This window comes from Rhinopithecus roxellana, chromosome 4 (assembly GCF_007565055.1).
Source record: "Rhinopithecus roxellana isolate Shanxi Qingling chromosome 4, ASM756505v1, whole genome shotgun sequence".
Taxonomy (NCBI): domain Eukaryota; kingdom Metazoa; phylum Chordata; class Mammalia; order Primates; family Cercopithecidae; genus Rhinopithecus; species Rhinopithecus roxellana.
The window spans coordinates 21,225,720-21,369,898 of NC_044552.1; the positions used below are offsets into that span (position 1 = coordinate 21,225,720).

General features: G+C 40.2%; 5 protein-coding genes across 24 annotated transcripts; 4 read left to right on the top strand and 1 right to left on the bottom strand.

Moving 5' to 3' along the window:
- The first annotated feature begins 3,039 nt into the window (after positions 1–3,039).
- Positions 3,040–12,200, top strand: ZNF165 (zinc finger protein 165). 2 transcript variants are annotated; one of them, XM_010374169.2, is made up of 4 exons: positions 3,040–4,005; positions 8,074–8,484; positions 8,761–8,899; positions 11,200–12,200. In XM_010374169.2, exons 2-4 carry the CDS (start codon positions 8,074–8,076, stop codon positions 12,105–12,107), a joined length of 1,458 nt encoding a protein of 485 aa, XP_010372471.1. In that variant the 5' UTR covers positions 3,040–4,005; the 3' UTR covers positions 12,108–12,200. The 2 variants fall into 2 exon arrangements, with proteins under 2 accessions (XP_010372471.1, XP_030784934.1); XM_030929074.1 differs by having other exon boundaries at positions 3,078–3,442.
- A 1,073-nt stretch (positions 12,201–13,273) lies between these two features.
- Positions 13,274–71,319, bottom strand: LOC104670800. Of its 10 annotated transcripts, none has more exons than XM_030928411.1 (4): positions 70,025–71,319; positions 65,303–65,355; positions 58,038–58,097; positions 55,290–56,223 (listed from the first exon to the last, which is right to left on the bottom strand). In XM_030928411.1, exons 1-4 carry the CDS (start codon positions 70,366–70,368, stop codon positions 56,135–56,137), a joined length of 546 nt encoding a protein of 181 aa, XP_030784271.1. In that variant the 5' UTR covers positions 70,369–71,319; the 3' UTR covers positions 55,290–56,134. The 10 variants fall into 10 exon arrangements, 6 of the variants coding, with proteins under 6 accessions (XP_030784272.1, XP_030784276.1, XP_030784271.1 ...); XR_004056742.1 differs by lacking the exon at positions 55,290–56,223 and adding an exon at positions 68,070–68,285 and having other exon boundaries at positions 57,086–58,097; positions 70,025–70,091; XR_004056741.1 differs by lacking the exons at positions 55,290–56,223; positions 58,038–58,097 and adding exons at positions 58,677–58,804; positions 68,070–68,285 and having other exon boundaries at positions 70,025–70,091.
- Positions 57,553–63,317, top strand: ZSCAN16 (zinc finger and SCAN domain containing 16). 4 transcript variants are annotated; one of them, XM_010374159.2, is made up of 4 exons: positions 57,553–57,674; positions 58,398–58,815; positions 59,682–59,820; positions 62,660–63,313. In XM_010374159.2, exons 2-4 carry the CDS (start codon positions 58,429–58,431, stop codon positions 63,178–63,180), a joined length of 1,047 nt encoding a protein of 348 aa, XP_010372461.1. In that variant the 5' UTR covers positions 57,553–57,674; positions 58,398–58,428; the 3' UTR covers positions 63,181–63,313. The 4 variants fall into 4 exon arrangements, with proteins under 4 accessions (XP_010372461.1, XP_030784264.1, XP_030784262.1 ...); XM_030928404.1 differs by having other exon boundaries at positions 62,602–63,303; XM_030928402.1 differs by having other exon boundaries at positions 57,606–57,674; positions 58,348–58,815; positions 62,660–63,317.
- A 3,767-nt stretch (positions 71,320–75,086) lies between the features above and the next one.
- LOC104671077 (zinc finger protein with KRAB and SCAN domains 8) lies at positions 75,087–93,106 on the top strand. The gene is given in 7 exon segments (XM_010374488.2): positions 75,087–75,273; positions 81,679–82,034; positions 82,036–82,188; positions 82,868–83,009; positions 85,461–85,552; positions 85,875–85,998; positions 86,677–93,106. Coding segments are annotated over 6 exon segments (1,737 nt in total). The 5' UTR covers positions 75,087–75,273; positions 81,679–81,770; the 3' UTR covers positions 87,639–93,106.
- Positions 93,107–94,450: 1,344 nt separating this feature from the next.
- On the top strand, positions 94,451–103,265 carry LOC104671068 (zinc finger protein with KRAB and SCAN domains 8-like). Of its 7 annotated transcripts, none has more exons than XM_030928407.1 (6): positions 94,451–95,451; positions 96,261–96,449; positions 98,270–98,564; positions 99,810–99,943; positions 100,163–102,203; positions 103,078–103,265. In XM_030928407.1, the coding sequence occupies exon 5, from the start codon at positions 100,229–100,231 to the stop codon at positions 101,036–101,038; it is 810 nt and encodes a 269-aa protein (XP_030784267.1). In that variant the 5' UTR covers positions 94,451–95,451; positions 96,261–96,449; positions 98,270–98,564; positions 99,810–99,943; positions 100,163–100,228; the 3' UTR covers positions 101,039–102,203; positions 103,078–103,265. The 7 variants fall into 7 exon arrangements, with proteins under 7 accessions (XP_030784267.1, XP_030784268.1, XP_030784266.1 ...); XM_030928408.1 differs by having other exon boundaries at positions 99,830–99,943; XM_030928406.1 differs by having other exon boundaries at positions 99,830–102,203.
- The last annotated feature ends 40,914 nt before the right edge of the window (positions 103,266–144,179 follow it).

Here is a 144,179-nt window from a genome sequence, read left to right on the forward strand (position 1 = left end):
ATATCATGTAGAAGCTGGAAGCCCTTCAGAGATTCCTCTCCACAGCTTTGAATGACACCAAACATGGTATGGAGGCCTTGAACATTGAAAAAGCAGCAATGAAAAAAGTGGTCTACAAAACCAAATGGCCCTAAAGATGCTGACATCTGTGCAAGGGGGAACCTGCGCCCTTTTCAAAAGTCAACATTGTGTGTATATTCCAGACAAAGAAGCTGAAGTTAATCAATCCATCCTTCACTTATAAAAGCAATTACAGCTTACTGACCACATAGGGTATGCCTAGTGGTCTACACAAAGTCATGTTTTCCAGGATGGGGTCCTTGGTGGAAAGCTCTGCTAGCAAGCATTTTAGAAAATGTGATTTTAGATCTTGTCATGTGCACTTGTATTTACTGTTAGCATAGATTTTGTTTGCTGTGTTTCATAAAGCCAGGGGAAAGAAATTGCCGATGATCCCACCCTTTCTGACCAGCTCAGGGAACATATAGGAAGAGATGGGCATGTGAAATTGTAAGAGCCAATCAGGAAAATGGATTGCAGGATCTCTGACTGGAAATCACAGAGCCTTGACTATTCTGTGACTGAAAATCAGAGTGCCTTGACCTCTCTTTGACCTAGCCAGCTGCAGATTTTTCCCAGCATGCTTGAACCCAAACTTGGGTCTTGAACACTCTCAGGCACTGATAAAGGTATCTAAGTTGTCGCCAAAAACACTGGAAGAAACTAGCTCTGGCCCTGAGCCAAATTCTTTAAACCCTCATATAAACTCCATACCCTGACCCCCTCACTGCAGACATATCTAGGTAGAACACCCCTTTTCTCTTCTATCCATGGGGAGGATTTCTGCAACATGATGTAAGTTCCCTCAATAAATACTTTAGACTGATCACCTTGGCACATAGTGCTTCTTTCTTTGGAATTCCAGCCAGCCCAACTAGGACAGTTTTGGGCACTCCCTTGTGTGAACTCCCCTGCCACCACTTTTGAGGGACAAAACAGTACATATCTAATAGAATCATCTTGTTAAAAAGCAAGGGAACAACAAATACGAAATTTGTGATAGTATTTTCTCAGATGAGAGGTAGTACAGAGAGGGACTAGAAAAAGAGTAGTACTAAATCTAAGTTGTTGTCAATCTATAGTTCTTATAGATCAGGTAATGGATTAAAAAATGTTCATACTTTAAGGCCACGCACGGACCAATGACAGCCAGTGGTTATAATTAATACCATTTTGAATATCTGAGTTCCACTGCAGTAAGGGGATGAATCAAACAAGGCCTTAGAAGAAAAGTTGCATGGGAATGCAGGAAGGTTTTGCAGAGGAGGTGAAGTTTCAGTTGCATCCCTGCTGCGTGGGCTTCAATTTCACCGTCTGAGATTTAAATAGAGGCAGGAGTCACTCAGGCTAGAGTGCAGTGGTGCAATCACAGCTCACTATTGCAGCCACCACTTCCTGGACTCAGGCGATCCTCCTGCCTCAGCTTCGTGAGTAGCTGGGAGTACAGGTGCACTCCACAACCCTCAACTATTTTTTTTTTTTTAATTTTTGTAGAGACGAGGTCCCAGCTATGTTGCCCAGGCTGGTCTCGAACTCCTGCATTCAATTAATCCTCCCACGTTTGCCTCACAAAGTGGGGACTTAGAAAAGTGAGCCAACACACTAGTGTTAAAAAATAAAAACAAAAGCAAGAATCTGACAGACAGAGCCAGGTCTCTTCAAGGGTCTCTTCATAGCCCTTCTCAGGCTTGTACGCCTCATAAGAAAACTATCACATATGACTGCAAAACCCACCTTACACCAAAAATACTTCTGCAAGGACATCTGCCCAGCAACTGTTTGTCTAACCTCAGACTGGTGTCATCCTTGTTACCAATCTTTGTAGTCAACGATAATAATTTCAAAACAATCACATAAACCTCCTCATTCTTCCTTTAAAAACCTTTGTCTTCCCTTATCTCCCTGAATAGAAACATAGTTTACTCTGGCAAGTCTATTCTTTAATGCAATTTTCTATTCCCGAATAAATTTTTATTTTTATTTTTTATTTTTTTAGATGGAGTCTTGCTCTGACGCCTAGGCTGGAGTGCAGTGGCATGATCTTGGCTCACTGCAACCTTCACTTCCTGGGTTCAAGCGATACTCCTGTCTCAGCCTCCCAAGTAGCTGGGACTACAGGCGCTCGCCACCACACCCAGCAAATTTTTATATTTTTAGTAGAGACGGGGTTTCACCATGTTGGCCAGGCTGGCCTTGAATTCCTTGTTAAATACAGTGAGTTCTAAATTTCTCTTCAAAGAACCAGTATGTCAGTACTTCAGTTCTTTGTTCTCCATTTTAAAGTTTAACTTCCTCGTTTTCCTCATCTCCTTGCCTCTAGTTTCAGTAAACGACCTTTTCCGCCAGTTCTAATCAGTAGTAGTTCACAACTGTTTCCCTGGTGACCTGCTCCGTCCTGAGTCACCCCTGGTCACCTGCTCTGTCGTGAGTCACCCCTGGTGACCTGCTCTGACCTGAGTCACCTTTAGTCACCTGTTCCGTAACCGTCCTTCGCGCCGAAACTACTCACCTCACCACCCCGGCTCATACCCCTGCTCTCTTTAAAATAGCCAATCGGAATTAACTTAGACTGTGCGGTCCAACCCTAGCCAGCACGGGAACGACACAGCACTAGGGACTACCTGCGCCAGGGATAAGAACTCCTTCCCCTCCTTTGATCAGGTGTGCTCTAGCCATTGCTCTATCCGTGAGACGCACCCTTCTATAGAAGTAAATTGCTTTGCTGAGAAAATTTGTGCTCGAGTGTATATGTTTTTTTTGTTTTTTTTTTTCCCCCTTCTTCTTCTTTTCTGAGACCCAGTCTCACTCTGTCACCCAAGCTGGAGTGCAGTGGCGTGGTCTCGGCTCACTGCAAGCCCCGCCTCCCGGGTTCAAGCGAGTCTCCTGCCTCAGCCTCCCAAGCAGCTGGGACTACAGGGGCGTGCCACCACGCCCGGCAATTTTTTTTTTTTTTTTTTTTTTTTTTTTTTTTTTTTTTTGTATTTTCAGTAGATACAGGGTGTCACCCTGCAAGCCAAGATAGTCTCGATCTTCTGACCTCGTGATACGCCCGCCTCGGCCTCCCAAAGTGCTGGGATTACAGGCGTGAGCCACCGCGCCCGGCCAACGTCATTTTCTTTTCGGGAGTCCCCTCTGTTATTTAGCGAGACACACTGCTACAATGGAGAAAAAAGACGCCTCCTCCTTCAAGCCCTGAGAGCTTCAGGACTTTGGCGAAAAGTCTGCGCCTGAAGCGACCCAGGAAGGATTCTTGGAATCGTAGTCCAAAGGCATCCCGTCTTCTGCGCAGACTCACAAGTCCCTGTGGACGGAATCCTTGAAGTGTAGTGCCGCTCAGTCCTTCCACCGGAAGTGTCCGATCGGAATCAGCCCCGTCCGAGAGGTGAGTCCGGGTTTGGGGACCCAGACGTCCAGCCCCGTTTCCCCCTCCAAACATCCAGTCCCTCTCATATTGCCTTTGAAATTAGCAGCCTCTGGGTGACTAGACCTTGGACCTCAGAGGAATCCCGGAGAAAGGTGGAACCAGCTTCGGCGTTGGGAGGGCAGGCGCGCTTACGTATTTAGTAAGGGTTTGGCGGTCTCCATAGTGACCTCCGCCGCGCGTGACGTCATAGTGGAGCGCTGAGAGGGCGTGGTGGCGTGGGGTGGGGGCTGTCCTGCTGATCCTGAATTTGGGGTCACTGGTAAGAGGAGTCGCCCATTCCAGCCAGGTGGAACGGGGAGGGGTGTCAAATGTCTCGGATCTGTCATTGTCTGCCAAAAGAAACTGCTGTGACGACCATCCCCAGTCCCCTGCTTCCCTTGGGAAGAGTAACTGCCCTTTTGTACGACACTTGGGGACAACCCTGGCTTGTCCTGAAATTTATCGACACGGTAAATAGTATTTCCTGTGTACCGAGGATGCAGTGAAACCAACACTGACCTCCTACCCTTGAGAAACACAAGGTACTATGGGAGCCTTTACCAGCATGCCCCTTGAAGCCTCTGTTCTGCTTTGTGGTCTCTACCGGATTTCCCCTGACTCTCTCCTCCTCCACCAACAAAACTCTCACCCGTCTTCCCCTCCTCCATATACCCACCAAGGCATGTTCATCCATCAGAAGCCCTCCTCTTTAACCTCCACCTTTCTTATAATTAATTACTCGTTCCTCTCTGTTCTCCTAGCGTTTGTTTACACTTCTGCTTACCCGTTTTTGTAAGTCTTCCTAACACAGTATTATAAGGCACTAGATGCTCAATAAATATTTATTAAAGCTACTAACTTTAGGGGGACTAGGTTTTAAATGGATGAGAAATGATAAAACACCTGGAGACAGGACTATCAGCTGAGATAACATGTCGTAGAACCAGCTGCTTAGCATAATTGAAGTTTCATTCGGATTATATGGGCCTACTTTATACCCATCTTACTATGGTAAATGAGATCATGCTCAATAAGCATTAGGACACTACTTGGTTAGGGCATCTAGGAAACATAACAAGAAACATCAAAGGAATGGCCCAGTAAAATATAAGGGATTGAGACTCTGGTTAATATACCATGGAACTGACCCCCCCCCCCCCCACTTTTTTTTTATCATTGATAAATTTTGTTCTTATACTCACTCAAACTGTTTGTTTTCCAAGGTTCAGTCTGAACCTGTGATATTTATTTCATACTCTTGGAGAATTAATACTGATAGATATCTTCAACTACCCTTTTCATGAATCTTGTCTGCGGAGACCAACTCGGTCGTAGAGACCCTAACCCAGGCGCTAGAGAAATTAAAGACACACACACAGAAATATAGAATGTGAAGTGGGAAATCAGGGGTCTTACAGCCTTCAGAGCTGAGAGCCTTGAACAGAGATTTACCCACATGTTTATTGACAGCAAGCCAGTCATAAGATTTACTGAAAGTATGTTAATGAATATATATCAAATATTCATATAAAGTTAATTTCTTGCAAATGTTAAGTAAATGCACATTGAATTTAATCTCTATATGTTTAAAAATGTATAGATATATGCATAAAAGAAATAAATTCATCTAAATATTAGTAGCATTTAAAAAAAAGTATTCCTTATGGGAAATAAAGGATGGGCCGAAATAAAGGGATGGGCTCTGGCTAGTTATCTGCAGCATGAACATGTCCTTAAGGCACAGATCGCTCATGCTATTGTTTTTGCACAGTTTAAGAACTCCTTAAGCCATTTACCACCCTGGGTGGGCCACGTGTTCCTTGCCCTTATTCCGGTAAACCGATCACCTTCCAGCGAGGGCATCAAGGCCATCACAAGCATGTCACAGTGCTGCAGAGATTTTGTTTATGGCCAGATTTGGGGGCCTGTTCCCAACACTTGTCAAAATCTGTCTTCCCATTCCAAGTTCTTTTCCATTATTGAAATATCATTGTTTCTGTTGGAAATATTTTTCCAAGTAGATGTCTTATTATCATCTTAAATACAGATCATCCAAAAACAGAAGTCATCTGAAACTTTCCAAATTTTTCCTTTCATTCAATCAACAAATATGAAGCCTTAAGAACACTTAAGAATTCATGGTCCTTAACCTCATGGAACAGCAATCAGTTGATGAAAAAAACAGCCAAACAACTAAAAATAATACAAGGACTTATATATTCATATATGTATGTGTTAGGAATTGTAAGAACTCAGACTAGAGTTGAGCAATTTCTTAACAGAGGCAGTAGAATTCTTAGTCACTCCAGCCACCACACCCTGTAAGCTGATCTCACCATCAACCTGCTGCTTATTCCCACTTCCTCAACTCTGTTCCTGTCCTTTCCTTTCTGAATCTTTCTCATCCTTTATTGTCCAATTTAAGCCCTATGTTAAATACAGTGAGTTCTAAATTTCTCTTCAAAGAATTATTATGTCAGTATGTTCAGTTCTTTGCTCTCCATTTTAAAGTTTAACCTCGTCTCCTTGCCCCTAGTTTCAGTAAACAACCTTTTCCACCAGTTCCAATCAGTAGTTCACATCTATTCCCCTGGTCACCTGCTCTGACCTGAGTCACCCCTGGTCACCTGCTCTGACCTGCATCACCTTAGTTACCCGTTCCATAACTGTCCTTCCTGCTGAAACTGCTCACCCCACCACTCTGGTTCATACCCCTGCTCTCTTTAACATAGCCAATTGGAATTAGCTTAGACTGTGCAGTCTAACCCTAGCCAATAGGGGAACGACACAGCAGTAAGGGCTACCTGCGTCAGTGATAAGAACCCCTTCCTCTCCCTTGTTCAGGTGTGCTCTTGCCATTGCTCCATCTGTGAGACACACCTTTCTATAGAAGCAAAATTGCCTTGATGAGAAAATTCATGTTCGAGTGCTGTTTCTTTTGCCGCACCAAAAATTTGTTTCTAACACCCACCACCTCTGGGAAATACCTTCTACCATTCACAGTCTCTTCCCACCGCAGGACAGTTAGAACATTCAGCATCTCCACCATAAATTCATTTTATACTTCGATATTCAACATTTAACAAACATGTGCAATGTATATGACATGTTAAATGTTTTCTCATTTAAATCTTTTATTTCCATGTTTTATCATTTCTTCCCAACTAGTTCACAAACTCAAACACTTCTTGTTTAATCCATTAAGCTGTATATTAGAATACAGATTTTCCAGGCATATGCCATACTGACCAAGTTACCATCTCTAGGAGCAGGGCCCAAGTCAGCATCTCCAGAGGTAGGGTCTAAGAACCTGTTTCTACCAAAGATCCCATATGATTAGGCAGCAAGCCCAGTGTCATATTCAGACTTTCTTGTAAACCATTGCTATACAACTTATAGCCCAACACTTTGCTTGTGATAAGATTCTTAATAAAATGTATGTGATTGCATCAGTCAGTAGTCAACTTAGTGAAATGCTCAGTAAAAGAACCTCAGGCCTGGCACGGTGGCTCACACCTGTAATCCCAGCACTTTGGGAGGCCGAGGTGGGCAGTGGGCAGGTCACAAGGTCAGGAGTTTGAGACCAGCTTGGCCAACATGGTGAAACCCCATATCTACCAAAAATACAAAAACATTAGCCAGGTGTGGTGATATGTATCTGAAATCCTAGCTACTCAGGAGGCTAAAGCAGGAGAATCACTGGAACCTGGGAAGCGGAGGTTGCAGTGAGCCGAGATTGTGCCATTGCACTCCAGCCTGGGTGACAGAGTGAGACTCCCTCTCAAAAAACAAACAAACAAAAAAAGAACCTCATACTTTCATGAATACAGTGACTTCTGTCTTTTCCTATTACTACCCACCCTAGAAATGAAGAACATATTCATCTCTACAGTGTTCAGCAGGTCACTCTGCTCAGAAGAATTGACTCCTCTTCAATGACTCCTTAGTGCCTAAAAGATAAACTCCAAATTCATGAACTTGACATTTGATGTTTTCTACAGTGACATCTCCAAGCTTTGCCTCGATAATTTTCTTATACAAACCTACTAAACATTTTGCTTTCCCACTTCTGTATTCCTGCTCTTACCCAATTGTTCAGACTGTTTCTCTGTTTGTAATTTCCTATTTCTTTCTCTCCCACATCCCAGTCAAATCTTTTCTATTCTTCAGAATTTCATTTTTTCATTAAGCTTCCCTTGACAACTGCAACCATCTGTATTTTTCCCATCTCCTATTTTATGAAGCACATCATTTTTCTTTTTCATCCTTATTTTCTCTGTGACTTTTAAAATTTAATAACATGTACTTTGTTAATATTTAGTATTACATTTAAGTTTATTGTTTCAAATTTAAATTCTTATTTTTAAATTTAAAAGTTAAGCTATCTTGAAGCAGAAATCATAACAGTTGTATTCTACAAACCAAGTATGTCAGTGCTTTTGCATATAATAAATGCCCAGTAAATTTTTGTGTAATGGAGAATGATGATTTTTATTACGTGGTCTTTCATCTTCTTAGACAGTAATAGTAATTTTTGATCCCTCAGGAGGACTCTTGAAACTAAAGAAGACCCTTTCCAAAGCAGTTCTGATAATATATTCTTTCCACAGATGGCTACGGAATCAAAGAAAGCTGCAGCCCAGAACTCTCCAGAGGATGAAGGACTTTTGATAGTGAAGATAGAAGAGGAAGAATTTATCCACAGGCAGGACGCTTGCTTACAGAGAAGTGAACTTCTTAAGCAGGAGCTCTGCAGGCAGCTTTTTAGGCAGTTCTGCTACCAGGATTCTCCTGGACCTCGTGAGGCACTGAGCCAGCTCCGGGAGCTCTGTTGTCAGTGGTTGAAGCCGGAGATCCATACCAAGGAACATATTCTGGAACTGCTGGTGCTGGAGCAGTTCTTGACCATCCTGCCAGGAGATTTGCAGGCCTGGGTGCATGAACATTACCCAGAGAGTGGAGAGGAGGCAGTGACCATAGTGGAAGATTTGGAAAGAGGCACTGATAAAGCAGTACTCCAGGTACATATGGGATGGGAGATCTAACACCTCCATAATGGATAAAGTCCCACAATGGGAGGAGAGGCCTGAGATTGCGTATCTAGCTTGCAGGAGCTATTGGTTGAATGTGCATTTATGTCTCCTTTCCTGTCTGATTCCACGTGACATTTTACAAATGACTCAGACTCGATTCTTCCTTCCCCAGTTTTGTATTCCTGTGGGAGTTTCTCTTCGTTGTTAGAAGATGTTTAACACAGGGATTCTTTTATAAGTCCTAATGTACTTTATTTTTCTCAGGTTCAAGCCCATGAACATGGAAAAGAAATATTCAGGAAAAAAGTGTCACCACCTGGACCAGCACTTAGTGTCCAGTTACAGCCAGTGGAAACCAAGGCCCATTTTGATTCATCAGAACCCCAGCTCCTATGGGACTGTGGTAAGGGGCAGAATGCCATACAGTGCACATCACTAAAGAAACAAGAGAGTGAATCTCCCTTCACAAACTAGTCTTGGTAACTGTAGGTGGTCCTTTCCTTTATTACCCAATGAAAAGAGAGAACTTGTGGCCAGGTGCGGTGACTCATGCCTATAATCCTAGCACTTTGGGAGGCTGAGGCAGGCAGATCATGAAGTCAGGAGATTGAGACCATCCTGGCTAACAGGGTGAAACCCCGTCTGTACTAAAAAATTAGCTGGGCATGGTGGCAGGCACCTGTAGTCCCAGCTACTCGGGAGGCTGAGGCAGGAGAATGGTGTGAACCCAGGAGGCGGAGCTTGCAGTGAGCCAAGATCGCGCCACCGCACTCCAGCCTCGGTGACAGAGCGAGACTCCATCTCAAAAAGAAAAAAAAAATGAAAAGAGAGAACTTGTTTTCCTGTGAGTCTTTGGCCAATTGTGGGGGAAAAGATAATTTTGTTCCTTATCCAGAATATTTCCAAAACACAGAACATTTTTATGATATGACCAAATTAAAAGAAATAAAAGTGAATGAGTGAGAAAATATCATAAAAAGAGAAAAGAAGCAAAAGAAAAAGAAATACATGGGCAGAAGCAAAACGTTCATAAAGAAGTACATATAATGATCAAGAGAAACAGATACACGATGATATACTGAGAAATAGTATATAATTCACAAGTAACATAGACCGTGGTCCATATTTTTCCTCTTATGCTCTTGGTCTTATAAAGCTCTTTCACACTTTTATAGAAAGTTAGCTATACTTCTAGAGACTACTTCCATTGACTACGCATCTCTGTTCTAAAACTCATCTATTTAAAAGATTCATAGATACAGTAGCACTTAAGGTGTGAATGGTCCCTATAGTAAACCCAAGAATAACTTACTGTTTGTTTGTTCGTTTGTTTTGTTTTGTTTTGTTTTCTCCTGAGACGGAGTCTTGCTCTGTCACCCAGGCTGGAGTGCAGTGGTCACCCAGGCTGGAGTGCAGTGGCGTGATCTCGGCTTACTGCAACCTCTGTTTCCTGGGTTCAAGCAATTCTCCTGCCTCAGCCTCCCGAGTAGCTGGGATTACATGTGCCTGCCACCAAGCCTGGCTAATTTTGGTATTTTAGTAGAGACGGGGTTTCACCATGTTGACCAGGCTGGTCTCAAACTCCTGACCTCATGATCCACCTGCCTCAGCCTTACAGAGTACTGGGATTACAGACATGAGCCACCGCGCCCAGCCACCATTAATTTTTAATAAATTTCTACATATTCTGCCTTCAGGTTTGTTCTGGAAACATCTCCATCTATCCTATATAAAATTGTAAATTTCCTTCACCCCACGAACAGCACTCCCTAACCCTCTTTCCTGCCCTAGCATATTGTAGACAAAGGATACCTTATAACAAAGAAGGGCATTTCAACTCCAGCATGGTATAGAGTTGTGAGCTACAAGGTGGGATTTGTGAAGACTAGATCATAAATGGATCTTGGAAACCAGGCTGGGGAGTTTAGTCTTGTAACAAAAAAGAGAGAGAGAGAGAGAGAGATTCAAGGTTTTTGAGTAGAGTATGTAAGGATGACAGTGTTTAATGACCATTAGTCTAGTAAGGATCTTTAGGATAACTAGCAAGAAGAAAAGTGCAGTCAAAACAGCAAGGAGGCAGTTAAAGTCTAGATAGGAAATGGTGAGGTTGAAGGCTATAGCAATGGTAGCAGAAATGTAAAGGAAGGGATTTATACGAGGGACACTTAGCGGACAGAGATGACAGGATTTAGAAGACTGATTAACCATGGAATATGAGGAAGAAATAGACGATAGTTGGATGGAAGTTTTCTCACACATACTTCAGAGTAACTTATAGCTTTACTTTTCCTGTGTTCTCATCTGCTTTCTTTGAGGTAGTGCCTCCATTTTCCCTCTAGAAATGTATCATAGATCCAAGGTTCCGAAGATCCCCTTCAGTCAACATTGTAGAGTTCCTTCTCCTTACTCTGTCTCCCCCTATCTCTTGAGTTCTTGCTGATGGCAATCCTCCTCCCAATCTTTTCTAATATATATGCTTCACATGTCTGATTCCTCTCTCTGCCAACCACTGCAGGCATTACTTGTTCTTACCAATGTTTCTTTCATTCCTGTCATCCTCTTTCCTTCTATCATTCCTCTTATATGAAAGGTCATATATTAAAGTGGGCATATCAATATGTAACTATCTTGAGCATGCTGCAAAATTTTCTTTCTTCTAGTGCAGCAAACAGGTGATATTTACCTCTTTCTTTTTTATTTTAGATAATGAGAGTGAAAACAGTAGATCCATGCCAAAGCTGGAAATTTTTGAAAAAATTGAATCACAGAGAATTACATCTGGAAGAATCTCAGGATACGTATCAGAAGCATCTGGTGAATCTCAAGACATCTGTAAGTCTGCAGGCAGGGTAAAGAGGCAATGGGAAAAAGAATCAGGGGAGTCTCAGAGACTGTCATCTGCCCAGGATGAAGGTTTTGGTAAAATCCTCGCCCACAAAAATACAGTCAGAGGTGAAACAATAAGCCATGATGGATGTGAGAGGAGATTAAATCTGAACTCAAATGAATTCACACATCAGAAATCTTGTAAACATGATACCTGTGACCAGAGCTTCAAATGGAACTCAGATTTTATTAACCCTCAAAGAATTTATGCTGGAGAAAAAATTCACCAATATGGAAAATCTTTCAAGAGTCCAAAACTTGCTAAACATGCAGCAGTTTTCAGTGCAGATAAAACTCATCAGTGTAATGAATGTGGGAAAGCTTTCAGGCACAGCTCAAAACTTGCTAGGCATCAGAGAATCCACACTGGAGAGAGACACTATGAATGTAATGAATGTGGGAAGAGCTTTGCAGAGAGCTCAGATCTTACTAGACATCGGCGAATTCACACTGGGGAAAGACCCTTTGGGTGCAAAGAATGTGGGAGAGCATTCAACCTGAACTCACATCTTATCCGGCATCAGAGAATTCACACCAGAGAGAAACCCTATGAGTGTAGTGAATGTGGGAAAACCTTCCGAGTGAGCTCACATCTTATTCGACACTTTAGAATTCACACTGGAGAAAAACCCTATGAATGCAGTGAGTGTGGAAGAGCCTTCAGTCGGAGCTCAAACCTTAGCCAACACCAGAGAATTCACATGAGGGAAAACCTATTAATGTAAGGGACTTAAATTTGTATGTAAATGCTGAGGAAATGACACAATATGAAAAATATTAAATAAAAAATAAATATTGGGCAAGATGAAAGACTGAAAGACCAGTGTCTGGTCTTCATCTGTGTGTGTGTGCTTTCTGTGAGACTGATGATGTACCCCTTCTTTCATTGACTACTAAAGTCAAACCAAAAGAGCTACATTTAGGGGGCCTAATAAATAGGGTAGTCTATGGCAGTGCAATATAAAGAAATAGAGACTGGGGAAACAAGCATGATTACAGTGTGGGAAGAAAATAAAGATTTAGGTAAAGAAACTGATAATCAGTCCTAGTTTATTTTCCTAGTTAGTTTTGCAGAAAAAGAGGTCAGCTAAACCCAGGAGTGAAATAGCTTGCACAGTGCACTGCAGAACAGTGTTTTCAGAGCATCCCTTTAAAAACTGAAGACCACAAAACTAAGTTAGATGCTCATGTTAAGTTAGAGAGTCATGTCAAATAAGGACATATGTAATGGTGGCATTCCTATATGAGGCCAAAATCTGTGTCCAGAGGTCATACCAGGAAGTAAAAAAGCAGAAGAGCACCCCAGGGAAGAGGCCAGAATCCAGATATTTAAGTAAGATAGGAAGAGAATAGAATTGGGTTAGGAGTGAGAAAATGTGTTCAAATTGAACTAAACCTCAGAAGTTGGAGGATAGACACAGGATAACCGGGCTTTTACTGGTTTTTGGCACCTTTCTGGGGTAGGTTGATAGGGACTATAGGGAGCTCTCCTGGCAGAAAGTGATAGGATTCTCTGGCTACTGGCAATTGTGGTAGATTACTGAGGAAGTTAGTACTGGAAATAATGGTCCTGAAATGTTATTTCATTGCTGCTGGCTGCTGTCTACAGAAAAGACTGAGAAGAGAGTGTAGAGCGATAGTATATGAAAGAGGGTAGGGAGGAATGATTTAAGTCTGAAACATTCCATAGTATGTAAGGTTTTTACATTATAAAATGTAAACAGGAGCTTGATGTTAGATGTATGATCATGTGAAATGTACAAAATCTCCCACTAAGAGGCTTTGTAAGAGATAGCATTTACTTTCAATGACGTTAAAAATGTCCTGACGGGATCTAAGTAACACAATATTTGGTTTGTTTTTTAAGGTAATGTTGAGCCCACAGTTTTTTACAGGTACTGTGCTAGTATGTCCTACCTCATTCTGTAACGGTTATTATTTTTCACATTTTATAGATGAGAAAACTCAGCAGTAATGAAGTTAACTATCTTGCTAAAGATCACATAGTAAGTGGTAGAACCAAGATTTTCACGCACATTTTATTCCAGGGCCCTAGTTCTTAACGCTTAAACTTGATTATGTCACTGAAAATATTCCTATGGAATATAACATCAGAAAATATAGCGCTTGTACACCACAACTCTAAAGTTGGTGGCAGGAGAAAGAGGGAGACCTAGCACCCTTCTAGAAGGTTAATCCATCAACATTTCAAAATCATGGAGGGAGCTGCCATCCGCTAGGCTAGGAGCCGACTGCACCCTTAAACCCCGCGGCGGCTCCCTCCCGGTACGGGGCGCGCGAGACCACCACGGAGAGCCTCTTCCTAGAGGGGCAGAAGCAGCAGGAGCCCCGGTACCCGCCCATCTTCCGGCCAGGATGTGTGTCCCGGGTGAGTGAGTGTCCTGTGGCGTCCGGGACCAAGTTTGTGGCCCAGGGTTATGTGCGGACTTCACACCTCTAACTTTTCTCAGGGTTCCTGTTGATTGTTACGAACAGGATTTCGGGGATGAAAGTGGCAGCTGCAAGAGGAGGCTGCGACTGAGACCCCAGATTCGTCCCCCCTCCACCACACACAACACCAAGATGGGCCCCAGGAGGGCATGGAGAGAAGACTTCCTTTCTTCTCCTCTCCCCTCCTGGCGCTGGCAGTATGAAGCTCCCAGAGGCATTAGTAGAGGAGCCCTGTGGGAGAAATGAGGTGTATAATCACACTTAAATCTGTTTATGCTGTCATTGAACCTCTAAACACAATTGGATCATTTTCTAATGATCAGAAGTGTTATATGTAGATGTATTTGTAGTGAGACACACGAGTATGCTTGCTTTGGTGTCTTAATTTTATAATATTTGTAGTCAAGCTTCACATTGTTTCCATTGTTAAACTTAAAAAAAGTTGACTCGCAAATGAGAAATGAAGATTATAACCTAGAATGCACAGAATGGCAAGCCACTAATGCATTCAGTGAGGGAAGGGTAAAGGCAAGTTTTTATTAGCAAAAAGAGGTTCATATAAGCTGCTTAGAGGTCGTGTTCACTGGTTTCAGAGGCTCAAAGCTGGAGTTGTCAATTCATGGTGGAGATCCCATAATTGGGCAAGTGTTCTTTCCAGAACATCGTATCTGAATTACAGCAGTGGTAAGAAATGTCTACTGATAAACCTTGTCAAAGCAGGAGATGCATGGAGGAAATGAAAGGGTTTCTTGTGCGGTGTTTAGAAAGTCCTTGGAAACAGTTCTTATCTCAAACATGTAAGCATGAGCCTCCTCTCCTTCATGCCTTCCCAGCCGTATTTTACCTGGGTCTGACAAAAGTGATTTCATCCTCGTATCTGCAATTTTCAAATCATATTATTAATTGTATGTCTGTCTTACCTAGTTTGTGCTTTCTGTCGCACATGATAAAATTCACCCGAATTGTCCATTTTCCTTTTGAATTAGTGATTCAATCAATGAGCTTCAAGATGACTACATGTCTTTAATCTTAAAAAAATAAATAAATGTTCTTAGCAACCTTTTCATTTCTGCAAGTTAGTAATGATTTATTTTGCCTTGGGAGTGACCCAAAAGAAACTTGCCCAAGGACAGCCTCCTTAAAGCAGACTTCCATATACCCCAACCTGCAAAATAAGACTTTACGTGAACTGTTACAGCCCATAACAGTTGCAGCCTTGACTATTAAATCGCAAAGGGAATAGAAAAGTCGCCTGACAGTTAAAGCATAGGACTACACTTGGGGCCAAGATATGGGCTACTTCATATGGAAGAACTCCAGCAACCAGGAGGTAGCTCATCAGAACGTTAGGCATTTCTGCTACCAGGAGACACCTGGACCCTGTGAGGCTTTGAGCTGATTCTGGGAACTTTGCCATCAGTGGCTGAGGCCAGAGACCCGCACCCAAGAACAGATCCTGGAATTGCTGGTGCTGGAGCAGTTCTTGACTATCCTGCCAGAGGAGCTCCAAGCCCAGATGTTAGAGCATCAGCCGGAGAACAAAGAGGACTGTGGTGATCATGGCGGAGGATTTGGAAAGAGAGCTTGATGAAACAGAATGTCAGGTGTGATTAAAAGGCACATGAACACCCTAGCCAGAGAAAGAAGCAGCCACATACCCAGGGAAGCAAGGTTGCAGAGCTCAATCTCCACTCCCTTCTCTGTGTTTCTCACTCTCATCCTTTCTGGTTGCTCCTTACTTCTTAAGGGTGGAAGAAGACTGTGTCAGCATTCTTTCTCTATTCTATGCCCTGAGATGTGTTCTCTAAGATGTCTTTTAAATATATTAACTGTGGTTCCCTCATTGAGTCTTTCACAAGCCCAGCCATATCTAATTGTTTCCAAGTTGCAGCCAGTGCATGTGGAATGGGACTGCACTCAGAATATCGTCATCAAGCAGCACAGGAGCCACCAACTATTCCTTTCCAGCCAATGAAAAGACAGTTTAAATGGGAATATCCAGAATTCCAGGCCATTCATGAGCAAGGTGAGCATTGCAATCCATCTCAAGAGAAAGGGAGTAGTTGAAAGCTCTGCCAGTTACCCAGGCTGAACAGCATCAGGAGCATCTCAGACATAACACTATGCTGAATCAGACTGAAGGTCCATCCCCTGAAGTACTACATTCCAGCTTATGTGGCACTAACAAAGGACCTGATGCAGAATGGCATAATGCTGTCCTCCCTCATATCAGCCTCAGCAGGAAGTTGTACACTAGCTTCCCTAATTTCTTTTAAAAAGCTATTCTGGGCCATTCTCGTAAAACAAAAGTACCTTTACTTTTTTGTAATATTTTCATAATATATAACTTCATATACCAATCTCTACTACACACTTAGTGCTTTCTCTGTAAAGTAGACTTTACTCTTTTGTCTTAAAATTACCTTTTCTGAATCCCCTGGATCACCTAAAGCCATTTTGTACCCTCTTTTCTGTTCCCTTGTAATAGAAGCTACATCATTGACCTGATCTTTTAGACTCATCTAAACATTTTTATTCTTTAGTCCCTGTTGTCTTTAATTCAAACATTACAAATAATTCTAAAATATCCCTTAGGTCAGTCGTCTTCAGTATTACTTCCTCATTGGACCCATTACTTCTAACTTTGGTATGTTGGAATTTGTCCTGACTCTCAATAGAAACAAATTATTTTTCTCTTACCTGTCACTTTCCACATGCCATCTTCAGACCTTCCACTCACTTTCATCCTCCTCTACTTTTGACACTCATTTTTACTCCCATTGCTCAACACAGCTCTCCTCTTGGTTGTTCCTTTATTCTTTCTCTTCCTTTGCTCAGTGGTTTGGACTGAATGTTTGTGGTCCCACCAACAACCCCCAAACAATTTATACATTGAGGCCCTAACCTCCAATGAGTTGGTGTTATAGATGCAGCCTTTGAGAGGTAATTAGTTCTTGAGGGCAGGGCCCTAGTATAATAGAATTAATGCCCTTTTAAAAGCAGACACCAGAGAGCTTGATATCTCTTCCATGCACACGTGAAGGTAAGGTCTTGTGAGCACAAGAGCAAAAAAGTGATCATCTGAAAGCCAGAAGGAGAGCCCTCACTAGAAACCAACCATATTAGTACCCTGATCTCAACCTCCAGAACTGTGAGAAAATAAATTTCTCTTATTTAAAACCACCAGTATAGTATTTTGTTATGGCAGCCCAACTTAACGCCACTTCATGTCCCAATTCTGTGGCAATAATGTGCATGAGAGGTCTCCTTCCATTTACCAGCTAGCTATCTTATTCTTCACTTACAAGGAATATATTCTTAGAGATATCACAAGCAGGGAAGATAGTTATCTGCATGCGGCATAGCTTGCTTGCTTAAAGAAAAGAACAAAAGTATTAATAGTAGATTTTGACTGAAGAACCATTTACATTTTCTAAGGGCCATTTTTTCACAGAAAACCAGTGTGTGCTCCCAAAAGTATAAGTAACCCAATTTAGTATTTTATTCAAAGTGAAACATATACTTAGGAATAGAATTCATGAAAAATTTTAAAAATGTAGGATGCATACTCCATTCACAGTGACTATATCCTAGAAAATCCCTAAGTATTACTCTGTACTATATTTCTTTCCCTTAATTTGGGGAAACTTTAGTTACTGAGATTATACCCTTGAGATACGGAGATCTTTACAATTCAAGACTCAGACTTAACTAGCCTAGTTTTCCTTTTCTTTATTCTGGTTCCCCATCTTCCAAATGAGTCTGTAGTTGGAAACTCTCACCCCTTAGGTTCCTCCCAATCAGCACCAGTTTGGGGGAGTTAAGGGATTATTTTCCATTTCCAGCTCTGGCTCTAAATAATGTGTCTCCAGCAGTGAAATGTAGGCCAAGATAGCTCTCTAATATGTAGCTCCTACAAAGGAACCCACTTCTCAGAAGCACTGAAAAAGGCAAATTATGAAGGTTCATAATACAATATAATAAAAATTCTTTAGTCATCCACTATTACAGATAATAAGCCAAATTTTAAATTCATACTGTGTAACAAATTTGAATTTAGAAATAATTCCTCTTTATTCTTTTCATTTCAACCCAAAGTTACTTACTGATATAGTTCAGATATGTGTCTCCACCCAAATCTCATGTTGAATTGTAATCCCCAATATTGGAGATAGGGCCTGGTGGGAGGTGATTGGATCATGGAGTTGGATCCTTCTGAATGGTTTAGTGCCATCAGTTCTCCTGATAGTGAATTCTTGTGTGATCTCGTTGTTTACAAGTGTGTGGCACTTCTCCCTTCTCTGTCTCTCTTGCTCCTGCTCCTGCCATGTAAGAATCCTGCTCTCCCTTTGCCTTCTGCCATAATTGTAAGTTTTCTGAGGCCTCCTCAGAAGCCAAGCAGATACCAGCGTCATGCTTCCTGTACAACCTACAGAACCATGAGCCAATTAAACCTCTTTTCTTTATAAATTACCCAGTCTCAGGTATTTCGTTGTAGCAATGTGAGAATGAACTAATACACTAACTCTCAAACATAACTTTTTATGTATCCACATCATTTCCTAAAATTTTGTAGAAGTCTTAAAATATTATATTTTAATCCCATCTTTCTCATCTGAAAGCACTGACATTCCATGTTTTTTCAAGAAAAAATATTTGGTTAGAAACACAGCAAAGTTTGTCTTCTGAGTATGTACATTTTATAAAGACAAAATAAAAACCCTTTATAACATAAACCCTGGGAAAAGATTTTGGTCCATAGCCTAGAAACACATTTGTAATATGTTGCTTAAATGAGATTAATGACATTTTAACATGTATTTTATTATTGTTTATTTCTTTACTTATATGTCATATAATCCTTTTGTTCTTCTGTTTTGATTTGGCAGAGCCAATACTCACCATACCACAGCTTTCTTATGCCAGCACAAGAACGCTGTATTCAAAATGCTTTCCATGTATTACCTTCTTTTATCCTCAGATATCCTTGGCAGATAGTAGGGCAGATATTACCCTCATCTTATTGAAGAAAATTCTGAGTATAAGGAAGTCAAATAACTTGTCAACAGTTACACGGTTATGAGGCAAAGCAGCAAAAATCTCCAAAGCTACAGCTATTTATACAAAGACAATACATAAACCCTTACATTATAAGTGTCTAGTGCATTGCAAAGAAGACTTATGAGTGTTTAGCTAGAAGACTGAAGAAATTCAGGAAATGCCACTCCAAAATATGCCCATTTGGTATATGGGTTAATTCTAGCCAAAGCCACTTGAAAAACAACAAACGTAAGGAGAAGCTTTCTCTGAACTCCCCCTATCTGCCTAAAGACAGATCCTCCAAAAGGAGCTCAGTTGTCATCAGTCCCCTCCCTGAGAGTTTCATCAACCAGGGAAGATTAACTCTTATCACAAGAGAAGAGGCTAGAAGTTGACACAACACCTAGACAAACTTCTTCAAAAACTATCATCTCTTCTTCTGAGGACCCATTCATCTTTCCCAAAAATTATTTCTCCCCTAAATTGCCTACATCTCACCTCCCCTCCCCTGTAGATAGAGATATAAACTCCTGAATCTCACTGGTTGTTTAGGTGTATGCTTTTTTTCTGTACTGCCTCCATGCACATAATAAAATTGTACATCTTCTCATGTTAACCTGCCTGTTACCAGTTTCTGTCATAGACTCAGTTATCAAATCCTCAGAGGGTAGAGGGAAAGTCTTTTCACCTTGCAAGACATTTTGAAGAATCATCTCTATATGAGGGCCATCAAGTCAGGAAAAAATGTGCCATGTGAGAAGGAAATGACCTTGGAGCTTTCTTTGTGCTCCTTCTCATAGCATCCTTTTCCAAAATGCATTATCCATTGGGAAAGGCCTGAATTCTTAGCAAAATTTGCCCCCATGTTTATTCCATTATTAGGGTCTCTTATCTACATGGAAGTTTGGTGCCTTATCAGAGCTGAGCTCACTCGAAAACATCTCTTACATTCATTGCATTCATAGAGTTTCTCTACTGTGTGAAGTCTCTTGTACTGAATAAGGCTGGCACTTTAATTTAAAGCTTTCCCACATTCTTTACATTTATAAAACCTCACTTTGACATAGATTTTCAGGATAAGAGTGTTGACCAATTACACTTATTACAATGATACAGTTTCTCCCAAGAGTGACTTCTCAGATACCCAGTTAAGTTGGAAACACTAAATAAAGATTTTCCCACCCAGTATAATTATAAGGTTTTTCTCCAGTCTGGTTTCTCCTGTGTCTAATGAGATTTGAGTTCCAGGCAAAATTATCCTCACAATTACAACCTGTATGTTTAAAGACTTCTCTGTAATTGTCTTCCTTGTCAGTTTCCCCATTGAGTCTACTAGATCTTCATGCCTGGCCTCAAAGATGTGTGACCTATGCAGTCACACAGGCCACAGGGCCCAGTATTCACGAGGGTACTGTGTTTAGAGAGCCCTGAGGACAGTTTAGTGCTCTGTTGTCACAGGCTTGAAACTGTTAATTTTACCTTTGAACTTGTGTTTTGTAAGTGAGGAAAGTAGAACAATAGAGCATACACATGAGCAGAAGCTCTCCATGCTATATGTGTTATCTGTGGTTTCTTGCTGCACCATTCACGTATGGCACTTGTGATCCTCCATGAGCATGGAATTCTGGTGGGTCAACAATGCATCACAGTTCATTCAGCAAGATTCAAAGTGAGTACAAGGAAAGTATTTGAGTAAGCTGGGGCACTCACAGCCTGGAGAGATCATGCTTTCTGCAGGAACTAGAACTTGCTTTTAAGTCAGAAATCTGTCAATGGCAGGGTCTAAGAAACTGGAGTAGCCAAGGAACTGTCAGGGCTCAAAGCATGGTGTGCCAAAGTATGGCACCTTGGCATGTGCTGAAGGAGATAGGAGGACTTCAGAAGCAAGAAAGTCTCTCTGACCTTCTCTTGCCTCCTGTCTCTTGCCCATCTTTCTCTTTTTATAGTTTGCTTTCTCAAAGCAAACTATAACACCTACTAAGGTCACTCTCTCTGACCTACCTCCCTTGAAAGTAGGTCACAAGATCCTCATGGGTCAGATGTCCTGCCTTATACTTAAAGGAAAGGAATTCATGCAGAGAGACCAAGAAGAATCTGAACAAAGAGACCTTGCTCAGTTTATTACCGTAAAATCATACCCTTTTTGTTCAATCAGGTTTCTCCACAACCATCTGCTTTTTCATCATACTTAGGCTAAAAATATAGTTTTCCCTGATTCAGTCTTCATTTCTGAAGGTTCCTGTGGCATGTAAAACTTTAATTAGATAAATTTGTAATGCTTTCCTCTTGTTAATATGTCTTTTGTTATAGGTGTGTCAGCCATGACTCCTGTGTTTCATAAGGAAAAAGTATTTCTTTTTTAATCATGTTAATTTCTATATTAGGCAAACACTTCCTGAACATGACACAGAAGGAAAGGGAAAGATCAAGTAACTCATAGTTCTTTTTTCTTTCAATCCTTCCTAACTCATCAGTAAGCTAAAGATAGAGAGTTTTGGTAGACTGTGTGCCTTTCAAGTGATGAGTTCGTTTTATACAGTGTTTTCACTAATGTGGTAAGAACAAAATACATATGCATGTAGAAGCTACAAAATATGAATTTTGTGTAATCTTGGTAATTCTACATGAGATAAATGCTTGTATGTTTGCATTTAAAACTGGCATTGCATAATATAAAGATGAACAATAAAATTAATGCTAATAATTTAAAATCCACCCCTAGCTATTATGTTTCCCTGACTGGTCTATAAAAGAGGGAAAAATAATTTTCCCTTTACCCTTCTAAGTTTTTGTTGGGGCCCCTGTAATAAAAGACAAATTAATAAGAAAAAAATAAATAAGATGGTTAACATGTAGTATTATATCTCATGTATGCATGGGGAAAAGCTCAAAGAAAGAGTAACTCTCGAAGAGATGGCTTAGAATTCAGGCTTAAACACCATCTTTAGCTAAAAACAAAGAGGTGTGAGAGAGACCAGTTATGGGAATGACCAGGAAAAGTAAACAAGAATAAGGTTTGTTGTACAAATTAAAGTTTGTGCCTTCTCCATTGATATGACTATCTTGTAATTCAGAGTCTTCCTTCTCTTCCTGGTATAGAGAGGGAGACACCCTTACAAATAGAGATGTCCTGTTTTATAAATACAAGTTTCACTTTCATTAGGGTAACTTCTACCTTGTTTTCAGATCTTCTCCTGTGTTTGCTGTTTCTCAGAATAACTCTTATGTCAAAAAAGTGTATTTGGGGTTGTGGGGGGAAAAAAAGAAAGTAAACCTTTTATCTAAGAAATGTGAGCCCCTTTAAATTATCAGGCCCAGAGAGACATTAGAATGAAACAGCAGTCATATCACTCTACCTCAAGTTAAATAATTATCTTTTGAAGCCACCTGCTGTGTGGACTCTCAAATAACTGATGCCAAGAAGCGATAAAGTACAATATGCTGGACACCATAACTCATACCCCATAGTTCATATAGCCAATGCTAACATATAGCAAATCATTAATCAATGTTATCTCTGTAAACCAATGAGAATTACTGTCAAACAATGTTGCATCAGTTCACTCCTTGTTCCCTTTGACTTTAAAAGCCTGCTTGTAACCAAGGCTGGCACAGCACTCCCCAGGCAACTTGGAAGTGTGTCCTGGACAGCTGTCCTCACTTTGGCTCAAGTAAACTCCTTAAATTATATTTTGTGCCTCAATCTCTTCCTTTTAGGTTGACATTTTTGCCACTGTGAGCAGGATTCAGAACAACCCATCCCCTACCATCCAACATTCCTCCTGGACTCAAGAGGTTGGCCACATCCAACCCCTTATGTTCATTCTTTTTTTTTTTTTTTTTAATTATACTTTAAGTTCTAGGGTACATGTGCATAACGTGCAGGTTTGTTACATATGTATACTTGTGTCATGTTGGTGTGCTGCACCCATCAACTCGTCAGCACCCATCAACTCATCATTTACATCAGGTATAACTCCCAGTGCAATCCCTCCCCCCTCCCCCCTCCCCGTGATAGGCCCCGGTGTGTGATGTTCCCCTTCCCGAGTCCAAGTGATGTCATTGTTCAGTTCCCACCTATGAGTGAGAACATGCGGTGTTTGGTTTTCTGTTCTTGTGATAGTTTGCTAAGAATGATGGTTTCCAGCTGCATCCATGTCCCTACAAAGGACACAAACTCATCCTTTTTTATGGCTGCATAGTATTCCATGGTGTATATGTGCCACATTCTTCTGACTCCGAGAGAAATTGTTGAAGATAAAGGGGTAAGTTCTACTGAAAATCTGTACCTTTTCACTTTTTGGTTTAAAGTCTATACTTTGTTTGAGCTATTCTTTCCAATCCTCCCTTTCAAGAATGAAGGTTTTCTGTTGTTACCCTGCAGATAGAAGATTTGGGTTACAGGAAAAACTGCCTTTTCTGCCTCTGCCTGAGGACAGAAGGTTCAGATCACAGTCAGGCAAAGAGCTTTGCAGAGAATTCCTGCCTCTTCCACCTCTGTCCCACAGAGGGTTCGGTTCAAAGTACTGGCAATTAGGCACTGGTGGTTTCATTTTACATGGCATGCTTTTAAGACTACAGGTGTTTTCTATTGCTGGAAATCCAGATGTAGATTTTCATTTGTTACCAATTCCTGTTAGTTATAACTGAAAAATATATGAGGGTGAGTTCTCTTGCCCTGAAGAAAAGAAGCAATTGCGCCTTCTGACCCATTCAGGTGTTCCAGATGACTGAAGACTTTGCAGAGGTGTCAGGTATGTGGCCTAGGATGTGAAGTGGCCTCGTAGGGCATTCCTCACCAAAATAACATTTTAGGGATCCCTTTTTGCTCTTCAGGTATAATATGAGGGTATGGTCCCCTATACCTTGAGCACTCTAATGTCACCTGGTAGTTAGAGATAGCCCAAGATATATAAGAGAGCAATTCACAACTCTTGGGTGACACCTAGAGCAGTGACACTTACAAGCAGCACACTTGGACTCTAAACACATTCCTAGCCTTAGTCACTTTTGAAAAGTTCCTAAAATATGAGAAATCAAGCCTAAAAATCTGAGCACTCTTTTAAGGGACAGCCACCTTTAGAAATACCAACTGAATTTATAATGTTTACGGAGTGTCCTCTTATAAACACCTAGGAACGTGGACCCACCTAAACCAGGATGGTCATAGCAGCAATGGCCAAAATAGGCATCTTTAGAAATGGCTAAAATCATTTATTGGCGCACACAGTTGGAAGAAGCTGGTTTAGAACCAGACAAATTGAATGGGGAGACTTACTTCCAACAGCAACTAGAAACTTCTAAAGAAATTCTGAGAAAATTTTCTCTATTCAAGAATGTGACAGGAAAATACCTTGGGCCCCCAAAATCACTAAGCTGAAAGGAAAACTCAAGCTGGGAGCTACTTAGGGCAAACCTGTCTCTCATTCTATTCAAAGTTTTCTCTCTGCTCACTGAGATAAATGCATATCTGATTGCCTCCTTTGGAAAGGCCAATCAGAAACTCAAAAGAATACAACCTTTTGTCTCTCATCTATCTGTGACCTGGAAGCCCCCTTCCCATTTCCAGTCTTCCTGCCTTTGCTTCAAGTTGTCCGGCCTTTCTGAACCGAAGCTATGTACTTCTTATATGTATTGATAGATGTCTCATGTCTCCCTAAAATGTATAAAACCAAGCTGTGCCCTGACCACCTTGGGTACATGTCGTCAGGAATTCCTGAGGCTGTGTCACGGGTGTGTGTCCTCACCTTGGCAAAATAAACTTTCTAAATTAACTGAGACCTGTCTCAAGTTTTCGGGGTTCACAAGAGGTAAACAAAAGAATATCTGAAACTATTTCTGGATTTTAAAAGACTTCAGAGACTTGCTTTCTTTCACCTCCAGCTCTTCCTCCTTCTACTCCTAAAATAGCCTCTGCAAAAATTATAACTCAGGAAATTATGACAATGAAAGAGATCAAACTAACCAACTCCATCTTGTTTGTAACCTCTAAGCTGTCCTTGTTCATCCCTGGGCATAGGCCGAACTAACCTTGGGAAGGAATTTATCATTTAACTTTGAAACAAAAATTATAATAGCCCTTTCCCAGAAAAACAAAACAAAACAAAAAACACACAAACCCTTCTTGCCTGGGGACCAGTCTACTTTAGTAGTACTAACAAATTAGCTGTAAGATTACTGTTTGAGGCCATGCAGCCTCCAGCTGCAAGAGTCTGAACCTCTTCAAGGGGCTCCTGGGAATAACATCACTGTTGTAAACCCCAAGATCAGTGCTTGAGATATTTTGCAGATCCTACATTCCAGTGCATCAGCTGTCACCACCAGATGGGTAATCTGGATCAACCAGTTCTGCAGTCTCACCCAGGAACAGAAGACAGCAAGAAAAACTCACTTGGACCCCCTGTGATTCCATCTCCAACCTGACCAATCAGCACTCCCCACTTCCCAAGCCCCTACCTGCTAAATTATAGTTTAAAACTCTGATCCCTGAGTTTTCAGAGATGAATTTGAGTAATAATAAAACTCCAGTCTCCCACACCATAGGCTCTGCATGAATAACTCTTTCTCTATTGCAGTTCCCCTGTCTTGATATATCAACTTTGTCTAGGCAGTGGGCAAGGTAAATCTGTTGAGTGGTTACATCCCTATGCCTTCATATTCTTTCTTATCTGAACTCCCCTGTCCTAACTTGCCTTTCCTTCCATTATCACTGCCTGAGGAAGTCTCCTAGGTCTTTTCTAAACACGTAGATTAGAGTAGAATTCCACAAGGTACTCAAACATCAGTTGATTCTGTACTTGATTATTTTGAACGATTTGAAGACAACTTTTAAACAAAATTCTGAATGGCTGATTCTAATCTCCAAGATCACCAGAATGATTATCTTATAAATTCTACTTTCCTCAACGACTTAAATGAGGACTTGGTTATCTTAGTTAAAAGACACCAGCTTAATTGGGTGAATATATAAATTCATGAATTAGCAAGCTTAGCAGATCAACTTTCTAAAGCTACTAAGAAAAAAGAAAATAACTAAGGCCTCAAAGAGGCCTTAGTTTGTAACTACGACAATTGACGATTCAAACTAGGCCTTTTGAGAAAAGATGAATGATCCTCTTTCTAATGACAAAAGAGGCATTTGCTTCTATTGCAAAAAGCCTGGCCATTTTATTTATTTATTTATTTGAGATGGAGTTTCGCTCTTGTTGCCCAGGCTAGAGTGCGATCTCAGCTCATCGCAACCTCCACTTCCTGGATTCAAGCGATTCTCCTGCCTCAGCCTCCCAAGTAGCTGGGATTACAGGCATGTGCCACAACGCCCGATTAATTTTGTATTTTGAGTAGAGACAGGGTTTCTCCATGTTGGTCAGGCTGATATCGAACTCCTGACCTCAGGTGATCCGCCCACCTCGGCCTTCCAGAGTGTTGGGATTACAGGCGTGAGCCACCGGGCCCGGCCATTTTTAAAAGGATTGTGGAAAACTTAAATGACAGCAGGAACAACAAGAGGACAGGGCCTGACAAGATAAGTAGGGTTGCTTCAAGGACCAAAAGGGGGCTTTCCCATTTCTCCAAATGTATCTTAAATCTTCATGAATGGAGAACAGACACATACCCTCAAAACACCAGAGCTACTTTTTCTGTCCTCTACCCTACTACCTTAAACTGTCTGCTCCCTCAGAGTAATGAAACTAAATGGTAGGGGTATCTAATCAACCTATTACTGTATGTAAGTCCAAAACCTTAGAATTCCAGGTAGGCTTACTCAGTGTTGTTCCTTTCTGCTTGTTCCCTCAGCTCCCATATATCTCCTAGGCAAATATTTTTTGGAATTTCAAAATGCGCACATTTTCTTCTCGAAAGGGAGAAATGTATTTAAATTTGTAACAGAAGGAGCAAATGAACAACTACAGAATAAGAATGAAACTCCTAAGATTATAAAATATATATATCCAATAATATTTTTCTACACTGGGACTAATAAATGCCACGGATAATTTATTGCAAACTTTGCCAGACCATGGTCCCGATCCTCCACTGACATTGTTAAAATGTATTCAGCTGCCACCATTAAAGTGGAAGTAAACCCGATTAAATCCTTACCCAATATCAGCCAATACCCTTTGAATGTCTTGCTGGATTTTGCAGTCTCTTGAAGATATAAATCTTATTATTTATTTGAAATGTTAACATCCAAGGAATTAGCTAAGCAGCATTCTAGCTGAGATCAGATTTGAAAGAGTTAAAATTCTTTAGGCCATCACAAAATTCCTTTCCTCAGTGGATATGTTACCAGAACGGGGTTCTGATCCAGACCCCAAGAGAGGGTTCTTGGATCTCGTGCAAGAATTCAAGGCAAATCCATGGAGTAAAGTGAAAGCAAGTTTATTAGCAAAGTAAAGGAATAAAAAATGGCTACTCCATAGGCAGAGCAGCAGCTTGGGCTGCTTGACTGATAATACTTGAGTATGTGCTAAACAAGGGGTAGATTATTCACGAGTTTTCTGGGAAAGGGATAGGTAATTCCCCAGAACAGAGGGTTTCTCCCCATTTTCTATCATATAGGGTAACTTCCTGATGTTGCAATGGCATTTGTAAACTGTCATGGTGCTGGTGGAAGTGTCTTTTAGCATACTAATGCATTATAATTAACATATAATGAGGAGCCAGGACAATCAGAGATCCCTTTCTTAGCCATCTTGGTTTTGGTAGGTTTTGGCTAGCTTCTTTACTGCATCCTGTTTTATCAGCAAAGTCTTTGTGACCTGTATCTTGTGCTGACCTCCTATCTCATCCTGTGACTTAGAATGCCTTACCCCCTAGAATGTAGCCCAATAGGTCTCAGCCTGTATTTTGCCCAGCCCCTTTTCAGGATGGGGTTGCTCTGGTTCAAACACCTCTAGCAGACACCATTAGCTCAGGGGAAAAAAAACAAACAAACATATATTAGAATAAATTTGAGTTATTTGTTTCAAATTATTTGTATGACTGTTTACATTTTGGGGTACTCATTTGTGATTTTTTTTTTTTTTTTTTTTTTTTTTTTTTGAGACGGAGTCTCGCTCTGTCCCCCAGGCTAGAGTTCAGTGGCCAGATCTCAGCTCACTGCAAGCTCCGCCTCCCGGATTTACGCCATTCTCCTGCCTCAGCCTCCCGAGTAGCTGGGACTACATTAGCTGGGACTACATTAGCTGGGACTACAGGCGCCCGCCACCTCGCCCGGCTAGATTTTTGTATTTTTTTAGTAGAGACGGGGTTTCACCGTGTTAGCCAGGATGGTCTCGATCTCCTGACCTCGTGATCCGCCCGTCTCGGCCTCCCAAAGTGCTGGGATTACAGGCTTGAGCCACCGCGCACGGCCAGTCATTTGTAATTTTTTCTACTATAGGAAACTAAAATACTCCTCTCTAAAATACTGAGCTAGAAAAGGTAAAAATGCATGAGGACATTCTGCCTCCTTCCTTGCTTGCCTGATGGCAGGAAAGCAATTTTCAAAGACAAAGTTTTTCCTGCCTTTTCCCACCTGAAGACTAGTCCTTTTACAAAGCTTACATATCAGCTCAGAGACAGCCCCAGAGAATCTAGAAGCAGACTTTACTCTTCCCATAAATTTACTTTTCCATATTTTCCCACCTTTGGCACTACCCCTATAGGCACCTTTGGTTTTCCTGTTTTACCAGCTGTCTCTTTCAATCTTCCATTTGGCCTTTATGTGTAGGACATCAGCTGAGAAGCAGAGACCCTAGAGAATATGGCCTGACTGAAACATGGGTTATATACCATTTGTGGCTTGCAAGAATTTCTTTCTTTGACATTTGAGGTGGTTCTGGGTCTTGTGAGGACTGCTTTGCACCTCTTTGGAGATTTCCTTGTGCATCTTTGGTCAAGATGCACAAGGCCTTAGGTAAGTCTTGTTGGTTCAGGTGAGTCACTTGAAAAGGTATCTTTGGTTTAAAAGAAAGAAAAAAAAAAGCTTAAAAGCTAGGAATATTGGCTGTTTGTCCCAGATGAAATCTGATAAAAGATGTGAAAAGAATTTTATTAAGAGCTCTATGGTCAGAAGTCAGCTTAATTAAAAGCTGATAATCAGGCCTGTGTGTGTGTGTGTGAGTGTGTGTGTAAGTCTGTGTGTGTGTGCATGAGATGTATGTATATATGGCCTTTCTGCTTTTTCTCTTTTGGATTCTATTTCCAGGAATTTTTGTTTGTTTGTTTCTTCCGTCAACATAAACCACCTTTTAATTACATGCTTGGTCCCTCGCTTTGCTTGCATGACTTTCTTTTTCTTTTTTTTTTTTTTTAATTATTATTATACTTTAAGTTCTGGGATACATGTGCAGAATGTGCAGGTTTGTTACATAGGTGCACATATGTCATGGTGATTTGCTGTACCCATCAACCCATCATCTAGGTTTTAAGCCCCGCATGCATTAGGCATTTGTCCTAATGCTCTCCCTCCCCTTGCCCCCAACACTGCAACAGGCCCCAGTGTGTGATGTTCCCCTCACTGTGTCGATGTGTTCTCATTGTTCAACTCCCAATTATAAGTGAGAACATGTGGTGTTTGGTTTTCTATTCTTGTGTTAGTTTGCTGAGAATGATGGTTTCCAGCTTCATCCATGTCCCTGAAAAGGACATGAACTCATTCTTTCTTACAGTTGCATAGTATTCCATGGTGTATATGTGCCATATTTTCTTTATCCAGTCTATCATTGGTGAGCATTGGGGTTGGTTCCAAGTCTTTGCTATTGTAAACAGTGCTGCAATAAATATACATGTGCATGTGTCTTTATAGTAGCATGATTTATATTTCTTTGGGTATATACCCAGTAATGGTATTGCTGAGTCAAATGGTATTTCTGATTCGAGATCCTTGAGGAATCACCACACTGTCTTCCACAATGGTTACACTAATTTATACTCCCACCAACAGTGTAAAAGTGTTCCTATTTCTCCACATCCTCTCCAGCATCTTTCGTTTCCTGACTTTTTAATGATCGCCATTCTAGCTGGCATGAGATGGTATCTCATGGTGGTTTTGATTTGCATTTCTCTAATGATTAGTGATGTTGAACTTTTTTTCTTATGTTTGTTGGCCATATAAATGTCTTCTTTTGAGGAGTGTCTGTTCACATCCTTCACCCACTTTTTGATGGGGTTGTTTTTTCCTTGTATATTTGTTTAAGTTCCCGTAGATGCTGAATATTAGACCTTTGTTAGATGGATACATTGCAAACATTTCCTCCCGTTCTGTACGTTGCCAGTTCACACTGATGATAGTTTCTTTTGCTATGCAGAAGCTCTTTAATTAGATCCCATTTGTCAATTTTGGCTTTCGTTGCAATTGCTTTTGGAGTTTTCGTCATGAAGTCTTTGAAGTCTTTGCCTATGTCCTGAATGGTATTGCCTAGGTTTTCTTCTAGGGTTTTTATGGTTTTGGGTTTTACACTTAAGTCTTTAATCCATCTTGAGTTAATTTTTGTATAAGGTGTAAGGAAGGGGTCCAGTTCAGTTTTCTGCATATGGCTAGCCAGTTTTCCCAGCACCATTTATGGAATAGGGAATCATTTCCCCATTGCTTGTTTTTGTCAGGTTTGTCAAAGATCAGATGGTTGTAGATGTGTGGTGTTATTCCTGAGGTCTCTGTTCTGTTCCATTGGTCTATATGTCTGTTTTACTACAAGTACCATGTTGTTTTCGTTACTGTAGCCTCGTAGTATATAGTTTGAAGTTAGGTAGGCATGATGCCTCCAGCTTTGTTCTTTTTGTTTAGGATTGTCTTGACTATATGGGCTCTTTCTTGGCTCCATATGAAAGTTAAGGTAGTTTTTTTCCAATTCTGTGATGAAAGTCAATGCTACCTTGATGGGAATAGCATTTAATCTATAAATTACTTTAGGCAGTATGGCCATTTTCATGATATTGATTCTTCCTATCCATGAACATGGAATTTTTTTCCATTTCCATTTCTAGTTTCTTTGTCCTCTCTTATTTCCTTGAGCAGTGGTTTGTAGTTCTCCTTGAAGACATCCTTCACATCCCTTGTCACCTGTATTCCTAGGTATTTTACTCTGTTTTTAGCAATTGTGAATGGAAGTTCATTCATGATTTTGCTCTCTGTCTGTTATTGGTGTATAGAAATGCTTGTGATTTTTGCACAATGATTTTGTATCCTGAGACTTTGCTGAAGTTGCTTATCTGCTTAAGGAGTTTTGGGACTGAGATGATGGGGTTTTCTAAATATACAATCATGTCATCTGCAAACAGAGACAATTTGACGTCCTCTCTTCCTATTTGAATACCCTTTATTTCTTTCTCTTCCCTGATTGCCCTGACCAGAACTTCCGATACTATGTTGAATAGGAGTGGTGAGAGAGGACATCCTTGCCTTGTGCCAGTTTTCAAAGTGAATGCTTCCAGCTTTTGCCTATTCAGTATGATACTAGCTATGGGTCTGACATAAATAGCTCTTATTATTTTGAGATATGTTCCATCAATACCTAGCTTATTGAATGTGTTTGTTTGTTTGTTTGTTTTGAGATGAAGTCTTGCTCTGTCACCCAGGCTGGCGTGCAGTGGCACAATCTCAGCTCACTGTAACCTCCACCTCCCAGGTTCAAGCAATTCTTCTGCCTCAGCCTCCTGAGTACCTGGAACTACTGGTATCAGTTCGGTGCCCCTTGAGGTCAGAGATCCTAGAGGAAGGAGCAGGCACCCACTTTGTGCTCTCCAGCCTCCTCGAGTGACATCTCACCCTCTGTGTGCTGCACCCACTGTCTAACCAGTCCCAATGAGATGAACCAGTTACCTCCGGTGGAAAGGCAGAAATCACTCACCTTCTGCATTGGTCTCACTGTAAGCTGCAGTGAACCAGGTGAATAGGGCCTAAAGTGAACCCCCAGCAAACTGCAGCAGCCCTGCAGAACAAGGACCTGACCATTGCAAGAAAAACAAGTAGAAAGCAACAACAACAGCATCAACAACAAAAAGAAAACTCCCCACAAAAACCCCATCCAAGGGTCAGCAGCCTCAAAGATCGATACTAGACAAATTCATGAAGATGAGAAAGAATCAATGAAAAAATGCTGAAAACCAAAAAGGCCAGAGTGGTTCTTCTCTTCCAGATGATTGCAATGCCTCTCCAGTAAGGGCACAGAACTGGACAGAGGATGAGATGGACAAATTGACAGAAGTAGGCTTCAGAAGGTGGCTAATAAACTCTGCTGAGCTAAAAGAGCATGTTCTAACCCAATGCAAAGAAGGTAAAAACATGACAAAAAAAATACAGGAGCTGGTAACTAGAATAACCAGTTCAGACAGAAACATAAATGACCTGATGGAGCTCACAGCACAAGAAGTACGTGAAGCATACGCAAGTATCAACAGCCAAATCAACCTAGCAGAAGAAAGGATATCAAAGTTTGAAGACCCTCTTGCTGAAATAAGGCATGCACACAAGATTAGAGAAAAAGAATGAAAAGGAATGAACAAAACCTCCGAGACATATGGGACTATGTAAAAAGATCAAACCTACGATTGATTGAAGTTTCTGAAAAAGATAGGGAGAATGGAACCAAGCTGGAAAACACACTTCAGGATATCATCCAGGAGAACTTCCCCAACCTAGCAAGACAGGCCAACATCCAAATTCAGGAAATACAGAGAACACCACTAAGATACCCGACGAGAAGATCAACCCCAAGACACAAAATCATCAGATTCTCCAAGGTAGAAATGAAGGAAAAAATGTTAAAGGCAGTCAGAGAGAAAGGCAAGGTTATCTACAAAGAGAAGCCCATCACACTAACATCAGACCTCATTCAGGAGGAAGTTGTTCAATTTCCATGTAGTTGTGTGGTTTTGAGTGAGTTTGTTAATCTTGAATTCTAATTTGATTGCAATGTGGTCTGAGAAACTATGATTATTTCAGTTATTTTGCATTTGCTAAAGAGTGTTTTACTTCCAATTATGTGGTTAACTTTAGAATAAGTGCCCTGTGGCACTAAGAAGAATGTATATTCTGTTGATTTTGGGTAGAGAGTTCTGTAGATGTCTCGCAGGCCCACTTGATCCAGAGCTGAGTTCAAGTCCCGAACATCCCTGATTAACATCGATGTGAAAGTGCTCAATAAAATATTGGCAAGCCAGATCCACCAGCACATCAAAAAGGTTATCCACCATGATCAAGTTGGCTTCATCTCTGGGATGCAAGGCTGGTTCAACATACGTAAATCAATAAACATAATCCATCACATAAACAGAACCAATGACAAAAAGCACATGATCATCTCAACAGATGCAGAAAAGGCCTTGGATAAAATTTATCTTTTTCATGTTAAAAACTCTCAATAAACTAGGTATTGATGGAACATATCTCAAAATAACAAGAGCTATTTATGACAAACTCACAGCCAATAGCATACTAAATGGTCAAAACGTGGAAGCATTCACTTTGAAAACTGGCACAAAAAAGGATGCCCTCTCTCACCACTCCTATTCAACATAGTATTGAAAGTTCTGGCCAGAGCAATCAGGCAAGAGAAAGAAATAAATGGCATTCAAATAAAAAGAGAGGACGTCAAATTGTCTCTGTTTGCAGATGACATGATTGTATATTTAGAAAACCCCATCATCTCAGTCCCAAAACTCCTTAAGCAGATAAGCAACTTCAGCAAAGTCTCAGGATACAAAATCATTGTGCAAAAATCACAAGCATTCCTATACACCAGTAATAAACAGAGAGCAAAATCATGAATGAACTTCCATTCACAATTGCTAAAAACAGAGTAAAATACCTAGGAATACATCTGACAAGGGATGTGAAGGATGTCTTCAAAGAGAACTATAAACCACTGCTCAAGGAAATAAGAGAGGACACAAAGAAATGAAAAAATTCCATCTTCATAGAAAAAAAGAATCAACATTGTGAAAATGGCCATACTGCCTAAAGTAATTTATAGATTCAATGCTATTCCCATCAAACTACCACTAACATTCTTCACATAATTAGAAAAAAACTACTTTAAATTTAATATAGAACCACAAAAGAGCCCATATAACCAAGACAATCCTAAGCAAAAAGAACAAAGCTGCAGGTATCATGCCTGCCTGACTTCAAACTATACACTACAAGGCTACAGTAACCAAAACAATATGGTACTGGTAGTAAAACAGACATATAGACCAATGGAACAGAACAGAGACCTCAGAAATAACACCACACATCTGCAACCATCTGATGTTTGACAAACCTGACAAAAACAAGCAATGGGGGAAATGATTCCCTATTCCATAAATGGTGCTGGGAAAACTGGCTAGCCATATGCAGAAAACTGAACTGGACCCCTTCCTTACACCTTATACAAAAATTAACTCAAGATGAATTAAAGACTTAAGTGTAAAACCTAAAACCATAAAAACCCTAGAAGAAAACAGGCAATACCATTCAGGACATAGGCATGAGTAAAGACTTCATTACGAAACTCCAAAAGCAATTGCGACAAAAGCCAAAATTGACAAATGGGATCTAATTAAACTAAAGAGCTTCTGCACAGCAAAAGAAACTATCATCAGTGTGAACAGGCAACGTACAGAATGGGAGAAAATGTTTGCAATCTACCCATCTGACAAAGGTCTAATATCCAGAATCTACAAGGAACTTAAACAAATTTACAAGGAAACAACAACCCCATCAAAAAGTGGGTGAAGGATATGAACAGACACTTCTCAAAAGAAGATATTTATATGGCCAACAAACATAAGAAAAAAAGTTCAACATCACTAATCATTAGAGAAATGCAAATCAAAACTACAATGAAATAGCATTTCATGCCAGTCAAAATGGCGATTATTAAAAAGTCAAGAAACAACAGGCCGGGCGCGGTGGCTCAAGCCTGTAATTCCAGCACTTTGGGAGGCCGAGACGGGCGGATCATGAGGTCAGGAGATCGAGACCATCCTGGCTAACACGGTGAAACCCTGTCTCTACTAAAAAAAATACAAAAAAACTAGCTGGGCGAGGTGGCGGGCGCCTGTAGTCCCAGCTACTCAGGAGGCTGAGGCAGGAGAATGGCGTGAACCCAGGAGGCGGAGCTTGCAGTGAGCTGAGATCCGGCCACTGCACTCCAGCCTGGGCGACCGAGCAAGACTTCATCTCAAAAAAAAAAAAAAAAAAAAAAAAAAAAAAAAAAAAAAAAACAACAGAAGCAGGTGAGGCTGTGGAGAAATAGGAACGCTTTTACACTGTTGGTGGGAATGTAAATTAGTTCAACCACTGTGGAAGACAGTGTGGTGATTCTTCAAATATCTAGAACCAGAAATACTTATTGACTCAGCAATCCCATTACTGGGTATATACCCAAAGGAATATAAATCATTCTACTATAAAGACACATGCACATGTCTGTTTATTGCAACACTATTCACAATAGCAAAGACATGGAACCAACCCAAATGTCCATCAATGATAGACTGGATAAGAAAATGTGGCACATATACACCATGGAGTACTATGCAGCCATGAAAAGAAATGAGATCGTGTCCTTTATGCAGGGACATGGATGAAACTGGAAGCCATCATCCTCAGCAAACTAACACAGGAACAGAAAAACAAATACTGCGTGTTCTCACTCATAAGTGGGAGTTGAACAATGAGAACACATGGACACAGGGAGGCGAGCATTACACATGGGGGCTTGTCAGGGGGTGGAGACAAGGGGAGGGATAGCATCTGGACAAATAGCTAATGCATGCAGGCCTAAAACCTAAATGACGAGTTGACAGGTGCCGCAAACCGCCATGACACACATATATCTATGTAACAAACCTACATGTTCTGCACTTGTATCCCGGAATTTAAAGTAAAAATTTTTAAAAAATGGTTGCTTTAAAGTGAAAGGCTTAAAAAGAATAATAAACTGAATGGATACAGAAATTTGGGAATAGAGAATAGGAAAAATTGTAAAAGGTTATAAAAAGTTTGTGGAAAAGGTTATACAAAGTTCATGGTCAAAGCTAATGAGAATAGATGGATCTGTTTATAAGGTATTATTAAAATTAGGTTTAATATTAACAATACACGATACAAAGTAGAATTTCATTTTCTTGCTTGAACAAGATAGCATTAATAAGAGATATAAGACTGGTGTTCATCTTTTGAATAAACTGTTAAAAATTTAAAAAGGAGAGAGAGACAGATTCTTGTTTTGAATCTCCTCTCTTTCAAAGAGTAAAGGTTTATGCTTTTTGAAATATTTCAATTATCACTTTGGCTAAATAAATGATTATTATGACTTGTGATCTTATTTTTGATATCAAAGGTTTTAAGACTTTGATATTTGGCATACTTCCCAAAATCAAATTTCAAATTCTAAAATTAAGTATTTTCTATAAGGAATGCCTGATAGTCCAAGAGAGACATATTAGGCTTATTTGGCATGTTAAAATCACACAGGAAGCATTGTCAAATAAGAAATGGCATTTAACTTTCATTGACTAGAAGATGTGAGAAAAGGCAAAAACAAAAAAAAACCCCAAAACGTTCAGTCACATCTGTATAAATGTATTATTAACACGTGTTCCAAAATCGTATATTCTTAAATTCTGACGTGTCTTTGTTTATCAGTCATAATTATGATTATGGCAAATTTTGTAGGCCACAGAAGTAACCAAATTTTCTTGTTAACTGTGTGTTTAACCATGGCTACTCTAAGCCTTTTGTCATCCCCAGACAATTACTGTCTTTCTTTACTTCTCAAAAAGTGATTGACAATTCGCTACAGTCTAAAATTTTATTTTTCTTCAAGGAAATTCATGGAAAGGACACTGCCAAGTACTCTTGAATGCAGGTCTCCGATAACTTTGGAAATCACACCACTGGACTAACTAAAAACTTTCAGAACTCTTAAAAAAACAAAACAAAACAAAACAAAAACTGATGGATTCATGAAGATTACAAACCCAACATCAAGCAGAACAAGAATAAATAACATGGGTCTAATCTGATAGAGGACTGCAGTGATCTTTTATGACTTTTTGTTTGAAACAATTCTGATTCTTTTTTGTTTTGTTTTCCAGAGTCAAGAAAACCTTCATTTTTATTTTGAGCCATTTATGGTTACAGTGACTGGGAAAAGTGTACTTTTGTGAGAAAACTGAAATTCCAGGTATGTGGACAGGGATGAAGTGGGGGAGGTTCCCGCCTGCCGACCCGAGCGGGGAGGACTGACGGACTCATCGCTGCGGAACTGGCACTCAAATCCTTTGTTTGGGATGAGACAAGTTGTGAAACAAAACCCCATGCCTAAGTGACCCCATTTACAGACTCCGCGGCGCGCACTGGGGACCTCACACGGTGCGCACCTCTTTGAAGCCTCTGGAAGCTGGGGCGCAAGGCCGGAAGGGGTTCGCAGACGCACTTCCGCCGGCGGCCAGGCAGGGCGCAGAGGAGCTAGTTAGAGCTGGGCTGCAGCGGCCAATCGGTCCAGGTAGTAGGACTGGCGGGAAGAGAGCAGGACGCCGCCGCCCGAGTCTCCCAGCTCAGCCAGGTGCAGGCGGGAGGAGCCCCGTGTTTGCTCATCCCCGCGCTGGAAGCGCCGTCCGGAGACACTGCACGGGGCGGACTGGTGGGCGTCCCGGCCCTGGCACCGCCGGGTTGCCCTAGCCAACCGGAGCCCAGCTCCCCACGCGGCCCAGAGGTTTCCCCAGACGTTGCGAAGTCCGACTCTGGTTCACAGATGCCGACCTGGTCGGTCTATGAGGACCACCCTTTTCTCCAACGTGACCGCCGACTACTGGAATTTTTTTGGGATCTGTCAGGCCCTGATGGCTTAAGGAACATAGCCAGATCTTGTCGAGTCCGAGGCTCGTTATGGTTGTCCACTGATGATCTGCCATTTCGTTTATGTTACAGAGTAAACAGGGAAGGTGTTTGCGGTCTGGTTGGTTAACACTGTATTTTGCCTTATTCTTTCAAAGATCTAAACTAGTGGAAGGCAACCTGTAGAACCCGCTTCCATGTCCTTTATCTTGAATGATTCCTGAAATAGCCTTTCTCCAAACCTGCTCCAGAAGCCCCTGAATTAATCATTAGAGCTCAGGAAGTGAAGATATCTTTCAGAGATGCCGATTGCGTAACAGAAGTTAAGCACAGAGAAGGCAGTAGAGGGCGTTATTGCGTGGTCCTAAGTTGTGTGCCAAAAAACAGAGGCGTGTCCCTGAGCACCAGGTGTGGACTCCCCTGCCAGCCCCTGGATGACCAGGTCATAGCAATAACGGCAGTCCTTTACTGAGGTCTTACTAAGTGCTAGGCACCGAGTCTAACGCTTTCCCGGCACTGCATCTAATGCTTTTTGTAATTTTTCTAAAAGACAACCCTATATTATCAGGTCTGTGGTTTAACCAATACTATTTTTTGGCCTTGCAATTGTGCTATCGTTATGTAAGATGTTAATATAATAGGAAGCTGGGTGAAGGATAGGGACTATTCTATACCTTTTTGGAAATTTTCTGTAAGTTTAAAATTAGTTCAAAATAAAAAGTTACAAACAAAATTAGAAGTTTGTTTTTAACAGCAGAAGGGGAATAGAAATTTAGAGAGATTAGGCCACTACACATAAGAGAATGTGACAAGATTCGAGCCCAGGACTTTTGGAATCCTCAGCCCATGCCCTTAACCACTGCCCACCATGTTAATCCTGGGTAACAGACAGGCCCTGCCTAAATCAGTTATTACTTGGAAAATTGGAAAGGCCTATACCCACACAGCCTCTTACCTACATTGGCATAATTTTACTATTCAACTGTCTTTACTAATGTGATACTACTATTGCACTGTCTTTATCAACATGACTTTAGTATTCCAGGACATTATTGCTGTAGGAGATAAAAATTGCAAATATTTTTGTTTCAAGAACTTCTCCCTCAAAAAATCTATTTAAATGAACATCACATTCTTCAACTTTAAATAATTAGACTTTTTGAAACCCTCACCTCAAAACCTTCATCTTAATGAATGTGTCCATCAATCTTAAATTATTGTATCACCATCCTTGCCCAGTCCTAATTCTGCTTTGAAAGATCATTAAACCTTTCAAATCTTGTAAATATCCTGACTTTGCCTTCCTCCCTCAGAGATGCTACTAAGACTCTGTCAAGGTAGTGCTTTTTATCACCCACAAGAATAAACTTCATTTTGCCTTACCAACATTGTTTCGTTGTTACTTTTGGGAAACAAGCATCCAAAAATTTTCTCAGGACTGTGAAAACTGCTGTTTCTTGATGAACATTCCTTCTATTTGAGAAAAGGTTTGAACTGCTTTACACTTTTATTTTTTCAACTATAGTTTCTGTTACCTTAGGAGTGTGCCTTAACATAACACTTACAGCAGCAATCCTCTTAGCCCACTGGAGCTAGAATGCCCACTGTGTCCCTTTCATGGGTTCCTGAAGAGACAAAGCAGCTCTTTGAAGTAAACAACAAAGAAAGCCTTGCTATGGAGCAGGGATCCAGCCCCAAAAGGAGTAGCCCAAACAAACAGGAGTTATTCTGCCAGCACTCTGACAGTTCTGATACAAGGAGACTCCTGGACCCTGTGAGGCCTTGAGCCAGCTCTGGATGCTCTGCTGTGAGTGGTTAAGGCCTGAGATGCACACTAAAGAGCAGATGTTAGACTTGGTGCTTGAGCAGTTCCTGGCCATTCTGCCCAAGGAGCTCCTGCCCTGGATGCATGAGCATCATCCAAAGAATGGAGAGGAGGCAGTGGCTTTGCTGGAGGTAAGAAAGGGTCCTATACACTTAGGTAGAACAGCCTGGAGAGGGTATCCAAGCTAGTCCTTTGTGGGATCTCTGGGGATCATGTACACTGTCGCCCCTTCAGATGCCCAAGTGAGCCTGCTAGTCCTCAGGTTTCAGCCCAGGTCCATGTGCAGGAAGTGCTTTCTTTTTTTTCTTCTTCTTTTCTTTTTTTTTTTGAGACAGAGTCTCACTTTGTCGCCCAGACTGGAATGCGGTGGCACGATCTTGGCTCACTGCAACCTCCACCTCTCAGATTCAAGCAATTCTCCTGCCTCAGCCTCCTGAGTAGCTGGGACTACAGGCGCATGCCACCATGCCCAGCTAATTTTTTTGTACTTTCAGTAGAGACGGGGTTTCGCCATGTTGGTCGGTCTGGTCTTGAACCCCTGACCTCAAATGATCCACCTGCCTTGGCCTCCCAAAGTGCTGGGATTACAGGCGTGAGCCACTGCACCCGGTCAGGAAGTGCTTTCTGAGACTTCAGTGCCTCTCAATCCTTCCTTGGAGACTCAGCTTAAAAGTGACTCTCAGGACTCTCAATAGCAAAAGGATTGTGGTTAGTGTTGACACTTGGGTCATATGGCTCCCCTGGAGACCTTAGAATCATCCATCATTTGGCAAATATATATTTACTTTTTATGTGCTAGGCACTGTGCAAGGCTCTAGGAATAGTGAACAAAGCAGACATGATCTTTGCTTTCATGGAGACAGTCTTGTGACAGAGGTACTAAACACACAAATAAATACACTGTGACAGATTGTATATGGGGAGAGAGGGTAGTCAGGGAACGCCTCTTTGAGGAAGTAATATGGGAGCTGAATCTTAAAGGTGGTGTAGAAATTAGCTAAGTGAATAATAGAAAGGAAAGCATTCCAGACCAAAAGAGCATGTGCAAAAACTGGAGTGGGAAAGAAATTGGTGGGTTTGAGGAATTGAAAGAAAACCAGTGTGACTGGAGCATGGAGGCAGAGCCCCAGAGAAGAGGTGGTCAGGGACCAGGACATGAGAGCTTCGTGGCTCCTGTTAAGAAGAAAGAAAATGTCAGCTACTCAGGAGGCTGAGGAAGGAAGATCGCTTGAGTCCAAGTGTCTGAGACCAACCTGGGCAACACAGCGAGACTCCAGTCCCCCCACCAAAACTTCACTAAATATGTAGCTTTCACAGTGTGTAAAACCTAGCTCTGGTTTCTATGAGGGTCCCTGCCCTAAAGGAGTTGGTTACCAATAAAAAGATTGCCTCATTTGAGGCAATGAATGATTGCCAAATAAGAGATAACAGTTCTGAGAAGGGAGAAATCTGTCTTTTCAGGCCCTGGTGGTAATGTTAGTGGAATTATTGGAATTTGAACTGGATCATAAAGAACTGGTAACATTTCACTGGGCAGACAGTATCAGGAACGATGTTCCTCATACTTACCCCTCTTCTAGCTCTCTGTCCCTCTATTATCTTCTTCTGTCACATTAAGACTTATAGTCATTCATCCCTTTTTTCTTCTCAATGTTTCTTTCCTTCCCTGTCCCATCAGACCCATGGTACATTTCAGATTTTTGCATCAGACCCATGGTACATTTTAGTTTTTTGCAAATATGGCCAACATTTTTCTACCCCACTGCCACATACTCACATGTACACACACACTTCCACCTTGTTGAGCTAGTCTTGTAAAATACCACCTCTGACCAAACCTTCTCCATTGTTCTGCCAACCCAATTCATAGCTATTCTTTAAGATTCAACTCGGCTGTCACCTTCTTTAGGAAGCCTTTCTTGATACCCGCCCACATGTTTGAGTTATATGATGCATCTTGTGCATACTTCTGTCATAGTATTAGCATACTGTATTACTGCTTCACTTGTCTGAAGTTCCTGTATATCCCCTGCAACTGATATGTAGAAAATGCTCAGTAAAGGTGAATGATGAAATCTAAGCAGAGGAATACTGTGGAAAAGTATAAACAATGATAAAAGGATATGAGTGTATCAGTTTGGCTGAGACGGAGTAGCCAATAGAGGAATAATGCTAACAAGGTAGTCTGGAACAAAATTGTAGACAGCCTATTTTTCTTTTCTTCTTGAGATGGGGGTTGATTTGAGCAGTTGGTTTGGCTCTGTGTCCGCACCCAAATCTCATCTCAAATTGTAATCCCATGTGTCCAGGGAGAAACCTGGTGGTAGATGACTGGATCACGGGGGCAGTTTCCCCCATGCTGTTCTTGTGATAGTGAGGGAGTTCTCATGAGATCTGATGGTTTTAAAAGTGGCAGTTTTCCCTGTGCACTTTCTCTCTCCTGCCACCTTGTGAAGAAGGTACTTGCTTCTCCTGAACTTTCCGCCATGATTGTAAGTTTCCTGAGGCCTTCCCAGGCAGGCAGAACTGAGTCAATTAAGCCTCTTTTGTTTATAAATTACCCAGTCTCAATCTTTATAGCAGTGTGAAAACTGACTATACAAGCAGGAACTAACATGTGCCCTATAAACTAGAGATGGGGAGGAGAAAAAGGACCACTTTGAAGACTGTTGCTATAGTTCCAACTCAACATTATGAGGGCCAACAGTAGCACAGTTTCAGGTGGTGGATGGAGAGGGAGCAAGAGATGTAGCTAGATCACTTGTCCTAAAGCTCCTGAGGGTACTGGAAAGAGGACAGAATGGCTCTTTCTGACACCTCTCCTGGCTTCAGTAAGGATCCAGGTATCAGGGTTGGAATCTTCCTGTGTCTGATGGGTGGAAATGATGCTCACTTTCCCAATGGAAATGAAGAACATAATTTTTGGAAATAGTGTCATCTAAAAAATATGAGCTATGCTTTCTTCATTATGGTCCTCCTCATTATACCTAAGGAGGACTTTTAATGACTGTAGAATACATCTTACCTATAGGGGTATGTTTGTTCATTCTGGTATATTGTGAAATGCATGTTTTCCAAATTTTCTAGTAAGAGCATTATTAGAAAATAAGGTGTTCTACATGCTAGGGTTTCCCTAAATAACTGAAGCTTGCCATTTGTTGGTCAAACTTTATTATTTAATGGTCATCTTACTGAGATGTATAACATATTCTTGGAGTAGGGTGAACACAAATGATCCTTTTCATGAAGATTTAAATTAATTATAATTAATTAATAATAAAACTATTGTTCATAATTTAGAAATTTTTATAAATTATGGACATGAGTGCTCACTCTGGCCTGCAAAACACTGCTGCCCTTAGAGGCTGTAAGTAGGTAGGTCTATCAGATTTATCCTAAAATGGTATTAGACTGCCATATTAATAGATAGCAGATGTAGAATTTAAATAGCCTGTCTCCAGAGCCCATGTTCTTAACTCTATAGTAGAGATGGAATGTAAAAATGTGAGAGAGGTGAAGAGTTAGGAAAATGAAATTGGAAAGGTAGGCAGGGCAGTCTCACATCAGAGTGATGTGATTGTGCATCTGGATGACTTTAAAAATTTATCAGTGGCTGGGCCTCACCCTCAGAAACTGGATTTTCTTTGGACTACAGTGGGGCCCAGGCATGGGCTTACTTTTTCTTCTTAACTCTCCAGGTGTAGCTAGGGTCGAGAATCCCAGTTCTAGGATCATGAAGGGCTTGTATGCTCAACAGATGAGTTCTTTAATAGTAAATTAAATTTTTTGATAATTTTTATCAAATTCTGAGGTCACCATTCTTGTATACTAACACCTTTCCTCTGGGTTCACTCTTGTTGAAGTCTATCCTTTAAAAATTATTTTAGTGAGGTTCTTTGGGTGGTAGACTGAGCTTTTGCATGTCTGAAAGTTCTCTTATTTTGCCTTTCCTTTGAAATCATGTAGCTGGGATAAAATTCTAAACTGACATTTTTTTTCCCTTAGCATTTTGAAGATACTATTAATACTTTACTCTCTTCTAGCTTCTATTGTTTGCTAGCAAAAAGCTACTAGTAGTCTGCCTTTTTAAAAAACAAAAAAGATTCCATTTTTTCTCTTTAGTAGCTTTTTAAATTTACTCTTAACTTTTATGCTCTGAGTTTCACTAAGTATGTCCAATACAGTTTTATCTTTGTTCAGCTTGCTTGGCCTATAAATGCACTTTTGCTCTAATACCCATGTTTTTCTTCAATCTGGGGAATTCTCAGCTATGAGTTCCTTAAATAAGCATCTTTTTTATTCCTTATATTATCGTCTGCTGGAGCTTCCAACATGTACTCATTAAAACCACTTACCAATCATCGATTCCACTTAACTGCTTTTTCATGTTTTATGTCTTTGTCTCTCTGTGGTACATCCTAGTGGATTCCTCTTCTACTATCTTCCAGTTTATTCTCCCTTTGACTGTCTTCGGCTTATCCATTCCACTGAAGATTTTATTTCAAAAACTATTACTTCTAAAATTTCTATTCAGTTTTCATAGCAATTATCCTTGTTCTGCTTATTTCATTTCATAAATTTATGTTTATTTGCCATGGATGGTATGTTATTTATCTTTTTTCCCCATATCTTTAATCTATTAATTTCATCAGGCTGTTTGATGAAAGCAATTTCATCTGGATTGAATTCATCTTCCAGTTGGTGATTTTGTCACCATCTTTCTTAGCATTCAATTCATTCGTTTTGAAATTTCTATTTCTAGGCTCATTTGGAGTTCTGGTCATACTTTCTCTTCTTCTTTGTTTACCAATTCTGTTGTACCTTTACCTGCACCTCCTCCCCCAGAACGAGGTTTTATACAGTGATATTTTAGGACTCCTGTTCCATGTGATATCACAAATATCATCAATGTAGTCACAGGCTTCCAGATGGCTTCACATGGTTCTTGGTCACAGGGTACTGTCTTGCTCTGTGCATGTTAAGGTACTTGTGTATGTGGGTGCCTATCTGTTCCACCTAGCCTTTGGCACCATGCAGTGTGATGGTGCCAGTCCTTCCTCTCATGGAGCACTTGTAGTTCTCCAGGTTCCCCTGGTGACAAGACTTCAGTCATTTTGTAAGACCAGGAGCCCAGCAGGCCCAGAGCTTCAGCTATAGCCACCATTCTGTGTTTTTGCTTCCTTTCTGGTACACAGAAATGTTTATCTTGTTGGGTTTTTTCCTTTTCCTTTTTTTTTTTTTTTTTTTTAGCACAGATGTGTTTACAGATTTTTAATTTTTATCTATTACTTTTTGTATTTGGAGGTGAAGTATGAACTCTGTGGGGAAAAGAGAGATCAGCCTGTTACTGTGTCTATATAGAAAGAAGTAGACATGAGACTCCATTTTGTTCTGTATTTGAGATGCTGTTAATCTGTGACCCTACCCCCAACCTTGTCCTTGCAAGAGACACGTGCTGTGGTGACTCAAGGTTTAAAGGATTTTGGCCTGTGCAGGGTGTGCTTTGTTAAACAAGTACCTGAAGGCAGCTTGCTGGTTAAAAGTCATCACCATTCTTTTAATCTCAAGTACCCAGGGACACGTACACTGCCAAAGGTGGCAGGGACCTCTGCCTAAGAAAGCTAGGTATTGTCCAAGGTTTCTCTCCATGTGATAGTCTGAAATATGGCCTCGTGGGAAGGGAAAGACCTGATCGTCCCACAGCCTGACACCCGTGAAGGGTCTGTGCTGAGGAGGACTAGTACAAGAGGAAAGAAGGCCTCTTGGCGGTTGTTGGTGGTTGAGATAGAGAAAAGCATCTGTCTCCTGCCCGTCCCTGGGCAATGGAACATCTTGGTGTAAAACCCGATTGTATGTTCTGTTTACTGAGAAAGGAGAAAACCATCTTAGCGCGAAAGGTGGGACTTGCTAGTGCAATGCCGCTCTTTATGCACTAAAAAGGTTTATGAAGATGTTTGCATATGCATATCAAGGCACAGCATTTTTCCTTAAACTTACATCACAGAGATCTTTATTCATATGTCTTACTGCTGACCTTCTCCCTACGATGATTCTATTATCCTGCCACTTCCCTTTTTCTAAGATAGTAAAGATAATTATCAATAAATACTAAGGGAACTCAGAGACTGGTGCCGGTGTGGGTCCTCTGTATGCTGAGCGCTGGTCCCCTGGGCCCACTTTTTCTTTCTCTATACTTTGTCTCTGTGTCTCATTTCTTTTCTCAAGTCTCTCATTCCACCTAACAAGAAACACCCACAGGTGTGGAGGGGCAGGCCACCCCTTCAAACTCATTGTGCCATCTTGACTGGAAATACACCATTTTCCTCAACCTCTTTTATTCAGTTACTAATTGAGTTTCTATGTTGTGCTTCTTTTTTATAATAATCCATATATTTTCTTCTGATCCTAATATGGATTTTAGTTACTATATCTGTAGTAGTCTTTTGGATGCCATCTATGATAGTCACTTTTTTATCAGCTAATGGTTCTAAAAGACTATGTTCCTTTATAAATGTGTATCAGTGCAATTTGCTTTCAGATTCTGCACACAGATATGTTTCAGGTAGCTCTATGGTTTGAACCTGTCCCCCAGAGTTCACATGCTGGAAACTCATTCCCCAGTGCAAGTGTTGAGAGGTGAGATATTTAGGAGGTGACTAGCTTATGAGGGCTCTGCCCTCATGAAAAGATTAATGTCTTTATTGTGGGAGTGGGTTAGTTATCATGGGAGTAGGTTCCTAATAAAAGGATGAGTTTGGTGTGTTTTTTCCTCCAACACCTCTTTCCCCTTTTCTTTCTCTTCCCCTCCATCTTCTGACATAGGATGACACTGCAGGAAGGCCCTCACCAGATGTCAGCATCTTGATCTTGGACCTTTGAGCCTCCAGAAGTCAGGAAATAAATTTCTGTTCTTTATAAATTACCTCATCTATGTATTCTGTTATAGCAGCACGAAATAGACCAAGACAGGTAGCTGTAACAGAAAGTTTTAAAGGCCGGGCGCGGTGGCTCAAGCCTGTAATCCCAGCACTTTGGGAGGCCGAGGCGGGCGGATCACGAGGTCAGGAGATCGAGACCATCCTGGCTAACACAGTGAAACCCCGTCTCTACTAAAAAATACAAAAAACTAGCCGGGCGAGGTGGCGGGCGCCTGTAGTCCCAGCTACTCGGAGCCTGAGGCAGGAGAATGGCGTGAACCCGGGAGGCGGAGCTTGCAGTGAGCTGAGATCCGGCCACTGCACTCCAGCCTGGGCGGCAGAGCAAGACTCCGTCTCAAAAAAAAAAAAAAAAAAAAAAGAAAGTTTTAAAGTACCCAAAGACTTTAAGATAACCTTAAATAGCCACTAACAGTGAGGGGTTTTTAAGCAGTGTGGCAAGCTGGTATGGTGAGATTATTGCAGGCTCTGGTGTAAAACAAGGCCCCCAGAGAAGGTTGATCTCACTCTTGGCAATGTGCTTTCTCAGCTCTGCCTCATCCCTTGTTCCTCCCCTTCACAGAAGTTCCAAGATCCAGATGAGAGTCATTTTCTCAGACAGATTGCTTAGTGAATTTTATTCCTCATCCACGTTCTCAAAGATTTGAATTCACTGTCTCACCATGGCTCCTTCTCTTCTTCATCCGAGTCTGTTTAGTCAACACATTTTAGCACAATGAATCCCACTGCCTCTGCCTAGAGTTAGCTGTGACTTGTCCGTGTCCTAGTGCTTCAACTGTCTTCATGATTTGTTTTGATTTTTTTCCATTTAATGTTCCTTATCCACTCAAAACACTGCTTTTCTCTGTGTTCTTCCTATGTAGTTACAAATTCTCCCCTTTACACTGGGTCCTAAAAATGGGATTAAGTTCAGGCAAATATGCCTTGGGTATGAAAATCTCATGCTTTCAAAAACTATAGATTACTGAGGATATGGCCACATCTGCCCTGGAGAAATGAGGGTATTGAGACCCTGCTCAGAGGAACCTCTCCAGAAAAGATAGGCAGAGGAATTATAGGAACATGGATCCCCTGGGCAAAGACAGATGCAAGTTGAGGGTGTGTTAAAGAACCTTCTCTCTCTTAGTGACTGTTAGCCGGGGAAGTCTGAAATGACCCACAGAATGCAGCTTCAAGCTTGACAGATCCCCAGTGTTCTCTACAAAAAAAGTAGTGAGGTCTTTAGGGACCAAAGCAATTTCTGTTCTATCCCCGTGATAACATCTTGTTTTGTCTAAGGTGCCTAATCTGTTTGTTCTGCACATGGGAAATGGGATACTTCCCTGTGCTTTGATTCCTTGATTTTTTTCGGTATTCCCAGAGGCCTTCAGGGCAACCTGCACAGAACTATTTCATGGCACTCGTGGGGTATCTGCCACTGTTGACTTCCTGTCTCTCTTTTTATTTTTCTCTACTCAACTTTCAGCCTTTCCTGGTGAACATATTTTTATCTTAGATCTCTTCTGTTGTTTACTGTGCTTGCTCATTGGATCATGATTATCATTCCTCCCTATTTTTCTCCATTCTTTTCTTCAATCATGCCTTCGAAGTTCTGTCCATCCTCTCTTCCATTGCCATCCCCCAATTTCCTCCTCAAATGTTTTAAAACCATTTTGTTGGTATATTTAAACCATCTACTTCTAGTATATGATTTTAGTTCCTGTATACCCCAGTGACATTTGAATGCTCTACTTTTGATTTCAGATTATGTTATCAGAATCAATAATATAGAACTGATTCAAGGGCAGGAACTTACTGTAGATATAGAATCCCAAGAAAATTTGCCTGGCAAAATCAATGGAAAGGCTTCTGAATGAGGAGAAACCCAAGAACATGAAAGATGGACAGAAATATATCAGACAGCCAAGCACAGTGGCTTGTATTCCCACCACTCCAGGCAGAGATGGGCGGATCACCTGAGGTGAGGAGTTTGAGACCAGCCTGGCCAACATAGTGAAACCCCGTCTCTACTAAAAATACAAAAATTTGCCAGGTGTGGTGGTGCAAGCCTGTAATCCTAGCTACTTGGGAGGCTGAGAGGAGAATCACTTGAACCTGGGAGCTGGAGGTTGTAGTGAACTGAGATCGCACCACTGCACTCCAGCCTGGGCGACACAGCGAGACTCAGTCTTAAAAAAAAAAAAGCAAAGAAGTATATCAGAGAAACACAATCAACTGAGAGAAAATATAAGTGAAGTGTGATGAATGTGGGAAAACATTCACTCAAAACTCAAGCCTCATTAGACATAAAAGAATCTGCACCGGTAAGACGCCCTGTTCATGTATGTAATGTGTGTATCAAAACTTTACTCAGAGCTCACAACTTACTGACCATCAGTAAATTTTAGTTTAGCCAAATAAAACCCTATCAGTGTGATGAGTCTGAAAGTCTTTTATTACACTTCATATCTTATTCAGCATTGAAGGACCCACACAGGAGAAACATTTCCAATGTAGTGAGTGTAGGGAAGTTTTTCATGACAGCTCAGATGTTATTTGACACCAGAGAACTCACACGGAAGAGAAACTATACCAGTGTAATGATTGTGGGAAATCCTCTCTGAGCTCATATCTGAGACAACATCAGAGTTCATACTGAAGAGAAGCCATAGCAGTGTAGTGAGTGAGGGAAAAGCTTTAACTAGTGCTTGGGCCTCTTCTGTCACAAGAAAATCCACAGTGGAGAGAAACCATATGAATGTGACAAGCATGGAAAGGCCTTCAGATACAGTTCAGCTCTTGTTGGACACCAGCGAATCCATGGTGGAGAGAAGCCCTATGAGTGCGATGTGTGTGGGAAAGCTTTCAGTAACAGCTCACATCTTTTGGGACACTGAAGAACCCACACTGGAGAAAAGCCCTGCAAATGTGGTGCATATGGAAAACCTTTCCAGCGGAGCTTACACCTCATTTTACATCAGCAAATCCACACTGAAAAGAAGCCCCGGTGATGTCAAGCGTGGTGCAACATTATTCATCTACGCTCATTCCTGTGGAACATCAAAAAAGCCCAACTAGGAAAAGATGCCACCAATACAATCTTGTAGGGAACTCTGCAATCACTATTGCAATTTCAGCAGTCATTTAAAAATATAGCCAGGCATGGTGGCTCAGGCGTGTAATCCCAGTAGTTTGGGAGGTAAAGGTGGGGGATCACTTGAGACAAGGAGTTCAAGACCAGCCTGGGCAACATAGAAAAATTACATATAACAAAAAATTACATACAACATACAAAAAATTTAAAAATTAGGTGGACATAGTGGTGCATGCCTGTAGTTCCAGCTACTCAGGAGTCTGAGGCGGGAGGACTGCTTGAGCTCAGGAGTTCAAGGCCACAATGAGTTATAATTACACCACCATACTCCAGCATGAACAACAGAGCAAGACTCTGTCCCAGAAAAAAGGAAAGAAAATACATGTGAAGGCTGAAATGGGCAAGCACCTGCAGGCTTGCTAAACAAGGCTTTCTGATTCTCTGCCATTAGGCACATCACCTGATAAACTGGGACTCTGCAGGGGCTTATTCCATACTCTCAAAATGTCTCTAAAGCAAGTGGCTCAGGAAATCTAAAAATTCTATTAGACATATATTGGAGGTTTTAGCAATTACTACTGTTCTCTTTCCCCTTCCCTTTTTCTCCTCTTCTATTTGCTTTCTTTGAAGTTGGAGTAATAATCTTCCCTAGAGTGTGAAATTAGAACATCTGATCTACATAAAAAAGCCCTGTATTTTTTTAACTTGATAAAATACTATAGCTTTTTACTTACTTACCCTAAAAGCATTGTGAAATACAAAAGCCATTTTGTAATATTAGAGTGAATTATTATTTACACAGGTAGGATGGTTCAGTGAGGGTAAAACAAGATTCATCATACAAATTCCCAGTAACCTTTCACATCTTACAGAAGGCAAACAGTCCAAATGGGCTGTATTTGGCCTGCACAGGCATTTCCCCCCAGTGCAGTATTTTTAAAAATATTTAAAACTATTGCCATTATTTAAGAATCTGGAGATTTCACATAAAATCTAACTTTCCAGACACTCTTACAAAAATGCATGACGTGACTACACTAGACACCACATTCCCACATGGCAACAGTTGACGAGCTGATTCATTCTACTCTCACCTAGAACATAAAGTACTAAAAATACTGCATTGGGTGGGGAAATGCCTATGCAGGCCAAATACAGCCCATTTGGACTGTCTGCCATCTTTAAGATGTGAAAGGTTACTGGGAATTTGCATGATGAATCTTATTTTACCCTCACTGAACCATCCTACCTGTGTAAATAATAATTCATTCTAATAATTCATTCAAATTCATTCTACTCTCCAGGTGGACAAGGTCCTCACTGCCACACAGCTTCTGTTGCTTTATACTGTCCCCTTCATTCACCCATTTAAATTGTGTGCCCTAAGGATTTCTTAGTGAGGCTTCAAGGACTCTAGATGCTTTACCACCCAAACAGCTTCACTTTCATTAGTTTTATATGTTAGCCTTCCAATTAAAGTTTTCTATGAAGAACAGGTTTTCTGCTAACAAATCTGAAGATTTAGATTAAAAATTTTAAATATATTCTTTGATCACCTGAAGTTAGAGGAAAGCCACTTCGAAATTTTACTTGGATAGAATTTGTAGGTAATCTATGGGAAGTCAACTATAATAGCTTCTAGGAGACTCCTTAGAGACTAGTTCTTTGGGTAAGATAAAAAAACACATGAAGGGGTCAACATTAAGTGTAATAGTGAAAAAACACTGGCCCAAAAGCAGGTATTAAACTGAGGAGAGAATCATTTACATTTGAAGTATTTAGTATTAGGAGCAGTTGTGAAAAAATGGTAGAATGGGGCCAAAGTGGGAAAATGGAGAGGTAGGGGGAAAAAAGCAGCTAAGAATAAGGGAAGGATGGGAATAAACTCTATGAGCAAAGGAAAGTGAAGAGAAATTGGGGGAGGGGAGGGAAAAAGTGGTTTAAAAGGACAAGGACATGACAAAAACAAACTGCAAAGAGGAAATGGAAGCCAAGCTAGTGAAAGTATAGTAGAGGAGAACGCAGCAACCTTTAGAGAAATGTGAGATGGAAGCTGAAGGTCTCTGGAGGTAGGAGTACTTTATGTTCTTTTTATCACTGACTTCAGAGTAATAATCAACCTTTTATTTCCAAGCCATGTAGGCCAAATGCCTTATATGAAGGATCCTAACCCAAATCTAAGTTTACTACTATTCCTTGAGGGCCACTCAGGATCCTTGTCCTGTGTTAGTCTCTGAGTGTTGACACAGGATACCTCTCCTGTCTACCACTCTAGGCCCCAGTTTGTTGAATCCTGCTCAGCCTGGATGCCACTTCAGCAAAAAAGGTTCTCCTGAGGAGCAAAAATATATGCTTGGCTTCCCCAGAGGCATCCAGAGTGCTCCTTTGTGGGAAGAAGTGTGTCTATTCCCCCTCTCTACCCTGCAACAGGATTTTCTGAGATAATAATACTCATTCTGAATTAAATAAATGATACATGCAAAAGGAAAAGCCCTTATAAAGTATAGCAATAGTAGCTGACATTTGTTGAGCACTTACTGTGGTTCAAACATTGTACCAAGCACCTTATATATTTAATGTAAACTTTCCAATTCTTCTTTTAGGTTCTATGTATTTTCTTAAACAATGTATAGATATAAATTATTCTTATGAAAAGTTTATAATAAAATGACAAGTTTTTATTACATTAAAATGTCAAGTAGCAGGCCGGGCATGGTGTCTCACACCTGTAATCCCAGCACTTTGGGAGGCTGAGGCGGGTGGATCACGAGGTCAAGAGATTGATACCATCTTGGCCAACATGGTGAAACCCTGTCTCTACTAAAAATTCAAAAATTAGCTGGGTATGGTGGTGTGCGCCTGTAGTCCCAGCTACTCGGGAGGCTGAGGGAGGAGAATCACTTGAGCCTGGGAGAAGAGGCTGCAGTGAGCTGAGGTAGCACCACTGCACTCCAGCCTTGGGAAAGAGCGAGACTCCATCTCAAAAAAAAAAAAAAAAAGTCAAGCAGCATAGCCGTGCTTATGTTCTTTTCATCACTGAATATATTACATAATATAATCACAACTATGTAAAATATTTAAAATATTAAAAATTGAAAGGAAATGACAACAAACTCAACTGTATTTAGGTGATGAAAATAGAGTGATTTCCCCCTTTTTCTTCCAATTTCTGTATATTCCAAATGCAAAAGTTAGAAAGAATTCATCACACACATGTAAATGCTTTTGAAAAATTAAAATGCTACAGAATTATCTGAGTCCAGAGATTATTCTTTCATAACATTTTCAATTATTGTCTTTAGGGTAGGGTTGGTTTTAGATTTTTCTACTTCTCAAATGAATTTTGGAACTAATATTTTTTCCCAGAAAATCACTAATTTCATTGAGATTTTCAAAAATGTTAGCAGGCTATTTTCCTCTGCTATTTGTGATTTATAATGTTTAAATGTTTTCTCTCAATTGGATTTACCATAGGCTTGTTGCTTTTATGGGCTTGTTAACAAAGATTTTATTTTTGTATTTATTTATTAATGTCACTATTTTTCTATTTTCTAATCCATTCTCTTCTGCTTTTACTTTATTTTTTTCTAGCTTTTTCCTTGGGGGCAGGGGAGGCTTTCTCCTTTTTGTAATTCCTTGAGTTGGATGCTTAGTTCATTTATTTTCTTTCTTTTTTCTATAACGAAAGCAAGTGAGAATATACATCTACCAAGTACTGTTATTTTTTAAATAGTCCACTGTGGGGATTTGTGTGTGGCAGGGGTGAGAAGGTTGGGGCTTTCTGTTTTTATAGTTTTGGAAGATACAGGGGGAGGAGAGGAAGGTCCTGCTTGTCATATACCAGACTGTATACTTAGACCTTAATGAAGAGGTCAGAGAGGCTTTATCCCAGTACAGGAAGAATACACCTAAGCTGAGGATAGAGCCAGGATTTTAACAAGATCTGCAACAGTGACTGAAATCCTCCTTTTGTCTGGTGTTCAGCCACTCACGTTACCACAGCAGGTGCTCCAAGGTGCTAGCCAGTTAATTCTCCGAAGTTGGATGATGAGCCAGGGGCACATTTGAATATTCTGGGCTATTTAGGAAGTTCAGGAAGGTTGACCTGTGGCAGGTATCATCCACAAAGCAGGCTGGGCTTGTGCTTAAAAACCTGATGAGATAATTTAATTCAGTAAGATATTAAATAAAGAGAGCAAAACATACTGATAATACACTGTGCACTAAAGGGGAAGCAAGATATTACTAAGCATTGTCTGGATTTTTTATCTGTTCAGTTGCCTATGAGGGACATGTTATGTCACAGTCAAAAAAGGGACTTTGGCTTTTGATCATGTACTTCTAATGGAAAGAAATGCAGGGGTTATCCTTTTTCTAAAATTTTCTTCCCAGAGTGGAGAGTGTTCTAAAGCTTATTTGAAAATTATTTATATCTACACTTTCTAAATGTTCCACACAAATTTATTTGCTCACTTATATTTACTGTTTAAAAGCACAGGGAATTTGAATCTGATTTTCATCTTAAAGGGTGTAATTCCTTTAAGATGAAAGGTATATATCTACAAAAGGTATATATCTACGGAAGGATATACATTTCACAAAAAAAATTGTCAAACTAGATGCTGGGGACATTTATTCTTTTTAATAAATTTATGTGAATGCATTACTTATCTTTGACTTGTCAGGCAAAGAATTTCAGAGGAGGAAAATAGATACTGATGAAATTCTTCAAACAGGAAAATTTTTTTGTAGGTTGTGGAGAATAAATAGGGTTTTAAGAATAATTATCTTTTCCCATTTATACCAGTAGCAAATCTTCATAAGAAATTGAAATATTCCAGAAATAACAATGTATAAAATGCAAGTTCTCCTTAAGATTACCCCCAACTGACACTCAACGGTGAATTTTATTTATTTATTTATTTATTTATTTATTTATTTTATTTTATTTTGTTTTGTTTTTCCTGAGGCAGAGTCTCACTCTGTCACCAGGCTGGAGTGCGGTGGCATGATCTCAGCTCACTGCAACTTCCACTTCCTGGGTTCAAGTGATTCTCCTGCCTAAGCCTCCTGAGTAGCTGGGACTAACAGGCACATGCCACCACGCCCAGCTAATTTTTGTATTCTTGGTAGAGACGGGGTTTCACTATGTTGGCCAGCATGGTCTCGATCTCTTGACCTTGTGATCTGCCTGCCTCAGCCTCCCAAAGTGCTAGGATTACAGGTGTGAGCCACCGTGCCTGGCCAACATTTTTAAGATAATAATTTTCACAAAAACAGTCATACCATATCTTTTGTAACTTTTTATTTTACTCAATATACCTTTGGCATCTCTTAGTTTCTAAAAACTGGGTGGTATTTTAATGAATAGACATATAGAAATTTAAATTCCAAATAATAGGCATTCAAATTTCCCAATTTAAACAGTGCTTCTTTGTATATACGTTCAAACATTTAAGTAAGCATTTCTATATGGATAAATCCAAGAAGCTAAGTTTTGAATCAAGGGGTATGGACAACTTCTCACCTTCTAAATAAGTCTTACCTTCTAAAAATGTACAACTAAGTATGCCCGTATATCCATACACTTTCTAACACTGAATATTATAAATTGTTTGTCTTTAGCAATCTGAAAGATTTTTAAACATCTTTCTTGTTTTATTTAAATTCTTATTAGTGAATCTTTTCATATTCATTATTCTTAGTTTTGTGTTCTATAAATGTCATGTGAGTTCGTGTAAAGAGAGTCCACCAACAGGCTTTGTGTGAGCAACAAGGCTGTTTATTTCACTTGGGTGCAAGTGGGCTGAGTCCAAAAGGAGAGTCAGCAAAGGGAAATAGGGATGGGGCAGTGTTACAGGATTTGGGTAGGTAGTGGGAAATTACAGTTAAATGTGATTATCTCTTGTGGGCAGGGGCGGGGGTCACAAGGTGCAGGGTGAGGAGATCATGAGACTCATTGTCAGGGGTGGGGGGAATGTCACAAGGTCGACTAATTGGGGTGGGGCAGGAACAAATCACAATGGTGAAATGTCATCTTTTGTGGTTCTGCAGTTGCTCCAGGTCATCTGGATGTATACTTGCTGGTCACAGGGGTTATGATGGCTTTGTATCATATTGTCAGAGGCCTGACAATAAATGCATGTAGGTTAAGTACTTTGTCTATTTTTCTATTGGCTTGTTCATATTTTTATTTTTTTGGTAAGATAAAAGGTCTTTGTATATAAGGAAAAACAGCTGTGTCTTTTGGATGTGTGGCATATTTTACTTTTAGTTTATATTTTATTTTTACTTTTTTCATTCAGATATTTTAATTTTACAAGGCCAGTTTCATTTATCTTTTCCTCCATGGCCTTTTCAGTTTTATGTCTTTAGGGTTTTGTGTTATTCTTAAAAAGGCCCTTCCCTAGTCCAGTTTTCCAAACTGTCTCCCTGCTTCTGCCCTTGCCCAACCCCTTCACATTCAAGTCTACTGTTAACATAGCAGCCAAAATAATAATTTCAATACCCAAGTTTAATCATGTTACTTCTCTACTCAGAAATCTCGAATGAGCCATGCTGTGTAGCTTACACCTGTAGTTCCAGCTAGTCAGGAGGCTGAGGCAAGAGGATCACTTGAGCCCAGGAGTTTCAGGCTGCAGTGAGCTATGATCACACCACTCACTGCACTCCAGTCTGGGTGACAGAATGAGACCCATCACTTAAAAAAAAGGAAAAGGAAAGAAAAGAGAAAAGAAAATAAACTTTCAGTAGCTTAGCATTTTATCATTTTAGAGTAAAAATACCCTTGCACTCACAGAAGGTTCTCACTATCTCTCCACCCAATGCTCTTTTGCTCACTCAGCTCCAGAAAAACAAGTATCCTTCCTTTGCCCAAATTACTTAAACACACCTCACTCCAGGCTTTTGCATTTGTTATCCCTCTCCCTGAAACATCTTTATCCCTGATGGCCCATTCCCTCAGCTCCCTCAATCTTTGCTCAAATGTCAATTTACTAGTCAGGTCCTCCATGAATATCCTGTTTAAACTGTATCACTTCATTCTCACCCCAAATTCTCTATTTCCTTTATTTTCTCCTTAGCACTAATATTCACCATCTATACACTATTTTTTTTTTTTTTTGGTTTATTGCCTGCCTTCCCACCACACACACACACACACGATTATAAATTCCATGAAAGAAAGGGCATTGTTTTGCTCAAAATTAGTTCCAGCTTCCACAATAGTGCCTGGCATAGTAGGTAAATCAATATTTGTGGAAGAAACAGGAAGAGGGAGGAAAAAACTAAGAGCATTTTTCAACCATCAGTTTAGCAAAGATCAAAATATTTTATAACACTGTGTTGACAAGTATAGGTAAATAAGAATATTGCTAGTAGATTCTATGATTGGTGATTTGGCATTAACAAAAGTACAAATTTCCCTCTTCTATGCTGTAGTAACTCCCTTTCTAGAAATACAGACTATGGTTATATCCTTACACATGAAAAATGTGAGTTCACAGTAAGTTATTGCAGCAATGTTTGAAAAACAAAAATTGGAAACAACCTCATGATCACCAATGGGGTAGTTTATTAATATATTATGGCACATAATACACAGTTGAATGATGCGCAGTTGTTTAAAAAAGACCAAGATCAAGGAAATACTTATGTACAGTCTTTACCAAGATCACTTGGTAAAAAGAAAAATAAGAAAGTTACAGAAATGCTACTCTTTATGCAGAGGGGGAAAAGCGCGGACAATCTATAACAGTGTAATATATCTATAGAAGGATATACAAGTCACGAAAAATACTGTCACACTAGACGCTGGGGGACATTTACTCTTTTTAATAAATGTATGTGAATGCATTACTTATCCATATTACTTATTTAATAACTAAACCGGAAAACATTTTTAAAAAGTAGAAATAAGACTTGCTCGCAGGCCCCGCAGTCCTATCAATACGAGGCGTAGAACCCGGGTCCTCCACTGCCTAGGGCTGAGGAGGCAAGCCCTAAAGCTGCCACAGAGGCGAAGCTTCCTAGAGCGGCCCGGAAGTGCCCGGCTGAAGCGGCCGGGCGCTGATTGGTGTCTTTGAGTCTAGTCTTTGTTCGGGGCTGTCCAAAGGATGCTAGCTATTGCACCTGTTCCTCCCCGCGTGTAAGGTGAGTGTCTCCCGGCTCCCAGGTGGAGAAAAGGGGACAAGGCGCAGCTGTGGTCAGCAGCAACACCCTCCCCACACCTCCCTGTCGCGGGCAGAGTGTAATACTCCTCTCCCTCCCTCCGTCCCCCAACAGATCTACAGGAGAGGAGTTGGCCCGACCTTCTGGGAGAGGATGGGTGGAAGGGGGACACTGGTTGCGGGTTCCTTTGCAGAGGCATCTGTCTGATCCCCTTCCAGGGTTGGCACACATATCCTATAACCAGTGAATCCTGGGGACACAAATGGCCCATGCATCTCATGGTAACAGAATGAAGAGCCTTTTAACAAAGCAGTTAATAATACTTGGCGTTTATTTAGTGCTTACTAGTGCCTGCTGCCATGCCAGAGACGTTGCATACGTTCTCATGTAATCTATGTATCAACCCTGTAAGACACATGAGAATTGTACATGAGGATCTGTAGTTCTAGTCCAGATAAATAACTTCCTCTAAGTTACACAATAGAGCACAGATTCAAACCATGTCCCTGTGTCACTGTTTATTGTTTTGTTGTTTTCAGCTTCCTATAAGACTGTTTTCTCTGATTGACTTCTGGTGGCTTGGCTTCATTATGATGTGTTTATGTTCACAGCAATTTTTGTAATTTCTCTATGGTAACAACTTTTTATGCCTTAGGAGTGTCTCTGAGGAAGGATTCTAAGAGATTCTCTTTGACTCAATCCCAGATAGAGGATAAATCTCCTGACAAAGCCCAGAATGACCACAGCCCTGGAACCTGAGGAACGAAAAGGACTTCCGATAATTAAGGCAGAAGACCATTACTGGGGACAGGATTCCAGCTCACCAAAGTGCAGTCCTCACAGGAGGGAACTCTGTAGACAGCACTTCAGGAAGCTGTGCTATCAGGATGCACCTGGACCCCGTGAAGCTCTTACCCAGCTGTGGGAGCTCTGCCGTCAGTGGTTGAGGCCAGAATGCCACACCAAGGAGCAGATTTTAGACCTGCTGGTGCTAGAACAGTTCCTGAGCATTCTTCCTAAAGACCTGCAAGCATGGGTGCAGGCACACCATCCAGAGACTGGAGAGGAGGCAGTGACTGTGCTGGAGGATCTGGAGAGAGAGCTTGATGAACCTGGAAAGCAGGTGTGAAGGGGCAGTTATCTGGCTGTGAGTGATCAGGGCATATGGACAGAGCCAAAGCAAAAGGCATATGAGAAAACATCTCAAAATATTTATACTCTAAAGAACAAGGCATAGGAAGGGACCTGACTACCTATGTCAAATAATTAAAGTGTGGCTGGGTAAAGAGAAAAGAGTCACTAGACTGATTCTATGCCTGTTTGGAAGGCTAAGATCAGTGGGAAGTTACCAAAAGGCAATCAGGTATCAGAGGAAAAGAAATAATTTTCTGCCATTCATAGATACCCATAAATAAAATAGGCTACCCCATAAGAAACTCCCTTTCCAAACAGGTATTCAAGCGGAGATTCAAGTAGATGTCAAGGATATTGCAGAATAGAACTGTCCAACAGAAATGTAATGAAAGCTGTATATGTATTTAAATTTTCTAGTAGCCACATTAAAAAAACAAAAACAGGTGAAATATATTTTTAACCCACAATATTTATCTCATTTGTACTAGCCATATTTTAAGTACTCAGTGACCACATTTTGCTAGTGACTACCATATCAGACAGCATGGTTATAGAAGAAATGCTCCCATTTGCTGGAAGTTGGGCTACATGATTTTTAAGCTACCTTCCAAATCCCAATGCTCTGATCCTGGACTTCTGCAGATCAATGAAAGAAAAGACACTGAATTTTACTCTGTAGTGTCCTGAATTGTAGAGATTAGCCTCTGTTCCTTTTCCTAGCCATTATTGCCATTTACAATGAAATGAGAATTTGTCCCCCCTTCCTATGTCCCTGGCAGATGTTTCATTTGATTGTTTTATCTGAAGTTACTTAAGTTTCCATAAAGTTCACCTTACACACCTCATTTTCCCTAGGTCCCAGGCAATTCAGAAAGACAGGACATACTCATGGACAAGTTGGCCCCCTTGGGAAGGCCATATGAATCACTGACTGTCCAGCTCCATCCCAAGAAGACCCAACTGGAGCAGGAAGCTGGGAAACCACAAAGGAATGGTAAGCAGGAACAGCTCTTAGTATATGAGGGAAGTATATGAGGGAAGAGGTGCTTCCTTAGGTTAGAGGAGAACTTTCTCCTTTTAAAGATTCCCTGCTTGTCCTCCACCTCACTATGGATAATTTTATCCTCTTATTACCCTTGCTCCATGATGGAGTTATATTTTAGTTTCTCACTGGACAAAAAAAGCTGTTATTTGGCCTAAGGGATGAGGATGGAGTTTATTTAATATCCTTATAATTCTGTTGTTATCTAATGATTCTAGTTCCAAATCTCCCTAAATTTCCATTTTGAGACAGGAGAACTTATGGCACCCTGTATTGGTCAGCGAGGCCTGCCATACAAAATATCATAGACTTATGGGTGGCTTAACAATAGAAATTTATTTTCTCACAGTTCTGGAGGCTGGAAGTCCAAGAAGAAGATGCTTACAGAGTTAGTTTCTAGTGAGGCTTCTCTCCTTGGCTTGCAGACTTCTTGCTGTGTCTTCACATGGCCTTTCTCTGTACACACACACTCCTGGTGTCTCTTCCCCTTGTAAGGACACTAGTACTACTGGATTAGGGTCCTACCCTTATGAATTCATTCAACCTTAATTACTTCATTAAAGGCCCTATTATCATATACAGTAATGTTTGAAAGGGGTTAGGGCTTCAATGTGTGAATTTGTGGAGGAAGACAAGTTAATCCCTAACACATTCCCATGATGAAAGAAGTAGGGAAGAGAGACAATGATCAGTCAGTACAGCAAAGTTTCTTGTTTTTATCTGCATGTCAAATTAACTGGGTTTGGTCCCCCATCCCAGCTCCCTAATTACAAACGAGGGTGTCTAGTGTATCCCCCAGGCTACATTAAAAAACAGGTGAATTTTAAATTCCAGTTTGTCCAAACCCTACCTTTTTCAGTGCTTACCGCCCTTTCTCTAGAGGCTTTCATGTCTCATAATGCCTCTCCGGGTAGTTCCTTATACTCCAGCCTATTTTGTATTCTTACTACTTAAGTTTTACCAATATAGTTCTCCCATTTTGTAGGATCCCTACCAGATGATTTGTCTAATCTGAAAAATTATTTTGAGTGAAGATGTTCCTAGCTGCTATCTGGAAAGGATGACATTTAATTATATGTAACATAAAGAAGCCTTTAAGTGCTTTAACTCTAGGAGTGGAGTACTGGTTACTGTTTAACTTTAGAAGTGCGATTGAGAACCTCCTATCTGTTCTTTTTTATTTTTATTTTATTTTATTTTATTTTATTTTATTTTATTTTAGAAGAGAGGTCTCACTATGTTTCCCAGGCTTGTCTCAAACTCCTGGGCTCCAGTGATCCTCCCACCTAAGTTTCCCAAAGTGCTAGGATTATAAGCGTGAGCCACTGTGCCTAGCTCAACCCATCTTTTGATTCATTCATCTTTCATTGAGCATTTACTAAGTAGCAGCTATATGCCAGGCACTATACTAAATCTAAGGAATCCAAAGGTAAGACACATTACTTCTCTTCAAGAAGCAGGAGAGTGAGCACTTACAATAGTATAATAATTACTGTACTAGAGATACACTGTGAACTGCAAAGAGGATAGCTATCCCTAAGGTGCACCTGCAAAAGTATCACAGAGTAGGCTTGCTTGAGCTGAGAAGGTCATGTGGGAACTGAAAGGGGGTGACATTTTTTTTTCTTTTTTTTGAGACGGAGTCTCGCTCTGCCGCCCAGGCTGGAGTGCAGTGGCCGGATCTCAGCTCACTGCAAGCTCCGCCTCCTGGGTTTACGCCATTCTCCTGCCTCAGCCTCCCGAGTAGCTGGGACTACAGGCGCCCGCCACGTCGCCCGGCTAGTTTTTTTTCTTGTATTTTTTTAGTAGAGACGGGGTTTCACCGTGTTAGCCAGGATGGTCTCGATCTCCTGACCTCATGATCCGCCCGTCTCGGCCTCCCAAAGTGCTGGGATTACAGGCTTGAGCCACTGCGCCCGGCCGAAAGGAGATGATATTTTAGGCAAAGAAACAGTGAAAAAAAATAGCATCAGAGAATAACATTCTAAGAATAGCAACTGCTCTGAGTTTGATTCTGATAAGGAGTCATCTGTGGGAGGGAAAATCAGCAATCTGTGTTTTAATAAACCATCCAGCTGATTCTGATGCACAGTAAGGTTAGAAACCACTAAGCTAGGATTTAGACAGGAGGAGATAACAGCAAGAACATCAGTTTCAGGAAAAAAATATTTTATCCAGCATGTACACTGACTATCCATTGTCATTTCCTATTCCTTTTCATTCCTCTATTTACCCTGACCTGCATGTTGTCACCCTGCTTCCAGCTCATTATTATCCTTCAAACACACGCCTCTCCTTGGATGGTTCCTATTCACTGTATTCCTCTCAGACTCCGAATCCTATTATCCTCTCCATTCACTTTTACTTGATTTTACTTGCCACCTATGTTTCAGGCCCCTGCATGTTTCTCCCAAACTTTTACCTCCATCCCCATCTCTGTTCTCCAGTCTAATTATCCTTGGCATATCTGTAGTCCTCTCATTTATCCTTCTTCTCTTACACAGTATTGCTAGCTTATCTCTTGAGCTCTATTTTTGCCTTTTCTTCTTAATCTACTCTCAAACAACTTCTTCTGCTGATATCTTCCTTCTTAATTTCTTCCCTCCATTGTGACTCTGTGCTACAATGATACCAAAAATAAGATGGTACCAAATATTTGATATGCATGTTGTATGTTGACTTCTCATTATTTTATAACACATTTATAACATTTACATGTTCTTTTTTCCATAGGCTGTTTGCTTCTCAAACATACAATAGGACCCGTTTGTGTACTGTTTGTTTGTTACAGGTGATAAAACTAGGACTAAGAATGAAGAGTTGTTCCAGAAGGAAGATATGCCCAAAGACAAGGAATTCCTTGGGGAGATAAATGACAGACTGAACAAAGATACTCCTCAGCATCCTAAGTCCAAAGATATTATGGAAAATGAGGGTAGATCAGAATGGCAACAGAGGGAAAGAAGACGATATAAATGTGATGAATGTGGGAAAAATTTCAGTCATAGCTCAGACCTTAGTAAACACAGGAGAACTCACACTGGAGAGAAGCCCTATAAATGTGATGAGTGTGGAAAAGCCTTCATTCAGCGCTCACATCTCATTGGACATCATAGAGTACACACTGGAGTAAAACCCTATAAATGTAAAGAATGTGGGAAAGATTTCAGTGGGCGCACAGGTCTTATTCAACATCAGAGAATCCACACAGGTGAAAAACCCTATGAATGTGATGAGTGTGGAAGACCTTTCCGAGTAAGTTCAGCTCTTATTAGACATCAAAGAATTCATACGGCAAATAAACTCTACTAATATAGTAGTGATATCAAAAGTTCTTTAGACACTCAGGCCTAACTAGTTATCAGAGAATCTAATTTAGAAACCTTGAGTTTCCTCAATGTGGTCAAAGCTTCAGTCATCATTAAACTACTCTGGCACCAAGGAATCTACCTGAGTAAAATGTCCTTTTATTTCAAATTAGTTCAGTTTTGAGGGGGAATCAAGAATTCTTTCAGAAAGCCTTGTCCACTGACAACACTGGTCACCTGCAGTCCAAGATCAATGGTTCCTGGATGAAAGACAGTGAATTAATTCTGTCTCTGCTCTAGATCCTTTTAGTTGACCATTCACTGTCTGACTTTAGACAAGACATACAGTTTTTCTCTGCCTTCATTTCCCCTTCTGTACAGATGATAATGGAAGCTCACCAGGTATGTTTTGACAAGTTAAAACAGATGAAAACTACTTTTGAGATTAAGATATAAAACAATGCTAATTATTTGTTTTCCATCATTACTCATATAATATCCTAAATATCCTTTTATCTTAAAATGGGGAGTATGATTATTTTTTGGAAATTTTTGTTTGCCAACGATAAAGAATAAGCCATCAGAAGGCAGGAGGCCAGCCTGGTCAACACAGCGAGACCCCCACCTCTACAGAAACTTAAGAAAAATTAGCCAGGCATGGTGGCACACACCTGTAGTCCCACCCAACTATTTAGGAGGCTGAGGTGGGAAGATCACTTGAACCCAGGAGTTCAAGGCTGTAGTGAGACGTGATTGCACCATTGCACTCCAGCCTAGGCAACGGCATGATCTTATCTCAAAAAGAAGAAAAAAAGGAGGCTGAGGAAAACAAAATGGAGGAGAAGGCAGTCTGTGATCATTAGGAGTTGCTGGGGAGAGGAAAGGATCTATAACTAGATAAATAACTTCTTTTCTGGATTTCAGGTTATTTTAAACTGAGGGAGATAGGAAGGGGTTGATCTAACTTGGTCCAGTTTGTCCAGATTGGTGGCCAGTACTCACATTAACTCAAATAAAATGGAAAATTCAGTTCCTCACATTTCAAGTGCTCATAGCTACATGATAGTGGCCACTATATTGGACAGCACAGATATACACTTTTTTTGTCTTTTTTTCGCCCAGGCTGGAGTGATCCTCTGTTCACTGCAAGCTCCACCTCCCAGGTTCAAGCGATTCTCCTGCCTCAGCCTCCTGAGTAGCTGAGATTACAGGCATGCACCACCATGCCTGGCTAATTTTTGTATTTTTAGCAGGATTTTGCCATGTTGGCCAGGCTGGTCTCAAACTCAAGTGATCTGCCCACCTCAGCCTCCCAAAATGCTGGGATTAAAGGTGTGAGCCATCGCACCTGGCCACATCTCTAATTTGAGAATCTTATAGCATGACAGGAATTGTGGTCGAAGGCCTTGCACATTCAAATTCACACCACCAATCAAACTGCCCAGAGCAGAACTCTGGTTCTTTTCTTAGTTCTAGGAATAATGATCACCAAAACAATCAGGAAAGAAGTGATCTAATCTCTTCAAATCTCTTGTTTTCAATTAAGAGATTTCAATTGAAGATATCTATTAAGAACACCTGCTTTATTGTTTAAGATCAGGAAAACTACAAGAATCATTTTTGTGTCTACAACTATAGGAACATGAATCTTTAAAAAATAATAATAATAAAGAGTTTAGCTTCATTGTCCAGGCTGGAGTACAGTGGCACAATCATACCTCACTGCAGCCTGGAACTCCTGTACTCCAGTGATCCTCCCACCTCAGCCTTCCGAGTAGCTGGGACTACAAGCACACACCACTGTGTCTGGGTTTTTTTTGTTTGTTTGTTTAGAGATAGGGTCTGACTATGTTACTCAGGCTAGTATTGAATTCATGGACTCAAACAATCCTCCCATCCTCCTCCCAAAGTGCTGGATATTACAGGCATGAACCACCATGCCCCGCCAAGAAAATGAATCTTGAGGTGTTTCTCATAATGCCCTAAACATAAACTGAGCTTTTATGTCCCTTTAACATAATGATCCTTTTAAAAAAATGTATATTTACTTTGAATATCTTACATCAACACATTTTTTAAATGTCAGGCTTCACACGAATACTTGTTTTGTGACTTACTATAATTACCTGAGCAATATTTCAAAGTATTTGAAACAGTCAAAGGATTTTCTTTAATGGTCCTGAAAAGTAAAATACGAAATATTTAATATTAGTATCAGAAACATCCTTATTTTAAAAATAAAGTTAGGTGCTTTCTGAATAATGGCTTTTCCCCTTTTACCTTTAGTCTTTGTGAGAAACACTACAATGCTTAGAAACTGTTCAGATCTTTAAAGGGGAAACTCACGTTTCTGATTTTATCCTTCCTTGAATTTAGGGAGGCTTCTGCAATGGTAAGAAAGATGATTTTGGCTACCCCAAGATTAGATTTCCTAAAATTGGTAAACACATGACAGACTGATTTTCCTTATCCTCTGTATCAGCAGTCCCCAACCTTTCTGGAACCAGAGACAGATCTCGTGAAAGACAATTTTTCCAGGGACAGGGAAGGGGGTGTGGTTTCATTTATCATTGGATTCTCATAAGGAAAGTGCAACCTAGATCCCTCGCATGTGCAGTTCACGATAGGGTTTGCGACCCTGTGAGAATCTAATCCCACTGCTCATCTGACAGGAGGTAGAGCTCAGCTTTGCTTGCTCACTGGCCCCTCACCTCCTGCTTTCCTGGCCATGGCGGGGACATGAGGACTCCTGCTATATATGACAGAACATTCCAGTTCAGCTAGTAGTTTTGAATACGTATTATGTACAAAGAGCTGTTCTAGTCTTAAGAGTTCTGCACCCTTAAAGGCTGAGTGAAGAGTAGTCTGGAGCACTACAACCATTCTACCCTTTTTAGATTTTGTTGATTCCAAATTGCCACCACAGTGCCCACCACAGGTTTGGTCTAATGTTAATCAGAAGGGTAATGGTAAGAGTCAGGGAGGGACAGAAAGACATGGGACCAGAGACAGCCTAGCACGATGTAGGTAAGAGAAGAACAGTCAGTGGGATCTAGGATAATTGCAGGCAAAAGGCAAAAGAGGCATGAGGTCAAAGGAAATCGAAGTAGTTGCTGGTACTATGGAGACGCAGGCAGTGTCTTAGCGTGTAGAAACCCCAGAAGAAACGGGTGGGAGTGCAACCAGTTAGAAATAACACAGCTCAATCAAGCCACATTTCTTGGAAGAGGAGGTGTAATATTTTGGACACTGTATCAGTTCTAGAAGAGAGCCATCCCGAATGGACAGCACCTGGTCTGAAAAAAAAACCAAAAAAACAAAAAACCCTGAACATCGAAAGCAGTTCCTCAGAGAGTTGTGTCAAAAGCAAATGTGTTGCTGTTCTTCATATCTTTCTGGAGGGTTTTTTTTTTTTTCTGGGGGAGGAGTCAAGAATTTATATTTTGTAGTTTCATGGACTAACAAGACAGTAATTACAACAGACAGCTATAGGGAATATGGGAGTCAGCTCTCTCAGACACAGATGGGTTGGTAGTGAACTGGCAGTTCTAAGTGAGGGTGTCAACAGGTATGAATGGAACAAATAGATGAGTGTTGAGGGAGGGTCTATAGGAGGTGTCAGTGGGTATTGATGAAGAGGGGGAAAATGAGGAGAAAGGGATGAAAAGAGAATAATTTTAAAAAGAGGGCAAGGGCATAGGAGAGGAACAACTATAAAACAAGGGATGGAGATAGGAAAGATAGACAAGTGATTCTAATATATTGGCATCAATCATTGTTGGAGACAGTGGATCATCTGATACAAGCTATATAAAGGTAAAAAGACTAGCTCCTGATCCCAAGGTGCTTTGAGTCTTATGTGTACAGCACACACTGTATTAGCTTTATTAAATGGTCTACATTCTTATCCTGAGGATGAAATTATTTTATTATAGTCTCATCACAAAATCCATCAACAGTGGAAACAAATGGAAACAGAAATGCTTCAAAACAACCTGTTTTTCCCATCATAATATTACAAGGGAGTTAGGCTGAGGTTTTAAAAGAATAGGTATCTCAGTCTTTCTTACTCAGATCCTCTAGAGCAAGGTTTCTCAACCTTGAGAAACTATTTCTATTGACATTCTGGGCCAGACAATTCTTTGATGTCAGGGGCTGTCCTCTGCACTGTAGGATGTTTAGCAGTATCCCTGGCCTCTACCCACTAGATGTTACTAGTACTTCCACTTGTGATATCCAAAAACGTCTCCAGGCAATTTGGTGGGCAGGCTGAGTGAGGCAAATGTCCCCTGAGAGGCAAAATCACCCCCAGTTGAGAACCCCTGAACTATAGGAAAATGATCAGATTTCTATGACTGTTCTACATCATATACAATAAAATTCTACTTAGAAATGCTACATGTGTCCGGGCGCGGTGACTCATGCCTGTAATCCCAACACTTTGGGAGGCCGAGGTGGGTGAATCATCTGAGGTTGGGAGTTCCAGACCACCCTGACCATCATGGAGAAACCTCGTCTCTACTAAAAATACAAACTTAGCAGGGCGTGGTGGCGCATGCCTGTAATCCCAGCTACTCAGGAGGCTGAGGCAGAAGAATGGCTTGAACCCAGGAAGCGGAGGTTGCAGTGAGCCGAGATCATCATGCCATTGCACCCCAGCCTGGGCAACAACAGCAGAAACGAAAGGAAGGGAAAGGGAAAGGGAAAGGAGGGAAAGAAGGAAAGGAAAGAGATGAGGGAAAGAAAGGAGGGAAAGGAAGGAAAGAGAAGAAAGAAATGCTACATGTGACCAGCACTACTGGACCCGTTTCCTACCCCAGAAAATTATTCCCAACACACCTAAACTCAGTGCAGCAATGATGCTAAAAAGTAGTCTACTTTAGAAAGCCTTACCTTATGTACTAGTGAGGACTAGTAATGTGACTTCAATGTGACTTGCATAAAGAGCTTACACTGCATTTTTGCAGACCTTCCCCTTCCCTCCTTGCCACACTTCTGGTGCAATTTTCTTCTTTGCCCCTTGACCCAAACATGAATATAGACATTTTATCCTTGATCTAAATCTGTACTGTCCAGTGTAGTAGCCACGAGGTACATTTGGCTCTGCAACTGAGGAACGAAATTTATAATTTTAATTAAACTTTAAAACTCATAATTCACTAGATAACTTTTAAGTATATTTGAAATAATTTGGATATGTGAATCTATTTTTTCCACTTTAAATTTTATGTAATCTCAATATAAATTATTTATGAAAATGTAATATGTGAATTGAGATGTCCAATAAGTATAAACACACTGGCTTTCAAAAAATGGAATACAGGATATTAATAATTTTTATAATGATTAGATGTTGACATAGTAATATTTTGGATATGATGGTTTAAAGATAATTTCACCTGTCTTTTTGCATTTTAATATGGCTATTAATAAGAAAGTTTTAAATTACATAGGTAAATCCTATTATATTCCTATTTATTAGACAGAACTGACCTTCAGTTCTGCAGAAGACCATTCCACACAAAGGGGAGAGGTAATGCAAAGTCTCTGATTAGGAATGAATTTGGTGTGTTACAGGAACTGAAAAAGGTCACGTGTTGAAAGCACTGGATTAAGGGGAAGGTAACATAAGATTAGGTTAGAGAGGTGAGCAGGGGCCGGGATGTGTATTCTAAAGGTGATGGGGAACTACTAGAAGGGAGGAACATAATCCAATGTTTGTTTTTAAAAGATCATTCTGGCTCCTTAAAGAGGCAAGAATGAGAAAATAGCAGAAGTAAGGAAATCAGTCCAGAAGCTACTGTAGTAACCCAAGTGAGAGAAGGTGGTGGCATGGACCATGGGTTTCCAGTGGGTATAAAGAGAAACAAACAGATTTAAGGTACATTTTGGAGATGAAAATATAATCTTGCTCATTGTTGTAGATTCCTAAATTATGCTTGAAAAGATGTTTCTGTATTAGGTTAAACAAATGAAATCCCTGTTTTTGTGGGTCAAAACGGTTAAATACCAGAAAGGTAAAATGATTTAACCCAATAGAAACAAATAATGACAGAGAAGAATCAGAGGCATGAAACTGGAGAGGGGATATTGAAATGGGGCTTGTTTATTAAAACGAAAATTTTTATTGTTCTCTTCTCCTTAAATCTCTCCGTGGAAGGCACCCTTGTCAAAAAAAAGAAAAAGAAAAAACAAAAACAAAACAAAAAAAACCTTTGTTTAAAGACAAATTGCCAACAGACCCGATGAGATTCAGAACACTGCTGCAATAACGTATCTCTGTAGAAACTTATACTTTCATCTGGGCAGCAAATTTCCTAAGCTGATAAAACCAGGTTATCAATGAAAGGCGAGAGTACAGAATTTAAAGGAAGAATGCCTGGATATGAATCTTTGTTCTGCCAGTTACTAGTTATATGACCTTGGCTAATACACTTATTCTCTCTGAAACTCAGGTTCCCCATCTGTAAAACAGTATTATAATGATATCTACCTCATAAAGTAGTAATTAAATGAGTGACCAAATGTGAAAGGTTTAGAAGAGTGACTGGCCCATAATGTTATAAAAGTCTTAGTCCCTAACATTAGCGCACTTAGATCTTTTTGTTAGCCTTAAATTCAGCATTTTCTTCCTATCAAAGCTGCTTAAATCAGTTAACTGACACTTGATCTTCATGGACTCATTGTATTGTTGCTGTTGTGTGTATTTTTAAATAATACTCGTAATCTTAACAATTAGCATAATTTTGAACCACTCCCTAATACTCAACCCCAATCCCAAACCGGATGGTCGAGCCTATCCACCGGCAGAGAACACCACCCAACCTCGCCCTCACTCTGACACTCACCGGCCAGACCTTTTCTTCCGTCCGTTTTCTGCCTCTGGCCCAGGGCCCAGCTCACGTAGCGTTTTCGTGGGCTGCTTGGGAACCGTTAGCAACCGGAAGTGGCTAGAGGTCTCGAGAGAACTGAAAAAGGGGGCCGGTCTTTCCCAGCTGCCCAAACACTTGGGTTCCGGCCTGGAAGGAGGCCCAGCGCTCCCACAAGGAGAAATTAGGGACCTATTTGGATGGATCCGAAGAAACACTGTCTGGCATCTGATTTGAACGAGGCTCGCCGCAGCCGGGCCCTTTTCGCAAAGTAGGCCCACTGCAGACCTGTGGGAACCTCCGGGATGCCTGGGGACCCGCATCTGCCGCTACCCGCAATTTCCTATCCCGACCCTCTCTGCAGTTATCGACCCCAGCCTAAGGCTTTGAGCGTGGGGTCCCGCAAACCCTGGCACCGAGGGGGCCGAAGCCGAGGGATCTTGGGGTAGAAGAGTGGTCCTATAGAGCTGCCGCTTCGGGAGAGCCCCCAATCGACTGCTGATCGGGGAATGGGGGATTTTACTGTTTTAGTGCAGCCCGCCCCCGGTGAAAGGCGAGCTCGGACGTTCTTGACTTTAAGATAGACTGGGGAGGGGCGCCGAGGAGCATTCCTCCCTTTACGTCTCGCGGTCGCAGACTGTATTTGCCGGTGCCCTGCTCACTGTGAACTGGCAGGACCTTGTGGACTTACGGAAACTCAAAATATTGAGTTTCTCTGGTCCCTAGGGGAAATGAGTGTCTAGAGCGAAATAGGTGCAGAGTGCCGGCACTGGAATTCTTTAAACCTGGATTCAAACTCGGACTCCACCACTCTCCAGCTAGGACTTAAGGCAATTTATTTTGTAACTTCTTCAAGCCTCTGTTTACTCGTTTATGTAAGTCAGGCTAATAACGTAGTGCCTATTTCATAGGGTGGCTTTGACTATTAAGTGTGAGAGTGCATGTAAGAACAGTCTAAGGGCATTTCCCTGCCTTTCCCCTTGTCTGCTGTCACTCTCATCCAAGTCAGACAAATGGAATTAATTAACCAACTTCCACTTTTCTGAAGCACGGGTGAAGAAGAGTGAAGTGCAGGACTTGGGTAAAGGAAAAACCAAGAAGGATGCAAAAGATGGATGGATGATCCACAGAGGTGCTCATCCCAGCACTTTCTCCTCACTTGTCGTCACATGGTGGGTGCTTGATAAGTACTTGGGTGAATGAGGACCTACCTAAGAAGGAATTATTGAATAAGACTAGAATTGAAGGAAGAGGATGAATCAGATTGATTAACTACTTGACAAAAAAAGGCAAACCACTTTTCCTGTCAGAAATGTATGGCACATCTGCATATTTCAAGGGCTGCCACTTACTAGAACTGGGAGGGAGATCTCAGAACCCACACCTCAACTACAGAAGCTTTAATCTATTGACAGCAAATGTAACAATAGCAAGTAATATAAGACAGAATGTGATCAGTGCAAAATCGAATAATAAAGTCTTGAGAGGGGGTTATTAGAATAATAGACGAGTGTTTAGATTGAGTAGTGAGCAATGAGATAAGTTCTTTGACTTGGGGGTACAGAGGAATTGTGACCAGGGGTATGGGATAGGGAGAAGGTCATTCTGGAAGGCAATAAAAGGCAGACTGGACGCTAGTGGTATAAAAAAAGGAAAACACTTGTTTATCAATGTCTATCAATGGGGGAAGAATTGCATATGACATATGCTATTGAGGAATACCTTTCAACCGTTAAAATGATAAATGATCAGTGACAAAAGGAATGTCAGAACAATATATATTCCATTTTTGTTGAAAAATTTTGTGTATATAGATGTAATTTGTGGGGTATTTGTACAGGAAAAGGATGCACTCCAAACTTAACAGTGATTACCCCATGTCGAAAATTGTGAAACTTTTACCCTACTTTGCAAGCTAACAATTTAACTTGCCACAGTTTTATGGATACTAACAGAAGACACTGGACTCGTGTCAGAGACATAAGACGTTATTACTTAATAACACAGGCAACATAAGCTTTATATTCCCTTGTTCCCAAAGCTTATGTTCCCAAAGCCCACAGAGTGGCCTAAGCTTGGCATTCCTCTGTTAGGATGGAACAGTGGGTTTACAACCTAACAGAGGAATGCCAAGCGTAGGAAGCCCATCCTTTGCTTAGCCTTGCCCCAGAATGAGCCATTATCTTTATTCTGGTCAGGAAACAACTGTGCTCTAAAAGGAGATACAAATATCCTTGAAAAGCTAACCTGAAAGAAAAATCTACCATAAGACTAGGAGTAATTTGAGAGACCATTAAAGAATTATCTCCCAACATTCTAGGTAAATACCATTTGAGGGTAGAGATACCAGCTTTTAATAATTTTATATAATATTAATTTGTATCATGTTTCATTTATTTTTAAAAATACAAAAAATAAAAGGCAAGCAGAGAAGTTTAAATTTTACTTAGAGATAAGGAACCACTCAGGGTTAGTGATTGGAAGAATGATAATGATATTTAAGGACCACGTCTTGGATAGGAAGACTATCTCAAGGCTGTTGCAGTCACATAGGTATGAAGTAATTAGAACTGAGGATGGTGGTTACATTAATGGAGAAAAGTAACATTTCAAAGGAGAAATCTGGTGCTGATAATTTCTCCTTTATCTCCATATTTCATTGAGTAAGCTAAGGAAGCCTCTCAAGCCTGGATAACTTAGAAATTGGTGATATTATCAACCATTCTAATGGATATGTGGTGGTAACTCATTGTGGTTTTAACTTTGCATTTCCCTGATGAACAATTATTACTTTTTAGTGTGCATACTGGCCATTCTTTTATCTTTTGTAAACAAAGTGTTCAAATATTTTGCCTATTTGTGTTGAATTATCTTATTCATTTAATTGTGAGAGTTCTTTATATATTCTGGATAGTTCTTTGTCAGATAGATGTATTACAAATATTTTCCAGTGTATAGCTTTTTCTTCACTTTCTTAATGGTGCTTTTTTTGAGAAGATTTAAATTCTGATGAGAATTTAAATTTAAAATTTTGAAGTCAAATTTATCAATTTTATCTGTTATAATCAGTGTCTGTGTCCAGTTTGAGAAAACTGCCTATAGCATGATGCTATTTTACTTCCTATGTGTACACAATTTTATACATAGTATGTGCAGTCATAGTTGTGTGCACATTGAATTTGTACAACTACATATGTGCACAACTTCAGACTTAAAAATTATTTGTTTGTTTATTTAAGATGAGACAGAGTCTTGCTCCACTGACCAGGTTGGAGTGCAATGGCAGGATCTCAGCTCACTGCAGCCTCTGCCTCCCAGGCTCATGTGATTCCCCTGTCCCAGCCTCTGGGGTAGCTGGGACTACAGGAGCCCACCACCATGCCCAGCTAATTTTTGTATTTTTTGCCAAGATGGGGTTTTGCCATGTTGGCCAGGCTGATCTCAAACTCCTGAGCTCAGGTGATCCTCCCGCAGCTTCCCAAAGTGCTGGGATTACAGTCATGAGCCACCTTGCTCAGCCAAAAAAGTTATTTTTTAAATGTAAAAAAAGAAACTGAAAGTAGAGTTCTAGTCTGTCACCAGTTACTTCCAGTTACCATCCCAGGTGGAAAGCAACAGCTGTGAAATAAAAAAGCAAAAATAAGTAATTTGAAGGAGTCCAGAAGCACTGTAGCTTCCTAGTGTTTACTATTATTTACTTGTTTTCATGTGATAATTAGATGACAAAACCCTTAAATCAAAACAACTTTGTCAGTACACAAAATATTGGGGAGTTAGTAATTGGGAAGGGATAGAAACGGTGGTGGTAGCTACCAGCAAAGCAGGAGCAGATAAAGAGGGAAATTAAGGTGAAAATTGGAGGAGCCCTGAGAACTCAATAAATAGGTGGTTGGGAAACGCGCTGAAGGAAATAAATACATGAGACCTAAACAACAAAAAATAACACTTGCCACAACCTCCACCCCTGAAATCCTATTAGTCTCAAAAGTTAAAAAGCTGTAATGCAACAGGTCTGTTCATCACATAGGGCCAGGGTGGTGGCTCATGCCTGTAATCCCAGGACTTTGGAAGACTGAGGCAGGAGGATCACTTGAGCCCAGGAGTTCAAAACCAGCCTGGGCACATAGTGAGGCCCCCCCGCCCACCCCGTTTCTACAAAAAATTTTTTTAAAAAGCGAAGTTGGTGCACAATTGTAGTCCCAGCTACTTGGGGGACTTAGGTGGGAAGATTGCTTGAGCCCAGAAGGTTGAGGCTGCCGTGAGCTATGATCACACCACCACACTCTGCAATACAGCCCCTGTCTCAAAAAAAAAAAAAAAAAAAAAAGACTAGCAAAAAAAGAATGAACATAGATTTGTTCCCCAAATTTTGTGGTATTAAAACTAGGGTCTACTCCCCAAGCTTAAATCATAGGTTTAGCATTAGAACAGCTAAGCAGCAAAGCAGATGTTGTAAGCGATTGAAATTCATTAAGATAGGAAAGTGGGAAATATGTAAAGATCCAAAAAGAATATATATTTAATTACGATTTTTTGAATACTTAATAAAGTATGCTATTCCTAAGTGCCATGCCATAGGGATTTCATAAAACTATGAACTGTGATTAGCAGGAATTCCTCATGACGTTTGTACTCTATGTGGGAGGACTGGATATATTTATGAATCGAGAACAGTAAAGTACAGGGTATGTAACGGGGCCAAACGCTAGCCCAGTTGGAATCCTAAGGAACCATGAAGTGCTCCCTCCTCCAACACTTTCCTAGCCTCCTGTACACAGCTCCAGCCTCCCCACGTCGGATATCTACCCCCAGGGGACCGTTACTATTGTCAGCGAACGCGCGGAGCTGCACGGGCACACAAGGCGGAGGGGACACAAAGGTCCGTTATTCCCCAGCACGTTCACTGCCCCAGCGACGGAGCAAGCCTGAGGCACGCGGACGAACCCGAGGCACAGCACACAGCAGGTGAGGGGCGTGGTACTCTGGTACCCTCAGTCGGCAGACCATAGAGCTTTTAGACCTCCAGGACTCCTAGAGAGCTTCCGGAAGTGTCTTTGGGGCAAGATGCGTGCTGGCCGGTGTTGTGCCTCCTCAGATTTGGAAGTTAGTGGCCGGAGGGGCCTAGTCAGGAGTATAGTTTTCATCCCCTATACTTCCCGACCTTTCTCCGGGTGTGTTTATCCGTTGCAGCGTACCTTCCCCACGCCGGGGCGCCTCTGCAACTCACAGTGAGTACGGTCGGGCTCTGGGTCGGAGGAAAGTGGGTGCTTTGTGGCTGGTCCAGGCCGCAGCTGAGGACTGGCCTGAGGGGTCCGCATAGGGGCCTGTGCGGTGGTCGTTGCCGCGGACCGATTCCGACGCCTTAGTTACTGGTGTAGGCAGAGTACGTCCCCTCGCATTGCCCTCGAACTTTTTGCGAGGGAACCTTTTATGAAGCTTTCTTTATAGATAATCGTTTTGTGGTATGATTTTGTAGTCGATCGTGTTTATCTTAAAATGGGGAACTGACCCCCCCCCCCATGTTTTTTTATCCAACTATTTCTAGGGTCTGAATTGTTTTCACTTAGCGCTATTTTGCGTTTCGGGCACAACAAAATTCTCAGTTTTTAAAAAAGACATATTTTGCTTTTGGAAGCCCCAGTTTTCCATGGAAACCGATTTTTGCTGTTACTCTGCTTTCTTTAGTGTTTTCAGAAATTGGTGGTGTGTTGACTAGATAATTGTACGAAAGTTTGTTTGTTTTTTAATTTCAAGGTAATTCAGAATTCAGCGTTATCAGAATGCCTATTTCATTTGTTAAAGCAAACTGAAGTTAGCCAACGAGAAACTCTGGGAGGTCCTCATTTCCAAAACTCTGGTTAGTCATGAATAATTTTTGTCAGGCTACTTTGACTGCCACCACCACCTTTAAAAACATATTTCTGTTGTTTGTTAGTTCCGTTGAGTATATTTACGTACAGTCATTGTTTTAGCAAATACATACATGTTTGAATTTCTGTTGTGGTTAAATGTAAAATGTGATGTTAATTAAAACTTTCAGCTAATGCAATTTGAGATAACAAAGCATAATATTTGCTTCACCTACTTTTTCTTGGATTTTAAATCCTGGAAAATGTCTTTTTTGTTTTGTTTTCAGTTCCCAAACATTTCTCAAATTAGACTTAGTCTGAAGGAAGAATACATTCCTTCTACAACTATTGAAAAATTAATGCTGTTAAAATTGAGTTGTGCCTTCAGTATCTCACAGGATTACAGCATTTAAAATTCAGAGGAGGCTTTAAAGATGGCATATTCAACTCATGTAAACTTGACTAGGTGTTATTTAAGGAGACTAAAAATCAGTCTGTATCCACACAGTGCTCACCAACTTAATACAGACATGTACGCACAAAACTGAGAGGAAAGTACATAGTGGAGTAATTTTTTACTGAGTTATTTATAGGTTGTAATTCTCAAAAACTAGCTGATTAGAGAGGTAAGAGACTTAAAAATATGGAAAATTAGCCACTAAATAGAATAATCAAGATGGGCAATGGGCGAGACCTGTTGGCCGATTTGGTATAAAAAATGAACAAACCTGATAATAGCTGGTTTTCATCAGTATACTATTGAGACTTTTTAATACCGCATCAACAATAATATAAAGTTCTTGAATGCTGCATACTTCACATTAAAATATTTTATAGCCTCCTGTACTGGTAAATAGTGGGATTGCATCTGTGAATAGACACTGCACTCAAGCCTGAGCAACATAGTGAGACCCTGTCCCTAAATAATAATAATAATGATAATAATAATTATTATTATTATTTTATAGCCATTATGGATGAGGATTGTTCAGTAATAGATGGCCATTTGTTCAGTAGTTAAAAATGAACCTTGGCTTTAAGGAAATTTACAAGAAAACATGGCAAGACTATCACTATATAACATCACATTCTAAACAGTTAGAATTTATGTCCCATGTAATCACCTTTAAGTTTTTTAACATTAACCCATAAGTAGCTATTTTAAGGAAATTTAAGAGTTTGTTTTGATTTGAAAAATTAAATTATTTTAAAATGAGCTAAGACCATTTTAAAATAAATTATCTTAAAATTATAATTTATTCAAACAAAAACAAATAGGTAATTTGTTCAAACCAAATTGATTGCCCTTTCTCAACAAAATCTCAGCATCTTCCTTAAATTCACTCTTCCCCCAGATCTCACTATTCTAGCAAATTCCTCCACTTTCCTGTAAAGTCATAATCAGTGAACTATACCCCTGATGTTAATTGATATATTTAACCATATCTTTTGCTCCTTGGTTCTTCTGATCTGTAGTTTACTCTCCACTCGGTTGTTCCTGGCCTTGTCTAACTTTAAAAATACTTTTCAAATTCACTTCCTTTTCTGTACATACTCTCTATGTAGGATTTGTTTGTTTTTAACCTTTCTGTCATACTTAGATGGGCTTTGAGTCTGTGAACCCTGCTGAAATTGAATGTACAATTTTGTATCTGTGGACATTTTGCTGGAAAGAAGTTCTGTGTTTTCTTTAGGTTGAAGAGTCTATAACCTCTATAAACCAACCCCCACCCCCACCCCCGGCCACAGCTCCAAAAACTAGAAAGATAAGCACTGCCTTGATGATCCGTATAGGGAACTATATGTACAGTAATCTGATTTTTTTCCTAAGTACCTGTCTCTTCTTTGTAGGACTATAGATCTCTAGTTTTATCTTGATGTTAGCATCTTATGACAACTGGTTTTGGGTATGCTACCTTTACTTACGCTCTTCTTCATTCTCTACAGTGTTTCCTGAAATACAAAGCTAATGATCACCTCTGTCAATAAACATTTGCAATAAGGCTATGGCCACATTCTCACAATGTGATAAGTCCTAAATTTGGACCATGTAAAAAATGCTTTGGTAGGAATGACAAATGGCAGGGGGATGACAGAGAAGAACTCATGAAAAAGGTAATAGATAAATTATAGTTAAGAGTTGAATGGTTTTAGGCCAGGCGCAGTGGCTCACACCTGTAATCCCAGCACTTTGGGAGGCTGAGGTGGGCGGATCACGAGGTTAGGAGATCAGGACCATCCTGGCTAACACGGTGAAACCCCATCTCTACTAAAAATACAAAAAATTATCCAGGCGTGGTGGCAGGAGCCTGTAGTCCCAGCTACTTGGGAGGTTGAGGCAGGAGAATGGCGTGAACACAGGAGACAGAGCTTTCAGTGAGCTGAGATTGCGCTACTGCACTCCAGGCTGGGCTGCAGAGTGAGACTCTGTCTCAAGAAAGAAAAAAAGTTGAATGGTTTTAGCTAAACCAAGATTTATCAACCTTGGCGTTGACACTTTGGGCCAAATAATTCTTTGTGGTGGGGGCTGTGTTGAGCATTGTAGGATCCCTGGCCTCTATGTATGAGATAATAGTAGCACCCCTTCCCCCCAAGTTGTGACAACAAAAATATTTACAGACATTACCAGAGGTCTCTGGGATGGGAGTAAGGACAATATTGCCATCAGTTTTGAACCACTGAGCTAGAGTAAAGAACTCTGTAGTAGAATGGAAGTATGAGAAAGCCACAGCCCAAAAAGGCTTTATGTGAGTTTAAAGTAGATAAAACCAGCCAGGTTTACATTCATAAAGGGCCTTGCATACCATGCTAAAGAATTTGGTTCCTATTGAAATATTTTCAGAAGGTGAGTCATATTACATATTTTTAAAAAATCTCTCTGGCAGTATAGGGCTACTGTAAAAAAAAAAAGTATCATAAACCTGGTAGTTTAATACAATAGACACTTACTGTTTCATAGTTAGGGAGGCTAGATGTCCAAAATCAGGGTGTTGCCAGAGCCATGCTCTTCTAGCTTCTTGTCATTGACAAACTTTGGCTTGCGCTGCATAACTCCATCTCTGCTTCTGTAGTCACTTAGCTGTCATTCATCTGTGTGTCTGTGTCTTCACATGACCTTCTCCTTTCTGAGAGTCTCTCTGTCTTTTCTCCTTTTAAAAGTGTGCCAGTCTTATTGGCTTAATGTCCTACCCATTCCAGTATAACTTCATCTTAACTTGATTACATCTGCAAAGCCCCTTTTTCCAAATAAGATTACATCAACAGGTACTAGAGGTTAGGAAATCAGCATATCTTTTTGGGGGACATATTTCAACCCACAGTAGGCAATACTGTAGAACATGAATGGGAAAAAAGCATAACCAAAGTTACCATTGCAATTCTAGGCAAGAGATAATGTCTATACCAAAGATGGAAACCATAGACATATTTCACAAAGAAATAAGATCATGAAATTGAACTTTTTTTGGACGTCAGGTCTTGTTTTTAAACCTCACTCTTACAAGAAATATAAACATGTTCTGTGTTTGCTATTGTAAATACAGCTAATATTCTTCGATTCTATCAATAAGATAAAGATACGGACCTTTGCCCATGGGGAAAATACAATTAAGTTACAAAGTCAGAATTCCTTTAGAACTAATAAATATACAGTTATGGGAAAAGTCACATTAAAGCAATACACGTTTAAGTAACAGAGGTATAGAATGAGAGGAAAATAATTTAGAATTGGAGACACCAGGAAAGGATTTTAAAGGCAACAGTATTTTATCTTGTCCTTTAAGAAGGTAGTGTCAGTACTGATGAAAGAAGACTTCAACGGAGAGACATATTGTATTCATGGAATGGAAAACTCAGTATTGTTGAGATATCAGTTGTCCCTAAAGTGAGCTATGGATTCAGTACAAATCCAATTCAAGAATTTTTGTAGAAATTAATACACTGATTCTAAAATGTGTATCAAAAGACAACAGAACTAGAAAAGTGAAAATAACTTTGAAAATGAACAACAAAGTTGCAAGACTCACACCTACTTGGTTTCAAGATTTTAAAAGTCACACAAGACTATTCTGTATTGGTGAAAGAATAGATGTATAGGTCAAAGAACAAAATAGAGATTCCAGAAATAGACCCTTATATATACATACATATAGTGAGCTGATATTTGACAAATATACAAAGAGAGTTGAGTACGTAAAGGAGAATCCTTAAAATGAACCTCCATGCATACCTCAAATTCTATACAAAAATTAACTCAAAATGGATCATAGGCCTAAATGTAAAACTTAAAATTATAAAACTTTTAGTAAAAAACAGGAGAAAATATTTGTGACCTTGGATTAAGCAAAGATTTCTTAGATATGACACAAAAAGCACAGTCACTAAAAAAAAATGAACTTTTTTTCTTCAAAAGACCCTGTGAAAAGAATGAAAAAGAGTGAATACTTGCAAATTACATATCTCATAAAGGACTTGTGTCCAGAGTATATAAGGAACGCTTAAAACCTAATTTTAAAATAACTAAATTAAAAAATAGGTAAAAGTTTTGAACAAATACTTCACTAAAGAAGATATACAGATGTTAAGTAAGCATAGAAAAAGATGCTCAACATTATTGGTAGAGAAATGCATACTAAAATCATACGAGATGTTAAAACCATAATGAGTTGCCACTACACATACACCTATTAGCATATTTAAAATTTAAAACAAAAACAATATCAAGAGCTGGTCAGATTGGTGAGCAACTGCGGTTCTCATATACAGGTAGTGGAATGCAAAGTGCTCTGGAAAACAGTTTCGCAGTTTCTTATAAAGTTATACATATATGTGTTTTATGACACAGCAAGTTTACCTCTGAATATTTGCCCAAATAAAATGAAAACTACACTCACACCAGAACTCATGCAGATGTTCATAGTGGCTTTATTCAGTGATAACAAAACAACTCAGATATTGCTCAACTGGGAAATGCATAAACATTTAAACATTCATCCACGTAAGGAACAAACTGCTGATGCATCATTGATTAAAAACAAATGTATTATGCTATGTAAAAGATGCCAGACTCAAAAGGCTACATACTATATGATTTTATGTGAGATTTCCCTCCAGAATCTCACATCAATAAAATCATATAGTATGTAGCCTTTTTAGTGTAGGAGTAGACTTTTGGATTGTAGGTGTCAATAGGGCATCCCGGTTCCTTGGAGTGCTCCATAGAGAGTTTTTGAGTTGGAGGTCACGTCCATAGTAGAGGAAATTAACCTTGAGATAGGAGGAAAGATGGGGGGCACAGGTAGGATAAGGAATGTTGGGTGGAGAAGAGCAAAGTGTTAGGAAAGTTTTTGACAATACCTTGAATTAGATTACATGGAAATTAGTAAGGGAAAGGTTGAGAGCTGAAGTGTGTAGAACCAGGTTAGTACAGCTGGTGTAACAAACGCTAAAAGGGGTTAAAGGAGCAGCCCTGAAGGCTAGCTGAGATTGAACACTGAATTTCAACTAGACCCAGTCTACATAGTTTCCTGACTTTGCTTAGCCATGTTCCACATCCCCAAACATGGTGATGAAAGCAGAAGAAAGGGGTTTTTCTATGGATGGGTTTGGCATGACTGGCATGGCAGAAAGTTAAGGAAGTAAGAAGTTATTTCTGGAACAGTGGGGAGGATCACTTAGTTGGCTGAACCGTGAAGTCCATGTCATGATAAGGAACTTGTTAAGATACCATAGTAAGTTACAGTGACTTTTGACTTGCCTTAACACTATCATATTTTCTTCATGAAGAAGTACCCTTAGAAAGAGGCCCTCAGAAGAGTCTTCTCTTAAGAAGATAAAGAGGATAGTGGAAACGAGCCTACTGAACTTTTCAGGCTCTAATGGCTGAAGAATCAAGAAAGCCGTCAGCCCCATCCCCACCAGACCAGACTCCTGAAGAGGATCTTGTAATCGTCAAGGTAGAGGAGGATCATGGTTGGGACCAGGAATCTAGTCTGCATGAGAATAACCCTCCTGGCCAAGAACTGTTCCGCCTGCGCTTCAGGCAGTTATGCTACCAGGAGACACTAGGACCCCGAGAAGCTCTGATCCAGCTACGGGCACTTTGCCATCAGTGGCTGAGGCCAGATTTGAACACCAAGGAAGCAGATCCTGGAGCTGCTGGTGCTGGAGCAGTTCTTGACCATCCTACCTGAGGAACTCCAGACTCTGGTTAAGGAACATCAGCTAGAGAACGGAGAGGAGGTGGTGACCCTATTAGAGGATTTGGAAAGGCAGATTGATATACTAGGACGACCAGTAAGTAGAAGGAGGTGTGCATGCTGTGACTGTGGGAGTCCTGGAAGCTTGGTAGAGGGACATAGGCATCACAGTGGGAGAGCAGATGCTTAGCATCAGTTTCTGTTGGATAAAGATGAAAATAGTTTTAGTGTAGTATGACTCGTACTTGTAGAATTCTTTTTATGTTTGTAAAGGATATAAATCCTTTTTTTTTTTTTTTTTTTTTTTGTCGTCATAACGTCCCTACAACTGTGTTGTTCTTATTTGCCAGATGGGAACTTGATGCATAGGAAGCTTAAACGTTACTTTTTCAGGGACACTCAAATAATTAAAGGTAAATTTGAGACCAGAAATCAGGCTTTCTAGTTCCTTATTAAAAGATTTTTCTACTGCATAGCACTGCTTTAAGTTTGTTATTTTCCTCCTTCCTCTGCCTTAGGAGCACAAAATACTGGTGTTCTGTGTAGCAGGGAAGGCATCAGCAGAAATCTTTTCCTTTAGTACTAAGCAAAAATGATGCCTTTCTTTCTGTGCTCATCTACATATTGGTGTTCCTTACTGTCCCTAAGGAGTAAGGGAGAGTCTGCTGCTTCCTTCCCCAAGCATATATCCCTATAGATGTGTTCTTCGTCCTCTTTCATTGTTCATTACATTTCGCAAAGGAATTTCTTACTATCCAACTGTCTGTTGTTTCCAGGTCTCAGCTCGTGTACATGGACGTAGGGTACTCTGGGAGGAGGTAGTACATTCAGAATCTGCACCAGAGCCTCCAAATACTCAGCTCCAATCTGAAGCAACCCAGCATAAATCTCCAGTGCCCCAAGGGTCACAAGAGAGAGGTGAGTAGCCAGATTTCATTGATAATAAGGAGAGGAAGTAGAAATAAAAGTCCATTTGGGGCCGGTGTGGTGGCTCACGCCTCTAATCCCAGCATTTTGGAAGGCCGAGGTGGGCGGATCACGAGGTCAGGAGATCGAGACCATCCTGGCTAACATGGTGAAACCCCATCTCTACTAAAAAAAAAAAAAATACAAAAAATTAGCGGGCACCTGTAGTCTCAGCTACTCAGGAGGCTGAGTCAGGAGAATGGCGTGAACCCAGGAGGCGGAGCTTGCAGTGAGCCAAGATCGTGCCACTGCATTCCAGCCTGGGCAACAGAGCGAGACCCCGTCTCAAAAAAAAAAAAAAAAAAAGTCCATTTGGGATACATATCTCGTTCCTGAAGAACCAGGAACTAAAATCCTGTTTACAGACCATTCCCAATGTCTGTGTTTAAATGTTTAGGCTTCAAATATAGATTATTCATTCTAGTGGTAAACTCATGGACAAATTAATAATTTGGCTATTTTTTATGTAGTTACATATTTCTGTTACCGCAGTACATTTACAACACAGGCGTTTTTGAGGTTATGCTGGTAGTGTCATGCCACTTCATTTGGAAATATTCAGTATGTGTATCCTCAGACAAGAGCATTTCTTAGGTAACTTAAATAAATACATTCCTAAATTTATCACAATTAAGAAATGTAGTATTGCTACAATACCAACCTAGGCCACAGTTCATATTTTACCAGTTGCCCCAATTATGTTCTTTCTGGTTCAGAGTCTAGTCCGGATTCACACTTTGCGGTTAGTTGTCATGGCTCTTTAGTCACCTTTAATTTGGAACAGTTCCTCAACCTCTCTTTTTTTTGAACAGTACAGGTGTGTTATTTTGTAGAATGGCTGCAATTTGGATTTGCATGATGTTTGATCATGTTTACATTGAGGTCATATATACTTGGCAGGAACACCTCACCCTGCCAAGGATACAGGACCTAAATCTTAACAAGAGATGTTGTACTCCTTCTTAAGGGTACAACAGGAATTTGTCCTATTATTGGTGGTGTTATCTTTGATGACTTGGTTAAGGTTATTCTTGTATAGTTACTGTTTTTCCCTTTGTAACTAATAAGTAATTTGTAACTAATAAGTAATAAATAATTTGTGGAAGATACTCTTGAGTGTATTTAAATATCTTAGTCCTCATTAAACTTTTGTTGCTAAAACACTAGTTTTAGTGTTCATTGGTGCTTCTTGACTGACTTAGTGATTACTGAAATTGTTATGAAATAGTGGTTTTCTAACTCTGTCATTTCTTCTACATTTCTTTATTGTAAAGGAGAGTGTTCCCTTGTCCCAATTTTATTATTTTTTCTTTATCAGTATAGGACTCATTTATTCCATAAATATTCTGTTACTGTCTTTATTTTGTTTTTGTTTTGTCTTTGAGACAGAGTCTCACTGTCATCCAGGCTGGAGTGCAGTGGCTCACTGTGATCACAGTGATCTCAGCTCACTGGACCCTCTGCCTCCCAGGTTCCAGCGATTCTTATGCCTCAGCCTCCCCAGTAGCTGGGATTACAGGCACACGCCACCATGCCTGGCTAATTGTTGTGGAGACGAAGTTTCACTATATTGGCCAGGCTGGTCTCGAATTCCTAGCCTCAAGTGATCTGCCCACTTCAGCCTCCCAAAGTGCTAGAATTACAGGCATGAGCCACTGTGCTCAGCCACTGTCTTTATTTTGCTAAATCATCTCAGATTTGGCCACAGAAGGCCCCTTCAGTCTGGCTTTTGTATCCTCTTGACATTTTCCCATCGGTTTTTGAGAATTTTTTTTACTTTATTGCAGAATGAGATGTTCCAATCTCATCTTCCCCTGCATTTCATATTTTTTCATTTATGTGATTTAGTTTATAAATATGAATTTTTAATATTTCTAAAGAAGCATTAAAACACTCTTAATAATTCTTGTCTAAAGTCCTAAAGCTTGTTGCCTGAGATACAGTAATCTATATTTTAATAATAAGTTGTTTGATATCTATAGAAAGCAAATACTGGAAGCCATAGTAGACATTTCAGAAAGATAATGAATTAATAGAGATTGATTGATTCTAATACTTGGTTTGCCAAGAGAACAGGACCTAAGGAAATACTGTATACAAGCACAAAGATAGAAGTAGTTTTGATGGTAGAGAAGAAATTGAAAAGTGATTCCTGTTAGGAAACCAGTATACTTTCTATTTTTGAGTGTAACTTCAGTCTGACTTCAGGGACATTGGAGTGCATATGTTTTGTGGGGCAACCATAGATATGGGCCCAGAAACCAAGATATCAGCACTTCATGTGCAAAATCTTTGGCATACATGTATATCTGCTGAAATACAAATAATTTGGAATTGGTGACTGCCGACTCCCACAACCACAGGACAGGACTGGTCTCATTCATAGCTCCTTTCTCCTCTCAGCCATGTCTACTTCCCAGAGTCCTACTCCTTCCCAGAAAGGAAGTTCTGGAGACCAGGAAATGACAGCTACACTTCTCACAGTAGGGTTCCAGGTGAGTTGTGCTCCTTCTCACTGAAACCCCATAGCTGTGCTTGTCAGTGTTTGTGGCATCTGCCCTATATCTAGACTGTCTAGTTTGTAGCAGTACCTACCCAAAAACTTGTCCCAAAAATTCTTTTGCCTAGGGACAGATCGATCCTAAATTTCCCCCAATTGATCTCATGCATTTTCCTCTTCTTCCTGGCTATTCAGATCCCTTTACATAGTACATTTCCAAGTTGTAATCTTCTCCCAATACGGGTGGATCTCCCAAGCTCTAGGTTTGAGCTGTGGAAGAATCACAGTCCTCAAATGGGTATCTTGTTTTGTTTCAGAGTTTGGAGAAGATTGAAGACATGGCCGTGTCCCTTATTCGAGAGGAGTGGCTTCTTGATCCATCACAGAAGGATCTGAGCAGAGATAACAGGCCAGAAAATTTCAGAAATGTGTTCTCCCTGGGTAAGGAGAGCTGTGGTTATTATTGTCATTTTAGATTGTTTGTTTGTTTGTTGTTTATGTATATAGTAGCTACAGCCTTTCTGAAAGACATAGTTGAGTTTAAGCTCAGGATCCAACGGAGGGATATAATGTTTAGACTTCTTGAAGTCTTACATGAAACTTCTGTTCTCCTGTCCAGAACTTCCTTATATTTTGTACTAGGGTACTGGCGTGTTTGCTGGTTGGAAATTGACATCTCACAGGTGCTCTCTGAGTTCATACATTTCTTCTCCAAGTTGTCATGAGATTCCTACATAGATTTTTCTCCCATAAATTAATTGTATCTCCTCCCTTTTGATGACTGTTTGGGGCATTTTCCCATTTCTGTCCTGCTCATTAGTTTTTTTAGTAGTTTCATATTCGTCTCACTCCCCAGCTTTCATCTTACCTCAGTTGATCCTTTCCTGACTTTAGTTCCCCTTCCAATTAACTCTTTTTTTTTTAATGGTACCTCTTTCCCAGTTGACTCATATTAAGCAAGGTCACTATTAAGAAGCTGTTTTGGAGACAGAAGTTTTGTGTTTACTTATAGCTGTTCATGTGTACTTTCCTTTTCCCCTATCTTCAGTTCCTTTATCCTACCATAAAGAATAGGATGTGACATTGGCTTGATGTTTATTTATTACATTTTTATTTCAGGTGGTGAGACCAGGAGTGAGAACAGGGAATTAGCATCAAAACAGGTAATATCTACTGGAATCCAACCACATGGAGAGACAGCTGCAAAATGCAACGGGGATATTATCGGGGGTCTTGAGCATGGAGAAGCCCGAGACCTTCTGGGCAGATTAGAGAGGCAGCGGGGAAATCCCACACAAGAGAGACGACATAAATGTGATGAATGTGGGAAAAGCTTTGCTCAGAGCTCAGGCCTTGTTCGCCACTGGAGAATCCACACTGGGGAGAAACCCTATCAGTGTAATGTGTGTGGTAAAGCCTTCAGTTACAGGTCAGCCCTTCTTTCACATCAGGATATCCACAACAAAGTAAAACGCTATCACTGTAAGGAGTGTGGTAAAGCCTTCAGTCAGAACACAGGCCTGATTCTGCACCAGAGAATCCACACTGGGGAGAAGCCATATCAGTGCAATCAGTGTGGGAAGGCTTTCAGTCAGAGTGCGGGCCTTATTCTGCACCAGAGAATCCACAGTGGGGAGAGACCCTATGAATGTAATGAGTGTGGGAAAGCTTTCAGTCATAGCTCACACCTCATTGGACATCAAAGAATCCACACGGGGGAGAAGCCCTATGAGTGTGATGAGTGTGGGAAAACCTTCAGGCGGAGCTCACATCTTATTGGTCATCAGAGGAGCCACACTGGGGAGAAACCCTACAAATGCAATGAGTGTGGGAGGGCCTTCAGTCAGAAGTCAGGCCTTATTGAACATCAGAGAATCCACACTGGAGAAAGACCCTATAAATGTAAAGAATGTGGGAAAGCTTTCAATGGGAACACTGGTCTCATTCAACACCTGAGAATTCACACAGGGGAGAAGCCCTACCAATGTAATGAGTGTGGGAAAGCCTTTATTCAGAGGTCGAGTCTCATTCGACATCAGAGAATCCACAGTGGTGAAAAATCTGAATCCATAGGCGTTTAGGAACAACTTCAGTTACAATTTGAGCATTATTCAGCATTAGAGAAACCACACATTAGTGAGAGGTCTTTCAGTGTACTAAAAGGCAGAAAGGTCATCACAACTTTAGTGTCAGAATCTATAGTGGTGGCAAAATTAGGATAGCTCTTCAGTAATTTGGGCCCAGTGCCTTGGGGTTTGATTAGCTTGACTGTCTTTGAAAGTATCTGATGGAGCTCCTGATGACCTAATGTATCCTTTAGAAATTTAAAATAGCATTAGAGCAAGTTGCTTGTCGTGGCTTGAGGCGCTTAAGTTTGTCTTTTGGGTGAGTAGCTATAGGTTTGAGAGAGGCTGCTACTCCTAGTTCCTCTGCTTCTTCCCATCTCCTGTGATCCCCCTCTCCCATTTATTCCCTTGAAGGTGCCCTTGTATTCCTAATCTGATCTAAGAAGCTGCTTTAGAGTCACAAGTAGCTTCTGTGTGAAACTTATATTTGTATGTAGCTTTCTAGGAAAATTTTACAGACACTTAACGTATTTATGCTTAAGTGTGCTTTTTTTATTCTAATATTCCTTCTAGTCAGTGGAAATTTGTATTCCCATACAAACTCAGAATGCTATATTTTTAACAGCACTCCAGCATTTTTCTTCATGTATCACCTTCACTGACTCCATTGAGTCATTGAGCATCTATACATATCCTTCACCACCCCCAGTCTCAGTACCTGTGTCAGCAAAGGAAGTGGACACATTAGTGATGGTTATGGGAGTAATACAGAGAAAGAGGTGAGTAGAGACTCAGCCCAGCTGCTCTTGAGCTTGGATAGTTATACATTTTGCTGACTTCTGACTCTCCTCCTACCTCCCAACTGTACACTGTGGTACAAATAGTTTGCACTATCCTAGTTATGGCATCAGGTAGGAGAAGGAGACAAAGATGCTTTAGGAAGATAAAAACCTTACAAAGAATGTATACTCATCCTTTTTGGCCCATTACAGTACTGCTTTCTCAGGTTTTATCAGCCTGTGCAAACTCCCTGACTAGATGGTCTGTCACTCCTATCATTACCTTGCACCCACCTCTTTAGATGGCCTTAGCACCTCACTCGTTATTCTCCATCTGTTTCTTGCCATTAGTTTATGTGACTTTAATATCCACAGTGGTAATCTAATATCTTACCTCACAGTTTTTCATTCTTTTGAACTCTGGTGCACTCCATCTGTAATCCATGTCTGTAATCTGCCAACAGAGATGTACTATTAAACTCGGTATCACCAGGCACTATATTTCATCTTTGAGGCTTTCATTATACCAAGGAATACTATATAAAGTAATGAGACTGGTTTAAAGTAACATGCCAGAACTTATGCATCCAATGTGGGTTGTCACTTGTTATTCCCAAGTACTGTTATTCCAATAGTACTACTGTATTCTTCCAAATATTTGGAACATTCTTAGAATCCCCATTTAATAAACCATATGAGAAAACCCTCTATTACTCTTACACTGTAGTTTTACCATTTGAGTAGCCACTTATTTACCAGAGTTGGAATTAATTTTGGGCTTTCCAAAATTAACCTTCAAACTTAAAATTGATTACTTAAGCCTATTCAGAAAAAAAATATATATAGGTTCTGATGAAAGCTTCATAATTTCACCCTATGACTATCTTGAAAAGAAATAACAATCATATTATTTTATGATTGATGGGTCAAAAATAGCAATCAAAATCTTATCTCATAGAGGACCACCTTTTGGATCATAAATTCTTTCCCTATAACATTCCTTCTCTGCCTCCCTATGGCCCACTTTGACTACTAACAACATCAGAAGTATCTACATCAATTTCATTGAGCTATTGGTGAATGAAGGCACCCATCACTTGTCATATTGGTTTGCAACAGTCCTTTTCATTATCCATTTATTTTATTCTCCCTTCTCTTGTTTCTTTTTTTGATTTATAAGTTACCATTCCTAATTTCTTTGTGTTCGAAATTTTAAGAAACCAGAAACAAGTAAATCTGGTTGTATCTAGATCTTCGCTCTCTGTTTCAGTTGTGCCTTACCCTCTGTAAGATACTGATTCTTCCTGGGGCCAGTACTACCTTGTATGCAGGTATTACATATGATAGGTACATTGTCAGAGGGAAAATACATGTGTGTGTACACATGTGTGTGTATACACACACACACCTGCCATACACTTTAGAAGAATGCTTCTCTTCTATTCCAATAAAAAGCCCTTTTAGCAAAGCAACATAGTAACAAGATTGGGTGCATTCAGGGTGGTATGGCCGTAGACCAGAGCAACATACTGAAATGTGTACATATGTACTAGCTAAAGTCTCTTTATGTGTCAGTATTCAGAGTAATGTGTAGCCAGATTACTTAAATCTCGGAATTACTAAGCATCTGGCATAAATTCAGAGAAAATAATGACTAGAAAAATTAGTGTTATATTGGGTGTGAGAAAAGACTATATCTTGAAAGAATTATCAAAGCTGATACAGCACATATATAGAATTAGCCAAACGGTATAAGACAATAGAAACAGGCTGTGGATTCTTTGAGGACATCACTATAAATCATTCTTTGTCTCAAGTTCCCACTCTTAGCATAGAATATTATTGACCAGGCTGTGTGTTATTTTGAGCTCTTAACTGTGAATGGCATTCATTAAGCTCCTTTTATCCTGTAGATTCTATCTTTATGTTATCTGAAATGAACTATTCATCAGTACTTTTTCCTCCCATCCTAAGCTGCTCATTTTAGGAACTGACATGATGAGGTGGTTCTTTCATAACTCTAATGCCATCCAACATAGCCCTGGGAGAGGCATGTTAGGTTTCAGAGCTTTTCTCCGTGGAGCAATGTGCAGTGCTAGAATATGGTGGTTGATTCCCAAACAGAGCAGTTAACTTTACTGTTGGTTCTGAGTCTCCAGATAATAATAGCCGACATTTATTGAGCACTTACTGTGTGCCCAACCCTGTTACGCCTTTCTCAGGCTCATGATAAGTGTATTAGTCTGTTCTCATGCTGCTAATAAAGAAACATACCTGAGACTGGTAATTTATAAAGGAAAGAGGTTTAATGGACTCACAGTTGCATGGCTGGGGATGCCTCACACTCATGGTGGAAGGCAAGGAGGAGCAAATCATGTCTTATACGTAGATGGCAGCAGGCAAAGAGAGAACTTGTGCAGGGGAACTCCTCTTTATAAAACAGTGTGATCTCATGAGACTTACTATCACAAGAACAGCACAGGAAAGTTCTGCCCCCATGATTCAATTATCTCCCACTTGGTCCCACCCACGACACGTGGGAATTGTGGGAGCTACAATTCAAGATGAGATTTGGATGGGGACACAGCCAAACCATATCAATAGGTATTATTTTATCCCCCATTTTATAGATGAGGAAACGAAGGCTTAGAGAGTTGAGGGAGTTGACCAATATCACACAGCCAGTATGTGATAAAACTGATTCTGACCCACACAGTTTGATTCTAGGCTAGAGCCTGTGCTGACTACTATGCTATGCTGTGTATAATGTACATGGTAATCTAGTCAGCTGTTTAAAAATATGTAGCCCTTGTCATGAGAGGTACTGGGGAAAAGAATATGCAGTAGAGTGCAAATACATTACAATTACTGGAAAATTGGTTGAAAATGCCCTTTGGGGTTATAGTTATATCATTTTTAAGTGCTGATGCTTTGTAGTACCATAAAGCTAAATTGTGCAAACAAAATATATTTAACAGAGTAACTAGAAGGATACAGCAATAATAAATTCAAATATAATTTTTCTCTAAACTGCCAAAGGGAAAGTAGAATTGTGGAGGGAAATGAAATATCCATGTACCAGGCCAGGCAGATGGTCAGTTAGGATAACAATAGTAAGTTCATCTGCAGCATAAAATGTGAAATGCTTTCAACCTCATTGCCCATTTCTAACTACCATTCTATTTCTCCTCTGTTATTCATGGTTTTTCAAACATGTCTTCCGTTTTTCAACCCCCCTTTTTCTTTAATCTGTTCTTAAAACAACTTCTTGCTGGCTTTCATACTTGGCATTCCGGTGAAATGTTTGTAGACTCACCAGTGGGCGAATAGTAAGGCCTTTTTTTTTTTTTTTTTTTTGATGTCCTTTTTGATCTAATTTATATTTTATATTGTTGAATTCTCCCTCCTTTGGCTTGTGGGAACCTTTTTGTCTAATATCTGGCTTTCTTTTTTCAACTGATCTTTCCACCCACTCCCCCTTCTCTTCTCTGCTGAGAATAATCTCCCTGTCTGTCTTTTATTCACTTCATTTTCTATACTCCTATTTATCCATTTTGATTGTTTATACCTACTATTTGTATTCAAATGACTTCATTTTTCCCACCCTGTGGGTCAGTTTGTGACTTTTGGAATTTTCCATAGGTACCATGTACAACTTGATATTTGAAAATAGGATTCATCACCATATATCTCCAACCCCCGTTTTCTTTTTAAACAGGCCTCATTGCCTAATTCCTTTGCCCTGAAAAGTGTCACCACCTTTCATATTTTTACCCCAGCCTTGGAGTTATCTTTTTCTGCTCTCCATTCTCCATGTCCAAAAACTTGCTGTCAGTCTAGTTTTTAATTAGTTTTCTCCTTGAGGCTTGATCTCCCATTTCTCACATCCCATTATAGCCTTTCATGTAGATCTGAGGCCCAGGTTACTGTAATTCTTTTTTTTCCAATTTCATTGCTCCCAGGATCCCCATCTTGTATAAAGTTTCCAAGGTGGTCCTCCTCAAACTCCATTTTTACAATATCTGTATTGTAAAATTTTCATTTTCACTAAGTAACACCCAGTAGATAATTTTTCCAAGGCAATCCTCTTCAAACACCTGTTTTTTACAATATCTCTATTGTAAAATTTCATTTCACTAAGTGACACCCAGTAGATAATTCCTATGGAGCAGTGGTGTTCCAAATTCTCCATTACCTCTATGCTTAATACTCATCAGCCTTCATTACTCTCTAGCATATTCACCTTGATTCAACAGATTCAAACTTCCTACAGCCTTCTACTGATGTCTTACAAGCTCTTGCCTCTGTGCCTTTCTCATGCTATTCTTTTTGCTTAGATTGCTCTTTGGTCCCAGCTCATGTTCATCACTCCCTTCAAAGTTTGTCTTTATATCTTCTGAGTTAGCTCTCCCTGATTGACATCACCTCATGTGGTGACCTCCCTCATTCTGTGCTGCCTCAGCACTTATCTTTTGAGTTTATACTGTGGTCCATGTACTTACTAATATGTTGCTTTGTAATTATTTTCTAGCACTCTGTGTTATAGTTTCATATTTGTATTTATTTCTAAAATTAAATTGTAAGCTCCTTGAGGGCAGGAATAATAACTTTTACATTTGTATCTCTGCACCCCCGAGTGCCTAGTATAGTGCTGAGCACATAGTAGGCGTTTAATAAATGCTTGTTGAAGTATTGTGTGGATTATTTGTGGTGGTATCTACAGAAATTTTTAAGCTGTTTTCAAGAATGTGTCTTACCACTTTGGGTGCTCAAAAATGTACAGACCTATTTTCGTATGCTAGTATAGTATATCAGGATCTGCCTCTACCTAAGAGTAAGGCCAAAAAAATTCAACTTTAGGAAATTATGTGTAAAAAGCTGAAGCTCTCCATTTGGCCAGCCTTACTGGTCAAGAAAGAAAATAAGAAGCACCAAGACTACTGTGTTAAGGTTATAATTCCAAAAGTGCTTGAGAATAGGCTTTGGTATATGAGATTAGTGATTCTCTTTGGGAGAAATTTGGCAGTGTTTGGGGACATTTTTGGTCATACCATTGGTGGGCAGCTGGGATGCTACTGGCCATCTAGTAGGTAGAGGCTGGGGATGAGCATCATGTTTGCACAGGACAACCCCGCCCCTCCACATTGCCCCGCCCCTGCCCCCGCCCCACAACAAAGAATTATCTGGCCCAAAATCCTTAATGCTGAGGTTGCGAGACTTGATATATTTAAGGTAAATAGGAGAAAGAGATATGAAGTACTGGCAATACAATTAGAAAAATTAGCTATGCCAAGCTTTAAGAGAATCCTAAGTGTGTGCATATTTTGTGGTTTTTAAGACTACAAAAGAAAAAGAAGACTTAGTGTTTGGCATTCACAGCAACATATGTCAGGGTATTGAGAAACAAAGTTATCGATGATGTTTTAAGGTTGCTTTCAGCATCAGATCTGCCATCATCCCTATGCCAAGTGTTTCAGCATACAAGTGTTACAGAAGTACTAGTTTTAGTCTTCCACATCTTGATTCGTTATAGCATCAAAGGTAAAATGCTGGGGGCTGTCTCTTTAGCAGAGGGGCTATAACATCAAAGATTTATCTTTGAGGTCAACATATGACCCTCAGTCCCTTGGAGAGCTACTAGGCAGGAATTACCAGCACGCCAAGGAAACCACAAGCCAGAATGTTGTCAGTTTGCTAAGTAAAAGTATTCCAGCTTTACTTGTTTTTAACATAGTTTTTAACATACTGTGTTAATCCTATTTAGGAAGGCAAATATGTAGGAGGAAATGTGATTTCCTAAATTAAATCGTTAAAAAGCAGGCCTTTAGAAGCACTAGCTTCCTTTTGCAGTTCAGTGGTACTTAATCCAGCAGGTTTAAAAAGGTTCAACCCCTGGGTGCAGTGGCTCATGCTTGTAATCCCAGCACTTTGGTAGGCCAAGACAGAAGGATTGCTTAAGGCCAGGAGTTCAAGAGCAGCCTGAGCAACAGCAAGACTGTCTCTACAAAAACACTTAAAAAATAAAAAAATTAATCAGGTGTGGTGGGATGCGTCTGTAGTCCCAGCTGCTCAAAAGAATATGGTGGGAGGATCCCTTGAGCCCTTGCAGTGAGCTATGATTATGCCACTGGGCGACAGAGGTCTCAAAAGTTTAACCCAAGTTAGAAAATCAGTTTACATGTGTAATACACCAAAGAAATAACTGCTTGTTCTGTCATATTTAAATATTCATAGTCTAGAATGCTAAGTTTAGTGTTCCAATCCATTATTCTGTAAATGGAGGCTCAAAGAGGCCACTTGGTTAGGTTTCCTGGGCCTTTGCCCATTCTCCCCTAGTTATGCTCTCAGGTGTGACTCTTGTATATTCTTAATTCATGCTCTGCCATAAGATGGATTCAAACTTTGTGCCTCCACCTCTAATGTTTAGTTTTACGAATTACTCCTTTTATCAGCTTTATATTCAAGCCAGTATATTTACTGACTACGGTGTTTTGAGTTAAATTCTTTCATAAATAATTGAATAGCCGGAGAAATTTTGCAGTATCACAGTCATGTTTTGAAAAGATTGCTCTTGGTTCTTGTCTCTAATCTTTGAGAAAGCACACAGGATATAGTGTGTTAGCTTTCAGATCACTAATAAGACCAGATTTCTGTGGCCCCGTTTGTCGGTTTAAGGGATCCTGTAGGGCCCACACGAGATATTTCACCAGCTGCACTATCTTTAAATTCCAACATACACGGGTGGTCCTGCCCTGGATAAAACTCAGGAAGCAAAAACAACCTTCGGGAGAGGTGAGGTAGGAAGTCATAGCATTGCCGACGGTCCAGAGCAAATCGCTCCCGGGCTAGATCCCGCCTGCACCACAGCCGGGACAGGTTGAGGTTTCAACCCCTCTCTGGCAAACTCAGGCGCAGCCAGGCGCCCGCCCAGAGATTTCCGGGGCACGCCCCGGAAGTGCTGAGAGGGACTTCCTCCCTGCGGCGAGGCCTCGGAGGTGGTTGCTGCTCACAGGCAGAGAAACGCTGGTATGCATTTGGGTGCCGCTTAGGTGGGTGTTGCACAGCTGCAACCCCTTAGACCTCCTCTCTCCGCGCGTGCCTGGGTGGAATGTGAGCAGGAACCCCAGGAGAGGCAACCCCTCCTGGGACGGTGGGGATTGTATCCAAATGCAGTCTCTTCCAGGAAAGGGTTTTTCCTCGAGATTTAGTGCTGCAGAGGCCCAGAGTTGGGACTACTTCCCTTTCAGTTACAACCCTGGTCTTTACTGCGCCTTGAGATTTATTGCTGCAGGGGCCCAGAGTTGGGACTACTTCCCTTTCAGTTACAACCCTGGTCTTTACTGCCATCTTCAGAACTTCATTGAGTACCAACTACAAGTGTGCTTCTGGTACCAATTGGTATCACTGCCCACCAGATCTTCAGCTTTTTCAAACAAAAGGGGGAAATTGCAAATAATTGGAAATAAGTGTTCGGTGCTCTAAATTCAGGAGAGGCTTCTTCCACCACTTAATTGTGCCCGTGACATTTCATTTTGAATGCAGAATTCGTTCTCTCTCTACTTCAGCTTGGCAATAAATGGCTACCCTTCCCTTTAACAGTCACCTCCATCCACGCCAGGACCACCTTACAGCAACCTTAATGCTGTTCTCTCATGAGCCCTTCCACTATCCCAACCGGTGCTCATAGGCAATGGGGAAGATTACCACTGCAGACCTGCTGCCCCAGCATGTGATCTGAGAGCCCTTTGCAAATTAGCTCCTTATTTAGCATTGCACTTCTTTCCCCCCATAACCCTTAGTAGTGTAACACCTATGGCAATCTGCTTTTTCTTTGAGTAAAATAATGTTTCTTTTACAGAAGTGTTCCTGAAGACTTCAATTACAGGAAAAGCCGCTTGACTGCATCTTTAGAAGAGTTGGTTTCGCTGGTTCCAAGGATTCTGTTAATGAGAAAACTCCACAGGCCAGCATTCTGTAAGCTGGCTCCAGCAGTCCAGTTGACAGTGACTGAGACCAGTTCCTGATCATCCTATCTGAGGAACACCAGGTCTGGGATAGGGAGCAGCACTGACCAGGGGAGGGAGGATTTTCCTTGGGGAAGTGGCTAAGCTGGATGATTTCAAGGAATTGAGTGAATCCAGACAGCAGGTGGGGAGAGATATTATCAAGTTATCTTAAAACTTTTGGTCCCTTAGGGATTCTTCCCTTTCTTCCTCTACTTTTTAAGCACGTAAGTCAGAAGCCAGACTAACTGTGATTTTGTCCAAGTCATTTTATCTTTCTGTGCCTATATGCCATCTGTCAATGGGGATAATAAAAGCACCTGCCTAGAGTTGTTATGAGGATTACATGAACAGTACCTACTACATAGGAAGTGCTATCCAGGTATTTGTTGTAATTATTTCTTATTCTCCTTACCTCCCTGGGATTAGCCTGTTCTGCTGATTTATTCATTTCTACAGCGATTCTTTCATAAATTCATGTGTTTATTTTTTTTCTGGCCCCAGCTCTTAGATACAGTCAGGAAGTAGGCAAGAAATGCCAGCTCTGGAAGCAGAGGGAGAATAAGATATTCTCTAGTGCCACCCAGGAATATGCCACTGAAGTGTCAATGACAGACTCTTCCCTCTACAGGAGAACTGTGCTAAACTTGGTGTTTTGTGGTCTTCTGGGGATTCTGGAAGTAAGGGACCTGAGGAGACTTAAAAACAACTGCTATAGGACAGGATCAGGATAAGTGAGTTGTGAATGCTTAGCAGAGTCTGATTAAGTTCAGAATGAGACTAGAGCAGGAGAGAATCCAGCTCAGATCTGCCATTGCCACGTTTTTTATCGTTCAGGAGCTTCATCTTGGCTGCCAGTTTTCAGAAATAGAAATTGTAACTATATTTCCATTTTTTTGTCTTTGACTTTGCTTAAAGTGCTTTTGTTTGTTTGTTTTACCTCACAGGAGTTTTTATTCTATGTGGGTCAAGTTTATCAATCTTTTCATTAATGACCTCTGGATATTGTCTCATAGAGGGGGGCCTTTCTTTTTTGAGATGGAGTCTCGCTCTGTCACCCAGGCTGGAGTGCAGTGGTGCGATTTCTGCTCACTGCAACCTCCGCCTCCCGGGTTCAGGTAATTCTCCTGCCTCAGCCTCCTGAGTAGCTGGGATTACAGGCATGCACCACCACACCCGGCTAATTTTTGTATTTTTAGTTGAGACGCGGTTTCACCCTGTTGGTCAGGCTGGTCTCGAACTCCTGACCTTGTGATCCACCCACCTTGGCCTCCCAAAGTTCTGGGATTACAGGCGTGAGCAACTGTGCCCGGCCAGGAGGAAGGCCTTTCTATTCTGAGGTTATAAAGGACTCACCTCATGTTTTCCTCTGGTACTTTTAGGGTTTCATTTATAACATTTAAAACTGGTTTATTTGGAATATATCCTAGTTTATAGAGTAAGGTAGAAATCTAATTTACCATCTTTCCAGATGGTTATCCAGTTCTCACCATGCATTTGAAGAGTTCACTTTTTTTTTAACTTATTTGCTACCTTTATCGTATGCTAAATGTATGTGCCTATTTCTGGGCCTTCTGTACCATTTTCATGAGTACTACACACTTTAAGTATTAAAGCTTTATAATATGTAGGTTCTTTAGGACAAGTGCCCTTCTTTCTCAGTTTCCCCAGGTAGTCCTGCATGTTTAGTCTTCTAGGTGAACATTAAAATCTTCTAAAAAGTTGATATTTTCATGGACATAGTGTTGAATTTACAAATTAATTTGGAGATTACTCTCTGAGTACTAACCCCTGAGGAGCCATAAAGTGGCTTAATCTGGGAAGCAAGCCCTAGATTGAAATTTCATCTTGGCTGTTTTAACAGGTGCCTGACCTCGGAAAATTTATTTGCTTCTCAGTTTTTATATATATGCGAGGAGGACTTGAATGTCTGCCCTGTAGGATTAAATGAGATAAAAAGCATAAAATGCCTTCTTGGGAGTAAGCGATCCTTTCTTCACACGGTCCCTTCTGGCCAGCTCACAAACCACTGAGAGGGAAGCCTCCAGGATCCTAGAGTAGATGACCAGATGCCCAGGCGCGGGATCTGTGGAAGGGAAAGTCAAGCTTTCTAGGCCAACAGCTGTCCTCAGTCAGATAGTCTAATCGCAGTTTTTCAGGTGAGTTCCCTCTTGACTTTCTTCTAGGGTTTTGCATGTGCCCTGGGGTGGACACCCTCGGAGAATGGGAGAAACTATATACTGTGCCAGGTCACCTCAGGCCTGCCTTTTCCCTCCATCCTTCCCCACCCCTCCCCTCTTCCACCCACTTTCTCACACTCCTCCTCTTTTCTCTTTCCTCCCTTTTCTTCCCTCTCCATCATCCTCCCTCTCATATTTCTTTCCCTTCACTACCCCATCTCCTGCCTGGCCCTTCTGCACTGGCAGAGTAAACCCTCAGAAACCTGGGAGAGAGGATGGCTGGGGCAGGCTGATGTCTTGAGTCCTGTCCTTGGCTGTCTCTGAGGCTCTTAAAACTCCTAATTAGAGGAGTGACTCTGACTTGCTTTTCTGACAGGGCTAAATTTGTGAGAGTGGGGTGCAGGAATGGAGACCTTATTTTCTCTTGGTCTGGATCCTCAGTTCTGCTTTGTGTTGGTTTTTGTTGTTAATGTTGTTGTTTGTTTGTTTTGTAGAATATCATTCAATTGGGATTTAACTGTTTTTGTCATTATTATACTGAGGTTATACATTCTGGGGAGGAAGGCCACAAAGTTGAAGTGCCATTCTCATCATATCAAGGGTGCATACTGTTAACTTATAACTGTCGAGACATAAAACAATTTGTAAGGTGGAAAAAAGCAGAGAGGCGTTATTAGTGTAATTTGAGTTGGGAGCAAAAATTTTATCAAGTTTGAACACAAAACTGGGTTTGTTCCCAAGAAAGTAGCAGCCATCCGTTTTCTTTGGAGAGGTGAAGGGTTTATTCTGTCATAATTCCAGCAGAGACAAAGCATCCCTGTTGCTGAGATACTGTTTATCATAGCAACAACAGCTGCAGAAATAGTAGTGGCATAGCAATGAACAGAGCTTTTTTCATCCCCGTGTCTCTCTTCCATCTCAAATAGTATGGACTCCTGTGGGTGGTAAAACATACCTGTTAATGGTGTTATTGTCATTTTTCCAAACTTCTTATCAGTTGAATTTGTTTCTGTTGCCATTTCTATTCCCATACTCCTTCATCTGCTCTATCTGCAAATCTCTTGAGTTTCTGTCTTGTTTTCCAATTTAATTAAATATGATTCACCTTTAAAAGTAGGAACTATATATTATTTTTATATTTATTTATATTCCAGATTATATGTGTATGTTTTAGATGCCTTTATAGAGGATATTTTATTTATTAATATATATTTTTTGAGACAGGGTCTTGCTCTATTGCCCAGGTTGGAGTGCAGTGGCGTGATCACAGCTCACTGCAGCCTCAATCTTCCCAGACTCAAGTGATCCTTCTGCCTTTGCCTCCCAAGTAGCTGAGATGATAGGCGTGTGCCATGAAGGTATATTTAAATAGCTGTTTGAGTCAGATATTCATTCCAGCAGTTCTTTGATGTTATTGAGACATGATACAGGCTGAATGAAAACATTTTATGTGAGTACCATATGATTGGCGTGTCCTGGGATTACTGAACGTGTTTGAGAGCTCTAGTCTGTATCATATTATATTGCTTTAGCAACAGGGAATAAAGCACATTTCAAAGGTCTGTTTATTATTTTAGGATTCAAGGCCAGAGGTGTGAACAAGGTGTCAACTCTGAAGGGCTGAAGGGAAGGTTTTTCTAAGGATGGACCCACACCAGAAGGTCCCTTGCATATATAATGGGGATACTTTACAGACTCCTGAGTATGAAAAAGTCTCTCAGTATGAGGACCAGTTAGAAAGGCATGAGGGTAGGCGCATGGAAGAAAGACGGTATAAATGCAATGAATGTGGAAAGAAGTTTGCCCAGAGCTCAGGCCTTGTTCGACATCAGAGAATCCACACTGGAGAGAAACCCTATGAGTGTGATCACTGTGGAAAAGCCTTTAGCGTGCGCTCAACCCTTACTGTGCATGAAAGAATCCACACTGGTGAGAAGCCTTATACTTGTAATGAGTGTAAGAAAGCCTTCAGTGTAAGGGCACACCTGATTATACATCAGAGAATCCACAATGGAGAGAAACCCTATGAATGTAATGAGTGTGGCAAAGCATTTAGTGTGAGCTCAGACCTTATCAAACACCAGAGAATCCATACTGGTGAGAAACCTTATGAGTGTGATGAGTGTGGAAAAGCTTTCAGTGTGAGCTCAGCCCTCATCAAGCATCAGAGAATCCATACAGGAGAAAAGCCGTATGAGTGTAAGGAATGTGGGAAGGCCTTCTATGTGAACTCAGCGCTTATTAATCACCAGAGGATTCACTCTGGAGAAAAGCCCTATGAGTGTGGAGAGTGTGGAAAAGCGTTCAGCCAGATCTCAACCCTTATTCATCACCAGAGAATCCATACTGGAGAGAAACCATATGAGTGTGAAGAGTGTGGGAAAGCTTTCCGTGGGAGTTCTAATCTTACTAAACACCAGAAAATACATGCCAAAGGAAAGTGTCATCAGTGATTTATGTGGCAAATATATTCCAAAGGGCTTTTGTTACATCAGAAGATACCATCGAAAGAAGAGTATGGTTAAAGTTAATCCCTTAATTGACACTTCATCCTTGAAATACTGAAGTGAGAAATCACTGAAAAGTAACTCCATCAGCATTGTTTCTAAGGCTCTAAAATCACATCTACTTCTGAGAATGTAATTTTGCAACTCATAAGGTAAAGCCATTTAAAAACCATATAGTATATAATGTAGTTTATGTTGGCTTAGAGCAAACTAGCAATTCAAACATTTTCCTCTTATGAGCAAGCCTTTTGTCGTTTTGTTGCTGTTGATGTTATAGATAAAACATTAGATTTTGACATGGGAAGCAATTGGTGAGAGAGAAAGGACATATCCTTAGTTGAATCTGGAAAATACCAACCCATTTATCTTTCTTTGCCTTTGATGTACCACTGTGCTCTTAGGATGATTAGATGTGTTTGTGACTTCTTGGCAGAAGGTAGAGCATCTTTTTAGGTAGGAAACCCAACAGATAATTTTTCAGGGTGATTCTTGCATAGTCAAAAAGCCTTAAACCTTTTTTGACTTACTGACTCAATAAGCTTTTGAGTTTGACTGAGGTTCCTCAACCAACGCAAACAAAACAAAGACGAAAACTTCCCAAGGAGATTTAAGTGTTTCTGACTTCTGACTCTTGCTCATAGCTGATCATAGCTCACTGCTGTGTGTGGTGTCGTATATGCAAAGGCTCAGAGGTATAATAATGGGACATTTGGGGAATTTTCGAGGTCGGTGTTGGTTTTAGGATGACTGTGAAGCTTGATACCTAGTGTCAACCAAGAGTACTCAGATTTGAGAGGTGAGTTTGATTTTGAAAATGTTTTTGCTTTGTCTATGGGAATCCCACTAAAGCTGTCCACCAGACCATAATCTCACTTCCTTACCCTAATCTCCAAAGCCTGTATTTGCACATGTGAAACTCAGGAGAGAAATCTGGACTTTAAAATTACTTTGTTACTATTTTTCTTTCTTTCTTTTTTTTTCCTTTTGAAGCAGGATCTTGCTCTATCACCCAGACTGGAGTACAGTAGTGTGATCCCACCTCACTGCCGCTTCCGCTTCCTGGGCTCAAGTGATCCTCCCATCTCAACCTCCCAAATAGCTGATTCTACAGGTTTGTACCACCATGCCTGCTAATTTCTTATTTTTTGTAGAGACAAGGTCTTACTATGTTACCCAGGCTGGTCTCCACTTCCCCTGCTCAAGCAATCCTCCTGCCTTATCCTACCTAAGTGCTGGAATTACAGGCATAAGCCACCGGGTTAGGCTATTTTTCTATTTTAACAGTGATTTCTCCCTCCTGAGTAATAGTCCTAAAATTTTTTATTCCTGAAATTTAATTAATGTGAGGTTCAAGATTAATATGCCAAATTGATAGAAATTACAGATAGCTTTGGTGGTTCACATTTGAAATAGATTATAGAGAACGCTCTCTGGGAAGGTGAAATGTTATTCACTTCTCAGAAAGAAGCTCTGTGTTGCAAAGGGATGCACAGTTTCCATAAATTATCCTAATCAACACTTCAGGCAAGTCAGCTGTAAAACACACTGGACCTCATGAAGCTCTGAGCCAACTTGTGGCCAGTAGGCACTAAGGTCAGAGATGCATGTGGAAAAGCACATGATGAAGCCTCTGGTATTGGAGTAGTGCCTACAGCCCTGCCCAAGACCTGGATATGGGGATTGAAGGCAAAGAAGATCATGGTTCTGGAGCTCACATTGAGGAAATGGACCTTACTCAGGGAATGGGGCACATTAGAGAAGGTAAAACACATACTGTACTTATAGCAGAAGTGAAGGGCTTCAAGAAGTTCTCTTTGCTTTGCTGACTTCATGTGTGAATTCTTTTGCCCTGCTTCTTCCTGTCTTTGGCAATTGAAGGAGACTAGGTTTTCCTTGATTTGACCTGTCACCCCATTTCTGTGCTGTTATCTTCAATGTTTTTAGTGTTTACCTTTCTAACCCCAGCTATCTTGGTTTGTTTCTAGAACGGAGGTTAACAGACAGAGTCATCTGGGTGGAGGACACCCTTTTGGGATCAGCACTGAATGTGATGCCATATCCCACTCCAAACCAGCACAACTATAAATACTAAGCAGTGAGTGGTATTCTGAAGACTTTGAAGGAGAAGGAGGAGCTATTTCTGAAAATAAATTTCTTTTGTTGAAGAATTTAACCATTAAGCAATCAGGATATGTGTACTGTGGTTATTCCTTTTGAGCTCAAAGTAAGGTACTAGTGATTATTTGTTTTAGGTTGGGTCTTGTGCCAGGTGCTAGGAATACAACAATAAGTGAAAAAAGCACCCTAATCTCAGGGGACTTTCAGGTTATTTGGTGACAGGGAGAAGAGAATAGATAGAAAACAATGAATACTGTGATAAAGCCACTGGATTTGTAGAGTACTTTGCACTGAAGAAGGTTTAACAATGACTCATGAAAACAATTGAAAAGGCTTTGGAGGAGGACGAAAGTTTGGAGGAAAAAAAATGAGTTCTTGAGCCACATGATAAAGAAGAATGAGGGAAGGTACAGTGAGAATAGCATGTGAAAAAGCACAATGCATCTGGGAATAAAGAAGGAAGTTTTCACGGACCTTGATTATATTTCGAGAATCATAGAATATGCATATGAAAGTAGTATATTATGACCAGACCATGACATTCTTTGTTCTGCTAAGAAATGTGAAGCATATTCTTTAGACCAGTGTTTCTTCAAACATTTTGTGCAGTAAAAAACCCATTTTATGTTGTAACTCAGTGTACCATTTTTGGGAGAGACCATCCTCCTTGGGCCTTGCACTCCTACATGTCTTGTTGGGTGTGCCAACATTGCAAGGGCATAGCAGCTCTTACTCAGGCCACTTTTTATTGTCATGCAGCTAGTAACCTTGAAAGATGAGGTGACATCTCTTTACTAAGAGTAGGTTAGCTTGCTTGCTTACTTATTACTGTTTGGTATTCTTTTGGAAAGTTCCTGTTCAATTTTTTTACATGTTTATAGGAATTATTTACATATTCTGGATATGAGCTCTTTTCATAGAGGATGCAAATATTATCTCCATCTTTATAGCCTGCCTTTTATTCTCTTAATGGTGTCTTTTGATGAATATGTTTTTAATTTTAATATAGTCCAATTTATCAGTCTTTTTGTTTCGTGTGTGTCTTGTGTCTTTTGAATAATTCTTTCTCTCCCTTAAGATCATGAAGATAATCTCTACCACTTTAAAAAGTTTTCTAATTTGCTTTCTCATTTGTATCTGTAATCCATTTGAAATTTATTTTTCTGCCTGAGTGAGGTAAAGTCTAATTTCATTCTTTTCCCATATGGATATTCTTTTCATCCTTCATCACTTACGGGAATGCCTGTTATTTCCCACTGTTATACAGTGCCAATTTGTCATTAATCAATTTTCCAAAAATGCATGGATCTGTTTCTAGTTTCCCTGTTACGTTCCATTGCTTTATTTGGCTCTCCCTGCATCAATACGAGATTTTCCTAATTATTATAGCTTTACATTGTTCTGGTACCCAGTGGAGCAAATCATCCTACTTGAAGAGTCAGACTCCATGCCAAATTTTATGTGTCATTGGCCGGGCGCGGTGGCTCAAGCCTGTAATCCCAGCACTTCGGAAGGCCGAGACGGGCGGATCACGAGGACAGGAGATCGAGACCATCCTGGCTAACACGGTGAAACCCCGTCTCTACTAAAAAAAACTACAAAAAAAACTAGCCGGGCGAGGTGGCGGCGCCTGTTGTCCCAGCTACCTGGGAGGCTGAGGCAGGAGAATGGCGTGAACCCGGGAGGCGGAGCTTGCAGTGAGCTGAGATCCGGCCACAGCACTCCAGCCTGGGTGACAGAGTGAGACTCCATCTCAAAAAAAAAAAAAAAAAAAAAAATTTATGTGTCATTTTTCAGGCCCAACCATAGGCAGTTACAAAGTCCGTACACCTCATGAAGGAAAGCTGCGCTCCCCATGCCAGACTTGGGGCACAGCCAATGCATTGCAGTCTCTGAAGAAAGTTGCAGTCAAGGACCCAGACCCCCGGCCCAGCCATGCTGTTAGGCACATCTGCATACCTAGTCCAAGCACCTCTATTTGGAGGTGTCTTTATTGGTGGCCTCCTCTAAACAATTCTGAGACCTTTTTACTGGGATCAGGAACCTTGATGCCACTTGTCTTCACTTTCAATATTTAGTACTTTTCCACTCCTAGCAATTTTCCCTCTTTCTCCTACCAGCCCTTAGGCCCATAAAATGGATGGAGCCTTTTATTCAGGTTTGTCTTAGTAGTGAGATGATCCCCATACTTTGCTGATTCTTTTGACGCTTGCTTGACTCTGTTCCATGGGTAAGAATGTAACACTGCAGGAGCCAGCACTTTTTCCTGCTGAGCCTCTTGCTAATGCTACTGCTGATTGAATGCTACTGCTGATCGAAGGCTTGACATACCTTATCATTTTGGCATGTTTTAACTGACCACCACAACACCTGACAGCTCACTTCTTTCTGCATCAGCTTAGTTCTTAACACCACCACCTTCTGCTACTTCATAAGTGTCTTGACTGTTCTGGTTCTTTGCATTTACATATAAATTTTAGGATCAGCTGTCAAATTTGACCCACTCCCTTCTAAAAAATTATTGGGATTTTGATTGAGAGTGTATTGAATCTATAGATTAATGGGGAGAATCAACATTCTTGCATGAATTTTCTAATTCATGAACATGGTATAGCATTCCATTTCTTTAGGGTCTTAATTTTTCCCAATAATATTTTATGGTTTTCTGTGTTGGTCTTAATGATCTTTATTAGATTTATCTCTAGACATTTGACATTGCTTCCATGAATTGTTAGTAGTGTCATTTTTAAAAATTTCTGTTTACAGAGACTTAGCATTGATTTTTATATATTGACTTTGTAGCCAGCATTCTAACAACATATAGATATTTTTGGTCTTTACATATACCATTTGCAAATAATGACAGTTGTATTTCTTCCTTTCAAATCTTAATACTTTTTCCCCCCTTATTACGTTAGTATGACCTCTACTACCATGATAAAAAGAAGTAGTAATAGCTGGCGTCTTTGTCTGGAAGGCCTGCTGTGACCTCAACTGTAGGTTCCTTTCTCCAGTGACTCATCTTGAGATTACCCTTCTCTCATACCTCCAACATTTTTGAGACTTGGATATTCCAAGCCTTTGCCAACCATTCACTTCTTTGGATACACTCAGCAGAAGAGAAATAGAAGGCTGCCAACCTCTTAGACTCAAACGAAATCATTTTCCCATTTGTTACCCTCAGAAATTGGCTCTTCCCATCCACAGGTTCCACATCCATGGATTCAACCGTGTATTGTCAGCATTCAGAAATAATAATAATAAAAAAACAAAAATAAATAAATAGTCATCTTGATCCTGATCTTCACAACCTGCCTTGCCTGAAAATTTAACATTTTTCACACTACCTGTGTGCGAGCCAACCAGCACTAGCTGAGAAGGGTTTCACATTTTCTTGACTCTGTTTAACCTGCACAAAAATAAGACTTTAGAACAAGTGTTACTTGGTGGTTGCACAGTTCATTAAAATATTTTAGGTTGAGCTCTGTTGGTAGATGATTTCTAAAATAATAGAACATTTTTAAAATATAGTATAGCAGGCCGGGCGCGGTGGCTCAAGCCTGTAATCCCAGCACTTTGGGAGGCCGAGACGGGCGGATCACGAGGTCAGGAGATCGAGACCATCCTGGCTAACACGGTGAAACCCCGTCTCTACTAAAAATACAAAAACTAGCCGGGCAAGGTGGCGGGCGCCTGTAGTCCCAGCTACTCGGGAGGCTGAGGCAGGAGAATGGCGTAAACCCGGGAGGCGGAGCTTGCAGTGAGCTGAGATCCGGCCACTGCACTCCAGCCCCGGCGACAGAGTGAGACTCTGCCTCAAAAAAAAAAAAAAAAAAAAAAAAAAAAAGTATAGCAACTATTTACATAGCATTTTCATTAAATTAGGTATGATCAGTAACCTTGAGATGATTTAAAAGTATATAGGAGGATGTGTGTAGTTATATGTAAATACCATGTTGTTTTATATAAGGGACTTATGCATGCTGAGGTGTCCTGGAACCAGTCCCCAACAGATACCGAGGAACGACTATATACAGTCAGTTTGCATTACTTACAGTTAGTTGGGTCCTGTAATGTTACCACAAACACTGAATTAATGAATACTGAACTGTTGTTCCTAGAGTTAATGGGGGGTTAAATTCCCATGAGCCTGTAGTCATAATATTTTCATCAATCCATATGTCATTTGCATTGTAAACATTTGTTCGCCAACATCCTTGTAAAATAAACCAGTCCCATCAGGGTTTGAAAGCAGCTCTTCCTTGGCTGAGCAGGTAGGTGGCTCACACCTGTAATTCCAGCACATTGGGAGGACAGGGCAGGAGGATCACGAGCCCAGAAGTTTGAGACCACCCTAGGCACCATAACAAGACCCTGTCTCTAGAAATAAAAAATAAAAATAAATAAGGAAAGCAGCTCTTCCACATAACCCTTTTCTGTATAATACTACACAGGTGTTTTAAAAATATTCCATAGCCTTCTAATCTTGAGAACCTGTCTTGCCTGAAACTTTAACATTTTCCCTACTATCAATGTGGGAGCCAGCCAGTACTAACTTAGAAGGGTTTCACATGTTCTTGGTTTTTTTCTTTAATTAATTGTCATCTCATGAATTCTCAATTTTTTTTTTGAGATGGAGTTTCACTCTTGTTGCCCAGGCTAGAGTGCAATGGTGCAATATTGGCTCACCGCAACCTCCGCCTCTCTGGTTCAAGCGATTCTCCTGCCTCAACCTCCTGAGTAGCTGGGATTACAGGCATGCGCCACCATGCCTGGCTTTTTCTTAGCTTCATCTCACACTGTAGATGTGGCTTTTTAGCATTTTCCCTAGTGACTTCATGTACAGATGACCAAATTTTCTCTTCCTTTTTCTGGATGTACTGAATTGTTGAATCATTAACATTGTATTTATAGCCAACAGCACTATCACTCATGCATGAATGAAGCTTATCTAACACACCTATTTTCTCTGTAAGGCACATGACAGTCTTGTTGCACTTAGGAACACTAGACAGCACTTTACCACTATATTTGGGTACCATTTTAAACAAAAATTACCCCCAAAACGGGGCACTAGTTATGTCCCAAAAGGAAACTTGCTGATGAGAGCTAAAATGAAGGCAGAGTGTCCCCTTGTTTGAACTCTTCAGATGGTATTAGTTTCATAGGGTTGCCATAGTAGATTACCACAAACTTGGTGGCATGAAACAACAGAAATTTATTTTCACACTGCTCTGGAGGCCAAAAGTCCAAATTAAGTTGTTGGCAGGGCTGCACTCCATCTGAAAGCTCTAGGGTACTTCCTGGCCTCTTCCAGATTCAGGAACCCTAGGCTTGCAGCCACATCACTCAAATCTCAGCCTTTGTATTCGCACAGCTTTTGTCTATTCTCTGTCTTCTCCTTTCCTATCGCTTATAGGGATCCTTGTCACTGGATTTAGGGCCCACCTGGATATTCCAGGCTGATCTGATCTTGAGATCATAAACTTAGTAATTATCTGCCAAGACCCTTTTTTCAAATAAGGTCACATTCACAGATTCCAGGGGTTAGGACATAGACATTACTTTTTGGGGGCCACCACTCAACCTACTGCAGATGATAAATTTTTCTCTTCTCAGAAATAATTAATATACTTGAGCACTGAAGTGGAAGTTTTCTGGCAATTAGCAAAAGGGAAAATAGGTTGTTTTATATTTTTTATTTGCCTAACAAAAGAAGGCAACTGTCTTTGACTGCAGAGGTAAACTTTTTCCTGGAACTAAATTCAAATAAACATATTGCTTGAATTCCTGTGTAAAATATATTAAATAATAGATATTGTCTTCAACTATAGTTTTAAAAAGAGAAAAAATGGGTCATAGTGAACCCTAAAACAATCCCACAAAATCTTGTGTTAACTTCTATTAAATTACAACACACGTACAATATACAAATCATAAGCATACAATTTTTAAACTAAGTGAACACACTTGTGTAGCCCACACCCAGGTCAAGAAATAATATTTTCAGCCTTCCAGAAGCCTTTATCCCCATGATTCCTTGTAACACCATGATGAATTATGCCTGTTTTTGAACTTTGTGTATACCACATAACTCCTTTGTGGCTGACTTGTTTCTTTTGACATTGTGAGATGGATCCATGCTATTGAATATAGTTTTAGTTCATTCTCCCATGAAATTTCTAACTTAGTGAAGCATTTCTACATGATGCTAACAGTGTGTTCAGGGATTTGCTTTATATAATCTTGATTTTGATAATCAAAAGGGTTCAACTTCAAGAATCTAAATGGATGGAAAGTTAAATGATTATCAAGTAGTGTCTCTCAGATTTCACATACATTAAGCAAGTATTGGCTTAAGATTCATGATTGAATTCTGTGACAAGTATCTGATCACATATTCTTTATAGCTACCTCAGATTCTTTTTGTGATGATTTAGGGGATGGATGTGTGAATAGATAGCTAAACTTTATTCTTGCCCAGCTATAAAGCCAACCCACTTCAGCATGAGCATGAGTAGTAGACGAATTTCTAAGTAAAGACAATTTGTTCCTCAGGAAAAAACTCTGGATCTTCTACATCACAGTTTGGGTGCTTAGTTGGGATTCCAAACTTCTTTATCAAAAAGTAGGAAAGCTTCAACCTGGAAGATGTTTAGAGTAAGTTGCACAGTTCATTAAAACATTTTAGGTTGAGCTCTATTGATGTCTGATTTCTAAACAAACATATTTGCATTTCTGTAACTACTTCCAATCTTCCCCTTCTTTCACCTCCCATAGCACATTGTTTCTTTCTTAGAACATTCATCTTCTCTTTTGCTTTGTTTGTTTTTGTTTTGAGCCAGTTTCTCACTCTGTTGCTTAGCCTGGGATGCAGTGGCACAATGTCAACTCAAGGCAACTTCCAATTCCCAGTTTCAAGCGATTCTCATGCCTCAGCCGCCTCAGTAGCTGAGACTATAGGCATGCGCCACCTTGCCTAGCTCATTTTTGTACTTTCAATAGAGATGGAGTTTCACCATGTTGCCTGGGCTGGTCTCAAACTCCTGAGCTCAGCTAATCCACCTGCCATGGTCTGCCAAAGTGCTAGGATTGCAGACATGAACCACCGCACCCAGCCCTGTTTTACCTTGTATCTGTCTCTCTTGTCCTGCTCCTTTGTGAGTTTTTTGACTGCAGGGATTATTATTCTTCCTCTTTGTGGATTCTTTGCAGCCCTTAGTATGGCTTGAGATTGTACAAGCCATCTTGGACTAATTAGGATCAATTAACTTTTTGTCATGTAACCAACAACCTCCCAAATCTCAGTGGCTTGCAATAACAAAGGTTTATTCTTACTGCACATCAGTTATGGGTCAGTTGCAGCTGTGCAATACATTCTCTCTATTCTATGATCCAGGCTAGAGGAGCAGTCCTACCTTGAATGTGTTGCTCTTACAGCAATAGAAAAAACAGTTGTAGGACTATGTGATGGATTTAAATTAGCTACTCTGGAGGAGCATATGTAACTTCCACTTCATTAGCTAAAACAACTCAAATTACCAAGCCTAGTATCTGTGGGGTGGGGAAAATAATCCTTACAAAGAAGTCAGTGTGTAATAACAATAATCTATTATTGAGATAGCATATCTACCCTGATAGCCAATATTTATGGTATGCTTTCTATACCAAGGCTTTTCCTGAATGCCTATATATAAATTTTTTTCTCAATGCATAACAATGCTATGAGACAGATACTTCTATATTCCCATTTTACAGCTGAAGAAGTTGAAGAACAGAGACATTGAATAACCTGTCCATTAGGAAATGGTAGAGCCAGGAATTGAAACCAGAAGTCTGACTTCACAATCTTTTCTCTTAACCACAGTGTTGTATTATGAGAGTTTTAATCTGAAGGTTTATGTCTATGTACCATGTTGGGCTTTAAAGAGTCATGAGGTGTGCTAGTAAAAACTCTAAAAGTGAGATTCAGGAGCCCTTGGTCTCATCCAGTCATTACCTCTGAGTAACCATATTACCTAGGCTCATGCCCCATACCTGGGCCTCAATTTCTATATCCTTAAAAATGAGGTAAACAGACCAGATATTCTCTGATACCCCGTCAGCTTTGAATTTCTTATCCTTTCTCCAAGTACATAGTAAAATACATTGTTGATGTTGATATGACCTCTTTCATCTTCTGCTTCCTATGTTATTATCTTCATAGTAGATCTTGTATCAGTATTGAATCTCCCCAATCCTCTTACTTCTATTTTACTTCTCCTGTTTTACTTTAACGATACTACTACTACTACTACTACTACTACTACTACTACTATCTACCATTTATTGAGACCTACTGTTTCAGAACAGGAAAATAAACCCAAAGAAAGCTGAAGGAAGAAAGTACTAAAGATAAGAGCAGAAATCAATGAAAAAGCAAACATATATCCTTACTTAGAGCCTTCATATATAAAGAGTGTGTTTTAGGTAGGTTCTCTCTGTAGGCTACTCATATATGTTACATTAGAATTCCCATTTCTGTCTCCAGTAAAAAGGTGCTAATTGCATAATCAACCTGTTCTTTTAGATGGTGACTCCTGGCCTTAAACAGGAGTCTGTTTCAAAGCAAGACTTTTCCAGAAGAAGTCCAACACAGAGTGATGTCCAGGGGACTAAATAGAAACATTTATTAGGGACCCAACACTGAACAAGTTCATGGGCTTCTGAATAGTTTTCCCAAGTGAGGGGAGATCCCCTTTGAAGAAGCACAACAGACATTGCCTAAAGCTAAGGAGAGTATCAATGATAAAAGAACCTGAGACACCTGGGAGAATTTGCTCTGAAATTCAGTCCTGCCAATGCTCTGAGAGTAGGAAACCCTCCTTTCAGTTTGCACATGATTTTCAACCTCAGCAACTGTAATAAAACAAGCAGGCTCTCAATGTAAAGTTAGTGGGAAAGTCATTTTTCTGAAAATATCCCTCCCTATTTAAAAAAGCCTTAAAACACCAGCAGCCCTGACTTAAACACCAGCATGTCCAAACTGGAGGAAAGCCCTATGTTTATCCTCAACATGGAAGGACCTTCAGTGTAAACCCAAGTTCCATGAAACAACAGAGAAGCCATCCTGAAGAGGGTTTGCATGAGAGTAAAGAATGTGGCAAAATCTTAAGACACTGGATCTTGTCAGACATCAGAGAGCTCTTATGGATATCTTCAGTGTGGAAGGCCTTCTGTGTGAACTCAGTATTATTGAACATAAGTAAATTCATTTTGGACAAGAGCCTTATCTATATTCGTGGGTGTAGCAAAGCCTCAAAGTGCTGTGACAACCTTATTAAACATCAGAGAATCTGCACTGGAGAAAAACCCTATTGGTCTGAAGAAGATAGTAAAAGGTTCGTTGTGGTTCAGCTCTGGTGACCCACCAGAGAATCCACACTGGAGAGCAGCACCATTATGAATGTAGTGTGTGAGGGAAGGCCTTTATTTGGAAGCTAGCACTTTCCAATCATCAGAATACCCATGCTGAAGTGAAAATTTATAAATGTAAAAATGTAAAAAAAACTCAATCGTATACATCAGAAAATCCACACTGGAACAAATCTGTATGCATATGACCATAGGGAAGCTAACAGTATTAGCTCATTGCTTAAAGGGCATCAAGATTCTCATAGGGGGAAAAGCTCTTTGTAAATTATGTGGGAAAACCTTCAGTCAAAGTTCAGATCTTATCCAGCATCAGAGTCCACACTAGATAGAAGCTTTATGACTTGGACAAATGTAAGAAAACATTTCGATGAACTCATCCTTTACTAAGCAACAAAGGATACACAACAAAAATGGACCTCAATAATCAAATATGTGGTAGAGAGATAGTAATTTTTCAATGTCATCTGTCATGATTAAGGAAAAGACCATTAAATAGAAATGGTGACAGTAAAAAAAATAGACCAAATGCATATTATCACTTTGACATTATTTTATGGAATTAAAGACAATTGTTATTAGAAAAAGACTGGCATGTCACTTCATGGGCAGAGTTGAGGAATTAATCTGTGACCAATCTCTATGGATATTTAACTGTCTTTGATACCATTAACTTTTTATTTTCTGTAGTAGAGGTAGAGAGTAGAGGGTAAGTCTTTATAACTAATCACATAACTATAACCTGGATAATCCAAACATTATTGACTATATTGTTGTTTGCTTGGAGTTCATAATGCTCACTAAAATTTTTCTAAGAATGATTTTGACATTTATTCCTGGGACCCAATAAGTGTATCACTTCTTCCAGACTTATTCCCTTTTGTTTTTTATGATGTTAGTCTCAGAAATGCTGCAAATAAATATGTGTGTTTTGGCAAATATTTCCCAAAAATTCCTATTCCTTTGTTTAAAAAAAAGGCGTAGAAATGTGCATAGACTGTGTGAACTTGCAGTATGATGAACAGCAGACCTTATTGCCTTGTTCATCTTTGTGTGTCTAATATACAGAATAATGACTGATACAGAAAAGGCCCTCAAAACATGCTTGTTGATTGACTACTCCAAGGGTTCTGTTTATGGGTTGGTCTCAATCCAGCCTACAGAGGGGCCTCTAATTATGTTTGCCATAGGATTCTACCCTCTTCCCAGACCTGATCAATGAATAACTTCGGGTACTCAGTGTGGACTGACTATGAACTCACTTCCTGGCACATCATAATCATTGGTCTGTGTGAGGCCTTGCTTTCATTCTTACACACTTTTTCTCCTTGCTTTCATCCCAGTCGTGTTTCTCCCATCTTTAAATACTTGATTTACAAAACTGGTCTTGTGTTAATATGTCTCATTTTATGCCATTCTGCTTTTTGAGGTTTATTCATGTTAATATATGAAAGTCTAGTTCACCCCCTTAACTGCTGTGCAATGCTTAGTCATTGATTCATTCCTCTAATGAAGGTTATTTTAAACAACTCTTTATAATAAACAGTCTTGCTCTGAACACTTTTGGGAGTGTTTTTCTGGAGAACATACCCAGGAGTCAAATTGCTGGGTCACAAGTATGCACAGTGTCAATATCACTAGCAAGTAATGGTTTCTGTTCTTTGTGAACTAAGAGACCTGTCTGGCAGCTTAGCCTGATCGTGATAGCCCCTTTTCTGCATGAATTTCTGAGAGCAACTGACAACTAAACCAGGCAGGCATATTCTCATCTGCTAGCAGCCTGGAGTGAGATGAATCTCCAACATAAAAGAATGAGAAAACCTCAACCTCAGAAATAATGCCTGACTTTTCAGGGTCTGGTGATGCAAACTGATTATACTACTTAAACTACAATGTAAACTAAGAAGGCACATATCAGACTATGCTATGAGCAAAGGGAAATTAAAATATTTTTCCTTTTTACCTAAGAGCATCATCTCAGAAAGGGAGTACAGCCATTGCAAAGATGCTGACATTGGAGAAACAGCAAGGCCAGTGAGACAATAGTAGGAAATGAGGTCAGAGAAACAGGGGAGAGGGCCTGTAGAAATAGACTTGTAAGCAGGCTAGGCATGGTGGCTCACACCTATAATCCCAGCACTTTGGGAGGCCGAGGTGAACAGATCACTGGAGGTCAGCAGTTAGAGATCAGCCTGGCCAACGGGGTGAAATCCTGTCTCTACTAAAAATACAAAAATAAGTCCGGTGTGGTGGTGCACGTCTGTAGTCCCAGCTACTCAGGAGGCAAGAGAATCACTTGAACCAGGAGGTGGAGGTTGCAGTGAGACAAGATAATTCCATTGCACACCACCCTGGGTGACAGAGTGAGACTCAGCCTGAAAAAAAAAAAAAAAAAAAGGAAAAGAAAAAGAAATAGACTTGTAAGCCACTTTATGGACTTTTGAATTTTATCCCAAGTGAATTGAAAGTTATTACAGGATTGTAAGGAAAGATATGACATGTCAGTTTTTAAAAAGTCAAAACTTATAATAGACTATATGGGGCCAGGGTGAGAGCTGGGAGAACAGTTAGGAGCTATTTAGGCTTTCTTTAGTTTTTATTTGCATTAATGAATTAAAGCTAATCCAGAAAGGAAATGAGAATGGCTTAGATAAAGGTAGCAGAGGTGGCAAGATGTGATCAGATTCTAGATATACATTGAAGGCAGTGCCAAGAAGATTTTGTTGATGGATTGGACATAGAGCTACAGAGAACGAGAAGAGGCAAGAATGTCTCTTAAGGCCCAGCTTGGTAGCTCATGCCTGTGATCCCAGCACCTTCGAAGGCTGAGGCAGGCAGATAGCTCAAGCTCCAGAGTTCAAGACCAGCCTGGGCAACATGGTGAAACCCCGTCTCTGCAAAGAACAACAACAACAAAAAATTAGGTGTGGAGGCATGCACCTGTAGTCCCAGCTCCTCACAAGGCTGAGGGGAGGATCACCTGAGCCCAGGGAGGTCAAGGCTGCAGCAAGCCATGATCTGGTGACTGTACTCCAGCCTGGGTGACAGAGCAAGACCCTGTCTCAAAATTATTTTCTTTTGACTCATTTTTATTTAGACTCTTAATGTTTTGGCACTGAGCAACTGAAAGAATGAAAGAATGGAGTTACTTTAACAGTGATGGGAGAATGCAGTTGGAGCAGGGATTTTTTCTATTTGTTTTTTATTTTTATTGAACATGTTAAGTCTGGGATATCTGTTAGTACCTCACACAAAGTTTGGCATTTAAGAAAAAAGGGGCATTCTTGAGACAGCTTCTGCCCCTCAGTCCAGAAGCATTCCCCAGTTACACCTGTCAGTCCTGGTGAAAGTTTTAATTACAGGCAATTCCCTTTTCTCTTCACCCCAGACACTGCTAAAGACCAAGAGTTTAAGAAAGCAATATTTTTCTCAACTGGATTTTTATTTTTATTTTTTTTAAGACAAGGTCTCTCTCACCTAGGCTGTAGTGCAGTGGTGCGATCTCAGCTCACTGCAGCCTTGACCTCCCAACTCAAGTCATCCTCCAGCCTCAGCCTTCCGAATAGGATAACAGGCGCACACCACCATGCCTGGCTAATTTTTGTATTTTTTGTAGAGATGGGGCTTTGCCATGTTGCCCAGACTGGTCTTGGACTCCTGAGTTCAAGCTGTCCTCCCACCTTGGCCTCCCAAGGTGATTACAGGCAATTGCAGACTGGGATTACAGGCATGAGCCACTGCACCCGGCCCTCACTTGGATTTTTTAAAGGATTTAGGCTTAAGATGCTGAAGGACATTCTGAAATTATCTGGTCTAAAATTAGAGAATTTTTTCAAAATCGATAGTTTCTCAGGAAGAATTGCTTATAATATATTCTTTTTTAAAGAACTTTTAATCAAATAAGTTAAATGTAAATGTTTCCTTAAGTTAGAATGTCAAAATAATTCATAGGAATTGGAGCTGAAATCACTTTTCTAATTATATCTACCCTGCAAAAACATATGACCAGAATTCTGATTCTGATAATAGCAGACAAGCTACTATGAACCAACTCTTCCACTGAGGAGAAGTGGAAAAGCTGGGAAGAATGCTTTAAAAAAAAAAAATCTACCTAATGGCATTAGAGAACTAATTAGAGAGTGAAAGATTGCTAGATTAGAGGAGCATGGAGATAGACGGAGGTGAGCCCTGTCTTTGGGGCCATTATTTTTCTAGGTATCTTCTGATTCTAGGAGGGGCACCTGAGAAAGTGAGTCAAATGTTTGATAAGTTCACAAAAGAAAAAGACACCAAAGTTGAATTCTGGGAACTTCCAAGTTGCGGTTTGGGGAAAGACAGGACTGACTAACTTCCTCACTGATGATGTGGGACCCCAAAGGATGAGTAAGGGTGAACCAGACAGGCAGGCTTTCCCAGGACTGTAGCTCAAATTTGAATATTCTTCTGCAGTTGAATTTCAGTGATTCCATAATGCTATAGCTTCCTGGAAATCCTCTCTATGAGGAAATATTATCATAGCTCTCAAATTATTTCTCAAACAATTTTGCAAAACATTTTAAAAGCTAGGCATATGAGAAGAAAAAATGACACAAAGGAAAACCCAACAGAAGCAACAGATAATAGAAATACATTGAAGAGGAATATAGAATTGTAGTTATCATACAAGATTTTTAAATAACTATGTATACAGTGTTCAAATATAAGTGACAGGATTAAGAAGTTTAACAGGTCAGGCGCGGTGGTTCACACCTGCAATCCCAGCACTTTGGGAGGCCAAGGCGGGTGGATCACGAGGTCAGGAGATCAAGACCATCCTTACCAACAAGGTGAAACCTCTCCTCTACTAAAATACAAAAAATTAGCCGGGCATGGTGGCACACACCTGTAATCCCAGCTACTCGGGAGGCTGAGGCAGGGGAATCGCTTGAACCTGGGAGGCAGAGGTCATGCCACTGCACACCAGCCTGGTGACAGAGTGAGACTCCGTCTCAAAAAAAAAAAAAAAAAAAAAAAAAAGTTTAACAAAATGCCGGGGGGAGGGGGAGGCAGGCAAGGGGGGCAGTTGGGGGCAGACAATGAAATGGAAATCCTGAAATTGGAAAACAACTGAAATAGTAGTGGATGGATATAGCATCAGATGAAACAGCATCAGATGAAGACAATAGTTTAGAAAAAAATATCCAGAATGAGGCACAAGGGGACAAAGTATGGGCTATATAGGAAAAGGGTAAGACACAGAGAATATAGATCCAAAATATTTGTCATTAGGATTGCAGGAGAAATGAGAGGAAATGAGACAGACACAATATTTTCAGACAAAATAGGTGAGAACTTCCTAAGATTTATGAAGGGTATCAAGCACAGATTCAGGGACTATAAGAACCATATGAACCCCAAATAAGATAAATGAAAAAAATTATTTAGATATATCATAGTAAAACTACTAAAAATTAAAGGCAGAAATATCTTGTTTTTTTTCTTTGAGACAGGGTCTTGCTCTGTTGCCCAGGCTGGAGTGCAGTGGTGCAATCTATGCACCCTTTACCTCCCAGGCTCAAGCAATTATCTCCTCAGCCTCTTGAATAGCTGGGACTATAGGTGCACACCACCATGCTTGACTAATTTTTGTATTTTTTGTAAAGACGGCATTTTGCCATGTTGGCCAGGCTGGTCTTGAACTCCTGAGCTCAAGCGATTTGCCCACTTCGGCCTCCCAAAGTGCTGGGATTGCAGACGTGAGCCACTGCACCCAGCAGAAGTATCTTAAAAGCAAGAAAAAAAAAGTACCTTAAAAGAAGCAACAATTAGATTGGCAGCTAAGTAAAAAAAAGTCAGTGCCAAAGACACTGAAATTTGTGGAAAGTAACTGCCAACACAGAATTCTGTACTAAGCAAAACATTTTAAGAACAAAAGTAAAGACATTTTCAGATAAATAGAAGCTGAGATAAATCAACATCTATAGGTCCTCAAAACACTCAAGACAAAGCTGGAAACGGTACATATTCCCACCAGCAAGATGGAAGAATCCCCTAATTCACAAAGCACTGTGTAAAGTACTTGGAAGGGGTCTGCCTCAACAGTGAGTAATAGGTAGCTATATTAGTTTCCTATTGCTGCTACAACAGATGACCACAAGCTGTCACTTAACACAAGTGTATTATCATACAGTCCTGGAAATCAAAAGTCCAAAATGAGTATTACTGGGCTAAAATCTCTTTTTTTCAGAGCAGAAGAACTTGAGGGGTAAAATCAAGATGTCAGCAGAGATGCATTCATTTAGGGGACTTAATGAGGAGAGTCTGGTTTATTGTCTTTTCCGGGTTCTAGAGGTTGTTCACATCCCTTGGCCCTATTTTTCCATCTTCAAAGCCAACATTGAGTTGAGTCTTTCTCATGTCATATCATTCCAAGCTCTCTTTGGACTCCCCCTTCTACTTTTAAGGATACTTGTAATTACATTGGGCCTACACAGATGATACAGGATAATCTCCCTATTTTAAGGTCAGGTGATAGCGAACCTTAAACTTCCCTCTTACCACATAACATAATATTCACAGATCCTAGAGATTAGGGCATAGACATCTTTGGGTGGATGGGGAAATTTCTGCCTACTACATTTCCCTAGGCTAAAAATGTGGTTTCTGGTGAGGGTTGCCTTCTTGCTGTATACTCACGTGGCAAAAAGAGTGAGAAGGCTCTTAGGTGTCTCTTAATATAAGGGTACTTATAATCCCATTATAAGTGCCCCACCATCATGACCTCATCTAACCCTAGTTACCTCCCAAAGGCCCCATCCCCAAATGCCACCCCAGTGGAGGTTAGGACTTCAATATGTGAATGGGAGCAGGGGACAAAAACATTCAGTCCATAACAGCATGTAATGGAAATACCATAAGGAGAAGAGAAAAAGGAACAGAAGAAATATTTGAAGCAATAATGACTGAGTTTTTTCCGAAGTTAATCATAAACACCAAGCTACAGATCTAGGAAGCCCAAGAGAATGTGAAGCAGAATAAACAAAACATCTACACCTAGGCATATCATATTCAAACTGCAGAAAACCAAAGAAATAAAATCATAAGCTAGAGGAAAATTTACTTCACCTATATGGAAGCCAGAATAAGAATTACATTGGCCTTCTCTTCAGAAAGCATGCAAGCAAGAAGAGAGTAGAGTGAAATATGTAAAATGTTGAAAAAAATCTCACCAACCTAGAATTCTATATTCAGCAAAATTATCCTTCAAAAATGAAGGAAAAAACAAACGATTTCTTCATACAAAAAGTGGGAGAATTTGTCGCCCATACACATCATTTGCAAAAAAAAGTTCTTTAGAAAGGAGCATAATGATATAGGTCAGAAACTGTAATGTGCATTGAAAAAAAAAAGAGCCAGCCAGGTGCAGTGGCTCACGCCTGTAATCCCAGCACTTTGGTAGGCCAAGGCAGGCAGATCACCTGAGGTTGGGAGTTCGAGACCAGCCTGACCAACATGAAGAAACCCCATCTCTTAAAAATACAAAATTTGCCAGGGATGGCAGTGCATGCCTGTAATTCCAGCACTCTGGAAGACCAAGGGGGGTGGATCACAAGGTCAGGAGATCAAGACCATCTGGCTAGCACAGTGAAACCCTGTCTCTACTAAAAATACAAAAATTAGGCGGGCATGGTGGTGGGTACCTGTAGTCCCAGCTGCTTGGGAGGCTGAGGCAGAAGAATGGCCTGAACTCGGGAGGCAGAGCTTGCAGTGAGCGGAGATTGCGCCACTGCACTCCAGCCTAAGCGACAGAGCGAGACTCCATCTCAAAAAATAAAATTAAAAATAAAATAAAGAAAATAAAGCATTATATTCTACCACCCAGAGATTATGATTGATGACTTTTATATCTGTACATCTTTTTCCATTTTATATATGTGTGTGTATATATATGCATACACACATATACCTTTTACAAAAATGTATGGTATTTTATAACCGATTCTCTTCAGTTTATAATCTCCTTTCCCCGTCATTACATTTTAATGTTACCTAAATTCAACCCAAATTCAAATTAGCCCAGTTTTTCCATAATGTCTTTAAAATTGATTTGCCCAAACCATAGCTACATGATACCTATGGTTGTTACGCCTCTTAATTTTTTATTCTAGAGCAGTCCTACTGTCTCTTGCCTGCCCCCCTCCCCCCCATTAAACAGTCTTTTCGATGAGTCCAGGCTAGTTGTCTCACCCTCTGAAATTTTATTTGTTTCTTCAATTATGTCACTTCCTTTGATACCCACATTCCCTATATTTCCTATAAACTGCAAGTTAGATCAAAAGGCTTGAAGGATTCAAGTTAAACATTTGGGGATAAAATTAATATTAGGTGATAGGAGACACTGATATCTGGGTGACCCACTATTAAATCACTTTCTTAGTATGATGAGAGTCTGATCCCTCCATTGAACAGCTAATTTTTCCCCTTGTTACTAACTTTGTGGTGTCACTTTGGCACTATGTGAATGGCCAGTTTCTCATCAACAAAATACATAATGTTGGATAATCTTTTTATGGGTCAGTCATTTTATCAAGGGTGACAGAATGATTTTATAATTATTTCATTCCTTCTACATTATTAACTGACATTTTTATTTATAGTAGAGTTTTCCCTCATCAAATATGTCAGTTTGGTCACTTCCTACTAGGAAGTTATGATTAGTACTTAGTTTTTTTCCCTTTATTTACCAATGTTTAAGTCCAAGGAGTGGTTTAATAGGCACTTCAAATTGTGACATGAGATGTTAGGACTTTCTCTATGTTAGTATTGTAATAGAATTACAGATTTTCATTGAATCAGGGTTTTAATCCACCATAGTCATTACTTTTTTTAATGCTCAAATTGACACATCTTTGGCTTGTGTAGACATCTTAGGTTTTGCGTCTACATCTGTTTGCCATGACCCTACTAATTTTTGAATGCTTGCTTTCTGAGCAAAATTAATTGTTCCAGGCTCACTTTGTACCTCCCCTGTTCTCAGATCTGGTCTCCGAGCATTTCTGAAGGATGCTTTGGTTCTTTTTAATGGAGACTAGTACTGGAAAACAAAATCTGGGTGCTAGGGGTGTCCTTATCACTAGGGTAACACTGCTTTTAGGACATTTCCTGGACAGAGCTCAATGGACATTTCTAAAAATTCATGAGTTCCTATTGATGTATTCAATTCAGTTTTAACATGATAGCATTTATTTTTAATATTTAATTTGTTTCTGCATTTATTTTGGTTAATTCCTTCCATGTGTTCTCCTTTGGTTCATTTATTTATATATTTTAAGTTGTAGTAGATTGTATCAGAAGTGATTCCAGGAAGCACAAGGAGGGATTATTGAAACAGGAAAGGGGAAAAAAGTCAACAAAGTGTGCATTAATGAGCAGGCTATCTTGGATTATTCTGTTGTGTGTTTTTTTCCTAACTTTTAAGCTGGGTTGGTTTTACTCTCCCTCTGTTTCCACTCTCCCTCTATTACTGATTTATATGGTGCTATGAATATTTCCTTGAACACTGATTTAGATGAATCTCAAATGTTTTAAATGTAGTATTTTTATTATTTTCTAGAAAATATGAAATTTATATTTGTATTTTGCTTTTGAACCAGTAATTGGTTGAAAATTTTGAAATTTTTAAATGGAAGGACTTGTTTGTTTTCTGACTGTGTTATTAATTTTAGATTTGTTGCATTGTTATCTGAGAATATTTATGTTCTTGGTACCTTTTAGAATTTATTGTGGTTTTTTGTGGCCAAATAAGTAATCAGTTTTCATTAATGTTCACTGTATACCTGAAAAAGATAATTCTCTATTTTTAGGGTATAGAGCTTGGCATATGTAAATATTCCATGAGATTTAATTTATTGATTTCATTAACTTTTGTTCATTTGGTGTTTTTTTAGGCAGAGGACAAAGTCTATGTTTTTTATCTCCTATAATTTTTGCTTTAAGAAAGTTACTCCTGTTATTTTCTGCATAATTATTCATATCTGTTCTATCATCATTTAAACTGTATTCTTTAACATTATAAAGTACTCTTCTTTATCTCACTTTATTCTTTGGTCTTTTTCTGAAATTGAGATTTTGATGAATTCTTTCTTTTTATTTGTATTTGCTTAATTTACCCTTGTTCATTCTTTTTTTTTTTTTTTAACATTTATTTATTTATTTATTTATTTATTTATTTATTTATTTATTTATTTTTTTGAGATGGAGTCTAGCTCTGTCGCCCAGGCTGGAGTGCAGTGGCCGGATCTCAGCTCACTGCAAGCTCCGCCTCCCGGGTTTACGCCATTCTCCTGCCTCAGCCTCCCGAGTAGCTGGGACTACAGGCGCCCGCCACCTCGCCCGGCTAGTTTTTTGTATTTTTAGTAGAGACGGGGTTTCACCGTGTTAGCCAGGATGGTCTCGATCTCCTAACCTCGTGATCCGCCCGTCTCAGCCTCCCAAAGTGCTGGGATTACAGGCTTGAGCCACCGCGCCCGGCTTGTTCATTCTTTATTTGCAACTTTTCTCAATCATTTTATTTTAGTTATATCTCTTACATACATAATAAAATTGGGTTTTGTTCTGATCAAATCTAATTTGATCTAACAGGTAGATTAAGCTTATTTGCATTTATTGATATGACAGCTATGTTTGATCTTAATATAATTTTCTTCTGCTTTCTGTTTACATGTCATACACATGCAAATATATAAACATAAGTATAAATGTATATACACACACATAGATATGTATTGTGTGTATGTATACATGCATATACATATATATGCTTTTTAATGTGTGGTTTGTTTTTCCTCATTTTTAAAAAATTATAGTTCTTATAGTTAGGAAACTTTGCATTTGTATACTAGTGGTGTATTAGTTATTTGTTGCTGCTTAACAAATTACCACAAAGTTAGCAGCTTAAGAAGACACACATTTATTATCTACAATATCTGTGGGTCAAGAGTCTGGGTATGGCTTAGCTGGGCCTTTTGCTTCAAGGTCTTTTATGAGATGTTGGCTAGGGCTGGCATCTCATCTGTTACAAGGGAAGCATCCATTTCCAACCACACATGGATGTTGGCAGGACCCAGTTTCTTGAAGGTTGTCAGACAGAGGGCCTCACTCTCCTGCTAACTGCTAGCCAGAAGTTACCCTCAGTTCCTTACAACATTGGTTTCTCTATAGAGTGGCTGTCTACATCAAAGTCAGTAAGGGAGTATGTCAATGGAAAGAGTTTACTAGCAAGATAGAACTTGGAATCTTCTATAATCACAGAAGAGACATCCTATCAAATTTACCATATTCTGCTGGTAGCTCAGCTGTGCTTTATTCTTTCTCACTTCCATACCTGTGTTACTACCATTCCTACTGCCTTGACTGACATATTTCTCTGAATTCCAAATAAAGAGACTATATAATATCCACTGTTAAAATTAACCTAACATAAAGACTGTCCTTTCTGGCTGTCTGTCTCTTAAACTACTATTTTTGCATTGCTTTTTCTCCTCAAGCTTTGTGGTTTGTTGATTCAGATGATGATATGAAGACTGAGATCACAATGTTAGGCATGAAGCAGGAATTTTGTGAAGTAACAGAACCACATAGGGAGGAGTTTGATGGATGTAATGAAACTGAGTCTCAGCATGCCAAACATAGAAGAGACAGTGAGCCTAATGGCAATTTGGAATTGCACGATGAGGATGCCACAGGTGAAAAAATATATAAATGTGATGAGTGTGGGCAAACTTTCACCTGGATCAGAGGCCTTCAGATACATAGGAGGATCCATAATGGAGAGGAACCATACCCATGGACAGAATGTGGAAAGGCCTTCATCACACGTACAGAACTTACCCAGCATCAGGGGCTTCACAGCAAGAAAAAAACCCATAAATGTAAAGAGTGTGGGAAAAGCTTCAGTGAAAAGGCAGGACTCTTCCAACATCTTAAAATCCACCCTGGAGAAAAGCCCCATCAATGTAGTAAATGTGGCAGATGTTTTAGTTGGAGATCAGTTCTTATGAAGCATCAAAGTCTCCACACTGGAGATAAACCTTTGAAATGTATGAACTGTGGGAAAGCCTTCTGCCATAGTTCACACCTCACTGAACATCAGCAATTCCACAACAAAGAGAAACCTTATGAATGTAATGACTGTGGGAAAGCCTTCAGGCAGTGTTCACCTCTTATTAAATATCAATGAATTCGGCCGGGCGCGGTGGCTCAAGCCTGTAATCCCAGCATTTTGGGAGGCCGAGATGGGCGGATCACAAGGTCAGGAGATCGAGACCATCCTGGCTGACACGGTGAAACCCCGTCTCTACTAAAAAATACAAAAAACTAGCTGGGCGAGGTGGCGGGCGCCTGTAGTCCCAGCTACTCGGCAGGCTGAGGCAGGAGAATGGCATAAACCTGGGAGGCAGAGATTGCAGTGAACTGAGATCTGGCCACTGCACTCCAGCCTGGGTGACAGAGCAAGACTCTGTCTCAAAAATAAATAAATAAATAAATAAATAAATAAATAAATAAATAAATAAATATCAATGAATCCACAGTGAAGAAAAGCCCTATGAATGTAAAGTATGTGGAAAAGCCTTCACTCAGTATGCCGGACTTAACCAACACCAGAGAATCCACACTGGAGAGAAACTTTTTGAATGTCCTGTATGTGGACGAGCCTTTAGCTGGAGCTCAGAACTAATACATCACAGAATCCACTCAAGGCCACTCAAGGGAAAAATCCTATGAATGCGCTGAGTGTGGAAAAACCTTTAATGTGAGCTCAGCCCTGATCATACATCAGAGAAGTCACACTGGGGAAAAGTCCTATAAATGTGATGAGTGTCTGAAGCCTTTAGTCAATGTTCAGGCTTAATAAACACAAGTTAGGAGGCAAGCATGGAAACCCTCCTGAGCCTAGAAAATATAAATGTGATAAGTGTGTACAGACCTTTACTCGGTCAGCTGGCCGGAGGAACCACAAAAGAATCCACACTGGGGATAAGATATACCAATGTCCTGAGTGTGGAAAGGCCCTCACAAGGGGAGAGGATCTTATAGAACATCAGGGGATTCACAACAAGGTGAAGCCCTATCAGTGTCAAGTGTATGGCAAAACCCTCAGTCAGAAGACAGGTCTTAGTTACCATCTCAGAATGCCCCCAGGAGAGAAACCTTTTGAGTGTTCTGAATGCGGGCAAGCTTTCTGCTGGAAGTCAGATCTCAACAAACATGAAAGAGTCCACTCTGAGGAAAAACCCTATAAATGTGAAGAGTGAGGGAAAGCCTATAGGCAGAGAGCAACCCTGGTTCAACATCAGAGAAGCCACATTGTGCCAAGACCTGGGAGTGGGGTGAGTGGTGCCAAGCCTGCAGTGGAAGCTCAGCCCTGATTAATCACCAGAGAATCCACTACAACTGAACACCTTACCCATGTGTTTGGTGACAACTTCAAGTAGTATCCAGGATTTTTTTCTTACTGAGATTAACTGTTTCTTGAACTTCATTGTTTAAGAACATCACAGATGCCACACGGAAGACTTTTTATAAAAGTCATAAATATGAAGATGGCCGAATAGGAACAGCTCCAGTCTCCAACTCCCAGTGTGAGCGACACAGAAGACCGGTGATTTCTGCATTTTCAACTGAGGTACTGGGGTCATCTCACTAGGGAGTGCCGGACAATCGGTGCTGGTCAGCTGCTGCAGCCCGACCAGTGAGAGCTGAAGCAGGGCGAGGCATCGCCTCACCTGGGAAGCGCAAGGGGGAAGGGAATCCCTTTTCCTAGCCAGGGGAACTGAGACACACAACACCTGGAAAATCGGGTAACTCCCACCCCAATACTGCACTTTAAGCAAACAGGCACACCAGGAGATTATACCCACACCTGGCCGGGAGGGTCCCACGGCCACAGAGCCTCCCTCATTGCTAGCACAGCAGTCTGTGATCTAATCGCAAGGCAGCAGCGAGGCTGGGGGAGGGGCGCACGCCATTACTGAGGCTTAAGTAGGTAAACAAAGCCACTGGGAAGCTCGAACTGGGTGGAGCTCACAGCAGCTCAAGGAAACCTGCCTGTCTCTGTAGACTCCACCTCTGGGGACAGGGCACAGCTAAACAACAACAACAACAAAAAGCAGCAGAAACCTGTGCAGACACAAACGACTCTGTCTGACAGCTTTGAAGAGAGCAGTGGATCTCCCAACACGGAGGTTGAGATCTGAGAACGGACAGACTGCCTGCTCAAGTGGGTCCCTGACCCCTGAGTAGCCTAACTGGGAGACATCCCCCACTAGGGGCAGTCTGACACCCCACATCTCACAGGGTGGAGTACACCCCTGAGAGGAAGCTTCTAAAGTAAGAATCAGACAGGTACACTCGCTGTTCAGCAATATTCTATCTTCTGCAACCTCTGCTGCTGATACCCAGGCAAACGGTCTGGAGTGGACCTCAAGCAATCTCCAACAGACCTACAGCTGAGGGTCCTGACTATTAGAAGGAAAACTGTCAAACAGGAAGAACACCTATACCAAAACCCCATCAGTATGTCACCATCATCAAAGACCAGAGGCGGATAAAACCACAAAGATGGGGAAAAAGCAGGGCAGAAAAGCTGGAAATTCAAAACATAAGAGCGCATCTCCCCCTGCAAAGGAGCGCAGGTCATCGCCAGCAACTGGATCAAAGCTGGTCAGAGAATGACTTTGACGAGATGAGAGAAGAAGGCTTCAGTCCATCAAACTTCTCAGAGCTAAAGGAGGAATTACGTACCCAGCGCAAAGAAACTAAAAATCTTGAAAAAAGAGTGGAAGAATTGATAGCTAGAATAATTAATGCAGAGAAGGTCATAAACGAAATGACAGAGATGAAAACCATGACACGAGAAATATGTGACAAATCCACAAGCTTCAGTAACTGACTCGATCAACTGGAAGAAAGAGTATCAGCGATTGAGGATCAAATGAATGAAATGAAGTGAGAAGAGAAACCAAAAGAAAAAAAGAAGAAAAAGAAATGAACAAAGCCTGCAAGAAGTATGGGATTATGTAAAAAGACCAAATCTACGTCTGATTGGGGTGCCTGAAAGTGAGGGGGAAAATGGAACCAAGTTGGAAAACACTCTTCAGGATATCATCCAGGAGAACTTCCCCAACTTAGTAGGGCAGGCCAACATTCAAATTCAGAAAATACAGAGAACGCCACAAAGATACTCCTCGAGAAGAGCAACTCCAAGACACATAATTGCCAGATTCACCAAAGTTGAAATGAAGGAAAAAATCTTAAGGGCAGCCAGAGAGAAAGGTCGGGTTACCCACAAAGGGAAGCCCATCAGACTAACAGCAGATCTCTCGGCAGAAACTCTACAAGCCAGAAGAGAGTGGGGGCCAATATTCAACATTTTTAAAGAAAAGAATTTTAAACCCAGAATTTCATATCCAGCCAAACTAAGTTTCATAAGTGAAGGAGAAATAAAATCCTTTACAGATAAGCAAATGCTTAGAGATTTTGTCACCACCAGGCCTGCCTTACAAGAGACCCTGAAGGAAGCCCTAAACATGGAAAGGAACAACCGGTACCAGCCATTGCAAAAACATGCCAAAATGTAAAGACCATCGATGCTAGGAAGAAACTGCATCAACTAACGAGCAAAATAACCAGTTAATATCATAATGGCAGGATCAAGTTCACACATAACAATATTAACCTTAAATGTAAATGGACTAAATGCTCCAATTAAAAGACACAGACTGGCAAACTGGATAAAGAGTCAAGACCCATCAGTCTGCTGTATTCAGGAGACCCATCTCACATGCAGAGACATACATAGGCTCAAAATAAAGGGATGGAGGAAGATCTACCAAGCAAATGGAGAACAAAAAAAAGCAGGGGTTGCAATCCTAGTCTCTGATAAAACAGACTTTAAACCATCAAAGATCAAAAGAGACAAAGAAGGCCATTACATAATGGTAAAGGGATCAGTTTAACAGGAAGAGCTAACTATCCTAAATATATATGCACACAATACAGGAGCACCCAAATGCATAAAGCAAGTCCTTAGAGACTTACAAAGAGACTTAGACTCCCATACAATAATATTGGGAGACTTCAACACTCCACTGTCAACATTAGACAGATCAACGAGACAGAAAGTTAACAAGGATATCCAGGAATTGAACTCATCTCTGCACCAAGCGGACCTAATAGACATCTATAGAACTCTCCACCCCAAATCAACAGAATATACATTCTTCTCAGCACCACATCACACTTATTTCAAAATTGACCACATAATTGGAAGTAAAGCACTCCTTAGCAAATGTAAAAGAACAGAAATTATAACAAACTGTCTCTCAGACCACAATGCAATCAAACTAGAACTCAGGACTAAGAAACTCAATCAAAACTGCTCAACTACATGGAAACTGAACAACCTGCTCCTGAATGACTACTGGGTACATAATGAAATGAAGGCAGAAATAAAGATGTTCTTTGAAACCAATGAGAACAAAGATACAACATACCAGAATCTCTGGGACACATTTAAAGCAGTGTGTAGAGGGAAATTTATAGCACTGAATGCCCACAAGAGAAAGCAGGAAAGATCTAAAATTGACACTCTAACATCACAATTAAAAGAACTGGAGAAGCAAGAGCAAACACATTCAAAAGGTAGCAGAAGGCAAGAAATAACTAAGATCAGAGCAGAACTGAAGGAGATAGAGACACAAAAAACCCTCCAAAAAATCAATGAATCCAGGAGTTAGCTTTTTGAAAAAATCAACAAAATTGACAGACTGCTAGCAAGACTAATAAAGAAGAAAAGAGAGAAGAATCAAATAGACGCAATAAAAAATGATAAAGGGGATATCACCACCGACCCCACAGAAATACAAACTACCATCAGAGAATACTATAAACACCTCTATGCAAATAAACTAGAAAATCTAGAAGAAATGGATAATTTCCTGGACACTTACACTCTTCCAAGACTAAACCAGGAAGAAGTTGAATCCCTGAATAGACCAATAGCAGGCTCTGAAATTGAGGCAATAATTAATAGCCTACCAACCAAAAAAGTCCAGGACCAGATGGATTCACAGCTGAATTCTACCAGAGGTATAAGGAGGAGCTGATACCATTCCTTCTGAAACTATTCCAATCAATAGAAAAAGAGGGAATCCTCCCTAACTCATTTTATGAGGCCAACATCATCCTGATACCAAAGCCTGGCAGAGACACAACAAAAAAAGAAAATTTTAGACCAATATCCCTGATGAACATCGATGCAAAAATCCTCAATAAAATACTGGCAAACCAGATTCAGCAGCACATCAAAAAGCTTATCCACCGTGACCAAGTGGGCTTTATCCCTGGGATGCAAGGCTGGTTCAACATTCGCAAATCAATAAACGTAATCCAGCATATAAACAGAACCAAAGACAAGAACCACATGATTATCTCAATAGATGCAGAAAAGGCTTTTGACAAAATTCAACAGCCCTTCATGCTAAAAACGCTCAATAAATTCGGTATTGATGGAACGTACCTCAAAATAATAAGAGCTATTTACGACAAACCCACAGCCAATATCATACTGAATGGGCAAAAACTGGAAAAATTCCCTTTGAAAACTGGCACAAGACAGGGATGCCCTCTCTCACCACTCCTATTCAACTTAGTGTTGGAAGTTCTGGCTAGGGCAATCAGGCAAGAGAAAGAAATAAATAAAAGAGAAAGAAATAAATTCCTAAATATCCAGTTAGGAAAAGAAGAAGTCAAATTGTCCTTGTTTGCAGATGACGTGATTGTATATTTAGAAAACCCCATTGTCTCACCCCAAAATCTCCTTAAGCTGATAAGCTGATAAGCAACTTCAGCAAAGTCTCAGGATACAAAATTAATGTGCAAAAATCACAAGCATTCTTATACACCAGTAACAGACAAACAGAGAGCCAAATCAGGAATGAACTTCCATTCACAATTGCTTCAAAGAGAATAAAATACCTAGGAATCCAACTTACAAGGGATGTAAAGGACCTCTTCAAGGAGAACTACAAACCACTGCTCAGTGAAATAAGAGAGGACACAAACAAATGGAAGAACATTCCATGCTCATGGATAGGAAGAATCAATATCGTGAAAATGGCCATACTGCCCAAGGTTATTTATAGATTCAATGCCATCCCCATCAAGCTACCAATGAGTTTCTTCACAGAACTGGAAATAACTGCTTTAAAGTTCATATGGAACCAAAAAAGATCCCGCATTGCCAAGACAATCCTAAGTCAAAAGGACAAAGCTGGAGGCATCACGCTACCTGACCTCAAACTATACTATAAGGCTACAGTAACCAAAACAGCATGGTACTGGTACCAAAACAGAGATATAGACCAATGGAACAGAACAGAGTCCTCAGAAATAATACCACACATCTACAGCCATCTGATCTTTGACAAACCTGATAGAAACAAGAAATGGGGAAAGGATTCCCTATTTAATAAATGGTGCTGGGAAAATTGGCTAGCCATAAGTAGAAAGCTGAAACTGGATCCTTTCCTTACTCCTTATAAGAAAATTAATTCAAGATGGACTAGAGACTTAAATGTTAGACCTAATACCATAAAAACCCTAGAAGAAAACCTAGGTAGTACCATTCAGGACATAGGCATGGGCAAGGACTTCATGTCTAAAACACCAAAAGCAACAGCAGCAAAAGCAAAAATTGACAAATGGGATCTAATTACACTAAAGAGCTTCTGCACAGCAAAAGAAACTACCATCAGAGTGAACAGGCAACCTACAGAATGGGAGAAAATTTTTGCAATCTACTCATCTGACAAAGGGCTAATATCCAGAACCTACAAAGAACTCAAACAAATTTACAAGAAAAAAACAAACAACCCCATCAAAAAGTGGGCAAAGGATATGAACAGACATTTCTCAAAAGAAGACATTCATACAACCAACAGACACGTGAAAAAATGCTCATCATCACTGGCCATCAGAGAAATGCAAATCAAAACCACAATGAGATACCATCTCACACCAGTTAGAATGGCAATCATTAAAAAGTCAGGAAACAACAGGTGCTGGAGAGGATGTGGAGAAATAGGAACACTTTTACACTGTTGGTGGGATTGTAAACTAGTTCAACCATTATGGAAAAGAGTATGGCGATTCCTCAAGGATCTAGAACTAGATGTACCATATGACCCAGCCATCCCACTACTGGGTATATACCCAAAGGATTATAAATCATCCTGCTATAAAGACACATGCACACGTATGTTTATTGCAGCACTATTCACAATAGCAAAGACTTGGAATCAACCCAAATGTCCATCAGTGACAGACTGGATTAAGAAAATGTGGCACATATACACCATGGAATATTATGCAGCCATAAAAAAGGATGAGTTTGCGTCCTTTGTAGGGACATGGATGCAGCTGGAAACCATCATTCTTAGCAAACTATCACAAGAATAGAAAACCAAACACCGCATGTTCTCACTCATAGGTGGGAACTGAACAATGAGATCACTTGGACTCGGGAAGGGGAACATCACACATCGGGGCCTGTCATGGGGAGGGGGGAGGGGGAGGGATTGCATTGGGAGTTATATAAATGACTGATATAAATGACTGATATAAATGACGAATTGATGGGTGCTGACGAGTTGATGGGTGCAGCACACCAACATGGCACAAGTATACATATGTAACAAACCTGCACGTTATGCACATGTACCCTAGAACTTAAAGTATAATAAAAAAAAAGTCATAAATACTGTGAAAGATGAGAATTTAGGAAAATAAACATCAAGGAATTTACCTGCAATTACCTTTTTTAAATGCAGTGAAGTATCAGTGCAACAAAAAAGTATACAAGGGCAGTTGTTTAAGAAATATATTTTTCTACTGAATTCTGTTTATTTTGTTTTGAAGTCATTTCAATTTCTGACTAACTTTAGCATAGCCTAGTGTTGAAATTACTTATTTGAGTACCAGTTGAGGACACTGGAATATCTAAGAGCTTGGAATGTGCGAGATACGTTGTCTCTGTTTCTTTCCTACTTTGGCTGCCTGACCAAGCAAGCCACAATCTAGAAGATGGGTTAAAGACCCTTCCACATCTCAACTCCAGAATCATCATTTCCTAGTGAAAAAGGGATGTGTAATATTCTAAGTAGTGTGGAGGACATAGCAATTTTGGCCCCTAGTAACTCAAAATTTAGTGGGGCCATCATGGCTAAAGCCCAGGGGATATATTTTCCATTGTGAACACAGCTCCTTGAGTTCAAATGGAGATGGACAACCTTTCATTTCAGCATTTTCACCCTCCTACAAATTATATTTCCTCAACTGAAACCCCTTTCAACTTCAGCACTAACTATGTCCCTCACTGATCAAGGGTATGAGGGACTTCTTTGCCGAAGGTGATAATCATTTTCAAACACTGGAAGAATTGCATTTCTTTGTGCTAGTCACAGTGTAACAGCTCTAGACATGACATACTTTTAAGTTTACTCTGCATTGTTAACATTTTATCTAACATTTTCCTTAATCTGCACAGCCAAGAAAACAATAAACCAAGCCCGGTTTGAAGTGTTTGCCAACATCCAGCTTTCTGTGGTGTACAGTACTTGCACCATGGCTGGTTACCAGTGAAATCACTGAAGTCATGGAGTTGAGAAGAGATGTGGGGTAGCACAGGATTATAGATTCTTTCTACTATATAGATATGCAGACAACCTCAAGAGCAGAAGTAATAGTAAAATGTAGTAAATTGAGAATTGATATATTTTGAGTATATATTACCTTTTAATAATTAAATTGTAGCTAAGGGTGGTGGTGCACCCCTGTGGTTCCCAGCTACTTGGGAGGCTGAGGTGGGATGATTGCATGGGAGTTCGGGGCTGTAGTGAGCTGTGATCACACCACTGCACTCCAGCTTGGGTGACAGAGTGAGACCCTGTCTCAAAAAAATATTAATATTAATAATTTAGTTGTCAGTTTTAATAATGTATTTTTTAATGTCTTGCAGAATTCTGGAAAATTTAACACTCAAGCTCTGAGTCTCCTTGGTCAGGCTCCTACCCACCACTAATTCATGTTGCCTGTATTTGTTCCTTTTTATGGCTGAGTAGCATTCCATTGTGTGGATAAGTTACAATCTGTTCTGCACTGCTATCATTTTGTCGTTTCAGTAGTATTATATAAATCATGTAGTATGTAACCTTTTGCGATTGGCTTTTTGCACTCACTGTAATTTTTTAGAGATTTATCCAGGTTGTTGGGTATATCAATAACTTGTTCCTTTTCGATGCAGAGTAGTATTTCATGGTATGTGTGTACCAAAGTTTGTTTAATCATTCATCATTGAAAGACATCTGGATTGTTTTGAGTTTTGGCTATTATGAATAAAGCTGCTGTGAACATTCATGTACAGGTATTTGTGTGAGCATAAGTCATCATTTCTCTGCAATAATGACCAGAAATGCAATTGTCAGGTCATCTGGTATAGTCACATATTTAGTTTTTTGTTGTTTGTTTGTTTGTTTTGAGACTCTGTCACCCAGGCTGGAATGCAGTGACATGATCTTGGTTCACTGCAACCTGCGCTTCCCGGGTTCAAGCAATTCTTCTGCCTCAGCCTCCTGAGAAACTGGGATTACAGGCACCTGCCACCACACCTGGCTAATTTTTGTCTTTTTAGTAGAGATGGGGTTTCACCATGTTGGTCAGGCTAGTCTCAAACTCCTGGCCTCAAGAGATCTGCCCACCTCAGCCTTCCAAAGTGCTGGGATTTCAGGTGTGAGTCACTGCGCCTAGCCACATGTTCAGTTTTTTTAAAGAAACTACCAGACCTTGGCGGGTGCCTGTAGTCCCAGCTACTCGGGAGGCTGAGGCAGGAGAATGGCATGAACCTGGGAGGCAGAACTTGCAGTGAGCCGAGATTGCACCACTGCACTCCAGCCTGGGCGACACAGCAAGACTCTGTCTGAAAATAATAATAATAATAATAATAATATAATGAAATAAAAAGGAAAAAGAAAGAAACTACAAGACTTTTCCAGAGTAGCTCTACCATTTTACATTCCCACTAGCAAAATATAAGTGATCCAGTTTCTCTACATTTTTTTCTATCATTTGGTGTTTGTCTCTGTTTTTATCCTAATAGGTATTCTGATAGAACAGTAATTTCTTACTATGCTTGTAACTTCCATTTCCCTATTGTTAATGATGTTGAACATTCTTTGGTAAAATGTCTTTTCATGTCTTTTGCCATGTTCTTATTGCTATCTTACTATTCATTTTTGAGGGTTTTTTATATATTATAGAAACTAGTATCATCAGATATGGGTTTGTAAGTATTTTCTCCCCGTCTACAACTTTATCTTTTTATCCTTCTAAGAGGACCTTTAACAGAGCACAAGTTTTAAATTTTTATCAAGTTCCAGTGGTCAATTCTTCCTTTTATGGATCATGTTGATGGTATCAAGTCTAAGAATTCTTTGCCTAACCCTAGATCCTAAAGATCTTCTATGGCTTTTTTTCATAAAAATTTTATAGTTTTACATTTACTTTTTTTTTCTTTTGGTTTTGTTGAGACAAGGTCTTACTCTGTTGCTCATGTGGGAATACAGTGGCATTATGACAGCTCACTGCAGCCCTGACCTTCTGGGCCCAAACAACTCTTCCCCCTCAGCCTCCCAAATAGCTAGAACTACAGATGTGTGCCACCACAGCTACTGAAACAATCCTCCAGCCTCAGCCTCCTAAACAGCTGGGACTAGAAGTGTGCACCACCATGCCTGGCTAAGTGTTTTAATTTTTTGTAGAGACTGGTCTTACTATGAACCTTGACCTAAGTATCATGCCTTATATACAAATTAACAAAAAATGGATCATAGGATTTAAAAGTTAAATGTTGGCCAGGCACGGTAGCTCCCACCTGTAACCTCAGCACTTTGGGAGGCTGAGGCAGGAGCCCAGGAGCAACCTGAGCAACATAGAAAGACCTCATCTCTACAAAAAATAAAAATAGCAACATGTGGTGGTGCATGCCTATAGTCCCAGCTATTCAGGAGGCTGAAGCTGGAGGAGTGCTTAAGCCCAGGACATCAAGGCTGCAGTGAGCTGTGATCACACCACTGCACTCCAGCCTGGGTGACAGTGAAACTCTGTTTTGAAAAAAAGTTAATAATTTTGAGCTCAATTTCCTTGGTATTTATTAGGACATTAAAATTATTTCATATTGGATGAGTTGCGATGGTGTTTTTCAAAGAATTGGTCTATGTTGTTAAATTTATGTGTACAGTCTGGGCGCAGTGGCTCACGCTTGTAATCCCAACAACTTGGGAGGCCAAGGCAAGAAGATTGCTTGAGGCTAGGAGTTGGAGACCAGCCTAGGCAACACAGCAAAACCCCCATCCCCACAAAAAAATTTAAAAATTAGGTGGGCATGGTGGTGAACACCTATGGTCATAGCTACCCAGGAGGATGACAAGAGGATCGTTTGAGACTAGGAGTTCCAGTCAGAAGTGAGCTATGATCACACACACCACTGCACTCCAGCCTGGGTAACAGAGCAAGACCTTGTCTCAAAAATAGAATAAATATATATGTAGAGAGTTGTTCATAGTATTCCCTATTATCCTTTTGGTGTTTGCAGAGTCTGCTGTGATAGCTCCTGTTTCATTGTAGTTATTGGTCATTTGTGTCCTCCCTAATTTTTTATATATCAGTCTTATTAGAGGTTTTAATTTATTGATCTTTTCAAAAAACCCGCTTTTTGTTTTATTGATTTTTTATAGTTTTTAAAATTTTCCATTTGATTTTTGCTCTTATTTTTATTATTTGATTCTTTCTGCTTGCTTTGTGGTTTTCTTCTTCTTTTTCTAGGCTCTTGAAGTGAAAGTTTCAATTATTGATTTGAGACTTTTCCTCTTTTCTAACATATGCACTTAATGCTATAAATTTGCTTCTTCTGCTTTAGCTGTGTCCTACAAATATTATTGTTTTACAATTTTCATTTAGTTCAATGTATTTTTTCATTTTCCTTAAGACATCCTCTTTGGTTATTAACTTATTTAGGAATGTATTCAGTTTTCAAGAATTTGGCAGTTGTTCCCTATCTTTCTGCTATAATTCCTAGTTTGGTTTCCTTATGAATGCAGAACACATTCTAGTTCTTTTAAACTTGTTGAGGTTTGTCTTTTGGCCTAGGATATGGTCCATATTGTTATATATTCTATGGGTACTTAAAAATAAATATGTGTTCTGCTGGTGTTGAGCGGACTGTTTTATAAATGTCTATTGGTTGGCTGATGGTATTGTTCAGTTCTTCTGTATCCTTGATGATTTTCTGTCTAGTTGTCCTATCAATTGTTCTCTAATATAATTGTGGATTTGTCTATCTCTCTTTTCGGTTCTATCAGTTTTTGTTCCCATATCTTGCCTACCTATTCTTTGGTACAGATACATTTAGGATTATTACGTTGCATTAGTGAATTCACTCTTGTCATTATGTAATGCCCCCTTTGTGACTGGTACTTTTCTTTGTTCTGTAGTCTACTCTATCTCACGTTAATATAGTTGCTCCTCCTTTGCTTTAACTGATATTTGCATGGTCTACCTTTTTTCATCCATTTACTTTTTTTTTTTTTGAGAGGGAATCTCACTCTGTCACCCAGGCTGGAGTGCAGTGGTGCGATCTTGGCTCACTGCAAAGTCCACCTCCCGGGTTTAAGTGATTCTCCTGCCACAGCCTCCTGAGTAGCTGGGACTACAGGCGCAAGCCACCACACCTGGCTAAATTTTGTATTTTCAGAAGAGACAGGGTTTCACCATGTTGCCCAGACTGGTCTTGAACTCTTGACTTCAGGTGATCTACCCGCCTCGGCCTCCCAAAGTGCTGGGATTACAGGCATGAGCCACTGTACCTGGCCCCATTTACTTTTTTTTTTTTTAGATGGAGTCTTGCTCTGTCACCCAGGCTTGGGTGCAGTAGCATGATCTTGGCTCACCGCAACCTATGCCTCCTGGGTTCAGGTGGTTCCTCCTGCCTTAGCCTCCTGAGTAGCTGGGATTACAGGTGCCTGCCACCATGTCCGGCTAATTTTTGTATTTTTCGTGGAGATGGGGTTTCACCATGTTGGTCAGGCTGGTCTCGAACTCCTGACCTCAAGTGATCCTCCTGCCTCAGCCTCCCAAAGTCCTGGGATTACAGATGTGAGCCACTGCATCTGGCCTACTGTTATTATACTTATATCATTATATTTGAAGTGAATTTCTTGTAGACAGCATATACTTGGTGCCATTTTATTTTTTGCTTTTGGTTTGTTCTCTGTGTTGCATTTCCTTTTTTTTTTTTTTTTCTGCTTTCCTGTGGGTAACTGAGACTTTTTTTTAAAGTCCATTTTGATCTGTATATGTGTGTGTGTGTGTGTGTGTGTGTGTGTGTGTGTGTGTGTATCTTTGTATGGCATTTTTAGGGGATTCTCTATATATTGCATTTTATGTATATAAGTTGTCACAGTCTACCAGTGTCAAGTTCACATAAAGTATTTCCATACTTACCTTTCCCAACTTATAATTCTTGTAAATACATACTCTACATACATTTAGAATTACTTTAGACAGTGTTGTAGTTTTTGCTTCAATCATCAAACACAATTTAGAAAACTCAGGAGGAGAAGGAAAGTCTATTACATGTGCCAATTCTTGTTGTTGTTGTTTGCTTTTTAGAGACAAGGTCTCACCCTATCAGGCCAGAGTGCGGTGGGATGAACATAGCTCACGGCAGCCTCAAGCTCCTAGGCTCAAGCGATCCTCCAGCCTCAGCCTCCCAAGTAGCTAGGACTACAGGTGAGTGCCACCACACCCAGTTAATTTTTGTTGTTGTTGTTGTATAGATGGGGATCTCACTATGTTGCTTAGGCTGATCTTGAACTTGTGGTCCCAAGCAATCCTCCTGTCTCAGCCTCCCAAAGCACTGGGATTACAGTGTAGGCCACTGTGCCCAGCCCAATATTTTTGCTTACTGTGTTTTGTCTTCTTTTCTGGTGTTACAAGGTTCCTTTTTTTTTTTCTTTTCTTTTTTTTTTTTTTATCACTTCCTATTGTTCAGAGACTTTCTATTAGCCATTATTTTACGGTAGCTCTGCTGATAACAAAGTCTATTTTTCTTCATCTAAAAGTATCTTGATTTCACCTTCGTCTGTAAAGGATATTTTCTCTGGATATAGGATTCTGGACTGACAGTTCTTTTCTTTCATCACTTGAAAAATATTGTGACACTTCCTTCTAGCCTCTATTGTTTCTGATGAAAAATTCCTGTCATTCTCATTGTTTTTCCTTTATTTTTAAGGTATCATTTTTCTTTGGCTACTTTCTTTTTTTTTTTTTTTTGAGACGGAGTCTCGCTCTGTCCCCCGGGCTGGAGTGCAGTGGCCGGATCTCAGCTCACTGCAAGCTCCGCCTCCCGAGTTTACGCCATTCTCCTGCCTCAGCCTCCCGAGTAGCTGGGACTACAGGCGCCCACCACCGCGCCCTGCTAGCTTTTTGTATTTTTTAGTAGAGACGGGGTTTCACCGTGTTAGCCAGGATGGTCTCGAACTCCTGACCTCGTGATCCGCCCGTCTCGGCCTCCCAAAGTGCTGGGATTACAGGCTTGAGCCACCGCGCCCGGCCTTTGGCTACTTTCAAGAGTTTTTTCTTTGTCTTTGGTTTTCAGAAGGTTAATTATTACCTGTCTTGGTATGGATTTCTTTGGGTTTATTATGTTTAGGATTTTCTCAACTTAATTGAATTTAGTAGGTTTATGTCTTTTGACAAATTTGGGAAATTTTCAGTCATTATTATTATTTTTTTTTTTTGCTTTTTCATCCTTGCCCTCCTCTTCTTTCCCTCTGGTGCTCCAATGATATGAACATTAGCTCTTTGGTTATAGTTCACAGATTCCTGGGGCTGTTTTTAATTTCCTTAGTCTGTTTTCTCTGGTATTCAGATTGGTTAATTTCTGTTGTTCTCTTTCAGTTCAGTGATTCTTTCCTTTTCCCCCCTCAGTTCTGCCATTCTGCCTATCTACTGAGCTCTTTTTTATTTCAGTTATTGTGTTTTTCATTTCTATAGTTTCCATTTGGTTCTTCTTTTATCTCCTATTTGCTGAAATTTTCTGTGTCTTTGCTGTGTCTGTTTTTTCTTATTATTTGTTTCAGACATGTTAGTAATTGCTTGGTCAAGCCTTTTTGTCATGGCAGCTTTAAAATCTTTGTTAGATAATTCTAATATTTGTCCTCTCAGTTTTAATATTAATTGTTTTTTTTTTTTTTTTTTCATTCAGTCTGAGAATCTCTTGCTCCTTGGTATGAAGAAGGATTTTTGACTGAAACCTGGAAATTGTTATATTATGTTCTGAAACTCTGGATCTTATTCAGAATCTTTTGTTTAACCTGGCTTTCTCTGATACTACTCTGGCAAGGGGAGTTTTTCTGTCATGTTTGGCTGGAGTAGAGCAGTTATTATCTAAAAGTGTTTTTATCTTGCTAAGCTGCCCCTTGCTTGATCCTTGGGCTGCAGCAGCAAGCTTTTGTTACTGTTAAATCTGCTTCTGTTGGCATTTTCAGGTTGCTACTGTCTTCACTTTCAAGTTTAGGATAAATACGGCCAAAAGAAAACCTAGGGAACTCATTACTGGGTAATTCCTTGAATCCTGAGGTTCCTATCCAGTCTGCCTTCTCTTCAGCTTTTAGAGACTTCTTATGTTTGTTTTATGTATAATCTCCAGAGTTTTTAGTTGTACTTAGTAGAAAGAACAGGGAAAAGTACATCTACTTCACCATCCCAGAATCCTCACTTTATTTTTAATGAAGTACTCTCATTAATTCATCTTTTTAACTTATGTCAATTTTAGCAAAAAATTCAATTTCCATTTATCATTTACTTCTTGTTCCTCAGGGTGCTCCTTTAACATCTCCCGACCAAGACACTGCTGAGGTCACAACTCCTGTTGTCCCAGATGGTTGTGGACTAGCAGCTCCTCCTGGAAGGTTTTGTGATAGTAAAGTTGAAGTTTGAGGAAGACCACTTCAGGGATTAGGGTTTTTACCTTCCAGAGAACCAGTCTCTTGCCTGGGAGACCTTCAGCCAGCAGTTTAGACACTGCTGCTACTAGGATTCCATAGGACCCTGTCTGAACCTGAAAATTATGACACCTAGCAGTCTCTGGGGTGCAATGTTCAGTGAGAACTTTAAGAAAGGCTGATTTTTTCTTTTCTTTTCTTTTTTTTTTTTTTTTTTTGTCAACATGAGAATCAGTCACTATGAAAAGGCTTATCCATTATAAGACTCAGTGTTATTAATCTCTTATTAAATAAGGAACATCTTTGGTGCCACATTGGAGAGTGAGTCTGCATGGGTAATAAATTCTGAAAAAAACAAGGATTTAGAGAACTTTATTTGTGATTTGACCCTATTCAGTACAATAAAGTGTTCATGCAATAAAATAGCTACGCTGAAACTGCCATAGAAAATTCTTTTTTCTTTTGAAATTTATGTTATTTTGTGCACACTATATTTATTTCTAATTATTTTTGGCGTAGTCAGTACTGGTACTACTTTTTTTCCGCCCTTAATAGTGATTGATGGTCATTGACATATAAAAAGAGTTTGGTGTTAGATTATTTGTCTCTCTTTCCATTCCACACTGGAAACTTAACTGAGCTTTTGTGGGTGTGTAGCAGCTCCTCCAAACACCCATGACCCACATTTTCACCATTTTACATTTATTTCACCCCCTGGTATCCTATTATATGTAGGTTTTATTTTCATTTCCCTTTGCTACATATTTCATCATCTTGTTCTGATGACTTCTTGTATTAATGCCACCTGACCTAGTCACCCAGGCTCCAAATCTTGGAGTCATCCTTGTTTCCATCTATCTTATTTCTCCACTCCACAATCAAGCAGAACTATTCTATCTCTACAGAATGCTTGAATATGTCCCTTATTTTCCATTTGTGTTGTTATTCTTTCTCTTATTGTATAAACATGTATTAAGTGCTTATTATATGTCAGGCACTTCTAGGCAGTGGAACTAACAGTGGCATACAAAACAGACAGTCCCTCCATGAAAATGGAGCTTATATTCTAGTGAACATGAAGTAAGAAGGAGACATAAATAACAAATAAAAGCATTTTTGGCACTAGTAAATGTCATGGTCAAAATACAATTGGGTTATAAGACAGAGAGGGAAAGATTTAAAGGTATTGAATAGGTAGAAGCTGTATTAGTCTGTTCTGTGGTGCCATGAAGGAATACCTGAGACTGGGTAATTTATAAAGAAAAGAGGTTTAATTGGCTCACGGTTCTGCAGGAAGCCAATTGGCTCACTGGCTTTACAGGAAGCAGATGGTGCTGGCATCTGCTCAGCTTCTGGTGAGGCCTCAGGGAGCTTTTATTCATGGTGGAAGGTGAAACAGGAGAAGCATGTCACTTGGCAAGACAGGAAGCAAGAGAGCCATGGAGGAGGTGCCATGCTTTTAAAACAACCAGATCTCACATGAACTCAGAGCAGGAACTCATCATAAGGAGGGCACCAGGCCATTCATGAAGGATCCACCCCCATGACCCAAACACCTCCCACCAGGCCCCACCTCCAACACTGGGATCAATTTTCAATATGAGATTTGGAGATGACAAACATCCAAACCATATCAGATGCTGAGAGGAAAGCAGTCCAGGGGTGGGTCAATCACTCTAGGAGCATTAGGGACCCATTCTCCCTTTATCTCTGCTACACCATGGTTTGTAGCTCTTTTTCTCAGTATCACCTCATAGTCCAGTGAAGTTCTAGAACCTCAGTCCACATATCTGTTCTAGGAGGGGGAAAACAGGAGGGCCACTTATTGGAGGCCTCACATAACTTTTTAATATTTAATTATAATAAAAGACAGTAGTACCCACTTATTTGCAGGTGGTACATTCCAAGATCCCCAGTGTATGCCTGAAGCTGTGGATAGCACCAAACCCTATATATACTATGCATGAATTTATTTTTCCTCTTGAGAATTTCATAGATAGAAGACTCATTCTCACTGTAGATCTTAACAACGTCAGCGTATGATCTTTTTTCTTATTAAGTCAAGGACTTTCACCTCTTCACTTAAAGAAGGCACTTTATGGCTTCTATCTGTCATATCCAAATTGCCAGCATTACTACTCTTGCACTTTAGGGCCATTAAGTAAAATAAGAATTAGTTGAACACATGCACTGTGGTACCATGACAGTCAATCTGATAAGCAGAACAGCTACTAAGTGGCTAATGGGCTGGTAGCATCTGCAGCTCAGATATGCTGTACAAAGGGATCATTTGCATTCTGGGTGGGATGAAGCACGGCAGTGAGAGATTTCATCACACTACTGAGAAAACTGTGTAATTTAAAAAATATGAATGGTTTATTTCTGGAATTTTCCGTTTAATATTTTTGAATAGAAGCTGACCATGGATAACTGAAACCATAGAGAGAAAAACTGTGGATAAAGGGGCACTACTGTGCATGTAACACAAATGTATCATCCTGTTTTTCAAGTGTACAGTTTAATAATGTTAAGAATATTCACATTGTTCTGCAACCAATCTCCAGAATTCTTTTTATCTTGCAAAACTAAACTCTATTCCCATTAGAAAACAACTGCCTATTTTCCCCCTGCCTTCAGCTTTCTACTTTCTATCTCTATGAATTTGACTATTCTAAGTACCTCATATAAGTGGAATGATATAGTATTTGCCTTTTTGTGACTGTTTTATTTCATTTAGTGTAATGCCATCAAGTTTCATCCCTGTAGCATATGTCAGAATTCTTTTCCTTTTTAAGGCTGAACAATTATACATTATATATGCATATACCACATTTTGTTTATTATTCATCTATCAATGGACACCCGGGTTGCTTTTACCTTTTGGCTATTGTGAATAACATTGCTATGAACATGAGTGTACAAATATCTCTTTAAGACCATTCTTTCAATTTTTTTGGGTGTATACCCAGAAATGAAATTGCTGGATGATATGGTGATTCTATATTAAAGTTTCTTAAGAACCACCACAGTGTTTTCTATAGTGGCTGCACCGTTTTACATTCCCACCAACAATGCACAAGAATTCCAATTTCCCTACATTCTCACCAACACTTGTTACTTTCATATATAGGTATATGTGCGTATGTGTGTGTGTGTATATATCATATCTGTTAGAATAGCATATATATAATATACATGAAAGTAACAAGCGTTGTGTGTACAATTCTCTCTCTATATATATACACACACACACACACACACACACACATATGCTATTCTAACAGATGTGAGGTCACATAACATTTTTATTTATACATGTCATTGGTATACATCTGGTGGTGATGGTAGTGATGGGGCTTTCCAATAAATGTTCTTGTTGCTTAGGAAAGACGTAATAAATATTGGAATTGGCACTTGGAAACTCTGCCTCACTAATGGCAGGCACTAGACAGTACCTAGTT

Coding starts and splice junctions, on each gene's coding strand:
- LOC104671068 (XM_030928407.1), top strand. CDS start 100,229: ATGGACCCACACCAGAAGGTCCCTTGCATATATAATGGGGATACTTTA.
- ZSCAN16 (XM_010374159.2), top strand. CDS start 58,429: ATGACCACAGCCCTGGAACCTGAGGAACGAAAAGGACTTCCGATAATT. Junction 58,816..59,681: donor TTGATGAACCTGGAAAGCAG/GTGTGAAGGGGC, acceptor CATTTTCCCTAG/GTCCCAGGCAATTCAGAAAG. Junction 59,821..62,659: donor TGGGAAACCACAAAGGAATG/GTAAGCAGGAAC, acceptor TGTTTGTTACAG/GTGATAAAACTAGGACTAAG.
- LOC104670800 (XM_030928411.1), bottom strand. CDS start 70,368: ATGCGGGTCCCCAGGCATCCCGGAGGTTCCCACAGGTCTGCAGTGGGC. Junction 65,356..70,024: donor CGGAAGAAAAGGTCTGGCCG/GTGAGTGTCAGA, acceptor TTTACTTTTCAG/GACCATTAAAGAAAATCCTT. Junction 58,098..65,302: donor TACTTTGAAATATTGCTCAG/GTAATTATAGTA, acceptor TGTGTCTTACAG/GGTTGATACATAGATTACAT.
- ZNF165 (XM_010374169.2), top strand. CDS start 8,074: ATGGCTACGGAATCAAAGAAAGCTGCAGCCCAGAACTCTCCAGAGGAT. Junction 8,485..8,760: donor CTGATAAAGCAGTACTCCAG/GTACATATGGGA, acceptor TATTTTTCTCAG/GTTCAAGCCCATGAACATGG. Junction 8,900..11,199: donor CCAGCTCCTATGGGACTGTG/GTAAGGGGCAGA, acceptor TTTTTATTTTAG/ATAATGAGAGTGAAAACAGT.